General features: G+C 46.3%; 1 protein-coding gene across 1 annotated transcript; it reads left to right on the top strand.

Annotated features, from left to right (window-relative positions):
- The first annotated feature begins 8323 nt into the window (after positions 1 to 8323).
- RUBCNL (rubicon like autophagy enhancer) lies at positions 8324 to 121680 on the top strand. The gene is made up of 16 exons (XM_063952811.1): positions 8324 to 8475; positions 74936 to 75034; positions 75933 to 76038; positions 76573 to 77232; positions 81922 to 82007; positions 82937 to 83126; positions 90670 to 90792; positions 92161 to 92206; positions 92296 to 92422; positions 92545 to 92687; positions 94721 to 94785; positions 103281 to 103519; positions 107180 to 107241; positions 107780 to 107933; positions 110087 to 110177; positions 120300 to 121680. The coding sequence occupies exons 2-16, from the start codon at positions 74963 to 74965 to the stop codon at positions 120437 to 120439; spliced, it is 2304 nt and encodes a 767-aa protein (XP_063808881.1). The 5' UTR covers positions 8324 to 8475; positions 74936 to 74962; the 3' UTR covers positions 120440 to 121680.
- Positions 121681 to 126570: the final 4890 nt, after the last annotated feature.

The raw sequence follows: 126570 nt of genomic DNA on the forward strand, positions 1-126570 counted from the left end.
TCTGATGGTCAGGTGGTTTGTTTAAGTCAGGCACCCGGGGAGACACCTGTTGTCCGTGGGACGAATATGGCCATTGACATGCCTGGTCAAATTACAAAAAAAAAAAAATCACCTCTTCGGTGTGGAATTATTTTAACACAAATGCGGACAACAGGTGTCAAGCCGTGTGTTGCCTTTGTCAAGCTGTAATAAGTAGGGGTAAGGACGTTAACCACCTCGGAACATCCTCCCTTATACGTCACCTGCAGCGCATTCATCATACGTCAGTGACAAGTTCAAAAACTTTGGATGACAGCGGAAGCAGTCCACTGACCACAAAATCCCTTCCTCTTGTAACCAAGCTCCTGCAAACCACACCACCAACTCCCTCAGTGTCAATTTCCTCCTTACACAGGAAAGCCAATAGTCCTGCAGGCCATGTCACTGTCAAGTCTGACGAGTCCTCTCCTGCCTGGGATTCCTCCGATGCATCCTTGAGTGTAACGCCTCCTGCTGCTGGCGCTGCTGTTGTTGCTGCTGGGAGTCGATCGTCATCCCAGATGGGTAGTCGGAAGACCACTTGTACTACTTCCAGTAAGCAATTGACTGTCCAACAGTCCTTTGCGAGGAAGATGAAATATCACAGCAGTCATCCTGCTGCAAAGCGGATAACTCAGGCCTTGGCAGCCTGGGTGGTGAGAAACGTGTTTCCGTTATCCACCGTTAATTCACAGGCAACTACAGACTTGATTGAGATACTGTGTCCCCGGTACCAAATACCATCTAGGTTCCATTTCTCTAGGCAGGCGATACCGAAAATGTACACAGACCTCAGAAAAAGAGTCACCAGTGTCCTAAAAAATGCAGTTGTACCCAATGTCCACTTAACCACGGACATGTGGAGCAGGGCAGACTCAGGACTATATAACTGTGACAGCCCACTGGGTAGATGTATTGCCTCCCGCAGCAAGAACAGCAGCGGCGGCACCAGTAGCAGCATCTCGCAAACGCCAACTCGTTCCTAGGCAGGCTACTCTTTGTATCACCGCTTTCCAGAAGAGGCACACAGCTGACAACCTCTTACGGAAACTGAGGAACATCATCGCAGAATGGCTTACCCCAAATGGACTCTCCTGGGGATTTGTGACATCGGACAACGCCAGCAATATTGTGCGTGCATTACATCTGGGCAAATTCCAGCACGTCCCATGTTTTGCACATACATTGAATTTGGTGGTGCAGAATTATTTAAAAAATGACAGGGGCGTGCAAGAGATGCTGTCGGTGGCCCGAAGAATTGCGGGCCACTTTCGGCATTCAGCCACCGCGTGCCGAAGACTGGAGCACCAGCAAACACTCCTGAACCTGCCCTGCCATCATCTGAAGCAAGAGGTGGTAACGAGGTGGAATTCAACCCTCTATATGCTTCAGAGGATGGAGGAGCAGCAAAAGGCCATTCAAGCCTATACATCTGCCTACGATATAGGCAAAGGAGGGGGAATGCACCTGACTCAAGTGCAGTGGAGAATGATTTCAACGTTGTGCAAGGTTCTGCAACCCTTTGAACTTGCCACACGTGAAGTCAGTTCAGACACTGCCAGCCTGAGTCAGGTCATTCCCCTCATCAGGCTTTTGCAGAAGAAGCTGGAGACATTGAAGGAGGAGCTAAAACAGAGCGATTCCGCTAGGCATGTGGGACTTGTGGATGGAGCCCTTCATTCGCTTAACCAGGATTCACGGGTGGTCAATCTGTTGAAATCAGAGCACTACATTTTGGCCACCGTGCTCGATCCTAGATTTAAAACCTACGTTGTATCTCTCTTTCCGGCAGACACAAGTCTGCAGAGGTTCAAAGACCTGCTGGTGAGAAAATTGTCAAGTCAAGTGGAACGTGACCCGTCAACAGCTCCTCCTTCACATTCTCCCGCAACTGGGGGTGCGAGGAAAAGGCTAAGAATTCCTAGCCCACCCGCTGGCGGTGATGCAGGGCAGTCTGGAGCGAGTGCTGACATCTGGTCCGGACTGAAGGACCTGCCAACGATTACTGACATGTCGTCTACTGTCACTGCATATGATTCTCTCACCATTGAAAGAATGGTGGAGGATTATATGAGTGACCGCATCCAAGTAGGCACGTCAGACAGTCCGTACGTATACTGGCAGGAAAAAGAGGCAATTTGGAGGTCCTTGCAGAAACTGGCTTTATTTTACCTAAGTTGCCCACCCTCCAGTATGTACTCCGAAAGAGTGTTTAGTGCAGCCGCTCACCTTGTCAGCAATCGGCGTACGAGGTTACTTCCAGAAAATGTGGAGAAGATGATGTTCATCAAAATGAATTAGAATCAATTCCTCCGTGGAGACATTCACCAGCAATTGCCTCCAGAAAGTCACAGGGACCTGAGATGGTGGATTCCAGTGGGGACGAATTAATAATCTGTGAGGAGAGGGATGTACACAGTGAAAGGGGTGAGGAATCGGACGATGAGGAGGAGGTGGACATCTTGCCTCTGTAGAGCCAGTTTGTGCAAGGAGAGATTGATTGCTTCTTTTTTGGTGCGGGCCCAAACCAACCAGTCATTTCAGTCACAGTTGTGTGGCAGACCCTGTCGCTGAAATGATGGGTTCGTTAAAGTGTGCATGTCCTGTTTATACAACATAAGGGTGGGTGGGAGGGCCCAAGGACAATTTCATCTTGCACCTCTTTTTTTCTTTCATTTTTCTTTGCATCATGTGCTGTTTGGGGACCATTTTTTTGAAGTGCCATCCTGCCTGACACTGCAGTGCCACTCCTAGATGGGCCAGGTGTTTGTGTCGGCCACTTGTGTCGCTTAGCTTAGCCATCCAGAGACCTTGGTGCACCTCTTTTTTTCTTTGCATCATGTGCTGTTTGGGGACTATTTTTTTGAAGTGCCATCCTGTCTGACACTGCAGTGCCACTCCTAGATGGGCCAGGTGTTTGTGTCGGCCACTTGGGTCGCTTAGCTTAGTCATCCAGCGACCTCTGTGCAAATTTTAGGACTAAAAATAATATTGTGAGGTGTGAGGTGTTCAGAATAGACTGAAAATGAGTGGAAATTATGGTTATTGAGGGATCAAAATGACACCCAAATTCTATGATTTAAGCTGTTTTTGAGGGGTTTTTGTAAAAAAACACCCGAATCCGACAAAAAAGGGAGGTTTTGCCAAAACACGTCCGAATCCAAAACACGGCCGCGGAACCGAATCCAAAACCAAAACACAAAACCTGAAAAATTTCCGGTGCATATCACTAGTTCTATCTGGTAATTTGCTGAAAAACACGGGTCCTTTTTCTGTGTGAAAGGGTCAACCTGGGTTGAAATTCACGGGACTTTGAACCAGGTATTTACCAGGGTTGGAGACCTGGGAATTTCAACTCTTTCACACTAGCCAAATGCCTGTTTTGATCCGCAAATTACCAGGTAGAAATTCTTGGCCGGTGATTTGCTTCTCTGTGTGAAAGGGGGGTCAAGCAGGGACTGGCAAAACGAGCCGGGATTTCTGTCTGAAAAGGGTATGAGTGGCTATTTGGCTAATGGCTATAACATAACCCAGCTAAGTTTAAACTATTACACAGCAGACTACGCGAATGCTGTATACTTACAGGAAGTTCATACACGAGAAGGGCAGATCTGAAACTGAGGAATGGTAATACTGGCTGATAGCTGGGCGTGGGAGGGGAAATGTGAGTGGGAGTACCTTAGAAAGAAAACATTTAAAAAGAATTACCTACTAAGTAGCACAGCTTTAAACAAAAGTGTATTTACATAAAACCACATATTTGTCATTAACAAATAGCATAGGCTGAATAATATACATGAAAGTGTCACGTTTAAATACACACCAATTCCAGGGCAGACCTTTGTTCAGTGTGAACTCATCCCATCTTTGAATATCCCAGGTTTTTGATGTAATGTAATACCCCATTCACACTGCACCAAAAACCCAGTATTGACCTGGTATTTTGCCAGGTCGACACGCGGTCGCTGTGCAGTGGAACGGGTCACTGCTTAAAACCTCTTAGGAAACCGCCATCCAATCAGGCGGAGAAACTTATCAGGGACTAAAAACATCAAGTGAAATGCAGGTGGAACGTACCGGAAGCTGGAAGCACCGGAAGTCACGGTACGCAACTGAGCGAGTGCTCCCTGCTTCCCCATGTATGCTACAAGCGTGTCACAGCATTGCTAAATATCACAAGCCGCTGCTGTGTGGGAGGGTCAGCGTGCACCGCCGAGCACTACAAACCGCCGCCGTGTGACAGAGTCAGTGTGGTAAGACCAGTCAGCGTGCACCACAGGGTACCACAAGCAGCCGTTGTGCGGGAGAGTCAGCGTGGTAAGAACAGTTCATGGGACTGAGACACAGGCTACACAGTTTCACCATTTTTACCATCTATAGACTGTTATTTAACACCAATACAACAACAAACTTGTGACTATTTAAGGATTGAGAAATATTTGGGAGCCAACCATTTATATTTAAATCCCAGTGGAAGGGGAAATATTAACATTGCAATGTTGCAAAGACTGTGCCTATAATAATAGACTGTGGTGGTCATTCCGAGTTAATCGCTTGCTAGCTACTTTATGCAGCAGTGCACTGGGGAGTGTATATTTGCTGTGCAAGGGTGCGATCGCATGTGTTGCCGAGCGGTACAAAAATAGTTTGTGCAGTTTCTGAGTAGCTCAGAACTTACTCAGCCCTTGCGATCACTTCAGCCTGTCCAATCCCAGAATTGACGTCAGACACCCGCCCTACAAACGCTTGGACACGCCTGCATTTTTCCAAACACTCCCAGAAAACGGTCAGTTGCCACCCACAAACGCCCTCTTCCTGTCAATCTCCTTGCAATCGGCTGTGCGAATGGACTCGTTAGATCCATCGCACAGCAACGATCCGCTTTGTACCCGGACGACGCGCCTGCACATTGCGGTGCATACGCATGCGCAGTAGTGACCTGATCACTGCGCTGCGAAAAATGTCAGCATGCGGGTGGCACTTGATATGTCGGCTGTCGGGATCCCGGCGCTCAGTATACTGGTGCCGGAATTCCGACAGCCGGCATACGACAACTGTTTTCCATCTTGGGGTGTCCACGATATCCCTGGAGGGAGAATAAATAGCGTGGCATGCGTAGCGCGCCCGCAAGGGGCTCTTTTATGCTCGCCCCGCTGCCGGTATACCAGCGATCGGGATCCCGGCACTAGTATGATGGACGCCGGGATATACCATAGTACACCCACCATAACCAGCTATTGTTGTGAATTAATCACTTTGTGTACTGTACATACTTTTTATTCTAATATTTTACATGTTCTATGGTTAATCTGAATTTATAGTACTAGCATATTCTATATGTCTTTTAAATAAATTTAATATTAAACCAGCAGCTACAATAATAAAAAAATATTTTTATTCTTCATCGCGTGCCCACCTTATTCTTTGTTAGTTCTTCTATATTTGGAGGATACCCAGATTCTCCTTGTCTGGGCAGCCGTATGATTAATAATTACCAATATTGACATTCCCAATATATTTGTCTACATTCTATAGCACCCACTAAAGTAGTATTGAATTCCCGAGTCGCCTGACCCGGTAATTCAACCCGGGAATAAAGAAGGGTTATTCCAGGGGCATTACCGGGTCAGACGCAGTGTGAATGGGTTACCCGGGTCGATGCCACCCGGCACCCGTTCACAGCATAGGGAGAGGTGGCACTGGAGATAATGTCATCTCCAGCGCTGCCTCCTCCCCCGGATATTGCAGGGTTGGGAAGCCACCTTGTTCACATTGCACAGGTCTAATGCCGGGTCACACCCGGGAAGAACCCGTAACCAAATCCCGGGTGTGACCCGGCAATGGCAATGTGAACGGGGTATGAATGAGAAACTGAGACCTGAGAAATTCCCAGGTTGTACCCGTGTATTTACTGGGTCTTATGTCTGAAAGGGATATTATTCAGCCATTGATATTTGTTAATGGCAAATTTACGGTTTTATTTCCTATATAAATACATTTTGCTTTCAAGATGCGCTACATATACCCTTTTTAGACAGAAATGTCTGAGAATCCCTGGCTTTTACCCAGCATTTGAGTGCTGGGTCGTATTGCTGGGCCCTGCCTGACCCCCCCATTTACCACAGACAAGCAAATTACTGGGTCAAGAATTTCTACCCGGTAATTTGTGGATCAACGCAAGTATTTCATCTGTGTGAAAGGGTCAACCCGGCTCGAAATTCCTGAGTCTCTGACCCTGGTAAATTCCATGGTCGAAGTCCCGGGAATTTCAACCCGGGTTGACCCTTTCACACAGAAAAAGGACCCGTGTTTATCGGCAAATTACCAGATAGAACTTCTTCACCTGGTAATTTCACTTTCTGTGTGAAAGTGGTATAAACTAAACAGAGCCTGCCTTAGGCATAGGCAAACTAGCAAATACCTAGGGCATTTGTAATGTCTAGGAGCATAAGCAGCTTCTGCTGATTAAAATGATATGCGGCATACCTATATTCTGTGTGTGACAGCAGCTGTATCTGCATACTAAATGCAACGTTACAGTGTATTCCTGGAAATTACTGTAACATAGCATTTCGTATGCAGATACAGCCACAGTCGCACACAGAATATAGGCACGCCGCATATCATTTTAATCAGCAGAAGCTGCTTGTGCATCCTAGACACATAGCAATGCAAATAAGATGCATTTTCGGCAAAAAAAAGGCACCCAACGTTAGCACAGCTGCCAGCTGACTCACGCCAGCAGAGCCGGCCCTAACCAATATGATGCCCTAGGCAAGATTTTGGCTGGTGCCCCCTAGCACCACCGCTAGTTCCGCCTCTAACCCTGCACCATCACCCCCCACCCATCGCAGTCCTTTTTTTTGCTTTCCTAACCCCTGTAATTTAAATAAGAACAATAAGTACATTCGGCGCACAGCCCAAAAAGGTATGTGTTTTTGCTGTGTTTTGCAGGCAATTCAAATTATGCCTCACAGTAGTGCAACTTTATTCACAATTTATCATACAATAGTGTCCCTTATTCACATTACATCACACAGTAGTACCAATTTACCTTATATACGTTACTCCTCACAGTAGTGCCCCTCATTCACATAACTTCATACTGAATTGCTCCTTATTCACATTACACCACATTGCTCTTTATTCACATTAGACCACACGGTAGTGCCCTTTCTATACGTTACGCCACACAGTAGAGCACCTTATACACATAATGCCACACATTGGTAATGCATTTATACACATAATACCACACAGTAATGCCCCTTACACATACTGTATGACACACATTATTAATGTCCTTATAAACAAAATGCACCTTACACATTATGCCAACCCTTATTAATGCCCTTATACACATAATTTCCCTTACACATATGCCGCACATAGTTAATGCCCTTATACACATAATGACACACATAATGTCCCTTACACATATGCTGCACATTATTAGTGCCCTTATACACACAATGACACACATAGTGCTCCTTACACATATGTTACACATTATTAATGCCCTTATACACATAATGACACATATAGTTCCTGGCGTGAGTCAACTGGCAGCTCTGCTTTAACGTCGGGTGCCTAGTTTTTATGAAAATACATCTTATTTGCATTGCTATGTGGCTAGGATGCACAAGCAGCTTCTGCTGATTAAAATGATATGCGGCATGCCTATATACCTGTACTGTGTGCGACTGTGGCTGTATCTGCATACGAAATGCTACACACAGAATATAGGCATGCCGCATATCATTTTAATCAGCTAAAGCTGCTTGTGCCCCTGGGCATACCAGATGCCCTAGGCAATTGCCTAGTTTGCCTATGCCTAGGGCCGACTCTGCACGCCAGGCATATCCTGCTGCATGGCGTATTGAGGCAAGATGTATGAGAACACATCTGTATATAAGCGAATGCTGCATTTTATCTCTGAAATCTCATTTTTTAAAAATACGAAAAATCTGATATTGCAAACCCATCCCTCATGCGTGACCTGTTACACCATATACTTACAGCTTATAAGCACAGTTGTTGCTTTTTTTACAGTTCCCTGCCAGGTGCTGTGGTAATGCTGCAGCTGCCCCTGCCTGATATTACTGATTCGGCATTCGGAGCTAAACACTGTAACACACAGCATCCGCTGTCCAGGCCTCCCTCCCCCAACCCTGACCCCGGGCAGCAGCTCTGCACTGCGGTGACCCATGAATGGCATAGGAGCTGCCGGGGGCGGGATAAGCCGGCACCCTGGGCCTGCACGCTGGCTGTGGGAGGAGCCGGGCACCCGAGCTGCCGGGTTATGTTGTGGAGGAGGTTCTTGCCCTGACTTTGTATACATTACACACACAAAGCTGTCTGCCGGGTTTTAGTTCTGCATCTGCTGACCAGCTGTGAGGAAACGCACCGGTGTCGGAAGTGAGTCGCTATACTGTCGGAGCGGCGCCTGTGTGTGAGGTAAGCGCCGCAAAAGCGGGTGACGTTATTAGTGTATGTGTGCGATTGTTTGTGGCTTTAGTGATAGAATTGTATCTGTGTAACCAGGCACAGGGAGCAACAGATACTAACGCTACATTGTATCCCGGCTACACACGTCTGCCTGGCTGTAAGCAATGTGGTGACTGTAGGTGACCGGCAGGTAGGGTGTACAGTGCAGTAAGTAGGGGACCAGGCATGTAGTGTGCACAGTAATTATGGGGGACCAGGCATGTAGTGTGTACAGTGCTGCAGGACAGGGCTATAAAGCACTGACCAGTTATTATGTAATCTCCTCTGTCGCACGATGCTGAAGTTAGACGATGCTGAAGTTAGCTTCTTATTCGGCCAGCTTCTTATTCACTTCTTATTCGAGCTCCAGCTTATTCAAAAAATTTAGTTTTAAAAGGGTTAACTAGTCTTGGGCCATAAATTTGACACCTGAAATCAAAAGAGGGTGATCACTTACATATCACCCACTGGTATTTTGTTTTGCCCAACGCTGTTTTGGGCATGAAATACACTGGCAAAGTGGGCACACACACCATATTTTACCATTTTGAATAAGTAGCTGTAGTTTTGCAAGGGTTAACTAGTCTTGGGCCACAAATTTGACACCTGAAATCAACAGAGGGTGGTCACTAACATATGACCCACTTGTATTTTGCCTGGCCCAAGGCTGTTTTGGGCATGAAATACACTGGCAAAGTGGGCACAAACACCATTTTATAAATTGCCATTTTGAATAAGTAGATGTAGTTTTGCAGGGGTTAACTAGTCTTGGGCCACAAATTTGACACCTGAAATCAACAAAACGTGGTCACTTACATATGACCCACTTGTATTTTGTTTGGCCCAACGCTGTTTTGGGCATGAAATACACTGGCAAAGTGGGCACAAACACCATAATTTACCATTTTGAATAAGTAGCTGTAGTTTTGCAAGGGTTAACCAGTCTTGGGCCACAAATTTGACACCTGAAATCAACAGAGGGTGGTCCCTTACATATCACCCACTTGTATTTTGCTTGGCCCAACGCTGTTTTGGGCATGAAATACACAGGCAAAGTGGGCACAGACACCATATTTTGCCATTTTGAATAAGTAGCTGTCGTTTTGCAAGGGTTAACTAGTCTTGGGCCACAAATTTGACCCCTGATATCAACAGAGAGTGGTCACATGCATGTGACCCACTTGTATTTTGCCTGGCCCAATGCAGTTTTGGGCATGAAATACACTGGCAAAGTGGGCACAAACACCATATTTTACCATTTTGAATAAGTAGCTGTAGTTTTGCAAGGGTTAACTAGTCTTGGGCCACAAATTTTACACCTGAAATCAGGAGCCTGCAATACAGTCTCTGCACATAAAGCTTTTCTTAAATTCTGCAAAGGTTTCTCTGCAGCCTAGGGGGTAATTCAGACTGCATCACTGCAGCGATCGCAGTCTGAATTACTTTGTGGAGTGCGCCCTGCGCGTGTGCACTCCGGGAGCCCAGTGAGATTCTATCAGCATCTCAGGGCTTCGATCGCCTCTGCCTGATTGACAGGCAGAGGCGGTCACGTGGTGGGAAGGGGCATGCCACCGGCTTTAGAACCACGGTCCGGACAACGGTGGCCTGTCTGGACCGTTGGGGGGGCGGCCCAATGCAGCTGCGTGGTGTTACACACAGACTCTGCGACCCGGGATGTGGCGAGTAGCGGACTGCCAGCGTGCAGGAGATACGTTTGCAGTGAGCTACTCATCAGGTACAAAATCATCGCCACCGTGCAATGGTTTTGTACCTGTGGGGGGGGGGCTAGGGTCAGTCATGCGGGGCGGACTAGCCCTGTGCTGGGCATCCACCCGCATGTCAGAGTAAATGATCGTAGATGTGCTACATTTAGCACATCTGCGATTAGATCTTGTCTGGGGACTGTTTCCTCAGACATTCAGTGAATGATGCTGCCCTGTTGCAAATTCGCGCATGAACCTACGCAGTGGCAGAACAACATCATGGTGGGCCCAGGTGCAACAAAATGCATTGCCCCAGCCCCCCCCAAGATCCAAAACATGTGTGTCAAAAAATAGGGCATGGTCTCATTGAAAAGGGGTGTGGGCACACAATAGTACCACCATTTCAAATTATGCCACACAGTAGTGCAACCTTATTACATTACACCGATTTACATTACATTACACTGAACAGTAGTACTCCTTATATACGTTACGCTACACAGTAGTGCTCCTGAAACACGTTATGCCACACAGTACTGCTTCTTATACACATTACAACACACAGTAGTGCCTCTTATACATGTTACGCCACACAGTAGAGCTCCTTTTACACATAACGCCAATATAGTAGGCACTACGGTAAAGTTTTAGGGTGAGGCACTGGGGTGGTGGCTAGGGTTAGGCTGTGGGGAGGGGAAAAGGTTAAGGTTAGCTACTAGGGAAAGGATTAGGGATAATGGGGAAAATACTCACCAGAACACTGCTGAGACATCGCCAATGCAATGTGATCCAGAAAAAGGCACTGCTGTCACCGGTATAATGTACGAAACTGCTATATCACATGGGACTGTTTGTTGACAGTTCTTCATGTCGACATAATGAATATCAATATGATAACTGTCGGCCAATTGTATCCAACTCCCACAAAAACTCAGGAGACTTCTCACTGTATAAAGATGGGACACTTCCTTTGTACAAGGATACACAAGGCCCATGGAGACAGATGCCCACACTATGCATCATGAAGCCAGCAGCAGCACATGCACCCTGGGTGACAATACATGACTTTGTGCCTGGCTGCCTTAGTGGGGTCACTCTATGCTGTGCTGTATGTTATATGTCAATGCACAGTCACCATTACTATTTGCAGAAAGACCAGCTTACTGTAACAACCCCGCCCACCACCTCCCAATCTCCGCCCCCACAATGTAGGCTCCGCCTCTTCGAGGTCCGCGAGTTTGCAGGATGAAATGTACAATTCGAAAAATGTATAATAAAATAAAAATAAATAAACACACAGCTGCCTGACCGCCTTACAAGGAATGCTGCTGCACTACCTCAGATACTCTACAGTTTAGCCGCATGGTCACGTGATGCTCCGGTTCCGGTAACAAAAAGAAACAGCTGGGCTGTCTGTGAATGAGAGGGGAAGATGGCCCCTTCTCCTTCTCCAGACTTCTCCACTGCATCCACCTCCCCCTCTGCCCAGACTGCAGCTCTGCACACCAGCTGAGTCTCATTCTGTTAAGGGGAACCGGCGGCTTGCAGCGCGCCGGCAGGTGACATGTAATGAGTCAGTCTGACTCATTGTAGTGCCTCCGGCTGTGGGCCCCTTCATCGTGGAGGGGCCCTGGTGCATTGCACCGGTTGCACCGCTGCAAGTTCCACCCCTGAACCTACGATAATAGCCCACCAGACCAAAGAATATCCTGAGTTGCGACATACATTTTAACTTAGGCCATGTGAGGACTGCTTCCACCTTGCTGGGTTGAGGTTTAACTTACCCTTGGCATACAATAAACCCCAGATACTTTGCCTCCACAGTTATGATGGCACACTTCTCCAGGTTAGCTGTGAACCCTTGTGCCTGTAGAGACTGTAACACTGCATCCACCTTTGGAAGGTGCGACTTTATACTGGAACAAACCCACTGTGGTAGAGAAGGCTGTTGTTGCTTTGGCAGCTTCCATCAGAGGAATTTGCCAGTACCCCTTCAGTAAATCTAGCGTAGTCAGATACTGGCTTATTGCTAAGTTTTGTACTAGTTCATCAACCCGGGGCATAGGATAGGAATCAAACCGAGGAACTTTTTTTAACTTTCTGAAGTCATTACAGAATCTCAAAGCTCCAAAAGGCTTGGGCTCTAAAAAAAAATGGGATTATTCCATTCACTGTTTGACTACTCTATGACCCCCAAGCGCTGCATCACTTCCAGTTCCCATTTTACTGCTGCCTGTTGGGCCTCAGATATACAATATGGCCTTTGTTTTATCACCCCCCCCCCCCCCCCCCCCCCCCGGTGGAGTAACATTGTCATGCTGTATGATTTCAGTTTTCCCCAGGAGGGCAGAGAACACAACCTGGTGCTGTGCTACTAAGTTTACCACTTCTTGTTTCTGGCTAGGACTCAAAGTTACCTCAGTAGGCACCTGACATTCTGGGGTTTTCATGGCCACTAAAGAGGGATGACTGGCACTTTCCAAGGCTTCACCAAATTCACATGGTAGACTTTTACCTCTTTCCTTCTACCTTCCTGCCGTACCTAGACACAAGTATCAGTACCTTGTTGCCCCTATTGAGAGTCCGGTTGACAGCAGTAACGCCATGACTGCGTTTTTGATCCTGTTGAGCTCTTACCATATGCTTGGTCAGAAGTGGCGCAATTTGCCTTAGACAGCCATACAATTGGGACACAAACTGAACGATGTTAGGCTCTTGGGACGGGATCAGTACTAAATCCCGCTGGATGGGATCCCGGCGGTTGAAATACCGACACCGGAATTTCAACCACACAATCCCGACAGGGGTGGCGAGCAGAACGCAGCCCCTTGCGGGCTCGCTTCGCTCGCCATGCTGCAGGCACGGTGCCTTGCTACGCTCGGCACACTTTTATATTCTCCCTCTATAGGTGTCATGGACACCCACGGAGGCAGAATATGTCGGGATTGTGCCGGTCAGGTTTCCGGCGTCGGTATTTCGACCGCCGGGATTCCGTCCGGCGGGATCTTGACCGCATCCCTTTGGGACAATTGCTGCTCCCACCCATCTTTTAATAGATCTAGTATCCCTCTGCGTTGTCTACCATAGAGGAGTTTGAAGGGTCTAAACCCCATACACTCTCTGTATAAAGTCTCTATATAAATAAAGGATAATAATAATAATAATAAAAGAGGCTTGGGGTACCTCTCAAACTGCCAACATTAGCTAAGGTAAGAGTAGGTCCTAATCTCGCTTCTCCTGTGACACTGCCCTTTTCATCATCTGCATAAGGGTTCTGTTAAAGCATTCAACCAAACCGTCTGTCTGCGGGTGGTAAACCGAAATGGTAATTCTATCCACCTTTAACAGGCGACACAGGTAATTAATTAATTTAGACACAAAAGGGGTACCTTAGTCCTCTATTGGTATTCCTAGACGGGTATACAGCATCAAGAACTCCCGGACAATAGTGCTAGATTTCATGTTACATAGTGGTATGGCCTCCGGGTACCCGGTGGAGTAGTCCACCGTCACCAATATATACTGATGCCAATGATCCGATTTTTCTACTGGCCCTATCAGATCTTTAAAAATTGGCTCAATAGGCATGGAAATTAGTCAGGAAAACTAAGGTCGCCCTAAATTCTGTCTGGGGTGCATTCTTTTGGTACACTGGGCATTCCTGACAATATTTTTTTACTGCAGCATGAATGCCTGGCCAGGAGAACCATAGCTGGATACGCTGGAGAGTTTTCCTCTCCCCTAAATGGCCACCCCATAAATACATGTAAGCCGCCCTCAATACCAGCTGCACGTGTTTTCGGGGAATCAGCAACTGGTCTATCCTTTTACCTTGCAAATAAGTTACAAAGTAAAACAAATTGTTTTTCACATAAAGTAAGGTGGTAAAGCAGAGTTTACCTTACCATTTACCACTACCACATTTTAAAAAGTATTGGACAAGTTGCCATCGTTATGTTGATCTCGCCTAAAGTCCTGCAAAGACACTCTTTCGCAAATGGGGGACTAATGTGTCTCAATCTCACTGGCAAGAGAGGGCTTTACAGTCATACAACCTTGGCTTCCAGTAGATCTTAGCCCCTGCGACAGCTTAACCTCTGTCTGTCTGCCAATGTCATGCCAGGTAACAAACTCCTGCAACACTGGGAAGTCCTGGCCCAGGATTAGTGGATAAGAAGGTTTGGAAGCTACTGTGACTACCATTTTTACTGGTCTTACTTTAATCACCACCGGCAGGTGCACTCATGGGCATTCTTCTATGTCACCAAGTATACATAGCATCTTTACCAGAAGCACAACCTGACCAGACCCGGGAAGAACCAGGTTAGCAGAGATGATAGACAATTCATTGCCAGTATCAACCAAGGCCCAGATATCCCAGCCTTCAATCTGTACCATCAGATGAAACAGGGTAGTTTCAACTGGGGAAATAATTCCAGGCGCCATACTGAATACAGGTTGTGCTGTTTTCCCTGAGCTGCAATCCACTAGCTCACCCTGCTTTAGGAAGTACCGCTGTGCATGATTGGGCTCTCTGCACTCAAAACATATGACTGGAGATGGGCTGTTTGGTTTAACAATGGGGATCTGGGTACTGGGCTTAGGTACTGGCTGTAACCCTTGCTTGGCTTTATTAAAATTTCTCCGGGTCAGGTACCTCTCAATCGCCACTGCTAGCTCCTCAATTGTCTGGGGGTCAGCCTGCAAAGGCCGAGTGTTTTACACCACGGTCTAATACTCGTATAGCCTGGTCTAGAGCCATCACTTCCACTACCCACTGAGAAGAGTTTTTATCTGTCTGTAACCAGGTTTTACTCAGTTTGGCCAATTATGCCAGTTTGACCACTGGAGGCTCAGATGGGTTCAGCTGCAACTCATAATATTCTTGGGCTTTGCTGGGACCCGTCACCCCAATCCTGCGGAGTATAGCTTCCTTCAAGCTAGGATAGGAGCTGACTTCAGACAACTTTAACTTAACATAGGCTCTCTATGACTCCCCTGTGCGATAAGGAGGTAATCTAACCCTTGATTTCTGGTATCAAATATGTCGTCCAAGACTAGTTAACCCTTGCAAAACTACAGCTACTTATTCAAAATGGTAAATTATAATATGGTGGTTGTGCCCACTTTCCCAGCGTATCTCATTCACAAATTAATGTTGGGCCAGGCAGAATACAAGTGGGTGATATGTAAGTGACCACCCTCTGTTGATTGCAGGTCTCACAATTGTGTCCCAAGACTAGTTAACCCTTGCAAAACTACAGCTACTTATTCAAAATGGTAAAATATGGTGTGTGTGCACACTTTGCCAGTGTATGTCATGCCCAAAACAGCGTTGGGTCAAACAAAATACAAGTGGTGATATGTAAGTGACCACCCTCTGTTGATTTCAGGTGTCAAATTTGTGGCCCAAGACTAGTTAACCCTTGCAAAACTACAGCTACTTATTCAAAATGGCAATTTATAAAAAATGGTGTTTGTGCCCACTTTGCCAGTGTATTTCATGCCCAAAACAGCGTTGGGCCAAGCAAAATACAAGTGGGTCATATGTAAGTGACCACGCTTTGTTGATTTCAGGAGTCAAATTTGTGGCCCAAGACTAGTTAACCCTTGCAAAACTACAGCTACTTATTCAAAATGGTAAAATATGGTGTGTGTGCCCACTTTGCCAGTGTATTTCATGCCCAAAACAGCGTTGGGCCAAGCAAAATACAAGTGGGTCATATGCAAGGGACCCTACTCTGTTGATTTCAGGTGTCAAATTTGTGACCCAAGACTCATTAACCATTGCAAAACTGAATGATCTGAATAAGAAGTTGGAGTTAGAATAAGACGTGAATAAGAAGCTAGAGCTTGAATAAGAAGTGAATAAGAAGCTGGCCGAATAAGAAGCTAACTTCAGCCTCGTCTCTGTCGCTTCCTGTTTTATTGATTTTGTAGGATTTGGTAGTCAGGTTTGGGTGGACAGAGGGGACTGGTCATGCAGACAGCTGCTGGGTCATGTGTTGCTGTTGGAGGTAGAGCTTGCATTCTTCCTTGGTCCTCTGGGAGGGATGTAATGCATTGAAATGCTAATCCTGTTTGAGTTATCCCCTGGGAAAGCTTTAACCTTGTAACTGCCAGAATGAGTGGATGTCTAGTGCTGACCAGCTGCAACAGAGGTGTGTGACCTGTGCAGATGACAAGGTTCTATGGGGCTAGTGTAGTATTGCATTGCATGCACAGAGCTGTTGTTACAGCGTGCAGAGTTGAGGGCATCTTTGTTAGCTGTCTGCTCCTATTAGTACACTGGTTTTATAGTTATAATCCTTATCAGCGCGCACTAGCACCAGCCCTTTCTATTTGTAATCCGCATAGTCTGCACTTAACTGACAGCAGCTTTGGGGGTGTATCATTGTATTCTGGTTCTGACAGTCAGCTTGTCCAGTAGAAATGCGTATGCTATCCCTTACCCCTTACAGGATGATCTCTCATTCTGAAATCGCTTATACCACTTTAACACCGCACAAATAATCCGGTATCGGCCCGGCATATTGCCGGGTCGACACGGGTCAGTGTGCAGCGTGAAAGCGCCATGTCGGAAATCCCGGGTCGCCTGACTCGATAATCCAACCCGGGAATAAAGCAGTGTTATACCCGGGTTGAATACCGGGTCAATGGCAGTGTAAACGGGCTCCCGGGTTGATGCGACCTGGTACCCGTTCACTACAACATGGAGAGGTGGCACGGAGAAGATCTCATCTCCCAGCGCCGCCTCGGCCCCCCGATGCTATAGCAACCCGCTCGGCATATTGCCGGGTCGGGGAAGCCAGCAGCAGTGTTCAATGCCAGATCCCACCCGGGAAGGACCCATTTCCAATTCCCAGGTGGGATCTGGCATTGGCAGTGTGAAAGGGATATTAGTAGGTAACTGACCTGTCTGAAATTACCAGTTTAAATGAAGATATAGACTGTAGTAAAACCCCTTTCAGACCTAAACCCCAGCTGATGTCACCTCCAAGCGCTACTGTGGTTATCAAGCAACTCGTTTTAGGCATGACCCGATCATGTGTTTCAGACCGCAGGCGACCTGGGAATAACTCTGGTATCGACAAGGGTAATGGACCTGGGTTAAGCAGCAAGCCCCAGCAATATCTCCCGTCGAAAGGCTAAGGACCAGATTTATCAAGCCTTGGAGAGTGATAAACTACTAACCAATCAGCGCCTAACTTTAATTTTTCAAACACAGCCTATAACATGACAATTAGGAGCTGGTTGGTTGGTTCTTTACTTTATCATCGTGCAATTTATCACTCTCCAAGGCTTGATAAATCCAGGCCTAAGCTTGAAAGGCTTTTAAGTATTATTTTAATTGCTGTGGCAGTTCCAAATGTTTTTTTTGTGTGTTTGATCATTGGGTGTGGATCATTGAGTTGACAGTCACTATGGCGACCACTGAAGGTCGACACATGCCTAGGTCGACAGGTATAGAAGATTGACATGGTCATGGGATCGACATGGGCAAAGTCAACGCACAAAAGGTCAACAGTTTGTTTTTGTTTTTTTTCGGGGGGGGGGGGGGGGGTTTGAAGACGCACTAAAATCTTGGTATTTTGGAGAAGTATGTCGCTTGAATTTGTGTAGCTGTCCCTTGCATCACCAGGAGAATCGCCCTTCTGCGCATGTGAGGGAAATGTGAAAAGAAGCCCACAGGCTTCTGTTGTGTAACTGGCATTACCCCGCTGGGTCCAAGCTGCGGAATGCATTTCATTCCAGAGCTCTGTACATATGGGAATGCTGCCAAAACTCAGAAAATGGCATTCTTCTGAGCCTAAAGGGGGGTACACAATTAGCGATGTTCAGCTTTTTTTTTTTTTTTGACTGTAAAACAACTTATTTGTTGTGCAAGTTCTCATTATTTGGACTTCCCATCTAACCATTTCAGTGCACATATAATGCTCACATCTGTAATATTACAATAATGCCATAATATAGAATGTTATTGCAGTACATTTTTATTATCACCATGTATCGCATTCCTTACATCACTCAACAATTCCCCCCTGTTTAGGAATCTAGCGTTGGGCACTGAATCTGTACAAGCCAGGAATGTAGTACCCATCGAAACATGATATGGCCCAAGTGTCAAATTCTTAGTTTCGGAGACAAAATTCCAGCAAAACTAGTTATGGTGACTTGAACACCACTCATATGAAAGCTTTAGAGGTTTGTTTATGATGGCTTCTCAGCCCGTGAATCCTGCGAAAACAATGTTTTACAGAAAGAATTGTTGCGGTTTGCGTTTAGTACTAAACGGACTCCAGCAGGCACCCCCAAAAGTTCTCTGTGGTGATGGGGCTGTTGAGTCGCGTTTGGGAACCACTGCCGTAAACTATCACTTTACATCAGGTCTTTGCTAGGACAGCTTCTTATTGGAGCAACTGTCCCAGCATGAGTTTCTTGTAAATAGCCCTGATGCTTAATCTTATTGCCGCTGAAAATGTCGATAAGATGAAGGTTAGTGAGAATTGGCTGCGATATTAGTAAATGGTATATAGGCCTCTTAGGGGGAATTCAATTAGCCCTGTTAATTTGATGCAGGTGAAAAAATGGGGATAGCCTTGAGCTTTAACGCTTGGGGCTATTCAGTTAGAGCCCTACCTGTTAAACTAACTTGCTTTCACTGGAAAAAGTGAATGAATTTGCGTCGCCCTAAAACAGTTATTGGTGATTCCTTTTCAGGTCTGCTCAGACCCGAAAAATAAAAATCCTTTTAAAGTACAGAGTGCGGGTTACCTTCAGGGCTAATTGAATAGCCCCGAGGGATGAATTAGCCTGTGGTAAATTGCTGCAGCTAATTGAATTCCCCCATAGTAATTTGCCGCCTGCAATTTCACAATCTAAAAACAAAGGGGCTGATGCGGAGTGGAACACATGTCGGCCAGAATGACATCCTGCATGCAGAGTATTATGCGACTGCCGCGCCCCATCTATACACCGTGATAGCGGCAATTTCACGCCATGCAGCCCTTTTCAGTTAAAGATTTTTGAGGTGACACATCGGTACCACAGCACTAAGTCTGTGGTACCCAAACTCCTCAATTATAGTCCGGGTTTCTCTGACGTCCTAGTGGATGCTGGGACTTCCGTAAGGACCATGGGGAATAGCGGCTCCGCAGGAGACTGGGCACAAAAGTAAAAGCTTTAGACTAGCTGGTGTGCACTGGCTCCTCCCCCTATGACCCTCCTCCAAGCCTCAGTTAGATTTTTGTGCCCGAACGAGAAGGGTGCATGCTAGGTGGCTCTCCTGAGCTGCTTAGAAGTAAAAGTTTAAATAGGTTTTTTATTTTCAGTGAGTACTGCTGGCAACAGGCTCACTGCATCGTGGGACTAAGGGGAGAAGAAGCGAACTCACCTGCGTGCAGAGTGGATTGGGCTTCTTGGCTACTGGACATTAGCTCCAGAGGGACGATCACAGGTTCAGCCTGGATGGGTCCCGGAGCCGCGCCGCCGGCCCCCTTACAGAGCCAGAAGAGCGAAGAGGTCGGAGAAAGCGGCGGCAGAAGACGTTCCTGTCTTCAAATAAGGTAGCGCACAGCACTGCAGCTGTGCGCCATTGCTCTCAGCACACTTCACACTCCGGTCACTGAGGGTGCAGGGCGCTGGGGGGGAGCGCCCTGAGACGCAATAAAACACTATAAAAACCTTATATGGCTAAAGAAATGCATCACATATAGCTCCTAGGCTATATGGATGCATTTAACCCCTGCTAGTTTTCCTGAAAAAAGCGGGAGAAAAGGCCGCCGAGAAGGGGGCGGAGCCTATCTCCTCAGCACACAAGCGCCATTTTCCCTCACAGCTCCGCTGGAAGGACGGCTCCCTGACTCTCCCCTGCAGTCCTGCTACAAGAATCAGGGTAAAACAAGAGAGGGGGGGCACTATTGGCAGCTAATATATAATACAGCAGCTATAACAGGGAGTAACACTTATATAAGGTTATCCCTGCATATATATAGCGCTCTGGTGTGTGCTGGCAAACTCTCCCTCTGTCTCCCCAAAGGGCTAGTGGGGTCCTGTCCTCTATCAGAGCATTCCCTGTGTGTGTGCTGGGTGTCGGTACGATTGTGTCGACATGTATGAGGAGGAAAATGATGTGGAAGCAGAGCAATTGCCTGTGTTAGTGATGTCACCCCCTAGGGAGTCGACACCTGACTGGATGGTCGTATTTAAAGAATTACGTGACAATGTCAGCACTTTGAAAAAAACTGTTGACGACATGAGACAGCCGGCAAATCAGTTAGTGCCTGTTCAGGCGTCTCAGACACCGTCAGGGGCGCTAAAACGCCCGTTACCTCAGATGGTCGACACAGACCCAGACACGGATACTGAATCCAGTGTCGACGGTGAGGAGACAAACGTAATGTCCAGTAGGGCCACACGTTACATGATCACGGCAATGAAGGAGGCATTGAACATTTCTGACACTACAAGTACCACAAAAAAGGGTATTATGTGGGGTGTGAAAAAACTACCAGTAGTTTTTCCTGAATCAGAGGAATTAAATGAGGTGTGTGATAAAGCGTGGGTTTCCCCCGATAAAAAACTGCTGATTTCTAACAAATTATTGGCACTATACCCTTTCCCGCCAGAGGTTAGGGCACGTTGGGAAACACCCCCTAGGGTAGATAAGGCGCTCACACGCTTATCAAAACAAGTGGCGTTACCGTCTCCTGATACGGCCGCCCTCAAGGAACCAGCTGATAGAAGGCTGGAAAATATCCTAAAAGGTATATACACACATACTGGTGTTATACTGCGACCAGCAATCGCCTCAGCCTGGATGTGCAGTGCTGGAGTGGCTTGGTCGGATTCCTTGACTGAAAATATTGATACCCTGGATAGGGACAGTATTTTATTAACTATAGAGCATTTAAAGGATGCATTACTATATATGCGGGATGCACAGAGGGATATTTGCACCCTGGCATCAAGAGTGAGTGCGATGTCCATTTCTGCCAGAAGGGCGTTATGGACGCGACAGTGGTCAGGTGATGCAGATTCCAAACGACATATGGAAGTATTGCCGTATAAAGGGGAGGAGTTATTTGGGGTCGGTCTATCAGACCTGGTGGCCACGGCAACGGCTGGAAAGTCCACCTTTTTACCCCAGGTCACCTCTCAGCAGAAAAAGACACCGTCTTTTCAAACTCAGTCCTTTCGTTCCTATAAGAACAAGCGAGCAAAAGGCCACTCATTTCTGCCCCGGGGCAGAGGAAGAGGAAAAAGACTGCACCAGGCAGCCTCTTCCCAGGAGCAGAAGCCCTCCCCCGCTTCTGCCAAGTCTTCAGCATGACGCTGGGGCTTTACAAGCGGACTCAGGCACGGTGGGGGCCCGTCTCAAAAATTTCAACGCGCAGTGGGCTCACTCGCAAGTGGACCCCTGGATCCTGCAGGTAGTATCACAGGGGTACAAATTGGAATTCGAGACGTCTCCCCCTCGCCGATTCCTGAAGTCTGCTCTTCCAACGTCTCCCTCCGACAGGGAGGCAGTATTGGAAGCTATTCACAAGCTGTATTCCCAGCAGGTGATAATCAAGGTACCCCTCCTACAACAGGGAAAGGGGTATTATTCCACGCTGTTTGTGGTACCGAAGCCGGACGGCTCGGTGAGACCAATTTTAAATCTGAAATCCTTGAACACTTACATAAAAAGGTTCAAATTCAAGATGGAATCACTCAGAGTAGTGATAGCGAACCTGGAAGAAGGGGACTATATGGTATCTCTGGACATCAAAGATGCTTATCTCCATGTCCCAATCTACCCTTCTCACCAGGGGTACCTCAGGTTTGTGGTTCAAAACTGTCATTATCAGTTTCAGACGCTGCCGTTTGGATTGTCCACGGCACCCCGGGTCTTTACCAAGGTAATGGCCGAAATGATGATTCTTCTTCGAAGAGAAGGCGTCTTAATTATCCCTTACTTGGACGATCTCCTGATAAGGGCAAGATCCAGGGAACAGTTAGAGTTCGGAGTAGCACTGTCTCAGGTAGTGCTACGTCAGCACGGGTGGATTCTAAATATCCCAAAATCACAGCTGATTCCAACAACACGTCTACTGTTCCTGGGGATGATTCTGGACACAGTCCAGAAAAAGGTGTTTCTCCCGGAGGAGAAGGCCAGGGAGTTATCCGAGCTAGTCAGGAACCTCCTAAAACCAGGCCAAGTGTCAGTGCATCAATGCACGAGAGTCCTGGGAAAAATGGTGGCTTCTTACAAAGCAATTCCATTCGGAAGATTCCATGCAAGAGTGCTCATCTTCTAGAGGGCCGCAGATTCGGCATTCAGGATTGGATGCTGGTGACCACGGATGCCAGTCTGAGAGGCTGGGGAGCAGTCACACAGGGAAGAAATTTCCAGGGCTTGTGGTCAAGCATGGAAACGTCTCTTCACATAAATATCCTGGAACTAAGGGCCATTTACAATGCCCTAAGTCAAGCAAATGGCAGAAGCTGCAAGGATTCTCCGCTGGGCGGAAAATCATGTGGTAGCACTGTCAGCAGTGTTCATTCCGGGAGTGGACAACTGGGAAGCAGACTTCCTCAGCAGACACGACCTCCACCCGGGGGAGTGGGGACTTCACCCAGAAGTCTTCCAAGTGATTGTAAACCGTTGGGAAAAACCAAAGGTGGACATGATGGCGTCCCGTCTCAACAAAAAACTGGACAGATATTGCGCCAGGTCAAGGGACCCTCAGGCAATAGCGGTGAACGCTCTGGTAACACCGTGGGTGTACCAGTCGGTGTATGTGTTCCCTCCTCTGCCTCTCATACCCAAAGTACTGAGAATCATAAGAAGGAGAGGAGTAAGAACTATACTCGTGGCTCTGGATTGGCCAAGAAGAACTTGGTACCCGGAACTGCAAGAGATGCTCACGGAGGACCCGTGGCCTCTACCTCTCAGAAAGGACCTGCTCCAGCAGGGACCTTGTCTGTTTCAAGACTTACCGCGGCTGCGTTTGACGGCATGGAGGTTGAACGCCGGATCCTGAAGGAAAAAGGCATTCCAGATGAAGTCATCCCTACCCTGGTCAAGGCCAGAAAGGATGTAACCGCAAAACATTATCACCGCATTTGGCGGAAATATGTTGCGTGGTGTGAGGCCAAGAAGGCCCCTACAGAGGAATTTCAACTGGGTCGTTTCCTGCATTTCCTGCAAACAGGACTATCTATGGGCCTAAAATTAGGGTCCATTAAGGTTCAAATTTCGGCCCTGTCAATCTTCTTCCAAAAACAACTGGCTTCAGTGCCTGAAGTTCAGACGTTTGTCAAAGGGGTACTGCATATACAGCCTCCTTTTGTGCCTCCAGTGGCACCTTGGGATCTCAATGTAGTGTTGAGTCTCCTAAAATCACATTGGTTTGAACCACTCACCACTGTGGAATTGAAATATCTCACATGGAAAGTGGTCATGCTGTTAGCCCTGGCTTCAGCCAGGCGTGTCTCTGAATTGGCGGCTTTATCATATAAAAGCCCTTACCTAATTTTTCATTCAGACAGGGCAGAACTGAGGACTCGCCCTCAATTTCTCCCTAAGGTGGTTTCAGCGTTTCACATGAACCAGCCTATTGTGGTACCTGCGGCGACTAGGGACTTGGAGGACTCCAAGTTGCTGGACGTAGTCAGGGCCCTGAAAATATGTTTCCAGGACGGCTGGAGTCAGAAAATCTGACTCGCTGTTTATCCTGTATGCACCCAACAAGCTGGGTGCTCCTGCTTCTAAGCAGACGATTGCTCGTTGGATTTGTAGTACAATTCAGCTTGCACATTCTGTGGCAGGCCTGCCACAGCCAAAATCTGTAAAAGCCCATTCCACAAGGAAAGTGGGCTCATCTTGGGCGGCTGCCCGAGGGGTCTCGGCTTTACAACTTTGCCGAGCAGCTACTTGGTCAGGGGCAAACACGTTTGCTAAATTTTTACAAATTCGATACCCTGGCTGAGGAGGACCTGGAGTTCTCTCATTCGGTGCTGCAGAGTCATCCGCACTCTCCCGCCAGTTTGGGAGCTTTGGTATAATCCCCATGGTCCTTACGGAAGTCCCAGCATCCACTAGGACGTCAGAGAAAATAAGAATTTACTTACCGATAATTCTATTTCTCGTAGTCCGTAGTGGCTGCTGGGCGCCCATCCCAAGTGCGGATTGTCTGCAATACTTGTATATAGTTATTGTTACAAAAAAAACGGGTTGTTTATTGTTGTGAGCCATCTTTTCAGAGGCTCCTACGTTTATCATACTGTTAACTGGGTTCAGATCACAGGTTGTACGGTGTGATTGGTGTGGCTGGTATGAGTCTTACCCGGGATTCAAAATCCTTCCTTATTATGTACGCTCGTCCGGGCACAGTATCCTAACTGAGGCTTGGAGGAGGGTCATAGGGGGAGGAGCCAGTGCACACCAGCTAGTCTAAAGCTTTTACTTTTGTGCCCAGTCTCCTGCGGAGCCGCTATTCCCCATGGTCCTTACGGAAGTCCCAGCATCCACTACGGACTACGAGAAATAGAATTATCGGTAAGTAAATTCTTATTTTTACTTTTAAGGATATCCATGCTTGAGTCCAGATTGTTAAATCAATTTGACTGAGGTACTAATTAAGTCAGCTGTCTAGATCATCGACATCCTTAAAACCTGGACTGTAATGGTGGAGTTTGGGAAATTTCGGTCTAGTACATAGGGCATGATTCTGAGGTAGAAGTAAAGCAAAAATGAGCAAGTAGCTGTGCACCTGGACCCGCAAACTTGTTCTGATAAAATTTGTTGGTGCGTGCGTATGCACCCACGACCACCACGACCTGCCCGCTACCCGTGCCTATAGATTGCAGCAGAGTCCCGCTTCGTATGTAAGGCAGCAGTAGTGTCTTACTCCTGCTGCCTGCGTATGCAGACCGATTCTCTGCATGCATTCACGGTTGCGTACGTACGCTCCTGTGAATGTCACATTGTGCCGGGAATGTATAAGGACATCTCTGTAGCTGGAGATCGCATGTGAGCTGGATTAAATGTTTTGCAATTAACTCAGTGGTGGTGTTTGGGTGTTGCCTTTTTGTCATTTACATAAGCAAAGCTTGTTCCCTCTCCATGGATTAGATGAAAAGCAAAACTACTTCAGTTGTGACACAGCAATCCTGTAATGTATGCAAACAGGCAATTATCACTGTTATGTTTGACAGTGCTATTACTGTGAGTAATATGATCCGCAGCAATAACTTACGCACTTAACTTGGCACTATGTGATTCTCATTTACAGTTGTGCCAGTTATTGTAGTTTGGGACTGTGAAAATGAACCATAAAATACAGTATGTATATGTCCGTAAAAAAAAAAAGAAGCTAAAAATTGTTTATATTATTATTATTATCCTTTATTTATATGGCGCCACAAGGGTTCCGCAGCGCCCAATTACAGAGTACAAATGCACATAAAAAAATAGGAAAACAGTGACTTACAGTTGAAGACAATATAGGACAAGTACAGGGCAACTAAGCATAACTACACCAGTAAACATATTATTTATTTATTTATTTATTTATTTATTAACAGTTTCTTATATAGCGCAGCATATTCCGTTGCGCTTTGAGAGATAACTTCCAGGTGGTCAAAAAACTGGGATCTGGGCAGTTGAGGATTATTAAAGTAAGAAAAGTATAAGCACATGAGTGAAGAGGGCCCTACTCGTGAGAGCTTACATTCTAAGGGGAGGGGTAGACAGACAGGGATGACACAGATGGGGTACATAGAGAGCGTGGAACAGAGGGTTATGTTGAGATTTGGCTAGGTTTGGTAAAGAAATGGGTCTTAAGAGCCCGTTTGAAGTTTTGTAGAGAGGTGGAGAGTCTGAGGGGGAGAGGTAAAGAATTCCAGAGAAAGGGAGCAGCACGTGAAAAATCTTGGAGATAGGAGTGGGAGGAAGTAATCAGAAGACAGGAGAGTCGGCGTGCATTAGCAGAGCGAAGAGGACGGGTGGGAGAGTAAAGGGAGATGAGGTCAGAGATGTAGATGGGAGAGGAGTGGGTGAGTGCTTTGTAAGTGAGTGTGAGAAGTTTGAATTGGATTCTGAAAGGGAGGGGAAGCCAGTGGAGGGCCTGTAGGAGAGGGGAGGTAGACGTAGTGCGTTTGGTGAGGAAGATGAGCCGGGCAGCAGCATTGAGGATAGATTGGAGTGGAGAGAGGTAATTGTCAGGGAGGCCAGTTAAGAGGAGATTACAGTAGTCCAGTCTGGAAATAATCAGTGAGTGAATAATGATCTTAGTGGCATCCTGGGTGAGAAAAGGTCTGATTCTAGAAATGTTTTTGAGATGAAAATGACAGGTTTGTGAGAGGTGCTGAATGTGTGGTTTGAAGGAGAGGGAGGAGTCAAGGATTACGCCAAGACAGCGTACTTGGGGGCTAGGGGAGATAGTCGTGCCATCAATGGATAATGAGATTGTGGGAGGTGAGGCTGTGCGGGAGGGTGGGAAGATGATCAGCTCAGTCTTAGACATGTTGAGTTTAAGAAAGCGCTGAGACATCCAGGAAGAGATAGCAGAAAGACAGTTTGAGATACGAGTAAGGAGAGCCGTGGAGAGATCAGGGGAGGAGAGGTAGATTTGAGTGTCATCAGCATAGAGGTGGTATTGGAAGTTAAAAGAACTAATGAGTTCACCTAAAGAGGACGTATAGAGAGAGAAAAGGAGAGGACCAAGAACAGAGCCTTGGGGGACACCAACAGTTAGTGGAAGTGGGGGGGAGGTAGCATCATGAGAGGAGACAGAGAAGGAACGATCAGAGAGGTAGGAGGACAGCCAGGAGAGGGCAGTATCACGCAGACCAAGAGAGTGAAGGATTTGCAGAAGGAGAGGGTGGTCCACAGTGTCAAAAGCAGCAGAGAGGTCAAGAAGAATAAGCAGAGAGTAGTGGCCCTTAGATTTGGCTGCATGGAGGTCATTGCAGACTTTTGTGAGGGCAGTTTCAGTGGAGTGGAGAGAACGGAAATCGGACTGGAATGGGTCAAGCAGTGAGTGAGAGGAAAGAAAGGCAGTGAGGCGATTATAGACAATACGCTCAAGAAGTTTGGAGGCAAAGGGGAGGAGAGAGATGGGTCGATAGTTGGAGAGAGTGTTAGGATCAAGGGTAGGTTTTTTAAGAATTATATTGAACGTATGGCATTTATTAACTATCAAGCCACTATTCCCTTGTGTATACAATACCTTATTACTTTATTATAATGGGGTCGATTCAATTCTCCGACAGTTAAATAGCGCTGGGAATTGGCTCCCGGTGCTATTCAATACAGCGCCAAGTGACACTCAATTGTCTGTAATTCTTCTCTCACCCCCGGGGGATACGAGAGGAAATCTGACAAAAGTGCTGCCGCGCGGCCTGCACGAGGCTGATTCTGCCGGGAATCAACATCGCGGCGGAGAATTAAGTCTGAGAATGCATATCAGCTACTACTGATACTATTTGGACACAAACAGCCGCGGTGAACACAATTGTTACAAATGAACTAAAATCCATTATTTTCATTCTTTGGAGAACAAATAAGTGATATTGTCACTCTCTTTGGAATGTTACCATTTTGTTTATTGATGCATATTTCTGGTTGTGATTGCACAGTAAATGTGATATTATATAAATAAAGGCATTCTTAATATGAGGTCTTAATACTTATTCAAATACATATATTTGATGTGATATAAGTAGCACGCATCCACAAGCGTGATAATCCATCTATTTATTATGAATGAGAGTTGCCATATTGGGTTCTGTGCCAAGTAAAAATAAAACACTGTCCATGGTGGAATTCCTAATTTGCAGAAACCATATTCTGCAAAAAACCTATATTTGCCATATAAATTAAGGAAAACTCTTACTTGTTTTTATTTAATCCCTACAAGAAAGTAATTGGCAGTTGTCTGAAGAAATGTCACTAATTCCTGATCTGCGTGTTCTCATGCTGGACATAATGACACTTCAGTGTGGCTCTAGACTGGTATTTACTGAGGTCAAGTAGTATCTGGATGAGATATCCATTCTGTGACTGGTAAAGGAAACGTGATCCATCTGTTAACAGCACCTTCCATTTTAGGCCCCTCTGCCTTTCATCTGCTCTTATGGCCTGATTCAGCAGTAGACTGATTTGCAATTCCACACACAAGCAGCTTTGCAAATCTGTCCACTGAAAATTCAAATACCTGGGATCAATATCGAGACCGCTTGGGCTCGATGTTTCCTGCAAAGGGCTAGCTGAGTAAGCTTCAGTTTACTCAGGACGGCCGTCATAGGGCACATTGTGGTGCCAGGAAGTATGTGTCCAGAGACACAGACCCTGGACTTGATACTCCCAGAAAACGGGGGCGACATGCCCCCGTTTCTGGAAATGCCACCTCCGCACCGCCCCTTGAAACCCACTGCCTGCCTGTCAGTTAGACAGAGGCAGAAGGAGGACTGCACGTGATCACTCATGACCCGTTCTGCACATGTCCATAGCACAGTCCCGATAATGGGGAGTCTGAGTGGGCATTTGAAATGGCGTCCTGTGCTGAATCGGGCCCTTAAATCGGTAGTCCTTAGAGCAGGGGTGGGGAACCGTATACGGCCCGCGAAGCCGTTTGGTCCGGCCCACCAGCTTGTGTCAGTGAAACACGCTGCCGCTCAGTCCGGCGGCAGCGTGTCTCCGCTATCAGAACAGGGAGGAGAGCGCGGCTGTCGGGTGGGAGCGGCGGCGTGTAGTACTTCAAACCAGCCGCCGGTCCGTGAGCCAATCTGGCTGCCTGTCCGCGAGCTCTGATTGGCTCACGGACCGGCGGCTGGTTTGAAGTACTACACTCCACCGCTCCCACCCGACAGCCGCGCTCTCCTCCGTGTCTCAAAGGAGCACGGTAAGCAGCATGGAGGGGAGGGGAGGGCGGAGGGCATCTGTATACCTGGCACTGTGGGGGCATTTGTATATCTGGCACTGTGGGGGCATTTGTATACCTGGCACTGTGAGGGGCATCTGTATACCTGGCACTGTGAGGGGCATCTGTATACCTGGCACTGTGAGGGGCATCTGTATACCTGGCACTGTGGGGGCATCTGTATACCTGGCACTGTGGGGGCATCTGTATACCTGGCACTGTGGGGGGCATCTGTATACCTGGCACTGTGAGGGGCATCTGTATACCTGGCACTGTGGGGGCATCTGTATACCTGGCACTGTGGGGGCATCTGTATACCTGGCACTGTGGGGGCATCTGTATACCTGGCACTGTGGGGGCATCTGTATACCTGGCACTGTGGGGACATCTGTATACCTGGCACTGTGAGGGGCATTTGTATACCTGGCACTGTGGGGGGCATTTGTATACCTGGCACTGTGGGGGGCATTTGTATACCTGGCACTGTGGGGGGCATTTGTGTACCTGGCACTGTGGGGACATCTGTATAACTGGCACTGTGAGGGGCATCTGTATACCTGGCACTGTGGGGGCATCTGTATACCTGGCACTGTGGGGGCTTCTGTATACCTGGCACTGTGAGGGGCATTTGTATACCTGGCACTCTGGGGGCAATTGTGGATCTGGCACTGCACTATTGGGGGCATATCACGTCCCATTTTAACTGGCCACACCCATTTTTGGGGCGCATGCGCGCCTCCGGCGCGCACACACAGTACCTCTAAGGGGCAGACCTACTGGGGGGCAGGGTAATTTTTTAAGTTGAGAATTTTTGTATGGCCCCCGAAGGATTTTATAAATATCCAAATGGCCCTCGGTAGAAAAAAGGTTCCCCACCCCTGCCTTAGAGGCTGTTAAAGCTACTGTAAAATATGCACTGGCCAAATTTAAACAGACCTCTTGTACAGAGTCTCCTAGCATGACTGACTCTCCCATTGTAAGGCCTATTTGCTGGATAGAAACTCTTGGGCCTTAGATCAGGGGTGGCCAACCAGTCAGAAACAAAGAGCCAAAAAATCTTGTTAGGCACGTCAAAGGGCCGACATCAAGCCACAGGTGCACATGCACAAATGGGGTGTGGCCTTGTGCCTGCTAGGCCACGCCTCTGGTGTAAAATACATTTAAAAAGCCAGATCCAACATAAAATACATTTAAAAAGCTACTTCTACATACCCTACTGTGTCACTTCAGCCAGCTACCTCATGTGTCACTCCTGCTAAAACACTCCTACAGTATGTCACTACAGCCAGCTCCCCCATGAGTCACTACAGCCAGCTCCCCCATGTGTCACTCCTACCAGCACTCTCCTGTGCCACTCCTGCCAGGACCCTCACGTGTCACTGCAGCCCCTCCGAAAATACACCTCGTGCCATTGCAGCAGATCTTTGTGTCCTCTGTTTGCCAGTGGGTGTCTCACCTCTGGTATCTGGCTCTCTCAGTTCTCAGTCTCCGTAGTGCTGCTGCTGCCTATCTGGCTGGAGTGCAGCAGTTTCCAGATCTGTTGTGGTCACGTGACTTCGAGTGTCGGGAGCCACATTTGACTAAAGAAAGAGCCACATGAGGCTCAAGAGCCACAGGTTGGCCACCGCTGCCTTAGATCATACTTGCCTAGTTTTGAAAACTAGTTTCGGGGAGAGTATAGGCTGTAGTAGAATGCAGCACGTGAAGCATGGAGTGCCGTTGAGGGGGCATGTCATGCTCCACCCAAAGGGTATGTCTAGCTCCACATATGGGCGTGTAAGCTATATAACATCAGTAGCAATTTATTTTGGGATATGTTGCAATTATTGGTGCTAACATTGCTGCCTGCAACACTGGATTTCTTATTTGCATCTATTCACTGTGACATTTCTTTTCTTCTCAGCACAGTACACATGATAAATGTGATGCCTATGCAATTTGACCTTGAGTGAAGTCTTACTTTAACCACTCGCCTGGCACTGTCGCATGAGCCATGAGTATGTTACTTGGCCATGTTGCATCACATGTGATGCGCTGCCCCGCTGTGTCGCCCATTGTGTAGAGGAGGAGCCCCATCTGCCCTGGCTCCCCAGATCCCCCGGAGTGATGCGGTGGTCTCCAACTGCCGACATAATTTCCGGAATTGCGCTCCAGAATACCATGCTGCCGGCATTCTGGAGCGCATGCTCCGGGGAATCACAGTGTGGGGAGGGGAACTTAGTTCCTCTCCCAGCACAATTTGGCTGATCTCTGCATGTCCAAAAATCATCTGCAGCAGGGGAGACTGATCTGTCACCCATGAGACATGCTTCTATATTGTTCATACACACTGACTGCACCTGGCCACAAACAGTTTTGTACAATATATTTTAGATTTCGAGGTAAAAACTAAAGCTATTGTACATCGCTAGCGACCTGTGGGAGAGCGCATCGTTAATGATATAGTGAATACACACTGGACGATGCACCCGATAAATCGTCCGATCATTGCCAAGTGTGTACCCAGCCATTGATCACAGGGTTCAAGCATATGGCAAGCTGTATCCTCTACAGCCAGGGGTCCTACAAGGTTTGGTTGAGAGTGGGACAACAGAGGCTGATGAGCCTTAAGGGGGGTACACACGGAGAGATCTGTGCTTAATTTATAAGCAATCTGACTAGATTGCTTAGAAACTAAGCACGGATCTCTCTGTGTGTATGCCCATAGCGATATCGACGTGTGCCCCCGTGCGACGCTATCGCCGGTTCTAGACTGTGCCCGCAGAGATGTGTGCTGAGTGGTCTGTGATGGATCGCTCAGCACACATCTGATTGTGTACCCCCTTTACAGAAGTCATGCTTGTGACTGCAGCAAATCACTGTCCTTGCCCAAAAATTCCATAGTAGCACCCTGGCTACAGTGAAGAATCCGAAGAATTGGAGATTTTGATTTTTAATGCAAGACGCCAAAAGAGAAGAGCTTCAAACAGGTCCGAGAGGGTAGGCAACTATACCTTATACAGTATATGTGACAAGCAGGAAACCACAGCTAACTGCAAGGGAGGCTAACCACTATTCTAAGTACTGCCAGACACACAGCCTTCCAAAGTGATGGCCCTGTACACTAATATTATCTTATGTTTTTTTCTCTAACGTCCTAGTGGATGCTGGGGACTCCGTCAGGACCATGGGGAATAGCGGGCTCCGCAGGAGACAGGGCACATCTAAAAAGCTTTTTAGGTCACATGGTGTGTACTGGCTCCTCCCCCCATGACCCTCCTCCAAGCCCCAGTTAGGTTTTTGTGCCCGTCCGAGAAGGGTGCAAACTGGATGGCTCTCTTAAGGAGCTGTTTAGTAAAGTTTTTTTTTAGGTTTCTAATCAGTGATTCCTGCTGGCGACAGGATCACTGCAACGAGGGACTTAGGGGAGAGACTTGCAACTCACCTGCGTGCAGGAGGATTGAAGTTTTAGGCTACTGGACACTGAGCTCCAGAGGGAGTCGGAACACAGGTCAGCCTGGGGTTCGTCCCGGAGCCGCACCGCCGATCCCCCTTACAGACGCTGAAGAAAGACGGCGGAACGGAGGTCCGGAAACAGGCGGCAGAAGACTTCACAGTCTTCAGAGAGGTAGCGCACAGCACTGCAGCTGTGCGCCATTGTTGCTACACGGCTCACTGACACGGTCACGGAGGGTGCAGGGCGCTGCTGGGGGCGCCCTGGGCAGCAATATAAATACCTATTTGGCAAATAAATACATCACATATAGCCATTAAGGCTATATGTATGTATTTAACCCAGGCCAGTTTTCCTAATAACCGGGAGAAAAGCCCGCCGTGAAAGGGGCGGAGCTTATTCTCCTCAGCACTCAGCGCCATTCTCCTGACCAGCTCCGCTGGTGAGGAAGGCTCCCACTCTCCCCTGCACTACAGAAACAGGGTTAAAGAGAAGGGGGGCATAAATTGGCGATATAATTATATATTAAGAGCCCATATATAGAAACAACACCTTCTAGGGTTGTTATATACATTATGGCGCTTTTGGTGTGTGCTGGCAAACTCTCCCTCTGTCTCCCCAAAGGGCTAGTGGGTCCTGTCCTCTATCAGAGCATTCCCTGTATGTGTGTGCTGTAGGTCGGTACGTGTGTGTCGACATGTATGAGGAAAATGTTGGTGAGGAGACGGAGAAAATTGCCTGTAATGGTGATGTCACTCTCTAGGGAGTCGACACCAGAATGGATGGCTTACTTATGGAATTACGTGATAATGTCAACACGCTGCAAGCCGGTTGACGACATGAGACAGCCGGCGGACAAATTAGTATCGGTCCAGGCGTCTCAGACACCGTCAGGGGCTTGTAAAAACGCCCATTTACCTCAGTCGGTCGACAGACACTGACACGGACACTGACCCCAGTGTCGACGGTGAAGAAACAAACGTATTTTTCCTTTAGGGCCACAAGTTACATGTTAAGGGCAATGAAGGAGGTGTTACGTATTTCTGATACCACAAGTACCACAAATAAGGGTATTTTGTAGGGTGGGAATAAACTACTTGTAGTTTTGCCTGAATCAGATAAATTAAATGAAGTGTGTGATGATACGTGGGGTTCCTCCGACAGAAAGTTATGGGCGGTATACCCTTTTTCCCGCCAGTAGTAAGGGCGAGTTGGAAAACACACCTTAGGGTGGACAAGGCGCTCACACGCATATAAAAAACATGGCGTTACCGTTTCCAGATACGGCCGCCCTCAAGGAGCCAGCTGATAGGAAGCTGGAAAATATCATAACAGTATATACACACATACTGGTGTTATACTACGACCAGCAATCGCCTCAGCCTGGATGTGCAGCGCTGAGGGGGCTTGGTCGGATTTCCTGACTGAAAATTTTGATACCCTTGACAGGGACAGGATTTTATTGTCTATAGAGCATTTTAAGGATGCATTTCTATATATGTGTGATGCGCAGAGGCATATTTGCATTCTGGCATCAAGAGTAAATGTGATGTACATATCTGCCAGACGAAGACACGACAGTGGTCAGGTGAGGCAGATTCCAGACGGCATATGGAAGTATTGCCGTATAAAGGGGCGGTCCATTGGACCTGGTGGCCATGGCAACAGCTGAAAAATCCACCTTTTGTTACCCCGAGTCACATATTGGCAGAAAAGGACACAGTCTTTTCAGTCTCAGTCCTTTCGTCCCCATACGGGCAGGCGGGCGAAGGCCAGTCATATCTGCCCAGGGGGAGAGGAAAGGGAAGAAGACTGCAGCAAGCAGCTCATTCCCAGGAACAGAAGCTCCTCACGGCTTCTGCCAAGTCCGCAGCATAACGCTGGGGCCGTACAAGCGGACTCAGGTGCGGTAGGGGGTCATCTCAAGAGTTTCAGCAACACTCGCAAGGGAACTCCGGGATCCTACATGTAATATCCCAGGTGTACATTGGAAATTCGAGACGTCTCCCCCTCACACAATTCACAGGCTGTATTCCCAGCAGGTGATAATCAAAGTACCCTTCTTACAACAAGGAAGGGGGTAGTATTCCACACTATATTGTGGTACTGAAGCCAACCGGCTCGGTGAGATCTGAAATATTTGAACACTTACATACAAGCGTTCAAATCAAGATGGAGTCACTCGGAGCAGTGATAGCGAACCAGGAAGAAGTGGACGATATGATGTCACTGGATATCAGGGACGTTTACCTACAGGTCCAAATTTGCCCTTCTCACCAAGGGTACTTCAGGTTCCTGGTACAGAACTGTCACTATCAGTTCAGACGCTGCCGTTTGGATTGTCCACGGCGCCCCGGGTCTTTACCAAGGTAATGGCCGGAATGAGGATTTTTCTTAAAAGAAACATGGACGCTTTCCTGATAAGGGCAAGGTCCAGAGAACAGTTGGAGGTCGGAGTAGCACTATCTTAAGTAGTTCTACGACAGCACGAGTGGATTCTAAATATTCCAAAATCGCGGCTTTTTCCGACGACACGTCTACTGTTCCTAGGGAAGATTCTGGACACAGTCCAGAAAAACGTGTTTCTCCCAGTGGAGAAAACCAGGGAGTTATCCGAGCTAATCGGGATCCTCCTAAAACCAGGAAAAGTGTCAGTGCATCATTGCACAAGAGTCCTGGTAAAAATGGTGGCTTATTACGAAGCAATTCCATTCGGCAGATTTCCCGCAAGAACTCTTCAGTGGGATCTGCTGGACAAATGGTCCGGATCGCATCCTCAGATGCATCAGCGGATAACCCTATATCCAAGGAAAAGGGTGTCTCTCCTGTGGTGATTACAGAGTGCTCATCTTCTAGAGGGCCGCAGATTCGGCATTCAGGATTGGATGCCGGTGACCACGGAGGCCAGCCTGAGAGGCTGGGGAACAGTCACACAGGGAAAAAATTTCCAGGGAAGTGTGATTAAGTCTGGAGAATTCTCTCCGCATAAATAAGCTTAGAGCAAATTTATAATGCTCTAACCTTAGCTAGACCTCTGCTTCAAGGTCAGCCGGTATTGATCCAGTGGGATAACATCACGGCAGTCGCCCACGAAAACAGAAGGGCGGCACAAGAAGCAGGAGGGCAGTGAAAACTGCAAGGATTTTTCGCTAGGCGGAAAATCATGTGATAGCACTGTCAGCAGTGTTCTTTCCGGGAGTGGACGACTGGGAAGCAGACTTCCTCAGCAGGCATGACCTCCACCCGGGAGAGTGGAAACTTCATAGGGAAGTTTTTCAACATGATTGTGGACCGTTGGCAAAGACCAAAGGTGGACATGATGGCGTCCCGCCCGAACAAAAAACGGGACAGGTATTCCGCCAGGTCATGAGACCTTCAGGCGATAGCTGTGGATGTTCTGGTAACACCGTGGGTGTACCAGTCTGTGTATGTGTTCCCTCCTCTGTTTCTCATAACCAGGGTATTGAGAATTATAAGACATAGAGGAGTATGAACTATACTAGTGGCTCCGGATTGGCCAAGAGGGACTTGGTACCCGGAACTTCAAGAAATGCTCACAGAGGACTAAGGGCCTGGGGAGCTAAGAAGGGACTTGATTCAGCAAGTACCATGTCTATTCCAAGACTTACCGCGGCTGCGTTTGACGGCATGGCGGTTGAATGCCGGATCCTGAGGGGAAAAGGCATTCCATAAGAGGTCATACCTACCTTGGTCAAAGCCAGGAAGGAGGTGACCGCACAACGTCATCACCACATGTGGTGAAAATATGTTGCGTGGGTGAGGCCAGGAAGGCTCCACGACGGAAATTCAACTAGGTCGATTTCTACACTTCCTGAAAACAGGAGTGTTTTGGACCTCAAATTGGGGTTCATTAACATTTAAATTTCGGCCCTGTAGATTTTCTTCCAGAAAGAATTGACTTCAGTTCCTGAAGTCCAGATTGTAAAGGATGTATTGCATATACAGCTTTTTTGTGCCCCTAGGGGCACTGTGAGATCTCAACATAGTGTTGGGATTTCTTAAAATCATATTGGTTTGAACCGCTCAAATCTGTGGATTTAAAATATCTCACATGGAAAGTGACCATGCTGTTGACAAATATCTCACATGGGAAGTGACCATGTTGTTAGCCCTGGCCTCGGCCAGGCGATTGTCAGAATGGGCGGCTTTGTCTTATACTGGATACTGGCGCCCAAGATGGCTGCCTCTCCTTTTGTATGCTCCTGATCATCTCCATAAAACAGCTTAAATTCACCACAACTGACCTATGAATCATCATAAATATCCAAGGACTTACCTTTAACTTGTACTACTCTACGCGGACATCTCATCAAAACCAACGGATTGCATTCCTGCGCTGAGATACACACTGGATTGAATCCTGGACTGAATCCTCTGCATACCTCCACTGAGAAATCCTTCAGTTTAGCAGCTGCTGTACTCTGCATTGGACATTACCCAGATAAGGTACTGTGGATTACAACCTATCTTTGGCTACATCCAGCCCCTCACTTAGACATCATCCACCTCTGTTCTCTGAGCAACAAATAACTGACTTATTGCATTAATCTACTAATATCAGTATATTCAGGCTCTGAATTGCTGAAGGCTCACTGTTTCAACTCAGGATCCATTTCCCAGGACATGTTATCACTACCCCCCACACAAGAAATCTACATCAAAGGCCTCTCACACTGAGACTTTTCACACCTACACAGTAGGAACTGGCTTCTAACACCTTTCCAAAGTCTGCCTATCCTAGGATAATTGACTAAATCAGCAGTTATTTTATTTATCACTTGCTTCAAATATACCCAATAGGTTATAGCAATAACTTTGTTCATAAACCCATTATAATTTTGGATCACATACCGAATTGGGGGAAAACAAAACACAAAAAGGAAAAAAAAAAAATCCCACTGCTTTCTCTCCCTCTCTCATCATCATCATATGCAGCTCAAACTTATAGTAATCTGTCATTGATGTCCAAATGTATACGTATTACTCCAGCTTCATTCTTTCACTCCGCCCACCACGTTCTGCAGTTCCTATCACACCATCACAGGCTTCTATTCTCCAATCCCTTGGCATTTTAAAAAGAAAACACAGGCGCATTCGTGGGAAGCGAGCAGGCCGGAAATGTATTTCCCCCGGTAACCATCTACGTCCTTTGCCCACCTGCTCACCCCCATACTCAAAGAACAATCAAATAGAAGTGATACCCAAAAGACGGCCCTATGTTTGGAAGGACAAAACGGTCAACTCTTGCTTTGTGACCCCCATACCCAGAGCTCCTGCAATTAACATAAAGAAAACTGAAGGCCCTCTGGTATGCCCAATCAGGTCAGTTCTTTGTAATGCCAGATCTATAAGAAACAAGACTGCAACAATTGCTGACCTTATTGAATCTGCAGATCTAGCCTGTATTACAGAGACCTGGCTAGATGAAAATGCAGCACCTATATTGGAGGCTGCAGTACCAACAAACTACTCGGTCATCCACAACCCAAGACTGGACCGCAGGGGTGGCGGGGTGGCTATCTGCTTCAAAAAAGAACTTAAACTTAGGGTCCACCCTATTGAAATTACTCGCTCATTCGAGTGCATTGCTGCCCGGAGTTCGACAGGATTAGGTTTCAGAGTACTTCTCATTTACCGTCCACCTGGAGATGGAAAGATATTTCTACAAGAAATTGCAGACACTGTTGCTGGCCTGGTTCTGGAACATCAAAGATGGCTCATCCTCGGGGATTTCAATGCATGGGTGGATGATGAGCTCTCACGCCTTGGCCAAGACCTCCTGTGCACAATGAATGGTCTGGGCTTCACACAGGTCATTCCCTCTGCCACACATAAAAGTGGTCATACTCTTGATCTTGTCTTTCAGATTGGATTAGAAGTCACTGACCTAAAAATAAACCCAGTCATCTGGTCAGACCACTACTCCCTCTGGTTCTCAGTTGCAACCCCTCAAATAAGATCTCTGCCCGTGGAGTTGACCAGGTATCGTCCAAGGAGGGGTATGACTCCCCAGGCTCTTGCAGCAAATCTGGATCTCTCTGCTATACTGGGTGCCTGTGAAGATCCCTGTTCCCTAGTCCGTTATTATAATAGGGATGTTATGGCTGCAATTGATATTATCGCCCCTGTGCGTATAAGACCTCGCAAACCACAACGTCAAGCTCCATGGTTCGACAACAGTGTTAGTGAGCTCAAGAAAAGGGGGCGTAGACTGGAAAGACGATGGAGGAAGACTAACCTAGTGGATGACAAAATAAAACTAATAAAGCATAACGAAGAATATCAATCGACAATCACTCGTAAGAAATCACAGTTCCTGTCAAATGAGATCACAGCAGCAAACAATAGGCCAGCTCAACTTTTCCGCACAGTGGAGATGCTTTGCAAGCCAGCATGCCTGCAGACTGATGAGACCCTTTCCCAGGCAAGATGCAACGAGTTTGCAAACTTCTTTGCAGATAAAATATCCACCATCCGGGCTGGAATCTCCACAGTGCCATCAAAGGAGTGCCAAACTACAAAGCCTGCCAATATAAGCTACCTGCCTTCATGGACCAGCTTTGACCCAGTGGATGTAAAGGACACTGCTGAAATTGCTCGGATTTTGCGTCCCACCACCTGTGGTCTGGACCCAGCCTCAACAAAGCTTCTAATAGGTTGTATGGATATAATTGGTCCTGTCTTTGCAAAAATTGTTCAATGCTCTTTGCAGACAGGCATTTTTCCTGGACCCCTAAAGGAAGCAATTGTTAGACCGCTTCTTAAAAAACCTAATTTAGATCCCGACTGCATGACCAACTACAGACCGGTATCAAACCTTCCTTTCCTAGGAAAGGTTATTGAGAAAGTGGTGGCAAATCAACTGGAAACCCGCCTGACAACCCATGATATTTATGATCCATTTCAATCAGGATTCAGGAGAAGACATAGCACTGAAACAGCCCTGGTGTGTGTGTTAAATGATCTTCTGATGGCAAAAGACAGAGGTGACTGTTCAATATTAATCCTTCTGGATCTCTCGGCAGCATTTGATACCGTGGACCATGGGCTTCTGATTGAGCGACTGATACATTTCTGTGGTTTGGATGGCACAGTCCTAAGCTGGTTCAAATCATTTCTCACAGGCAGGTCACAGAGAGTATCATCTGGATTATACTCATCACCACCAGTGCCATTGCCATGTGGTGTCCCACAAGGTTCTATACTATCCCCCATGCTTTTTGCAGTATACATGCTCCCATTGGGCGAAATAATCAGGCGCCATGGCCTGGTCTACCACTGCTATGCAGATGATACACAATTGTACTTGTCCTTTGCTCCGGGCACTGATAACCCAATAGCAACCCTAAATGGCTGTCTAGCTGAACTACAGGAGTGGATGAGCGCCAGCTGGCTACGACTGAACCCGGATAAAACAGAGGTCCTTATAATACGACCGCAACATCAAAGGACAGGACTGCAGCATAGCCAACCAACTGGACTTACACTCGGGGATTCAGAATTACAGACCAGTGATCGTGTGCGGAATCTTGGCGTTGTCCTGGATGGTGGCTTGACACTTAAACATCAGATATCAGCCACAATCAAATCCTCATTCTTTCACCTGAGGAACATAGCCAGAATCAAGCACTTAATTCCCTCAGATGATCTGCCAAAAGTCATACATGCATTTGTATCATCTCGATTAGACTACTGTAATGCCCTCTACCTTGGTCTACCAGCAAAAGAATTGCAACGCTTACAGCTGGTGCAAAACACAGCTGCCAGGCTGTTAACCAACCAGCCCCGTTCTAGCCACATAACACCCATCCTCTACTCCCTTCACTGGCTGCCTGTAAGATGGCGAATCATCTTCAAGATTGGCTTACTGAGTTTCAAAGCATTACATGACCAAGGCCCAAGGTACCTGAAACAGCTTCTGACCCCATACTGCCCCACTCGATTACTGCGATCTGTAGATGAAGGACTTTTAGCTGTACCTAGAATCTACCGTAATTCATCTGGGGGTCGAGCTTTTAGTCATGCGGCTCCGACTCTATGGAACTCACTTCCCCGCACAGTGCGAGAGGCCCCAACTATAGAATCCTTCAAAAGTAGACTCAAGACTTTCCTGTTTACTCAAGCATTTCCATAGTGTCCCTTTTAGTATCTTCGTGCTTCTGTATTTTATGAAAATGTACTTCATTATTTTCTGTATTATATCATGCTATATATCTGTTAAGCGCCTTGAGTCCTATTGGAGAAAGAGCGCTATATAAATAAAATTATTATTATTATTATTATTACAAAAGCCCATATTAAAATTTTCCATTTGAACAGGACAGAACTGGGACTCGTCTCCAGTTTCTTCATAAAGGGGTGTCAGCGTTTTCACCTGAAACAACCTCTTGTGGTGCCTGCGGCTACTAGGGACTTGGAGGACTCCAAGTTACTAGACGTGGTCAGGGCCCTAAAAATATATATATATATATATATAGTTAGGACGGCTGGAGTCAGAAAGTCTGACTTGCTGTTTATACTGTATACACCCAACAAGCTGGGTGCTCATGCTTCTAAGCAGTCTATTGCACGCTGGATTTGTAGTACAATTCAGCTTGCACATTCTGTGGCAGGCCTGCCACAGACGAAATATGTAGATGCCCATTCCACAAGGAAGGTGGGCTCATCCTGGGCGGCTGCCCGAGGAGTCTCGGCATTACAACTTTGCCGAGCAGCTACGTGGTCAGGGGAGAACACGTTTGTAAAATTTTACAAATTTTGATACTCTGGCTAAGGAGGACCTGGAGTTCTCTCATTCGGTGCTGCAGAGTCATCCGCACTCTCCCGCCCGTTTGGGAGCTTTGGTATAATCCCCATGGTCCTGACGGAGTCCCCAGCATCCACTAGGACGTTAGAGAAAATAAGAATTTACTTACCGATAATTCTATTTCTCGTAGTCCGTAGTGGATGCTGGGCGCCCATCCCAAGTGCGGATTGTCTGCAATGCTTGTACATAGTTATTGTTACAAAAATCGGGTTATTACTATTGTTGTGAGCCATCTTTTCGGAGGCTACTTCGTTTTGTTATCATACTGTTAACTGGGTTCAGATCACAAGTTGTACGGTGTGATTGGTGTGGCTGGTATGAGTCTTACCCGGGATTCAAGATCCTTCCTTATTGTGTACGCTCGTCCGGGCACAGTACCTAACTGAGGCTTGGAGGAGGGTCATGGGGGGAGGAGCCAGTACACACCATGTGACCTAAAAAGCTTTTTAGATGTGCCCTGTCTCCTGCGGAGCCCGCTATTCCCCATGGTCCTGACGGAGTCCCCAGCATCCACTACGGACTACGAGAAATAGAATTATCGGTAAGTAAATTCTTATTTTTTTCTTCATTTCCTGTGATCTTTACTAGCTGCTTTATGGGTTTTTTTATTTGTAAATGTTATTTGTGTTTCTAGAAAAGCTAATTGATTTAGGGGTCTACAAGTTACAAAAGGAGGTAGCTGTTTACTTCCTAGCTCCTCCTTTGTGCTAGCTATGCAACTGTGCATTTAATAGGAAGTGACTTTAGTAACCCTGGGCCCAGGAATTAAGCACTGTGGGGGTTATTCGGGTGTGGATCATAGGGTCGACCACGCTTTACTGTAGGTCGACAAGAAGTTAGTGATGCTTTTATCGGCAGTAGGCCGAAAGCAGCCACAAACAATATAACCCACCCAAATCTAACTCTCTCTGCCCCACCTGCAGTGCATGGGTTTGGCCAGTTGATAACGTTTCTGGTTTACTAACAACTCTGAATAACCCCGTGTGTGTGTGTGTGTGTGTGTGTGTGTGTGTGTGTGTGTGTGTGTGTCAAACTTGCCAAATTTCTAGCTGCTCCCTCCCTCTGGGTCGGCTCAACAGGGGTGGGCTCTGAAAAAGGTACGAAGACTCAATTGAGTCATCGCAGCCCCACCCAAATATGCAGTGCCCACATTACTGGCATTGCAAAGCGGGAGGCGGTACTATGATGAATTGCATCATCAGCCCGCCCACTTTTCCTCCCTTAGCAGGCAATTTGCAGGGGTAGGGGGGGCGGTGTATGCAGGCTGCAGGAGACTTGCCCACAATTGCAATTTCTGGGAGCCTCCCGGCCGTTGCTGGAGAGTAGGCAAGTATGGTGTGTTCGTGTGTGGAACTGTTTTCTTTATATTTGGGACATTGTTTGTATTACATTTTATTAATATGAAGAAGTCCTTGCTGGTTAGTTGGGTAAGTAAATCCTGCCAATTCCAATTATTTGGGAGGCAACTTGGAAACAAATACAAATCTTTCTTTGAAAGAGCAATTGGTTACAGTCGTTAAATAAGCAGAAGTGTTAAGAACAACAACTAGTGTTTACCAGTATGTATGTATGTATGTATGTATGTATGTATGTATGTATGTATGTATGCATGAGAGAAGTACGTTTCATCAGGTAGTCATATTATTACCTGATTTAGCTATCTAATGATCTTATGGATCCCCATTAATATCAGTTATATACACTGTATTAATGGGGAAACAAAAAAATGCTTTGTTTAATGTGCAAATATTTGTTCGAACCTTTAAAATAAACATCTTATCTATTACACTAAGGGCCTAATTCAGGTTGGATTGCAAATCGCAATGCTCAGCTTCCAAGACTGAGCGTTGCAGGGGCGGCTGCTTCTGAACAGGAGGGGGTGGTATCTGCTGCATTATTGGGCGGCTGTGTGATGTCACGCGCAGCCGCTCTAATAAAAAAGATGGCGGTGGCCTCCTGCCGTCGCAGCCAGGCTGCGCCAGCAGGAGCTATCCACAATTTTATCGATCACGCTGAAATTGTGGTGCGATCGCAATTTCAGTGTGATTGCAGTGGGTGGGCTGCATGCTGGGCGGCTTTTCCCTGCAATGGGCGGCCCCCAGCATGCGAGCAAAAAGCAAAATTTACAATCCTTACTGAATAGGCTCCTAAGGCAGTCTCGGCGTGATCACTGCGAATAAACAGTCCAACATTTGAATAGCGCCCCCTGATCTCCCGTCATTTTTAATGGGAACTTGGGCCCGATGAACAATTGAATTCAGCCCTATGTGTTACTTGGACTGTCTTTTAGATATTGACCAAACCATATTTGTGGCTTAAAATTCCTTTTTTTAAATAACCCTATTAGCCTTATTGCTTTATATCAAGTAGGCGTTACGCAGCTATGAAAAGCAGAGCCTTTTGTTGCTTACTAAATTGCGGTAAGCCTCTGTCCTCATAATGGTCTATGAGAAAAGAGGTAAGCAACACTAATTCTTCTTGTAATACCATATTACTGTGCAGTTAGGGCAGATATAAAATATGCAGATAAGACGTGGGAGTTGTGTGTCCAAACTCAGATCTAAATTGCAGTGTAAAAATAAAGCTGTCCAGCATGTGTGGGCTACATGGAAAAGCAGCCAGTATTTACCCTGCATGTCAAATAATACATTGATTTTACTCCCCTGCATTGCTTTTCATTTTTTTAAATATTTTTTTATATTTTTTCCTTTCTCTCCGCTCAGAATCTGTACCTTGTGTACGGAGATATCTCTGGTTTTCTCAGGTGTTACATGTTTATATAGAGTACAGATGAGTAAATCCTTTTGTTGTGTAAACACACAAGAGAAAGCATATATTTTATTTATTGACTAGACCCTTAATGTCTGCCAATATAATCATGTACTGGCTTTAGAAGACATGTTTCAGGAAAAAAAAATCTGTGTCTTTTGCTGTGAACAACATGTAGTGTATACCAGGAACAAAGTAAGAATATTAAGTAACTATTTTAAACTGAACTAGTTAGAAAGCAAAGGTTACTGTAATCTTCTGTATTTCTCTGCAAAATACTTCTGCTCTATATCCCAAAGATTACCGTAATCTTCATAATGCTCAAACTAGCTAAACACAAGGCATTTGCACATGTCAGCGTCCTGATTGCTTATCCAACAGCTACTCTACCATGTGTTCCTGCTTGGCCGATAACTACATCAAGCTCCATGATGCCAATGGATTTTCAGTTCAGTCCAAATAGCTCATGTTAGGTATTTGTTTGAGGAAGGATTTTGGGGCAACCAGTTTGTAGTCTGTTGTTAATAAACGGCCAATTTGGATTGCAAAATAATTAGAAGACCTAACCATGAAATGACTGTATATTTCCAGAAAAGGCACTCTGCCATAGAAGCTGATGTCACAGCACAAAGGTAAGATATGGATGGGATAACGGGGGACTTATGGGGAGAGGAAGGTGGCTAATAACACTGCTATGGGTGGGGGGAGACCTATGAGGAGTAGGGGAAGGTGGGTAATGACACTGCTATGTGGGAGTGGGAGACCTATAGGCATACCTCCCAACTGTCCCGATTTTCGCGGGACATTCCCGTTTTTTGGGGACTGTCCCACCCGCGGGCCGCAGTGTCCCGTGGTGGGGTGGGAGCAGTTGGGAGGCTCCTGTCACTGCTGCTCTGCTTAGCAGAGAAGCGGTGAATAGACGCTGTGCGCATGCGCACAGCATCCATTCACTGGAGACAGAGGGAGAAGGGGGGGGGCTCGTGATTGCGGCACTCCCGCGAAGCCACGCCCCTTTTCACAGGCCACACCTCTTTTCAAATTCGGGCGCGACTACGCCGCGCAGGTTTTCCACTCTACTTGGAGCAAATGTTGGGAGGTATGCTTTGGGGGAAGGTGGGTAATGACACTGCTATGGGGGGAGACTTGTAAGGAGTGGGGGAAGGGGGATAATGACACTGCTACGTGGGAGTGGGAGACCTGTGGGGGAAAGGGGATAATTACACTGCTATGAGGGGGAGAACTATGGAAAGTGGGGGCACAGGGGAATATGACTGCTATTGGGGGGAGACAAGGGGGTGTAGGAGCAGCTGATAACACTGCTATTGGGGTGGGGCATGAGGTAGAGACACATGGGGAGTGGGGCTTGGGGGGGCTAATTGCTCTGCTATGGGGGAGCGGGCATAAGCATGCACATGGTGGGTGGCATGTGTGCACAGGCACACCCTGATGTTGGGCACCCCCCACATGCCCAGTCAGAATATTTAATATAGTACCAACCCTGGCCAGCACTTGGTGACTAATTACACATAATACACACTATGCAGTCACAATGTGCGGGTACCATCTCTACCCAGCTCCCACTGTGACACTGTCCACCGTGATTCCTGACCTGCCAATGGAGTGGACACCGCATACCAGGAGAAGGTTCTGTGTGTTAGCTGTACTGGCTGATAGGGGGAAATCTGTCTCAGGGGGATGGGGGAATCTTCTATATTGGGAGGAAGGGGATATTATGTGATAATGTGTCTGAGAGGAATGGGGATCCCTGTATTAGAGGGAAATAATCTGTCTGAGGGAGCAAGGTGCAGGTGTGAGATGGAAAGTGGGAGTGAGGTGCAGGGGAGATGGAAGCTGGTAGCAAGGTACAGGTGTGAGATGGAAAGTGGGAGTGAGGTGCAGGGGAGATGGAAGCTGGGAGCAAGGTGCAGATGTGAGATGGAAAGTGGGAGTGAGGTGCAGGGGAGATGGAAGCTGGGAGCAAGGTACAGGTGTGAGACATGGAAGGTGGGAGCGAGGTGTAGGGGAGATTGAAGGTGGGACCAAGGTACAGGTGTGAGAGATGGAAGGAGGGCGCGAGGTGCAGGGGAGATGGAAGGTGGGAGCGAGGTGCAGGGGAGACGGAAGGTGGGAGCGAGGTGCAGGGGAGACGGAAGGTGGGAGTGAAGAGGTGTGAGAGATGGAAGTTGGAAGTGAGGTACTGGTGTGATGTGAGAGATGGAAGGAGGTAGTGAGGTACATGGGTGATGGATGGAGGGAGTGAGAGGTGCAGGGGTGAGACTGAGCGATGGAATGAGGAAGTGAAAACTACAGGGCTAAAGAGGAACAGAGGGCATGAGAGGTGTAAGGGAAGGAGGAAGTTCAGGCAGGGTTGACTTATGAGACATTAAGGCATTTGGTATTCCGGCGGTCTGAAAGCTGACGCCAGCATCCCGAAACTGCTCGGAATGCTGATGCTGGCACCCCAACATAGATAGCGATGCAGAATGCCAAAATCCGGATCGAGTTAGTGCCAAAGTCTTCACTGGCAAGCCACGTGGGAGGGTTAGGGTTAGGCTGCGAGGGTGGGAGGGTTAGGGTTAGGCTGCAGGGAGGTAGATTAGGAAGGGTGGCTTAGGGTTAGGCACCACTGAAGAGGCTGGGAGGGGGGGCGGGTTAGGGTCAGGCTGTGGGAAAGTTGGGTTAGGGGGGAGGGATGGTGTAACGTGAATACGAGACACTACTGTGCAGTGTAATGTGAATATGGGACACTATTGTGTGGCATAATTTGAATTGGAAGTACTATTGTGTCCACACCCTTCCCCCCACAAGACCATGCCCCAATTCCAGTACTCACACCTTATTTCAAATGTGGGGAGGGGGAGGGGGGGCCCCGGCCCCTAACTTTGCCAGGGACGCTCGGACCCCTAGATACGTCCCTGCTGGTTTGATATATACTTTTAAAGAATAATACCAGTCAAGTATTCTATTGTAAAAAGAGCCTTGTACCTAGCATAACTGTGCTGGGAGTCTATGCCATGCTGACAGTTTGTGTAAAACAGTCTGTTATTTCTATGTTCTTAAGGGGGAAGTTCAGTTGAACGCGCGCTAAACAATATTGTGTTCTATTGAATCCCCCTTGTGTTTAGGAAAGGGAATACGAATTGGTCATTTTAATTAGGCTTTTTTTTTTTTTGGTTAATACGGTAAAGTTCATATTTGTGCACTGTATATATACATTAATATAAAAAGGTATGCCATTTTCAGAGAGAGATATAGATAGATAGATAGATAGATAGAGATAGAGATAGAGATATATATATATATATATATATATATATCTCTATCTCTATCTCTATCTATATATATCTCTATCTATATATCTATCTATCTATCTATTATAATTTATTATTATTATATTTATTATATGTAAATTCCCTAATATTATTCTGTTGTGTGGTTACCAGTTAGTTTGGCTATGTAGGTGGAATACATTATGCTGATGAGTTGATTTAATTCTCAAGACAGGAAATTATTAGAAAGGTGAGCTGTGACCTGTCACTGGGTGAGAGGGCGCTTTCCAATAATAGTGTTTCAAGGTCCATGAAGGTGATTTTGCCCCTGTGTCATGTGAGGTTAAGTCATCTGTTTCTCTTAAACAACAAAGCAGAAGGATTAAGTAGGGGGTTTCCCAGAAATGTACTATCAGCTCCTGATAAAGGATAGGAAGAACTCATTACTTCATCCCCACAGCGATACAGAAATAGCATGTCAGCCTCTTGGTGAACTGAGGAATGTGCAGTGCTGGTAATAAACTAAACCTGTTTTCTTTTCAAAATCTTAGAAAAGCATACTCTTGGAAAACCTGCCACTTTCTAGTAATACAGATGTCATCAGCCCGCACACACCCTGCTCTACATATTCCCTTTTATGGTTTTTCTCTCTTTATATTTATCTGCAATGTTGCAATTTAAAATCATGATCATAATTGTAAACCTAAAGCTCCTTTTTAGTTAAAGTTGATGAAATTCGAGTTTTAGTAGGGGTCATCCAAACTTCTGACTGTAGCGCAATAGTGTTGCCAGAACTGTAACTTTTCTCTTCACTACTGGACTGTGAGCTGTTTACACTCTGGAGCATCATTCAGACTCATTCATGCAAAGGTGTATTTATATTTATCTTTGTTAACTTTTAGTTAAACTAGTATATTTGCTTGCTGGCAGCACTATGTTGAGAGCCCTTCTGGATTTTATTATAGCCAGTACCTTTACAGTAACCCCTGAGATGACAGGAACTGCTGGTTATGGGTATTGGCTGCAGAGCAGGAACCAAGGAAATTTTACTAAACATAGTTGCATCTCAGATAATGTTCCAAAAACAACACGGTGAGACATGGTCAAGGAATTCTAATATACATGGTGATTCAAAAGTCGCAGTACACCCTTTTGTTTAAAAAAACTGCAGAAAATGGGGAACTCATGTTCCCCATTTTTCAAGATATCGCCCATGTTCGGTACATACCCTAAAAGATAGCCCACCTCACCCATACCTTACTGGAGTATTCAGTTTTTCACTTACGTCGTAGAGGATACTGGGGTTCCATTTAGTACCATGGGGTATAGACGGGTCCACTAGGAGCCATGGGCACTTTAAGAGTTTGATAGTGTGGGCTGGCTCCTCCCTCTATGACCCTCCTACCAGACTCAGTTTAGAAAATGTGCCCAGAGGAGCCGGTCACGCTTATGGAAGCTCCTGAAGAATTTTCTGCATTTATTTTATATGCTTGTTATTTTCAGGCAGGGCTGGATGGCACCAGCCTGCCTGCTTCGTGGGACTTAGAGGGGGGAGGGGGGAACGGCCCAACCTATTGAAGGGTTAATGGGCCCATTCCCCGCTGGCGGGACACTGAGCTCCTGAGGTAACTATTCGTAAGCCCCACCACGGCGAGCGTACATTCCCGCAGCACGCTGCCACCCCTAACAGAGCCAGAAGAATGAAGAGTGGTGAGTACTAAGCCGGCGTCCCGACTAGCGGGTCGTCGGCCATTATGGTGGCATGAGGGTACGGAGACGCATGGCTTCTAACCGGGGCGGAATGCGTCTCCAGACACGGTACACAGCTGTTACTCCATACACTGTACACAGTACCCACACTGGCAAAAACAGCCATAAAACGTTTCTCTAACGTCCTAGTGGATGCTGGGAACTCCGAAAGGACCATGGGGAATAGCGGCTCCGCAGGAGTCTGGGCACAACTAAAAGAAAGCTTTTAGACTACCTGGTGTGCACTGGCTCCTCCCACTATGACCCTCCTCCAAGCCTCAGTTAGATTTTTGTGCCCGGCCGAGCTGGATGCACACTAGGGGCTCTCCTGAGCTCTTAGAGAGTATATTTTAGGTTTTTTATTTTACAGTGAGACCTGCTGGCAACAGGCTCACTGCAACGAGGGACTAAGGGGAGAAGAAGCGAACCTACCTACCTGCTTGCAGCTAGCTTGGGCTTCTTAGGCTACTGGACACCATTAGCTCCAGAGGGATCGACCGCATGGAACTGGCCTTGGTGTTCGTTCCCGGAGCCGCGCCGCCGTCCCCCTTACAGAGCCAGAAGCAAGAAGAAGTCCGGAAAATCGGCGGCATGAAGACTTCTGTCTTCACCAAGGTAGCGCACAGCACTGCAGCTGTGCGCCATTGCTCCTCATACACACTTCACACTCCGGTCACTGAGGGTGCAGGGCGCTGGGGGGGGGGCGCCCTGAGCAGCAATAAAAACACCTTGGCTGGCAAAACAATCACAATATATAGCCCCAGAGGCTATATATGTGATAATTACCCCTGCCAGAATCCTTAAAAAATCGGGAGAAAAGTCCGCGAAAAAGGGGCGGAGCTATCTCCCTCAGCACACTGGCGCCATTTCTCCCTCACAGCTCCGCTGGAAGGAAGCTCCCTGGCTCTCCCCTGCAGTCTACACTACAGAAAGGGTAAAAAAGAGAGGAGGGGCACTAAATTTAGGCGCAGTAAATATTATAGCAGCTATAGGGGACATAATTCAGTTAGTCCCTGCATTATATAGCGCTCTGGTGTGTGCTGGCATACTCTCTCTCTGTCTCCCCAAAGGGCTTCTGTGGGGTCCTGTCCTCTGTTAGAGCATTCCCGGTGTGTGTGCGGTGTGTCAATACGGCTGTGTCGACATGTTTGATGAGGAAAATTATGTGGAGGCGGAGCAGATGCCTATATAAGTGATGTCACCCCCTGCGGGGCAGACACCTGAGTGGATGGTTTTATGGAAGGAATTCCGTGCAAGTGTCGACTCCTTACACAAAAAATTGACGACATGCCAAATGCGGGACAGCCGGCTTCTCAGCTCGTGCCTGCCCAGGTGTCTCAAAGGCCATCAGGGGCTCTAAAACGCCCGCTACCTCAGATGGCAGACGCAGATGTCGACACGGATACTGATACCAGTGTCGACGACGATGAGTCTAATCTAATGTCCACTAGGGCCATTCGTTGCATGATTGAGGCAATGAAAGAGGTGTTACACATTTCGGATATAAACCCAGGTACCACTAAAAAGGGTATTATGTTTGGGGAGAAAAAACTACCCGTAGTTTTTCCCCCATCTGAAGAATTAAATGAAGTGTGTGAAGAAGCGTGGGCTTTCCCCGATAAAAGATTGGTAATCTCTAAAAAATTACTAATGGCGTTCCCTTTCCCGCCAGAGGATAGGGCACGTTGGGAAACACCTCCTAGGGTGGATAAAGCGCTCACACGTTTGTCTAAAAAGGTGGCACTTCCGTCTCCGGATACGGCCGCCCTGAAGGAGCCTGCGGATAGAAAGCAGGAGGAGATCCTGAAGTCTGTATATACACACTCAGGCATTATACTTAGACCAGCTATTGCGTCAGCATGGATGTGCAGTGCTGCCGCTGCATGGTCAGATTCCCTGTCAGAAAATATTGACACCCTAGACAGGGACACTATTCTGCTAACCATAGAGCATATAAAAGACTCAGTCTTATACATGAGAGATGCACAGAGGGAGATCTGCCGGCTGGCATCTAAAATAAGTGCATTGTCCATTTCTGCTAGGAGAGGCTTATGGACTCTGCAGTGGACAGGGGATGCAGATTCCAAAAGGCACATGGAAGTTTTGCCTTATAAGGGTGAGGAGTTATTCGGGGATGGTCTCTCGGACCTAGTTTCCACAGCAACAGCTGGGAAGTCAGCATTTTTACCCCATGTTCCCTCACAGCCTAAGAAAGCGCCGTTTTATCAGGTACAGTCCTTTCGGACCCAGATAAACAGGCGAGGAAAAGGCGGGTCTTTTCTGTCCAGAGGCAGAGGTAGGGGAAAAAGGCTGCAACAAACAGCAGGTTCCCAGGAGCAAAAGTCCTCCCCCACTTCTTCCAAGTCCGCCGCATGACGGTGGGGCTCTACAGGCGGAGCCAGGTACGGTGGGGGGCCGCCTCAAAAATTTCAGCGATCAGTGGGCTCGCTCACAGGTGGATCCCTGGATCTTTCAAGTAGTATCTCAGGGGTACAAGCTGGAATTCGAGGCGTCTCCCCCCCCCGCCGTTTCCTCAAATCTGCCTTGCCAACAACTCCCTCGGGCAGGGAGGCTGTGCTAGAGGCAATTCACAAGCTGTATTCCCAGCAGGTGATAGTCAAGGTGCCCCTACTTCAACAAGGACGGGGTTACTATTCCACACTGTTTGTGGTACCGAAACCGGACGGTTCGGTGAGACCCATTTTAAATTTGAAATCCTTGAACACATACATAAAAAAGTTCAAGTTCAAGATTGAATCGCTCAGGGCGGTTATTGCAAGCCTGGACGAGGGGGATTACATGGTATCCCTGGACATCAAGGATGCTTACCTGCATGTCCCCATTTATCATCCTCACCAGGAGTACCTCAGATTTGCGGTACAGAATTGCCATTACCAATTCCAGACGCTGCCGTTTGGACTGTCCACGGCACCGAGGGTGTTTACCAAGGTAATGGCGGAAATGATGATACTCCTTCGAAAAAAGGGAGTTTTAATTATCCCGAACTTGGACGATCTCCTAATAAAAGCGAGATCCAGGGAGCAGTTGTTGGTAGGAGTAGCACTATCTCAGGAGGTGCTACACCAGCACGGTTGGATTCTGAATATTCCAAAGTCACAGCTGGTTCCGACGACACGTCTACTGTTCCTGGGAATGATTCTGGACACAGTCCAGAAAAAAGTGTTTCTCCCGGAGGAGAAAGCCAAGGAGCTGTCATCTCTAGTCAGAGACCTCCTGAAACCAAAACAGGTGTCGGTGCATCACTGCACGCGAGTCCTGGGAAAGATGGTGGCTTCTTACGAAGCAATTCCTTTCGACAGGTTCCATGCCAGAATCTTTCAGTGGGACCTGTTGGACCAATGGTCCGGATCGCATCTTCAGATGCATCGGCTAATAACCCTGTCTCCAAGAACCAGGGTGTCTCTGCTGTGGTGGCTGCAGAGTGCTCATCTTCTAGAGGGCCGCAGATTCGGCATACAGGACTGGGTCCTGGTGACCACGGATGCCAGCCTTCGAGGCTGGGGGGCAGTCACACTGGGAAGAAACTTCCAAGGACTATGGTCGAGTCAGGAGACTTCCCTACACATAAATATTCTAGAACTAAGGGCCATTTACAATGCCCTAAGTCAGGCAAAACCCCTGCTTCTACACCAGCCGGTACTGATCCAGTCAGACAACATCACGGCGGTCGCCCATGTAAACCGACAGGGCGGCACAAGAAGCAGGACGGCAATGGCAGAAGCCACAAGGATTCTCCGATGGGCGGAAAATCACGTACTAGCACTGTCAGCAGTGTTCATTCCGGGAGTGGACAACTGGGAAGCAGACTTCCTCAGCAGGCACGACCTCCACCCTGGAGAGTGGGGACTTCATCCAGAAGTCTTCACACTGATTGTAAATCGCTGGGAACGGCCACAGGTGGACATGATGGCGTCCCGCCTCAACAAAAAACTAGAGAGATATTGCGCCAGGTCAAGGGACCCTCAGGCGATAGCGGTGGACGCTCTAGTGACACCGTGGGTGTACCAGTCAGTTTATGTGTTCCCTCCTCTGCCTCTCATACCAAAGGTACTGAGAATAATAAGAAAACGAGGAGTAAGGACAATACTCGTGGTTCCGGATTGGCCAAGAAGAGCGTGGTACCCGGAACTTCAAGAGATGATCTGAGGATCCATGGCCTCTGCCGCTCAGACAGGACCTGCTGCAGCAGGGGCCCTGTCTGTTCCAAGACTTACCGCGGCTGCGTTTGACGGCATGGCGGTTGAACGCCGGATCCTAAAGGAAAAGGGCATTCCGGAGGATGTCATTCCTACGCTGATTACAGCCAGGAAAGACGTAACTGTAAAACATTATCACCGCATATGGCGGAAATATGTTGCTTGGTGTGAGGCCAATAAGGCCCCAACAGAGGAATTTCAGCTGGGTCGATTTCTGCACTTCCTACAGGCAGGAGTGACTATGGGCCTAAAATTAGGCTCCATTAAGGTACAGATATCGGCTCTGTCGATTTTCTTCCAAAAAGAACTAGCTTCACTACCTGAAGTTCAGACATTTGTAAAAGGAGTGCTGCATATTCAGCCCCCTTTTGTGCCTCCAGTGGCACCCTGGGATCTCAACGTGGTGTTGAGTTTCCTAAAATCACATTGGTTTGAGCCACTAAAGACCGTGGATCTAAAATATCTCACGTGGAAAGTGGTCATGTTATTGGCCTTGGCTTCGGCCAGGCATGTATCAGAATTGGCGGCTTTGTCATTTAAAAGCCCTTATCTGATTTTCCATATGGATAGGGCAGAATTGAGGACTCGTCCCCAGTTTCTCCCTAAGGTGGTATCTGCTTTTCACTTGAACCAACCTATTGTAGTGCCTGCGGCTACTAGCGACTTGGAGGATTCCAAGTTACTGGACGTAGTCAGGGCCTTGAAAATGTATGTTTCCAGGACGGCTGCAGTCAGGAAAACTGACTCGCTATTTATCCTGTATGCACCCAACAAACTGGGTGTTCCTGCTTCTAAGCAGACTATTGCTTGCTGGATTTGTAGCACAATTCAGCTGGCGCATTCTGCGACTGGACTGCCGCATCCTAAATCAGTTAAAGCTCATCTTGGGCGGCTGCCCGAGGGGTCTCGGCTTTACAACTTTGCCGAGCTGCTACTTGGTCAGGGGCAAACACGTTTGCAAAATTCTACAAATTTGATACCCTGGCTGAGGAGGACCTTGAGTTCTCTCATTCGGTGCTGCAGAGTCATCCGCACTCTCCCGCCCGTTTGGGAGCTTTTTTATAATCCCCATGGTCCTTACGGAGTACCCAGCATCCACTAGGACGTTAGAGAAAATAAGATTTTACTCACTGGTAAATCTATTTCTCATAGTCCGTAGTGGATGCTGGGCGCCCATCCCAAGTGCGGATTGTCTGCAATACTTGTACATAGTTATTGTTCACTAAAGGGTTATTGTTATGAGCCATCTGTTGAGAGGCTCAGTTATGTTTCATACTGTTAACTGGATATGGTATCACGAGTTATACGGTGTGGCTGGTATGAGTCTTACCCGGGATTCAAAATCCTTCCTTATTGTGTCAGCTCTTCCGGGCACAGTATCCTAACTGAGGCTTGGAGGAGGGTCATAGTGGGAGGAGCCAGTGCACACCAGGTAGTCTAAAAGCTTTCTTTTAGTTGTGCCCAGACTCCTGTGGAGCCGCTATTCCCCATGGTCCTTTCGGAGTTCCCAGCATCCACTACGGACTACGAGAAATAGATTTACCGGTGAGTAAAATCTTATTTCTCTAACGTCCTAGTGGATGCTGGGGACTCCGTCAGGACCATGGGGAATAGCGGCTCCGCAGGAGACAGGGCACAAAAGCAAGCTTTTAGGATCACATGGTGTGTACTGGCTCCTCCCCCTATGACCCTCCTCCAAGCCTCAGTTAGGTTTTTGTGCCCGGCCGAGAAGGGTGCAATCTAGGTGGCTCTCTTAAAGAGTTACTTAGAAAAAGTTTTTAGGTTCTTTATTTTCAGTGAGTCCTGCTGGCAACAGGCTCACTGCATCGAGGGACTTAGGGGAGAGATTTTCATCTCGCCTGCGTGCAGGATGGATTGGATTCTTAGGCTACTGGACATAGCTCCAGAGGGAGTCGGAACACAGGGCTCGCCCTGGGGTTCGTCCCGGAGCCGCGCCGCCGACCCCCCTTGCAGACGCTGAAGATGAAGAGGTCCGGAACCAGGCGGCAGAAGACTCTGTCTTCATCAGGTAGCGCACAGCACTGCAGCTGTGCGCCATTGTTGTCAGCACACTTCACACAGCGGTCACGGAGGGTGCAGGGCGCTGGGGGGGGGGGGCGCCCTGGGCAGCAATGTATAATACCTGTATGGCGAAAAATACATCACATATAGCCCTTGAGGCTATATGGATGTATTTAACCCCTGCCAGATATCTAAAACTCCGGAGAAGAAGCCCGCCGAAAAGGGGGCGGGGCCTATTCTCCTCAGCACACAGCGCCATTTTCCCTCACAGAAAGGCTGGTGGGAAGGCTCCCATGCTCTCCCCTGCACTGCACTACAGAAACAGGGTTAAAACAGAGAGGGGGGGCACTGATTTGGCGATATGTATATATATTAAAATGCTATAAGGGAGGAACACTTATATAAAGGTTGTCCCTGGATAATTATAGCGTTTTGGTGTGTGCTGGCAAACTCTCCCTCTGTCTCCCCAAAGGGCTAGTGGGTCCTGTCCTCTATCAGAGCATTCCCTATGTGTGTGCTGTATGTCGGTACGTGTGTGTCGACATGTATGAGGAAAATATTGGTGAGGAGGCGGAGCAAATTGCCTGTAATGGTGATGTCACTCTCTAGGGAGTCGACACCGGAATGGATGGCTTATTTATGGAAATTACGTGACAATGTCAACACGCTGCAAGCCGGTTGACGACATGAGAGGGCCGGCGAACAAATTAGTATCTGTCCAGGCGTCTCAAACACCGTCAGGGGCTGTAAAATGCCCATTTACCTCAGTCGGTCGACACAGACCCAGACACGGACACTGATTTCAGTGTCGACGGTGAAGAAACAAACGTATTTTCTTTTAGGGCCACACGTTAAGGGCAATGAAGGAGGTGTTACATATTTCTGATACTCCAAGTACCACAAAAAAGGGTATTATGTGTGAGGTGAAAAAACTACCTGTAGTTTTTCCTGAATCAGATAAATTAAATGAAGTGTGTGATGATGCGTGGGTTTCCCCCGATAGAAAATTAATGGCGGTATACCCTTTCCCGCCAGAAGTTAAGGCGCGGTGGGAAACACCTCTCAGGGTGGATAAGGCGCTCACACGCTTATCAGAACAAGTGGCGGTACCATCTACGGATAGGGCCGTACTTAAGGAGCCAGCTGATAGGAGGCTGAAAAATATCCTAAAAAGTATACACACACATGCTGGTGTTATACTGCGACCAGCGATCGCCTCAGCCTGGATGTGCAGAGCTGAGGTGGCTTGGTCGGATTCCCTGACTAAAAATATTGATACCTTTGACAGGGACAGTATTTTATTGACTATAGAGCATTTAAAGGATGCATTTCTATATATGCGAGATGCGCAGAGGGATATTTGCACTCTGGCATCAAGAGTAAATGCGATGTCCATATCTGCAAGAAGATGTTTATGGACACGACAGTGGTCAGGTGATGCAGATTCCAAACGGCACAAAGATGTATTGCCGTATAAAGGGGAGGAGTTATTTGGGGTCGGTCCATGGGACCTGGTGGCCAGGGCAACTGCTGGAAAATCCACAGTTTTTTACCCTAAGTCACATCTCTGCAGAAAAAGACACCGTCTTTTCAGCCTCAGTCCTTTCGTCCCTATAAGAGTCATATCTGCCCAGGGATAGAGGAAAGGGAAGAAGACTGCAGCAGGCAGCCCATTCCCAGGAACAGAAGCCCTCCACCGCTTCTACCAAGTTCTCAGCATGACGCTGGGACCGTACAGGACCCCTGGATCCTACAAGTAGTATCCAAGGGGTACAGATTGGAATGTCGAGAGGTTTCCCCCCTCGCAGGTTCCTGTAGTCTGCTGTACCAATGTCTCCCTCCGACAGGGAGGCAGTATTGAAAACAATTCACAAGCTGTATTCCCAGCAGGTGATAATAAATTTACCCCTCCGACAACAAGGAAAGGGGTATTACTCCACACTATATGGTGGTACTGAAGGCTAGGTGAGACCTATTCTAAATCTGAAAAATTTGAACACTTACAAGGGTTCAAATCCAGATGGAGTCACTCAGAGCAGTGATAGCAAAGAACAAGGGGACTATATGGTGTCCCGGGACATCAGGGATGCTTACCTCCATGTCCCAAAATTTGCCTTTTCTCACCAAGGGTACCTCAGGTTCGTGGTACAGAACTGTCACTATCCGTTTCAAGACGATGCCGTTGGATTGTCCAAGGCACCCCGGGTCCTTACCAAGGTAATGACCGAAAGGAGGATTCGTCTTCAAAGAAAATGGACGACCTCCTGATAAGAACAAGGTCCAGAGAACAGTTGGAGGTCGGAGTAGCACTATCTCAAGTAGTTCTACGACAGCACGGGTGGATTCTAAATATTCCAAAACCGCAGTTGTTCCGACGACACGTCTGCTGGTCCTAGGGATGATTCTGGACACAGTCCAGAAAAAGGTGTTTCTCCCAGAGGAGAAAGCCAGGGAGTTATCCGAGCTAATCGGGATCCTCCTAAAACCAGGAAAAGTGTCAGTGCATCATTGCACAAGAGTCCTGGTAAAAATGGTGGCTTATTACGAAGCGCTTCCATTCGGCAGATTTCACGCAAGAACTCTTCAGTGGGATCTGCTGGACAAATGGTCCGGATCGCATCTTCAGATGCATCAGCGGATAACCCTATATCCAAGGACAAGGGTGTCTCTCCTGTGGTGATTACAGAGTGCTCATCTTCTAGAGGGCCGCAGATTCGGCATTCAGGATTGGATGCTCGTGACCACGGAGGCCAGCCTGAGAGGCTGGGGAGCAGTCACACAAGGAGTGTGATCAAGTCTGGAGAATTCTCTCCACATAAATATACTGGAGCTAAGAGCAAATTTATAATGCTCTAAGCTTAGCAAGACCTCTGCTTCAAGGTCAGCCGGTATTGATCCAGTGGGATAACATCACGGCAGTCGCCCACGTAAACAGAAAGGGCGGCACAAGAAGCAGGAGGGCAGTGGCAAAACTGCAAGGATTTTTCGCTAGGCGGAAAATCATGTGATAGCACTGTCAGCAGTGTTCATTCCGGGAGTGGACGACTGGGAAGCAGACTTCCTCAGCAGGCACGACCTCCACCCGGGAGAGTGGGAACTTCATCGGGAAGTTTTCCGCATGATTGTGAACCGTTGGGAAAGACCAAAGGTGGACATGATGGCGTCCCGCCCGAACAAAAAAATGGGACAGGTATTGCGCCAGGTCACGAGACCTTCAGGCGATAGCTGTGGACGTCCTGGTAACACCGTGGGTGTAACAGTCGGTGTATGTGTTCCTTTCTCTGCTTCTCATAACCAAGGTATTGAGAATTATAAGACATAGAGGAGTAAGAACTATACTCGTGGCTCCGGATTGGCCAAGAGGGACTTGGTAACCGGAACTTCAAGAGATGCTCACAGAGGACTAATGGCCTCGGGAGCTAAGAAGGGATTTGCTTTCAGCAAGTACCATGTCTGTTCCAAGAGGAACCGTGGCATCGGCCTTTAAGAAAGGACCTGCTCCAGCAGGGACCTTGTCTGTTCCAAGACTTACCGCGACTGCGTTTGACGGCATGGCGGTTTGAACGCCGGATCCGAAGGAAAAAGGCATTCCGGAAGAGGTCATACCTACCCTGGTCAAAGCCAGGAAGGAGGTGACCGCACAACGTTATCACCACATGTGGTAAAAATATGTTGCGTGGGTGAGGCCAGGAAGGCCCCACGAAAAAATTTCAACTAGGTCGATTTCTGCACTTCCTGCAAACAGGAGTGTCTATGAGCCTCAACTTGGGGTCCATTAAGGTTCAAGTTTCGGCCCTATAGATTTTCTTCCAGAGAGAATTGGCTTCAGTTCCTGAAGTCCAGACGTTTGTCAAGGGAGTATTGCATATACAGCCCTTGTGTGCCTCCAGTGGCACCGTGGGATCTCAACGTAGTGTTTTGATTCCTCAAATCATATTGGTTTGAACCACTCAAATCTGTGGATTTGAAATATCTCACATGGAAAGTGACCATGCTGTTGGCCCTGGCCTCGGCCAGGCGATTGTCAAAATTGGCGGCTTTGTCTTACAAAAGCCCATATTTGATTTTCCATTCTGACAGGGCAGAACTGCGGACTCGTCCCCAGTTTCTTCCTAAGGTGGTGTCAGCGTTTCACCTGAAACAACCTATTGTGGTGCCTGCGGCTACTAGGGACTTGGAGGACTCCAAGTTGCTAGACGTTGTCAGGGCCCTGAAAATATATATATATATATATATATATATATATATATATATATATATATATATATATATATATATATATATATAATTCCAGGACGGCTGGAGTCAGAAAGTCTGACTTGCTGTTTATATTGTAGGCACCCAAAAAGCTGGGTGCTCCTGCTTCTAAGCAGACTATTGCTCGTTGGATTTGTAGTACAATTCAGCTTGCACATTCTGTGGCAGGCCTGCCACAGCCAAAATCTGTAAATGCCCATTCCACAAGGAAGGTGGGCTCATCTTGGGCGGCTGCCCGAGGGGTCTCGGCTTTACAACTTTGCCGAGCAGCTACTTGGTCAGGGGCAAACACGTTTGCTAAATTCTACAAATTTGATACCCTGGCTGAGGAGGACCTGGAGTTCTCTCATTCGGTGCTGCAGAGTCATCCGCACTCTCCCGCCCGTTTGGGAGCTTTGGTATAATCCCCATGGTCCTGACGGAGTCCCCAGCATCCACTAGGACGTTAGAGAAAATAAGATTTTACTTACCGATAAATCTATTTCTCATAGTCCGTAGTGGATGCTGGGCGCCCATCCCAAGTGCGGATTGTCTGCATTACTTGTACATAGTTATTGTTACAAAAAAATCGGGTTATTATTGTTGTGAGCCATCTTTTTTAGAGGCTACTTCATTGTTATCATACTGTTAACTGGGTTCAAATCACAAGTTGTACGGTGTGATTGGTGTGGCTGGTATGAGTCTTACCCGGGATTCAAGATCCTTCCTTATTGTGTACGCTCGTCCGGGCACAGTACCTAACTGAGGCTTGGAGGAGGGTCATAGGGGGAGGAGCCAGTACACACCATGTGATCCTAAAAGCTTGCTTTTGTGCCCTGTCTCCTGCGGAGCTGCTATTCCCCATGGTCCTGACGGAGTCCCCAGCATCCACTACGGACTATGAGAAATAGATTTATCGGTAAGTAAAATCTTATTTTTTTCTCTCCATTTTAAGCAACAGATTACCTTAGCCAGTATAAAAAAGCAGGAAAACCATGCGCTATTGAAGGGGCGGGGCTTCACTATGAGAGGATCCAGCAGCTCACCAGCTCCATTTTCCCTTTGCAGTGGACACAGACGCTGACTGACAGGGATGCGCTGCTCCTCCAGTGTAACTCCAGATTACCTCAGCGGTACCAGGGGGTCATAGCAGGGGGGGAGCGATTATTAGTGTACTAAGTCCCCTATCAGCGTACTTAGTCTGCGACACGGCTAAGCTTGGCATTAGCGATAAGGGTGCGGTGGGGGCTGGCTCCAAATAACTCTGTGTCTCCCTGAAGGGCTCTTTGTGAGTTAATTGTGCGTGCTGTCACATTTACATTACGTCAGGCAAAGAGTGTGTTTCTTGTACAGCCAAGTGTTCCTCTTCACCAGGGGGCTCACTGCTGGGTACTCAGGGCAGTGCACCTTCCCAGAATAGCGGGCTGAACCAGAATGGTTTAATTCCATTTAGGGAATGATCTCAAATATTTCTACAAAACTATCCCGCAATGAGAAAGAGACGCAATACTTAAGAGAGACTGTGGATGAGTTTATAAATAGAGTCTCAGTCCCCAAACCAGCGTCCCAATCCCCTCCCGTTTGTCCGCAAAAACGATCTCTGGTCCATATCCTGCAGTTTGACTCATGACGCTGACGGGTCAGACATGGAGGAGGGTTAGGTGGATTGGAGGGGGGGAATTATGCTACTCTGTCACAGGGAATAACCTCTGTAAGAGCTTCTATCGGAGATGTTCTGCAGATTCCTGATAAGGTGTCAGAAGAGTGTAAGGAATCTTATTTTAATGTAAAAAAAGAAGTCCTCTGTCACTTTTCCTGCATCAAAGGAATTGAATACCCTGTTTGAAGAACCGTGGGTTAATCCTGATAAGAAATTTCAAATCCCTAAAAGGTTGCTCTTATCTTTTTAATGGGGAAAATCCACCGATGGTGGACGCATCAGTCTCTAGGCTGTCAAGAAAAATTGTATTGCTTGTCCCTGGTGCAGCCTCCCTAAAAGATACAGCTGATCGTAAAATTGAGACTACACTCAAGTCATTGTACACAGCTGCTGAGGTTGCCCAGAGACCCACTATTGCATGTGCGGGGTTCACAAAAGCCATTGCTATATGGTCAGGTAATCTAATTGAGGAGTTAGATTCCTTGTCTAGGGGGGATGTTGTTTTACTCCTGCAGCTTATACAGGACTCTGCAAACTTTATGGTGGAAGCCATAAAAGAGATTGGTTTGCTTACTGCTATGGCTGTGTCAGCCCGCAGGGGCTTGTGGCTACGCCAGTGGACTTCTGATGCAAACCCCAGGAAATGCGTGGAAGGCCTACCATTCACAGGAGAGGCCTTGTTTGGAGACGAACTAGACAAATAGATCTCCAAAGCTACTGCGGATAAGTCTACGTATCTTCCTTCCGCAGCTCCCCCAGCCAGGAAAGCTTATTTCAGCTTCAAATTTACAGTCCTTTCAGACAGCCAAGATTTAAGGGAAAATCCAGAGGTGCTTCTACGGCCTCCAGAGGCGCAAGAGGTAAAAAACACAAACCAGCGACTGCAGGTGTTCAGGAACAGAGCTCAGGCTCTGCTTCCTCAAAGCCTTCAGCATGACGGTGTACCGCGAGGCCTGGAGGTCTGTCAGGCGGGAACCCGACTACAATTCTTCAGACACATCTGATCAAGTTCGTGCCGGGATCCCTGGGTAATAGATATTATTTCCCAGGGCTACAGACTGAGTTCCAAGAGCTCCCACCTTTATAGATTCTTCAAATCGGGCTTACCAGCTTCACAAGAGGCAAGTATAACTTTACAGCAGGTCATCCAAAAACTAGTACAGACTCAAGTCATTGTTCCAGTTTCAACTCATCTACACAACAAGGGGTACTATTCCAACTTGTTTGTAGTACCGAAACTGGACGGTTCGGTACGACCAATTCTGAACCTCAAGTCCTTGAACCCGTTCTTAAGAGTGTTCAAGATTGTGTCTCTGAGAGGGGTGATCTCTGGTCTGGAGGAAGGGGCATTCCTAGTGTCTCTGGATATCAAGGATACGTACCTTCACATTCCAATCTGGCCGCCTCACCAGGCTTATCTACGGTTTGCACTACAGGACTGTCACTAACAGTTCCAGGCCCTGACATTTGGTCTCTACACGGCACCGAGGGTGTTCACCAAAGTGATGGCAGAGATGATGTTTATACTCCGCAAGCAGGGACTAAACATAATTCTGTACCTGGATGATCTTCTGATAAAGGCACCGTCCAGGAAGAGGTTGCTGGACAGAATTGGCCTCATCCAAACGTCTCCAGGATCACGGGTGGATTCTAAACCTTTTGTAATCTCACCTAGAACCGTGTTGGAGGCTCCCATTCCTGGGAATGATACTGGACACGGAGTCGCAGAAAGTGTTCCTTCCATTGGAAAAGGCATTGGTAATCCAGTCGATGGTTCGGGATGTCCTGAAGCCAACCCGGATATCTGTGTATCTATGCATTCGCCTTCTGGGGAAAATGGTGGCCGCTTACGAGGCGCTTCAATAATGAAGGTTTCACGCAAGACCCTTCCAGCTCGATCTGTTGGACAAATGGTCCAGATCGCATCTTCACATGCACCAGAGGATTCTTCTGTCGCCAAAAGCCAGAATCTCCCTTCTGTGGTGGCTACAGACCTCTCACCTCGTCGAGGGTCGGAGGTTCGGAATTCAGGACTGGATCCTGTTAACCACAGACGCAAGCCTCCGAGGTTGGGGAGCAGTCACCCAGGGGGTGCAGTTTCAAGGAAGATGGTCAAGTCAGGAAGTCGTCCTTACAATTAACATTCTGGAACTCAGGGCCATATCGAACGCCCTTCTGCAGGCCTCTTATTTTCTTCAGGATCGGCCCATTCAAGTCCAGTCGGACAATGTGACGGCAGTGACGTACATAAACCGATAGGGCGGAACGAAAAGCAGAGCAGCAATGTCAGAGGGCAGAAAAAAACGCAGTTTTCATTCCGGGAGTAAACAACTGGGAAGAAGACTTCCTCAGCAGACACGACCTGCACTCGGGGGAATGGGGCCTTCACCCGGAAGTGTTCAGGTGCTCGACACGTCGGTGGGGATATCCACTAATCGACATGATGGCCTCTCATCTCAACAAGAAGCTCAAGCGGTATTGTTCCAGGTCGAGAGACCCGCAAGCAGTGGCGGTAGACGCTCTGACAGCTCCGTGGGTCTTCCAGCTTGTGTATGCGTTTCCTCCACATCCTCTGATCCCAAGAATTCTCAAAAGAATAAAAAGGGAAAAGGTTCAAGCAATACTCCATTGCTCTAGACTGGCCAGGAAGGGCCTGGTACGTGGACCTTCTAGAGATGCTCCTCGAGGAACCGTGGCCTCTACCTCTTTGCGAGAATCTTCTGCAACAGGGCCCGTTCGTCTATCAGGACTTACCGCGGCTATGTTTGGCGGCATGGAAGTTGAACGACTGATTCTACCTAGAAGAGGTAATAGTTATCTTGACTATGATCCAAGCCAGGAAGGGAGTAAAGTCTAAACATTACCACCGTATTTGGAAGAAATATGTCTCTTGGTGTGAGAGCAGAACTTATTCTGCGGTGGAATTTCACCTGGGACGTTTCTTGCTTTTTCTGCAGGCAGGTGTGGATGTGGGCCTACGTCTGGGCTCCATAAAAGTCCAGATTTCGGCCTTGTCCATTTTCTTTCAAAAACAATTGGCTTCTCTCCCTGAAGTCCAGATGTTTTTTGAAAGGTGTTCTGTGCATCCAACCTCGCTTTATGCCTCCCACGGCACCTTGGGATCTCAATTTGGTGCTGCAGTTCCTCCAATCGGACTGGTTTGAACCATAACAGGAGATGGATGTAAAATATCTTATGTGGAAGACCGTCACACTGTTGGCCTTGGCTTCAGCAAGACATGTGTAGGAGCTGGGGGCATTGTCTCACAAAAGTCCCTATTTAATTTTCCATGAGGACAGAGGTGAACTCAGAACTCAATAATTTAGAACAAGGGAGCACAAAAGAAAGATTCTTTTGCGCGCCCTTGTTCTAAATTATTGTGCATCTGTAACTAGTAGAACTATTTCAGACTACTTTGTGGGAGCTGCATGTTTTTATTATTGCATTTATTATTATAATTATTACACAGCCTTGTGGAAAATTGTTTTGCATCCCGAAATTGATCCTGCGCGTATATATACCAGTGGATCGGTGATTTGTGCTCCGCCTGTGTATACATGTGCATGGTCAAAAAATATATTTGAACTCAGAACTTCCGAAAGTGGTGTCTGCATTTCACATCAACCAACCTATTGTGCTTCCGGTTATCATCGACACTTCCACTACTTCAAAGTCTTCGGATGTTGTGAGTGCTTTGAAGGTATACTTAAAGAGGACAGCTCATCACAGAAAATCCGACTCGCTGTTAATCCTATATGATCCCAATTAAATTAGGTGTCCTGCTTCAAAGCAGACAATTGCACACTGGATCAAGCTCACTATCCAGCATGCTTATTCCACGGCAGGCTTGCCGGTTCCAAAATCTGTACAGGCCCACTATACTAGGTCGGTGGGTTCTTCCTGGGGGGCTGCCCGGGGTGTCTCGGCTTTACAGCTCAACCGAGCAGCTACTTGGTCAGGTTCGAATACGTTTGCTAAGTTCTACAAGTTCGATACTTTGACCAAACTGAAGGTCCTCAGAGGCCAATCAGTTCTGCAGGAACCTCAGCACTCTCCCACCCGGTTTGGGAGCTTTGGTACATCCCCATGGTACTAAATGGAACCCCAATATCCTCTAGGTAAATCCTTTTCTCGTAGTCTGTAGAGGATACTGGGTGCCCGGTGCTTCGTTCTTCCTGCACTGTTACTTGGTTCAGTATTGTTTGGTTCAGCTCTTGCTGATCCTGTTTCAAGTCTGGTTAGCATGGCTTTCCTCTCGTCTGTGTGTGCTTGTTCGAAATCTCACCACTATCTTTATTTCTCTGACGTCCTAGTGGATGCTGGGGACTCCGAAAGGACCATGGGGAACAGCGGCTCCGCAGGAGACTGGGCACAAAAGTAAAAGCTTTAGGACTACCTGGTGTGCACTGGCTCCTCCCCCCACGACCCTCCTCCAAGCCTCAGCCAGTTAGATTTTTGTGCCCGAACGAGAAGGGTGCTCACTAGGTGGCTCTCCTGAGCTGCTTAGTAAAAAAGTTTAAGTATAGGTTTTTTATTTTCAGTGAATCCTGCTGGCAACAGGTTCACTGCACCGAGGGACTAAGGGGAGAAGAAGCGAACTCACCTGCGTGCAGAGTGGATTGGGCTTCTTAGGCTACTGGACATTAGCTCCAGAGGGACGATCACAGGCCCAGCCATGGATGGGTCCCAGAGCCGCGCCGCCGGCCCCCTTACAGAGCCAGAAGACTGAAGAGGTCCGGAAAATCGGCGGCAGAAGACGTCCTGTCTTCAATAAGGTAGCGCACAGCACCGCAGCTGTGCGCCATTGCTCTCAGCACACTTCACACTCCGGTCACTGAGGGTGCAGGGCGCTGGGGGGGGGCGCCCTGAGACGCAATAAAAACACCTTTTATATGGCAAAAAATACATCACATATAGCTCCTGGGCTATATGGATGCATTTAACCCCTGCCAATTTTTCCTTAAAAAAGCGGGAGAAAGGCCGCCGAGAAGGGGGCGGAGCCTATCTCCTCAGCACACTGGCGCCATTTTTCCTCACAGCTCCGTTGGAGGGAAGCTCCCTGACTCTCCCCTGCAGTCCTGCACTACAGAAACAGGGTAAAACAAGAGAGGGGGGCACTAATTTGGCAGATAAATCTATACAGCAGCTATATAAGGGAAAAACACTTATATAAGGTTATCCCTGTATGTATATATATATATATATATATATATATAGCGCTCTGGTGTGTGCTGGCAAACTCTCCCTCTGTCTCCCCAAAGGGCTAGTGGGGTCCTGTCCTCTATCAGAGCATTCCCTGTGTGTGTGCTGTGTGTCGGTACGTTGTGTCGACATGTATGAGGAGGAAAATGGTATGGAGGCGGAGCAATTGCCTGTAATAGGGATGTCACCCCCTAGGGAGTAGACACCTGACTGGATGGTCTTATGGAAGGAATTACGTGATAGTGTCAGCACTTTACAAAAGACTGTTGACGACATGAGACAGCCGGCAAATCAGTTATTACCTGTACAGGCGTCTCAAACACCGTCAGGGGCTCTAAAGCGCCCGTTACCTCAGATGGTCGACACAGACCCAGACACGGACACTGACTCCAGTGTCGACGGTGATGAAACAAACGTATTTTCCAGTAGGGCCACACGTTACATGATCACGGCAATGAAGGAGGTTTTGAACATTTCTGATACTACAAGTACCACAAAAAAGGGTATTATGTGGGGTGTGAAAAAACTACCCGTAGTTTTTCCTGAATCAGATGAATTAAATGAGGTGTGTGATGAAGCGTGGGTTTCCCCCGATAAAAAACTGCTAATTTCTAAAAAATTATTGGCATTATACCCTTTCCCGCCAGAGGTTAGGGCGCGTTGGGAAACACCCCCTAGGGTAGATAAGGCGCTCACACGCTTATCAAAACAAGTGGCGTTACAGTCTCCTGATACGGCCGCCCTCAAGGAACCAGCTGATAGGAAGCTGGAAAATATCCTAAAAAGTATATACACACATACTGGTATTATACTGCGACCAGCAATCGCCTCAGCCTGGATGTGCAGTGCTGGGGTGGCTTGGTCAGATTCCCTGACTGAAAATATTGATACCCTGGACAGGGACAGTATTTTATTGACTATAGAGCATTTAAAGGATGCATTTCTATATATGCGAGATGCACAGAGGGATATTTGCACCCTGGCATCAAGAGTAAGTGCGCTGTCCATTTCTGCCAGAAGAGGGTTATGGACGCGACAGCGGTCAGGTGATGCGGATTCCAAACGGCATATGGAAGTATTGCCGTATAAAGGGGAGGAGTTATTTGGGGTCGGTCTATCGGACCTGGTGGCCACGGCAACGGCTGGGAAATCCACCTTTTTACCCCAGGTCACCTCTCAGCAGAAAAAGACACCGTCTTTTCAGGCTCAGTCCTTTCGTCCCCATAAGGGCAAGCGGGCAAAAGGCCACTCGTATCTGCCCCGGGGCAGAGGAAGGGGAAAAAGACTGCAGCAGACAGCCTCTTCCCAGGAACAGAAGCCCTCCCCCGCTTCTGCCAAGTCCTCAGCATGACGCTGGGGCCTTACAAGCGGACTCAGGCACGGTGGGGGCCCGTCTCAAGAATTTCAGCGCGCAGTGGGCTCACTCGCAAGTGGACCCCTGGATCCTGCAGGTAGTATCTCAGGGGTACAAATTGGAATTCGAGACGTCTCCCCCTCGCCGGTTCCTGAAGTCTGCTTTACCAACGTCTCCCTCCGACAGGGAGGCGGTATTGGAAGCCATTCACAAGCTGTATTCCCAGCAGGTGATAATCAAGGTACCCCTCCTACAACAAGGAAAGGGGTATTATTCCACGCTGTTTGTGGTACCGAAGCCGGACGGCTCGGTGAGACCTATTTTAAATCTGAAATCCTTGAACACTTACATACAAAGGTTCAAATTCAAGATGGAGTCACTCAGAGCAGTGATAGCGAACCTGGAAGAAGGGGACTATATGGTGTCTCTGGACATCAAGGATGCTTACCTCCATGTCCCAATTTGCCCTTCTCACCAAGGGTACCTCAGGTTTGTGGTACAGAACTGTCACTATCAGTTTCAGACGCTGCCGTTTGGATTGTCCACGGCACCCCGGGTCTTTACCAAGGTAATGGCCGAAATGATGATTCTTCTTCGAAGAAAAGGCGTCTTAATTATCCCTTACTTGGACGATCTCCTGATAAGGGCAAGGTCCAGAGAACAGTTAGAGGTCGGAGTAGCACTATCTCAAGTAGTACTACGACAGCACGGGTGGATTCTAAATATTCCAAAATCGCAGCTGATTCCGACGACACGTCTGCTGTTCCTAGGGATGATTCTGGACACAGTCCAGAAAAAGGTGTTTCTCCCGGAGGAGAAAGCCAGGGAGTTATCCGACCTAGTCAGGAACCTCCTAAAACCAGGCCAAGTGTCAGTGCATCAATGCACAAGGGTCCTGGGAAAAATGGTGGCTTCTTACGAAGCGATTCCATTCGGCAGATTCCACGCAAGAACTTTTCAGTGGGATCTGCTGGACAAATGGTCCGGATCGCATCTTCAAATGCATCAGCGGATAACCCTGTATCCAAGGACAAGGGTGTCTCTCCTGTGGTGGTTACAGAGTGCTCATCTTCTAGAGGGCCGCAGATTCGGCATTCAGGACTGGGTCCTGGTGACCACGGATGCCAGCCTGAGAGGCTGGGGAGCAGTCACACAATTGAAGAAATTTCCAGGGCTTGTGGTCAAGCATGGAAACGTCACTTCACATAAATATCCTGGAACTAAGGGCCATTTACAATGCCCTAAGTCAGGCAAGGCCTCTGCTTCAGGGTCAGCCGGTGTTGATCCAGTCGGACAACATCACGGCAGTCGCCCACGTAAACAGACAGGGCGGCACAAGAAGCAGGAGGGCAATGACGGAAGTTGCAAGGATTCTTCGCAGGGCGGAAAATCATGTGATAGCACTGTCAGCAGTGTTCATTCCGGGAGTGGACAACTGGGAAGCAGACTTCCTCAGCAGACACGACCTCCACCCGGGGGAGTGGGGACTTCACCCAGAAGTCTTCCACATGATTGTGAACCGTTGGGAAAAACCAAAGGTGGACATGATGGCGTCCCGCCTCAACAAAAAACTGGACAGATATTGCGCCAGGTCAAGGGACCCTCAGGCAATAGCTGTGGACGCTCTGGTAACACCGTGGGTGTACCAGTCAGTGTATGTGTTCCCTCCTCTGCCTCTCATACCCAAGGTACTAAGAATCATAAGAAGGAGAGGAGTAAGGACTATACTCGTGGCTCCGGATTGGCCAAGAAGGACTTGGTACCCGGAACTTCAAGAGATGCTCACGGAAGACCCGTGGCCTCTACCTCTAAGAAAGGACCTGCTCCAGCAGGGACCCTGTCTGTTCCAAGACTTACCGCGGCTGCGTTTGACGGCATGGCGGTTGAACGCCGGATCCTGAAGGAAAAAGGCATTCCGGATGAAGTCATCCCTACCCTGATCAAAGCCAGGAAGGATGTAACTGTGCAACATTATCACCGTATTTGGCGTAAATATGTTGCGTGGTGTGAGGCCAGGAAGGCCCCTACAGAGGAATTTCAACTGGGTCGTTTCCTGCATTTCCTGCAAACAGGACTGTCTATGGGCCTAAAATTAGGGTCCATTAAGGTTCAAATTTCGGCCCTGTCGATATTCTTCCAAAAAGAACTAGCTTCAGTTCCTGATGTTTAGACGTTTGTCAAGGGGGTACTGCATATACAGCCTCCTTTTGTGCCTCCTGTGGCACCTTGGGATCTCAATGTAGTTTTGGGGTTCCTAAAATCACATTGTTTGAACCACTCACCACTGTGGACTTAAAATATCTCACATGGAAAGTGGTAATGCTGTTAGCCCTGGCTTCAGCCAGGCGTGTCTCAGAATTGGCGGCTTTATCCTATAAAAGCCCTTACCTAATTTTTCATACGGACAGGGCAGAATTGAGGACTCGTCCTCAATTTCTCCCTAAGGTCGTTTCAGCGTTTCACTTAAACCAGCCTATTGTGGTACCTGCGGCTACTAGGGACTTGGAGGATTCCAAGTTGCTGGACGTAGTCAGGGCCCTGAAAATATATGTTTCCATGACGGCTGGAGTCAGAAAATCTGACTCGCTGTTTATCCTGTATGCACCCAACAAGCTGGGTGCTCCTGCTTCTAAGCAGACTATTGCTCATTGGATTTGTAGTATAATTCAGCTTGCACATTCTGTGGCAGGCCTGCCACAGCCAAAATCTGTAAAAGCCCATTCCACACGGAAAGTGGGCTCATCTTGGGCGGCTGCCCGAGGGGTCTCGGCTTTACAACTTTGCCGAGCAGCTACTTGGTCAGGGGCAAACACGTTTGCTAAATTCTACAAATTTGATACCCTGGCTGAGGAGGACCTGGAGTTCTCTCATTCGGTGCTGCAGAGTCATCCGCACTCTCCCGCCCGTTTGGGAGCTTTGGTATAATCCCCATGGTCCTTTCGGAGTCCCCAGCATCCACTAAGACGTCAGAGAAAATAAGAATTTACTTACCGATAATTCTATTTCTCATAGTCCGTAGTGGATGCTGGGCGCCCATCCCAAGTGCGGATTGTCTGCAATACTTGTACATAGTTATTGTTACAAAAATCGGGTTATTATTGTTGTGAGCCATCTTTTCAGAGGCTCCTCTGTTATCATGCTGTTAACTGGGTTCAGATCACAAGTTGTACGGTGTGATTGGTGTGGCTGGTATGAGTCTTACCCGGGATTCAAAATCCTTCCTTATTGTGTACGCTCGTCCGGGCACAGTATCCTGGCTGAGGCTTGGAGGAGGGTCGTGGGGGGAGGAGCCAGTGCACACCAGGTAGTCCTAAAGCTTTTACTTTTGTGCCCAGTCTCCTGCGGAGCTGCTGTTCCCCATGGTCCTTTCGGAGTCCCCAGCATCCACTACGGACTATGAGAAATAGAATTATCGGTAAGTAAATTCTTATTTTATCTATCTATCTATCTATCCTTCTCTCAAAGTATGTCTGTCTCCTTGGGCACAATTTCCTAGACTGAATCTGGTAGGAGGGACATGGAGGAGCCAGCCCACACTATCAAATTCTTAAAGTGCACTTGGCTCCTAGTGGACCCATTTATACCCCATGATACTAAATGGAACCCCAGTATCCTCTACGGACTACGAGAAAAGGATTTACCGGTCGGTAATTAAAATCCTATTTTCCATTTCCTGCACAGTTTTTGAAAAAAAAAGTGTGTACTGCGACTTTTGAATCACCCTGTATTACTTATCATCCTATAAAATGGGTGTAGTACGGCTGACCGGCGGTCAGGAGACCACCGGTCAGCTTACCGACGCCGGGATACCGGCAGCATACCGACGCCGGGATCCCGGCGGGGAGGGTCGAGTGCAGCAAGCCCCTTGCGGGCTCGGTGTGCGACCTGCGGTCACCACTGGTTCTATTCCCACTCTGTGGGTGTCGTGGACACCCACGAGTGGGAATAGTCCCTGTTGGTCGGCATGCCGACCATTGGGATAGTGAGTGGTCGGGATGGTGGAGGAGGTCACGTGACTGTCGGTCTCCCGACCGCCGGTCACATGAATACCACCCTATAAAATAGGGACATTTCTCAAACAAAGGGTGGAATGTACGAAGGCCAGATTGTGGCCAAAACAAAGAAAATCCCTATTTTCTGAGTTTTGTCCGCATTCCCATATGTACCAAGTTTCGGAATGCAATACATTCCGGAGTTTGGACCTTTCTAGGTGCTTCTATCTATCTATCTATCTATCTGTTTATTTATTTATTTATTTATTTATTACCAGTTATTTATATAGCGCACACATATTCCGCAGCGCTTTACAGAGAATATTTGGCCATTCACATCAGTCCCTGCCCCAGTGGAGCTTACAATCTATATTTCCTATCACATGTACACACAGACACTTTCACACTAGGGTCAATTTTTGTTGTAAGCAAATTAACCAGTATATTTTTGGATTGTGGGAGAAAACCGGAGTACCTGGAGGAAACCCACGCAAGTACGGGGAGAATATACAAACTCCGCACAGTTAGAGCCATGGTGGGAATGTAATCCATGACCTCAGTGCTGTGAGGCAGTAATGCTAACCATTACACAATCCGTACTGCCGCATTTGCTTTTTCCCTGATAGGGATCTAGTAGTATTCCTCCCAGCACCCCCAGTGGCAACTGCATCTTTCGGCATATGCACAGCAGGACGGCCGGGTCCTAAACATGGAAGTGTAGTGATCGCGAAGGACAGCTCTTATCGGGAGAACAGTCCTTTGCAATGCTACCCGCAATTCTAGGTGCATACCGGTGTTAACGCCGGTAGGTACCCGATAAGCGGCGAGATGTATCGCCCGATGCGTAGGACATCTCATCCAAATTCTTTAAAAAGAACTCTACTGGAACCGGAGACCCATAATCTCTGCCTGGCTACTCGCTGGACTTTATCCACATCAGACTACACAGTGCTGTCATGGCTGTATGAGTTTATGGAACAGTACTTTGCCATTCAGGGGCACGTATTGTTATGCAGTTGGTGCCATCTTTTTCAGTTACCTCTCGCTTCAAAACATGATTGTGACCTACAGTACAATGGAGGGAACTCTATATGTTCAACTTAATAAACATTCTTTCCACTTGTTGGCTGCTGGCCGGAATTAATATGTAAATATGTATGTTAGATCTGGCTATATGAACAAGATGTATGTGTACAGGCAGGATGTCCGTATTACCCCTTTCACACCGCACAAATAACCCGGTATCGACCCGGCATATTGCCGGGTCGGCGTGCGGTGTGAAAGGGGCATTGACGAAATCTCAGGTCGCCTGACCCGGCAATTTAGCCTGGGAATAAAGCAGTGTTATACCCGGGTTGAATACTGGGTCAGTGGCTGCGTAAACTGGCTCCCGGGTCGATGCGTCCCGGGACCCGTTTACAAGATAGGGAGAGGTGGCGCAGAGATGAGCTCATCTCCCAGCGCCGCCTCTGCCCCCGCCCCCTGCTGCTATGGCAACCCACCCGGCTTATTGCCGGGTCAGGAAAGCCTGCAGTAGCTGCCAATGCCGGATCCCACCCGGGAAGGACCCGCTTCCAATTCCCGGGTGGGATCCGGCAGAGTCGGCCCTAACCAATATGATGCCCTAGGCTAGATTTTGGCTGGTACCCCCTAGCACCACCGCTAGTTCCACCTCTGATCCTGCACCCCATTCCCAGCACCTTCACCCCCCACCCATAGCAGTCCTTTTTTTTTCCCTACCCCCAGTAATTTAAATAAGAACAGTGTGCACATTCGGCGCACAGCCCAAAAATGTATGTGTTTTTGCTGGCAAGGGGCATGGCTGCACAATATTACCCCCAATTAAAATTATGCCTCACAGTAGTGCAACTTTATCACAATTTACCATACGATATTGTCCCTTATTCACATTACATCACACAGTAGTACCACTTTACCTTATATACCTTACTCCTCACAGTAGTGCCCCTCATTCACATAACCTCAAACTGAATTGCTCCTTATTCACATTACACCACACCATATTGCTCTTTATTCTCATTACACCACACCATATTGCTCCTTAGTCACATTACACCACACCATATTGCTCTTTATTCACATTAGGCCACACAGTATTGCCCTTTCTATACGTTACGCCAAACAGTAGAGCACCTTATACACATAATGCCACACATTGGTAATGCTTAATACACATAATACCACACAGTAATGTCCCTTACACATATGACACACATTATTAATGTCCTTATAAACATAATGTGCCTTACACATCATGCCAACCCTTATTAATGCCCTTATACACACAATTTCCCTTACACATATCCTGCACATTATTAGTGCCCTTATACACATAATGACACACATAGTGCCCCTTACACATATGTTACACATTATTAATGCCCTTATACACATAATTTCCCTTACACATATGCTGCACATTATTAGTGCCCTTATACACATAATGACACACATAGTGCCCCTTACACATATGTTACACATTATTAATGCCCTTATACACATAATGACACATATAGTTCCTGGCGTGAGTCAACTGGCAGCTCTGCTAACATCGGGTGCCTATTTTTTATGAAAATGCATCTTATTTGCATTGGTATGTGGCTAGGATGCACAAGCAGCTTATGCTGATTAAAAGGATATGCAGCATGCCTATATACTGTGTGCGACTGTGGCTGTATCTGCATACGAAATGCTACACACAGAATATAGGCATGCCGCATATCATTTTAATCAGCAGAAGCTGCTTGTGCCCCTAGGAATACCAGATGCCCTAGGCAATTGCCTAGTTTGCCTATGCTTAGGGCCGGCTCTGGGATCCGGCATTGGCAGTGTGAAAGGGGTATAAATGGTGCACTGATCAGTAAGTTTTATAATTGGTGAATGATCCGTGTGGAATGTTGGCTAGTTACAAAAATATATGGATAGTAGTATTGTCTTAAATATCTTTTTATATATGGAATAAATCGTGAATATACATTATGTGGGATTAAAACACTAACCCTATATATTGGTTTTTTTTTTTTTTTTAGATATAAAATTTATTTAGTTTTTGTATGTATACCTAGGTGACAACCACGTATGGATTACCAACCATGTCTGTACATGCCTTGGCATTGACTAGTTACACAAAGAAGAGAGTTCAAGATTGTGAAACTACGGTACAGGTAAGTGTCTCCTTTATATATAGTTTGTTCCAGATACTCTTTTGCTATAACCTTTGATATTTCTTTGTTTGATTTTCAAGTTGGTCTGTAACGCATCTGAAGGAAAGCATAAAGATCTACCCAAAATAAATTGGCAGAATGTAACATGTTTTATAGAAAATGTTGTTAATGTAAAATATTTCTCTTGCGTATCTACATAAATATTTGACCTTTGTACTTCTAGCATTGTATGCAAGGAAATGATCTTTTTACATGAACATACGTTAGTATATCTCTGCTTTATTGTTTTTTTGACAGATCTGCTTTAAATTTAGAATAAGTAGAAACCTAGAGGTGCATGCATACACATGCTGCGATTTTGACTAAGTGCCATTGTTAACTATGCGATTTCCCTTGAACTCCCTGGAGCCCAGAACCACCGATATTGAATATCTTTACTTGCGTTTTTGACTATATACAATTTTGACTATTCTAGAAGCTAGATTGTACAAAATATAGTCAGAATTGCCTGCACAGTCTATATATTCTTGCAATACCGACCCTGCGCGAGTGTGCATCGTATCGCAAGCTGTATACACGCAATGCGATATGTGCTAACTTTTTTCTTACGATTTTGACTATATAGTCAAAATCGTAAGCACACATCGCACCGTGTGTATGCACCTTTAAAGTTTGTTTGTGGATTTTGAATTTGCCTAATTTTTAGAAATTACTGTTATGAGTTCACCACCAATTTTAGGTTAAATTCAAATTATAAACCATACATTGTGTATGCTGTGCACACAAAATAAATCCTTAAATTCCCTTTGCTGATGTAAGATTCTATGAAGCCTGGCCTCCACAACTTCTCAGAACAACATTGTTTTCTGAATTGTAATTATTTCATTTTTTATTTTAGGTGGCAAATGACATTACTAAACGGTACCCTGAAAGGAAAATACTAAATGTTCCAGACTCTTCCTTGACCATTATGCCCAAAATTCCTATGATTCTATTTCCTGCAGGTACTTATGCCTTTATTCATTGTGTGTACCATTGTACAGGTTTGCAGAATGTTGTGAGTCAAAACCCTATAACACCTGTGTATTCAGCACACACTGTGGGGGATATCCAATTACTTGTGGTACACTACCGCAGGTAATAATATGGCATGGGACACTGACTGGTTGCTGCGGCTAATCTGGGATTTTGTTTCACCTGCCTTGTGCAGGCGAAACCAGATCCCTGTAAACAGCCTCAGAAATGGGACTGCTTCTCGCTGTACCTGTGTGTTTTCGGGAGGAAAGCTATGTTTCTTCTTTTTTTTTTTTTTTACGAGCGATCCTAATTGGACAGCCCGTTTAAAAAACAAAACATTGAGGAAACATCGGAAACAAAGTGTGAAAAACATGATGTTTTATTTCCTCTAATAGGATACCACCCTGAATAGAAAAATGTTGGGTGTGAGGTTTATTTATTTTTATATTTCTTCTTTTGCGGCAAACTTATTATATTTAGGTATTGATTTGCTTTTATTGAAATAATGTCTTCTCTTGCAGATGAGGTACCAAGGCCAGCAGTTATCGGATTAGGAGGTAGCCATGGGTCATATGTGGATAGTGCTACAGCAATTAAGGAAATTCTGGCTTCTGTTTTAAAGATTCCAAGCAGTATAAAAGCCACATTGCCTGTGAATGAGGATCTGGAGGACAGTGATGTAGAGGATGACAGCAATGGTGGCAATAATGATTGTTCTGATGATCATAACTGTATTCAATTAATTCCCTGTGCACAAAATGACATCCATATTAATAGGCACAAAGCATCATGGGAGAACACCCAGTCAGAATCTCCTAAATCTTATACGGTGGACCCACTCCCATCCTCACCTAGGGTACCCATCACGAGCACACGAGGTGTAACGGAACTGGAATTATCACCTTGCATCAAATGCAGCAACTGTATAGAATTAACTTTTTCTGGATCCACGGTTTCACAATTGAACTTGCCTTTGAGCTCACAAAAGGAAAATAGACTATTTTCTACCCCCAATCTTCCAAGCCACACCCTTAATTTACATTTTAATCCAAACCCACGGGATCCCCCTTCAGGACAATTAATTATTCCCATAAGCGCATCTGTAGCGGATACTGAGCCTTGCTCTGTAGAAGATAGTAAGACTTTCCATCGGAGGTCACAGTCCTTTTCCGTTCTTGAAGGTATTTGACAATGCTGTCTGTCTTTTTTTTTTTTAAGTTTATTAATACAGTTTGTGTGTGTATGTACAGTACATATATATTTTTTTTTATTTTAGTGGCTTGCTTCATGTAACAATGAATGATGGCAGTAGATGAAGGCCAAGACAAACCAAAATCTTTTTGAGTTTATAACTACTTCAGTGAATTGTAACAAGTAGAAATTTTAGTGGTTCCGAAGGCCATACATTAGGTAATGGTATTGAAGGGAAAGTATGCCTTTTTGCAGATGATACAAAGATATGCAACAGGGTAGACACACAAGGAGGGGTAAAACAAATGATTGATGACCTAGCTAGACTTGAAAAATGGTCAAGAACATGGCAACTACAGTTTAAATCATGGGTCTTCAACCTGTGGCCCTCCAGCTGCTGTGAAACTACACATCCCAGCATGCCCTGCCACAGTTTTGCTATTAATGTATGCTAAAACTGAGGCAGGGCATGCTGGGATGTGTAGTTCCACAGCAGCTGGAGGGCCACAGGTTGAAGACCCATGGTTTAAATGCAAAATCATGCACTTGGGTCTCAAAAACCCAAAGGTTAAATATAGTATCAAGGGTACTATAATGGAAACTACTGAGGAGGAAAGGGATTTAGGAGTCACCATTTCAAGTGACTTAAAGGCAGGAAAGCAATGCAACAAAGAAATGAGAAAGGCAAGTCAGATGCTTGGTTGTATAGGAAGAGGAATCGGTAGCAGGAAAAGAGAAGTAATTATGCCACTGTATAGGTCATTGGTGCGGCCTCATCTGGAATACTGTGTCCAGTTCTGGAGACCATATCTCCAGAAGGATATAAATACATTAGAGAGTGTACAAAGAAGGGCAACTAAAATGGTGCATGGCCTACATCACAAAACTTACCCGGAAAGACTAAAAGATCTTAACATGTATAGTATGGAGGAGAGAAGGGAAAGGGGAGACATGATAGAAACTTTCAAATATACCAAAGGTTTTAACAAAGTTCAGGAGGGAAACATTCTTCAAAGGAAGAGAAGTATTAGAACTCAAGGACATACACTGAAACTGGAGGGAGGCAGGTTCAGGGGAAATTTAAGGAAAACTTACTTCACAGAAAGGGTAGTGGACAAGTGGAATAGCCTCCCATCAGAGGTGGTAGAGGCTAAGACTGTAGAGCAATTTAAACATGCATGGGATAGGCATATGAATATCCTTACAAAGAATTAAGGTTCAAAAAGGGTTGAGATTACCTAAAGGATAAAAAAAAAAGGGGCAGACTAGATGGGCCAAGTGGTTCTTATCTGCCGTCAAATTCTATGTTTCTATGTTGCTGTACTGTACGATATATCGGTCTGACCTGGATTGGAATAATATATAGTGGAGTGTGTACACGCGATTGTGAGCTCCCGGCCCTCGCCAGCGGGCACGTTCCATTCGATGTCCTGCATGTTAGATGGGCTGACAGTGGCATGCAGCGGGTAATGGTATACTGCAAGGTCATACACTGAATTGTGTACAGCTGCACAATATATTGTTCCGTCCGTTCTCGGGTCAGCTGTGACACACATCATCCGGATGTGTACCCATCCTAAGTATTTTATCTATATCTTGTTTCAAAATGATATCAAAAGGTACAGTATTCTGTATTGGTTTCAGTTTTTGTGTTTATATTTGTCTTTCATTCATGTAACCTGTAGAGTGGGTAGTTTTGAGAATGAATCACTCAAAGACATTGCAATCAGCTCTAAATAAGGCCCTTTAAGATTATCTGTCCAATGTTTCTGGTTGGAACAAAAATATGGTAATGTATGGGAGCAAAGGTCAATTGAGCATTTTTTGATCCTTTTTCTGGATTTTGAGAGTAAATGGTTGATTGTCATTGCTCTCATACATTACCATTTTTTCGCTCCAACCAAAAAGATTGGACAGATTATAGTGCAGAGGTTCTCTAACGCGGTCCTCAAGGCATCCCAGTGGTCCAGGTTTTAGGTATATCCATGGTTCAGCATAGATGGTTAAATCAAATTGAATTGAGGTGCTAATGTCACCTGTGGCCAAGCATGGATAAAACTTAAAGCCTGGATTGTTGGGGTGCCTTTAGGACCGTGCTTGAGAACCTCTGTTATAGGGTGTATCCAGCATTACATCTGCTATACTCTCTGATCCATTCTCTGCAAATTCTCTGTCTCTCTTGCTCTCTGTTCAGACAACAGATCATTTGTATTTAGTTTGTTCCATGAATGGGTGTGGTTCAGATGAGGTGCCATGAATACTTGTACAGGAAGCGCTGGTTTATTCTAGGGGAGGGTCATACAGGTTTTCTGTGTCTGGTTATTACAGTCGCCTTTTCTTATGTTACCCTATTTTAATGGTTGCTGCTATTCATAAGTTGAGAGCATGCTGGATGTTCTCATAGTTAAGACTAAAATGGCCAGAAATTTTATATTGGCGCACTTAGAGACATCAGTCGTTACTAATCTTAAATGGTGTTTTAACCAATGTGTCATGTGTTAGAAAAATGACAATTAGGAACTGATTGGCTGGAGCACCATTTAAGACTAGTAACAATTGATAACCAGAATATTACTCTCTGTTAAATCATTATTCATACAAATTTTCAATTTTCCAGTGTTAGGGAGCAAATGGTCAATTGTCATTTGCTCTAAAGGGGGGTACTCGCGGAGCGATTGCTGCTTAAAATCTAAGCAATCTGACTAGATTGCTTAGATTTTAAGCAGGATCGCTCTGTGTGTAGCCCCCACAGCGATAACGATGCGCAGCCCCGCACATCGCTATCGCTGGTGCTAGATTGGCTTGCAGTGCAGGCCAATCTAGCGAATCGCTCGTTTCACCCGCTGGGTGAAATGAGCGCTCCCCCCGCACGCTCAGCACACATCGCGCTGTGCTGAGCAGCTGGAGAGATGTGTGCTGAGCGGTTCGCTCAGCACACATCTCTCCCGCATCGGCTGGTGAGTACCGGCCTTAATACATCACCAGATTTTCATTCCAACCAGCTAGATCTGGCAGATGATTTGCAAGATATTTGTATAGTGCATTCCCAGCTCTAGAGGTGTGTTCAGTGCCACTCTATACTCCATATATAAAGCGCTGCAATTTGACTCTCTAAAAAGATCACTGTAACATCAATGTGCTGAACAATATGCTCTTAAATTGAAGTATTCTAGAAGTGCTCCTTATTCACTATGGGATCTAACAAATAGTTCTGCAGTTTCCCAGCAACAATTGTGTATGATCTCCTCTGAGCCAGGAAAGTGCATGTGGGACAGCACCCTTACAATCCGGATCATGCCATGTCCAGCGTGGAAGCAGTTCTGTTATATATTATTCTAGGAGAACCAATGCAGCCACATTAGTTTCAATCTGCTGTCTTCTTACACATGGCCTATAATGTAATGTTCTGTGCATGGTTTCTCTTGATTTCATTCTTTCTCTTTTGCTTTGGGCTTATTCAACACAATCCCTTCCCCACCACCCTTTTGTGGCAAGGAATCTCCAGGTGCTACAGTTGTTCTATTATTGTTTATATAATGCCACAATATTTCACAGTACTTAATATTGAATCACATGCATCAGATCCTGTCTGCTACTGGAGATTACAGTCTGAATCTTTAAATGTACAGTTAACCTATATGCAGCCAATTATCCTATATTGAACACCTAAATCAATTTGGCGTCACATTTGAATATATTAAATTTTTTTATGAACAAACTTTCTGAATATCTTCACCTGTCAAAGTGTGCGCTACATACATAATCTACCTAGTAAGACTAGTAGAGACTGTCATCGAGTACTCTTGCTACAAGCTGTGTAACCACCGCTTCTGGTTAGGTCTATAAAATACTCTTTTCTATACATGACTTTGTGTATGTGTGAATGTTGGTGTATAATAACCGAATCCTGATTTGGAACTTCCAGAAAGTAGAAATCTTCTGCTACCTCCAAACAAGAACATTGCATTATGTTGCACATTACGTTTACATGGCAAAATACGTTCAATGTTACACAGCAATTGGATGGCGCTTCATTTAAAAAAAAAAAAAAAAAGGAGATGCCAACCCTCTCAAATAAAATAAAAGTATAATTGTGGTGTTATAACTAAATCCTTTGGAATAAATTTACCAGGCAGCACTTCTCATAGCCGTAATGTTCAGCATTGGTCTTCAAGGGCCAATAATAAATATAAATCCTGGTGTTTTTAATACTATTGCCCCTTTTAACCCATGGACTGAAACTGTGGTAGCTTTGAGAAGCGCCGGTTAATAACTTCACAATTCAAACCTGCACTACTCACCCCAGTGCCACCTAGCGACTGTATCTCCACACTGAGCCACTCTTGCTTCTCTTGTCTCAGCTCTGCCCTTGTCCCAATAGATTGTAAACTCTCATGCGCAGGGCCATCCCTGCGATTTGTTGTCATGCTTGTTACATGTGTTCATATTTTGTTTATACCCCAGTGTTTATCCCCTCTGGCCATTGCTGTAGAGCACTGTGACACCTTATACATAGATGAAAGTTTACATAGAAAATTATGTTCAATATGCATATCGGTCATATATGAAGGACTAGTTATTTAGAACAGTGGGAACTTTCTCCGTAAAGACACCCCCTTCCCTTATTAATGCTTAAATGTTCCGTTTTTCTTATGATTGCTTTTCCTTTCAATGTACAGCAGCTGGGCAGTCTCTGGCTTCCAGCACAAAAACCAGGCATCACTCTGAAGAAAATCTCTTTGAACCATCTGTGAACTTGGAGAAGGTAAGAAACCTGTTGTCATGGAGGCTGGTATGGTAGCCTTTATTACTGGGTTAGCACTGCTTAAAGTATTTTGTACCTATGTATGTGCATACATAGACATAAGGGAAGGTTATTTTGCTTGGTTTTTAGTGTCGGCTGGATGAGATGCAGTTAATTTGCCGGCTGTCGGGATCCTGGCGTTCAGAATCCCGACACCGGAATCCCGACAGCTGGGAATGGCGACAGCCAGGTTCCTGGCGCACAGGGGCTATTCCCACTCGTGGGTGTCCACAACACCCATAGAGTGGGAATAGCGCATGTGGCGAACACTGCCAGCATACTGATGGCCAGAATGCCGTCGGCTGTATACTGATGACCGGCATCCTGGCCGCCAGGAAATCATACTGAACCTGGCTGGATGCGTGGTGCCTATATTACTGAGCAGTAGTGTCAAACAGACCTTTTGACAGCATTAATTGTCTTCAGATACTAATATCTCCCATTTGTTGGCAAAGGACTTGTAGTTCAGTGTATTGACACAGAGCAGTTTGAACTACTAGAACTTTTCTAGTAGGAAAAGGATTAGTGTCAAAGAGCCTGTCCTACAGTCACAAAGCATAAATCCTCATTTTACCAGCCCTAATGAAATGTAGCAATATGCAGTAGATGATGATAGTTGAAGAATATATACACCTGCAACCAGGTAAAAACAATTCTCTACTTTCACAGCTAGTCATTTTATACCGTGGCCATTGTCCAATTGCATGCAGTAATTTACCGCACGGCAGAAATGGGCACTATAAATATTTAGTTGTTTAACACTCAGCTGAAAAACTAATCAGAAGCTACTCATCATGCTAAGCGTACAGTAGGCTGTACAGTGCCAAACTCGCACCCTTTTTAGAGGTGGTTAGGTGACAAATTTGTTGCCGTTTTTGTATTGTTTTTAGGAACATCGGCATTTCCTGGTAGCTGACATGTTCATATCTGTGGTTGAGAATATGAAAAGCAATTGGGAATATGAGCAGTGGAAAGCAGAAGAAGGGATACCGTGGATAAAAGATCCAGAGGAACCTTGCTTCTACCAGAGGAAAAAAAACAATTCAGAATCCGCGGCTTCTGTTGACAGCGGTTATGAGGGTAAATATTGGTTTGCACCACAGGTTGCCTACAAGAATGAAATGCACATGTCCATAGTTCTGTCTTGTGTTTCTTCGCACTCCCTCCACCCAACACAAAGTAAATTGGCCGTTCTAGAATCATATTGAGAATGGAAAAGTCCATCAGCTGAATTCTCTCTAAAACTTTTATAGAAATTATATACATATATATTAAATGTACACTGAAATAGGTATTTTTATTGGGTGTGGATCATTGAGTCGACTTGGGAAAAGGTCGACGTGAGTTTTTGTGTGTGTGTCACAGCACAGGGACCCCCAATTAGTGCACTGCGTCCCCTCTCTTCGTGCAAGGTTACTATTCCCAATTGTAGTCCACGTGGATGATAAAGTATGTAAAAGTAGAAAAAAGGAAGAGAATAAAAATAATTTTTTTTTGACCATGTTGACCTAATGCATGTCTACCATTAGTGATCGATCTGTTGGCTGTAGACCTTAGGTAGACGGTAATAACATCCAGATACACTTTTTATTATATTGTCCTATTCTACATGTGATTTACAGTGTAAATGATCTGTTTGATGTGCTTTATGCATTACAATTTGGTATAACTGGCAGTATGAGTAGAGGCATTGTAGGCTGTCGGAAGCAGACTATTATTCTGAAGGCGAACATAGGATGTTTATTTAGCAGTTCGTGTTGGAAATAATGATGGAATAGAAAAGACAATTTTTATTTCTCTTACGTCCTAGAGGATGCTGGGGACTCCGTAAGGACCATGGGGAATAGACAGGCTCCGCAGGAGACATGGGCACTTTAAGAAAGATTTTAGGTGTGGGTGTGCACTGGCTCCTCCCTCTATGCCCCTCCTCCAGACCTCAGTTTACTACTGTGCCCAGAGGAGACTGGGTGCATTACAGGGAGCTCTCCTGAGTTTCCTGTCAAAGTATTTTGTTAGGTTTTTTATTTTCAGGGAGCCTGCTGTCAACAGACTCCCTGCATCGAGGGACTGAGGGGAGAGAAGCAGACCTACTTCTGTGAGTTTCAAGGCTCTGCTTCTTAGGCTACTGGACACCATTAGCTCCAGAGGGATGGGTACGCAGGTCTCACCCTCGCCGTCCGTCCCAGAGCCGCGCCGCCGTCCTCCTCACAGAGCCGGAAGATAGAAGCCGGGTGAGTATGAGAAGAAAAGAAGACTTCAAAGGCGGCAGAAGACTTCATGATCTTCACTGAGGTAACGCACAGCGGTGAAGCTGTGCGCCATTGCTCCCATACACCTCTCACACGGCAGTCACTGTAAGGGTGCAGGGCGCAGGGGGGGGGGGGGCGCCCTGGGCAGCATATAAACCTCTTTCTGGCAAAAATAGACATATATACAGTTGGGCACTGTGTATATATAATGAGCCCCCGCCAGTTTCAGTATATTTGAGTGGGACAGAAGCCCGCCGCCGAGGGGGCAGGGCTTCTCCCTCAGCACTCACCAGCGCCATTTTCTCCACAGCACAGCGCTGAGAGGAAGCTCCCCGGACTCTCCCCTGCTTATCCACGGTGAAAGAGGGTTTTGAAGAAGAGAGGGGGCACATAATTTGACGCAATTATACATGTACAAACAGCGCTACTGGGTAAACATATATTTATATAGTGTTTTTTCCTGGGTCATATAGCGCTGGGGTGTGTGCTGGCATACTCTCTCTCTCTGTCTCTCCAAAGGGCCTTGTGGGGGAACTGTTTTCAGATAAGAGGATTCCCTGAGTGTGTGGTGTGTCGGTACGCGTGTGTCGACATGTCTGAGCTAGAAGGCTTTCAGGGGGAGGAGGAGGAGAGAATGAGTGTGGTGTCTCCGTCGACAACGCCGACACCTGACTGGATGGATATGTGGAAGGTTTTAAGTGCTAATGTAAATTTATTGCACAAAAGATTAGACAAAGCTGAAGCTAGGGAACAGCCAGGGAGTCAACCCATGTCTGTCCCTATGTCGCAGGGACCTTCGGGGTCTCAAAAGCGCCCACTATCCCAAATTGTAGACACAGATACCGGCACGGATTCTGATTCCAGTGTCGACTACGATGATGCAAAATTACAGCCAAAAGTGGCTAAATGTATTCGATATATGATCATTGCTATAAAAGATGTTTTGCATATCACAGAGGAACCCCCTGTCCCTGACACGAGGGTACACATGTATAAGGGGAAGAAACCTGAGGTAACCTTTCCCCCCTCACATGAGTTGATTGAATTATGTGAAAAAGCTTGGGAATCTCCAGACAAAAAACTGCAGATTCCCAAAAGGATTCTTATGGCGTATCCTTTCCCGCCAACGGACAGGATACGGTGGGAATCCTCCCCTAAGGTGGATAAGGCATTAACACGCTTATCCTAAAAGGTAGCGCTGCCATCCCAAGATACGGCTACCCTCAGGGACCCTGCTGACCGCAAGCAGGAGGTTATCCTGAAGTCCATTTACACACATTTTGGTACCTTACTCAGACCGGCGATTGCGTCGACCTGGGTTTGTAGCGCGGCAGCAGCATGGACAGATACCTTATCAGCAGATATTGAGACCCTAGATAAGGATACCATTTTATTGACCCTAGGGCATATAAAAGATGCGGTCTTATATATGAGAGATGCTCAAAGAGACATTAGTCTACTGGGTTCTAGAATCAACGCGATGTCCATTTCTGCTAGACGAGTCCTATGGACCAGGCAATGGACAGGTGATGCCGACTCAAAGAGGCATATGGAGGTTTTTACCTTACAAGGGTGAGGAATTGTTTGGGGAAGGTCTCTCGGACCTGGTCTCCACGGCTACAGCGGGTAAATCAAATTTTCTACCTTATATTCCCTCACAGCCTAAGAAAGCACCACATTATCAAATGCAGTCCTTTCGATCACAAAGAAACAAGAAAGTACGAGGTGCGTCCTTTCTTGCCAGAGGTAAGGGCAAAGGAAAAAAGCTGCATAACACAGCTAGTTCCCAGGAACAGAAGTCCTCCCCGGCCTCTACAAAATCCACCGCATGACGCTGGGGCTACCCTACAGGAGTCCGCCCCAGTGGGGGCACGTCTTCGAATTTTCAGCCACATCTGGGTTCACTCACAGGTGGATCCCTGGGCAATAGAAATTGTTTCCCAGGGTTACAAGCTGGAATTCGAAGAGGTGCTTCCTCGCCGGTTTTTCAAATCGGCCCTACCAGCTTCTCCCCCGGAAAGGGAGATAGTGTTAAATGCAATTCACAAATTGTATCTTCAACAGGTGGTGGTCAAGGTTCCCCTGTTTCAACAACCCTATTTGTGTTCCCGAAACCGGACGGTTCGGTCAGACCCAATTTAAATTTAAAATCCCTGAACCTATACTTGAAGAGGTTCAAGTTCAAGATGGAATCGCTCAGAGCAGTCATCGCCAGCCTGGAAGGGGGGGATTTTATGGTATCTCTGGACATAAAGGATGCATACCTTCATGTTCCCATTTATCCACCTCATCAGGCGTACCTAAGATTTGCGGTACAGGATTGTCATTACCAATTTCAGACGTTGCCGTTTGGGCTTTCCACGGCCCCGAGGATTTTCACCAAGGTAATGGCGGAAATGATGGTGCTCCTGCGCTAGCAAGGTGTCACAATTATCTCCTCATAAAAGCGAGATCAAGAGAGCAGTTACTGAACAGCGTGTCACTTTCACTGAAGGTGTTACAGCAACACGGCTGGATTCTCAACATCCCGAAGTCGCAGTTGGTTCCTACGCCTCGTCTGACTTTCTTGGGCATGATTCTGGATACAGACCAGAAAAAGGTTTATCTTCCGATAGAAAAAGCTCAGGAACTCATGACTCTAGTCAGGAACTTATTGAAGCCAAAACAGGTGTCAGTGCATCACTGCACTCGAGTCCTGGGAAAGATGGTGGCATCATACGAAGCCATTCCCTTCGGCAGGTTCCATGTGAACACTTTCCAATGGGACCTATTGGACAAATGGTCTGGGTCGCATCTACAAATGCATTGGTTGATCACCCTGTCCCCCAGAGCCAGGGTATCTCTCCTGTGGTGGCTGCAGAGTGCTCACCTTCTAGAAGGGCCGTAGGTTCGGCATTCAGGACTGGATCCTGGTGACCACGGACGCGAGCCTCCGAGGTTGGGGAGCAGTCACGCAGGGAAGAAACTTCCAAGGTTTTTGGTCCAGTCAAGAGACTTGTCTTCACATCAACATCCTGGAACTGAGGGCCATATACAACGCCCTACGTCAAGCGGAGACCTTACTGCGCGACCGACCAGTTCTGATCCAGTCAGACAACATCACCGCAGTGGCTCATGTAAACCGCCAAGGCGGCACAAGGAGCAGAGTGGCAATGGCGGAAGCCGCCAGGATTCTTCGCTGGGCGGAAAATCATGTAAGCGCACTGTCAGCAGTGTTCATTTCGGGAGTGGACAACTGGGAAGCATACTTTCTCAGCAGACACGACCTGCATCCAGGAGAGTGGGGACTTCATCAGGAAGTCTTCGCACAGATTGCAAGTCAGTGGGGACTGCCCCAGATAGACATGATGGCGTCCCGCCTCAACAAAAAGCTACAGAGGTATTGCGCCAGATCAAAAGACCCTCAGGCGGTAGCTGTAGACGCCCTAGTGACACCGTGGGTGTTCCAGTCGGTCTATGTGTTTCCTCCTCTTCCTCTCATACCCAAGGTGTTAAGAATAATAAGAAAAAGAGGAGTGAGAACAATTCTCATTGTTCCAGATTGGCCACGAAAAACCTGGTATCCGGATCTGCTGGAAATGCTCACAGAAGATCCGTGGCCTCTTCCTCTACGACAGGACCTGTTGCAACAGGGGCTCTGTCTGTTCCAAGACTTACCGCGGCTGCGTTTGACGGCATGGCGGTTGAACGCAGGATCCTAGCGGAAAAAGGCATTCTGGATGAGGTCATTCCTACGCTGATAAAGGCTAGGAAGGACGTAAAGCTAAACATTATCACCGTATATGGCGAAAATATGTTTCTTGGTGTGAGGCCAGGAATGCTCCTACGGAAGAATTCCATCTGGGCCGTTTCCTTCACTTCCTACAGACTGGAGTGAATTTGGGCCTAAAATTAGGCTCCATTAAGGTTCAGATTTCGGCCTTATCAATTTTCTTTCAAAAAGAATTGGCTTCTCTCCCAGAAGTACAGACTTTTGTGAAGGGAGTGCTGCATATTCAGCCTCCTTTTATACCTCCGGTGGCGCCTTGGGACCTTAACGTGGTGTTAAGTTTCCTTAAGTCGCTCTGGTTTGAGCCACTTCAAACGGTGGAGCTAAAATATCTCACTTGGAAGGTGGTCATGTTATTAGCCTTGGCTTCGGCTAGGCGAGTGTCGGAATTGGCGGCTTTGTCTTATAAAAGCCCCTATCTGGTTTTCCATATGGATAGAGCGGAATTGCGGACCCGTCCTCAATTCTTGCCTAAGGTGGTGTCATCTTTTCATATGAACCAACCTATTGTGGTGCCTGTGGCTACGCGAGACATGGAGGATTCCGAGTCCCTTGATGTAGTCAGGGCTTTGAAAATTTACGTGGCCAGAACGGCTAGAGTCAGAAAAACAGAAGCACTGTTTGTCTTATATGCAGCCAACAAGGTTGGCACCCCTGCTTCAAAGCAGACTATTGCTCGCTGGATCTGTAACACGATTCAGGAGGCGCATTCTACGGCTGGATTGCCGTTACCGAAATCGGTCAAGGCCCATTCCACTAGGAAGGTGGGCTCATCTGGGGCGGCTGCCCGAGGGGTTTTCGGCACTACAACTATGCTGAGCTGCTACTTGGTCGGGTTCAAACACCTTTGCAAAGTTCTATAAGTTTGATACCCTGGCTGAGGAGGACCTCCTGTTTGCTCAATCAGTGCTGCAGAGTCATCCGCACTCTCCCGCCCGTTTGGGAGCTTTGGTATAATCCCCATGGTCCTTACTGAGTCCCCAGCATCCTCTAGGACGTAAGAGAAAATAAGATTTTAAACCTACCGGTAAATCTTTTTCTCGTAGTCCGTAGAGCAGGGGTGGGCAATTATTTCAGCTGGGGGGCCACTTAACACTTCCAGCGAATATTCGAGGGCCACACACAAAATACTCAAAAAGAGATCCCTTTTTACACATTACGGCAGACAGCGTGCCCTTTTTACACATTACGACGGACAGCGTCCCCTTTTTACAGATTACGATAGACAGCACCCCCATTTTTATAATTACGGCAGACAGCGCCCCCGTTTTTATACATTACGGCAGACAGCGTCCCCGTTTTTATACATTACGGCACAGCTTCCCCGTTTTTATACATTACGGCAGACAGTGCCCCCGTTTTTACACATTACGGCAGACAGCACCCCCGTTTTTACACATTACGGCAGACAGCATCCCCTTTTTACACATTACGGCAGACAGCACCCCCCCCGTTTTTACACATTACGGCAGACAGCATCCCCTTTTTACACATTACGGCAGACAGCGCCCCCGTTTTTACACATTACGGCAGACAGCGCCCCCGTTTTTACACATTACGGCAGACAGCGCCCCCGTTTTTACACATTACGGCAGACAGCGCCCCCGTTTTTACACATTACGGCAGACAGTCCCTACCCCCCTTTCCCCACCCTCCCCTAAACCTATATAGCAGTCCTTACCCTCCCCCTCCCCTAAACCCATATAACCGTTTTTAACTCCCCTCCCCTGAACTTATATGGCAGCTTTAGCTTTATCCAGGACAAGGGGTATACCTATTTGTCAGTGGCAGACGATCCCCGCTGTCTGATGATCCGCGCTGCTGCTGCCGCCGCCGCTTCTCACTGGCCGCCGCTTCTTCTCCCCGCTGTCCGCCGCTTCTTCTCCCCACTGGCCTCCGCAGTGCTCCCCACTGGCCACTTCTGCTGCGAGTCCCCACTGCAGTGCCCGCCCAGCGCCGCCCCCCGTGACGCCCAGCGCACGATAGAGGAGATCCAGGTCAGCTGTCCCAGTGACGTGACCGGGATTTCCTCAGCGGCGCCGCGTCTGAGAGCAGTGCAATGACAAGCGGCCTGTCGGGCCTCTTGTCATTGCACTCTGGTGGGGCACAGCGGGCCAGGCAGGATCGGTCCGCGGGCAGCCTGTTGCCCACCCCTACCGTAGAGGATGATGGGCGCCCGTCCCAAGTGCGGACTACTTCTGCAAGACTTGTATATAGTTTTGCTTACATAAGGGTTATGTTATAGTTTTCATCGGTCTAGGACTGATGCTATGTTTTCATACTGTTAACTGGTTAGTATATCACAAGTTATACGGTGTGATTGGTGTGGCTGGTACGAATCTTGCCCTTGGATTAACAAAAATCCTTTCCTCGTACTGTCGGCTCTTCCGGGCACAGTTTCCTTAACTGAGGTCTGGAGGAGGGGCATAGAGGGAGGAGCCAGTGCACACCCATACCTAAAGTCTTTCTTAAAGTCCCCATGTCTCCTGCGGAGCCAGTCTATTCCCCATGGTCCTTACGGAGTCCCCAGCATCCTCTACGGACTACGAGAATAAGATTTACTGGTAGGTTTAAATTCTTATTTTTTTCACTTATAATATTCCAGGCTTACCTGCGCTGCAGAACTCTCCCTCAGAGACTATATTTGAGGAAGAGGAGGTGGAGAAAGAGGAGTCTGGACCCTGTATAGATTACAAAGTGTACGAATATGAGGATTTTGTGATAATCGGTAAATATGGTTCTTGTTATTCTTGCATGTGATATTAATAATCACAAGGCAGCACGTCCTGATCTAAATCTTGCAGGATGTTTGTTCATTCACTTGTGTATCAAAAAGTAAACCTATACATTGCATCCTTGCAACCACTTGCTGATCTTCTGACGACTTGAAATGAGGGGTCGCTGCTTAACCATGCGTAGTTTAATATTCAGACAGAAACTGGAGCCTGTAGTCTCCTGGGAGTTCAGGGACTGCGTCGGGAACAGATACTGGCACCTAGTGTACCCTCTCTGCAAGTCCTAATGGATCCATGTAACCTGTATATGATGATAGAAGGGGTAGCAGTTAATTTACCGACGGACACAATACCGACAGTCATAGTCCCGACAGCCATTGACCAACACTATCAAAATACCGACATTCATTATGCCGACATGCTCAAAATGCCAAACCTGGGCAGAATGCCAACATGCGTTTTTAAGGAATTTTTGCCCCAAAACAGACTTGTTCGTACTTTACCATCCCAGTGGACCTGGAGGGGGAATAGAATAGTGTGCCCGAAGCGTGGTAAGCGCACGCACTACACTTAGACGGTGTCCATGTTGACCCATGTTGACATTGACACCAAAACCCCCCCCAGAAAAAAAGCATGTCGGTATTTTGACATGTTGGCATTTCAGATGTCGGTATTCTGACTATGTTGGCATTTTTAACATGTCGACATAGTGAATGTCAGTATTTTGACTGTAGGTCAATGCCTGTCGGGATTATGGCCTTCGGTATTGTTTCCGTCTGTAAATCATACTGAACCCAATAGAAGCGTCTCTATTAGATCCAGTCTTCTGAGTCCTTTGGAACTGACAGGGTATCGCCTATGTTTAAAAATAAAAATAAAAATAAAAAAAATAATAACTGAAAATACACTGCTTTTATTCATAGCTCTATCATGATGGGCTGAATGTGATTGTGCAGTGTTTGGTAGACCATGATACGTAATAAGTTGTGGAGCATACTGTAGGTTTCTTCAGCTGTTTTTAACGTGAAGAAATGTTAATGTAAAGGGTTAATGACCTTTTCTAAATATATAAATCTCTGATAAACTAGAGACAAACATGAGGAGCGCTCCTTATGTTTGTCTCTAGTTTATCAGAGATTTATATATTTATCTTATCCTGACATCCAGTTGTCCTATAGGAGCTGCTATTGGAAGCTATTTATTACATGTATTGACAAAAGATAAAACCTTTTTTCCGTGTGTTTACAGGTAGATATATTTGCTTTTGTGCGCCCGATCAAATATTCATATACACTCAAGTAACGTTGAGTATATATTGAAAATTATATTTATTTAATGACCTTTTCTGCTCGCTTACACAGAACAAGAATACTACCCAGAACTATACATGCATAAGCAGTCTACAAGGTATGACTGGGTTTAATTACAGTATTTGGTATACCTTTTTGAACCTGTTTGGCTGGGACAGACAGCTAACAATGTCTAAATATTTCCAGACCCATCCCTGTACCAGGCTCCAACTCTGCTGAACAAACAGCCAGGAATTTATACAGAGCTTTCCAGCAGCAGTGGGGTCCGGTTGTAGGAGAAGTGTGGCCACCAGCAAGATCGACCATTACAACCGTATGTATCATTAGACCAGATAATAACCCTTCTAATGGATGTTAAGGCTTATGTACAAGCCATATTATAGATCTAAGTCTCATATATACCCCAATAGTAAGTGGAATGTATTTTGCGTTTAGTTGGCCAATGACCATGCCATACCAGAGGAATTTAAGTCCAGTGTGAGTCTGTCAGAAGAACTAAAACAGTTCAGCGAGAGGGAGACTGAAGACTGGACGCCTCCACGGTTTCAGATTATTAGCGACGTGCACCCCTACATCAAGTAAGTGCTTATTGTATCCTTGATCCAATCATAGAGGTTTTCCTGACTTGCAAAAGCAACTTCCAATGTTTATACCTTGGGTTTATGTAAAAAGAGGTCTGCTGCAAATGAGTGTTCAGAGTATGAGTAATTTACAAGCTAATCTCTTCAACATCAAAACAAATAGTTGATACAGTAAATGCAGTTTGTTTCAGTCATTTGAAGTATTGATTAGATGCACGAGTATTGAGGTGTTTTTGTCTACAGAACTATGGCCCTCATTCCGAGTTGTTCGCTCGCTGCTAATTTTAGCAGAATTGCTAATAGGCTAAAATCCGGCAGTTCTGCGCATGCGTATGCACAGCAGGGCGCACGCGCTAAGCAATTTTACACAAAACTATGCTATTTTACTCACAGGCGAACTAAGCTTTTCAATCGCTCTGCTGATCGTAGTGTGATTGACAGAAAGTGGGTGTTTCTGGGCGGAAACTGGCCGTTTTCAGGGAGTGTGCTAAAAAAACGCAGGCGTGCCAGGTAAAAACGCAGGAGTGGCTGGAGAAACGGAGGAGTGGCTGGTCGAATGCAGGGCGTGTTTGTGACGTCAAACCAGGAACTAAACGGACTGAGGTGATCGCAATCTAGGAGTAAGTCTGGAGCTACTCAGAAACTGCAAGGAAATACTTAATAGCAGAATTGCTAATCTTTCGTTAGCAATTGCTAATCTTTCGTTAGCAATTCTGCTATGCTAAGATACACTCCCAGAGGGCGGCGGCTTTGTGTTTGTATTTCTGCTAAAAGTAGCTAGCGAGCGAACAACTCTGAATGAGGGCCTATACCTCTCCATGAGCCCTTATTTAAGTGCTGCACCCTTAAATCTGTCATATAGTTGCCTGATGTATTAGAACACTATAGATCTAAACCTTGAGCACTGAAAATGCTAGTAGCTCTTCAAGAGTGCTCTTAGTCCGGGGGCCCAGTCCTTTTGTCTGAAGCTCACCATACCATGAAGATTGGGTAGAACTGGCCATAACCCAAAACTGCCTTTGACCTTTATCAAAATATTTCTTATTTCCTCCTTCGTTTATCCTTTGAACAAACATTAATAAGCCATAGGAATAAAACTTTCACAAACATCTGCTTAGTTTGGTGCACTTTGCACTTTGAATTTGTGTTACGGTAGCATTTTTATGGCATTGTTTTTAAACTGTTGAAAAGATAGGATGATGTGCTGTAGCTGTACATACACATCCTGCACATTTAGCACATTTTTGTTATGTGCTGTATTGACTTTGTGGAATTAAATCATGTTTTCTCAGAAAAGCAAGATATGTGAATTGCTTGTGGGTCATGAGGTCAAAGTAAGGTGCAATTCTGCGAATTTATTTAAGATGGATTGGTACTAATAATTATGTAGGTAATCATGAAGAAGTGTAGCTTTTTATTTGAGATCTATAATTAAAACATTGCTATGATGAGAAAAAAAAACCTTGCGTTTTTTCACACACATGGACACCAATTCTAAGCTACAAAAAGTAGTACATTGTTTAGATATTCATACCTTTCCATGAGGTAATAATTTTCTCTACAGTACTAGATCAAGATACTTTCACAAGTATCAATAGCTTAATGACCCCATATCTATGCACGTGGACTCCCTTTTATCCATAAAGTCACTGCAGGAGAGTAGGCAGGGTGGCACCATAATAACTGGTGATAAACTCTGAAATTATTCTGGGAACTGTGACGTCAACCATACACACCGCAAACAAGCCTGACATGCTATCCTCCCAGATGCTGTTCCGGCTATCGCATCACACTACATACTGGTCTGTAGACTGCAGATCCTCCAGAAATATGGATATAACAGAGGGCGGTTGGCTCCCCCCCCCCCCCCTCCCCCTTTTTTCCCCCCACACTTTACCTGATACTTTTTGGTACATCGCCCAAGTTTGCTTTGATATTGTCATAATTATCCTTCTGTTTCGTTCCTTTTACATAAATGTTCTATAGGAAAGCATGTGATTTTAAAACATTTTTAACTTTATCTTTTTCAGGAGAGATGATGTTGTAGCATCACAAAACTATTTGTGTGCTGGCTGTGGAACAAAGGTTGAGCTAAGTAAGTTAATACGTTTTCTTGATCTCTATATTTTTTGTATTGCTGTGGTGTCTCACGCACCAGCTATGTGCACTTTGCACAGTTTGTTTGGTACCGCAAACCTGTGCATGGTGTTTGACACTTACACTAGGAGCTGCATTGACCACAGTTGCATCTTTTTTTTACATCCGGTGACTGTAGAAGTATACAGGACTGTTGGAAGAATAAGGCACCCAGTAGATCAGGCATACCGAACATCATGTAAGACCGCATATGTATTGCTAACATGATAAACGCCATTTAAAACTGGTTACTTGTGTTGCTGCAACTAGTATTAAGCACTTGGCCCAACATATTGGTTTGTGGTCCTACAATGCTTTAGACAAGCTGTTAAATTATTCTGTTCACATCAATCAGATGGTTATTGTACATCTTGGTATATACCACCAGAAGATGAACACTATTCTATGTGTGCTTGGTCCTGTTCTGACTAGAGTAACTAACCACCTGGATCATAGAGGCAATGAAGCTGCTCATCCAATTTGGTAAGCTAGGTCTGTGACCAAATTGGAAATTGATCCTGTTTCTTTGCATTAGGGATGCAATATCTATAACTGGCCTCAAATCTGATAAAGATGTCTGTAGAGATGTATAGAAAAGGATACCAATTTCAGACTGTTCAGTTACATTGAACTATTAAATCAGCAATTGGACGTGTTTGTTTGGTTTTTAAATATTACATTACGTGGTCCACCTAAAGTAATCTCCTTTTTTCTAAATCTCATGCGTCCAGCTCTCAGCAAGTAATGTGTCCAATTACAGTACATATAGAGGTCAGATGGATGTTCCAATGCCTCTCTGCTGACCACAGGATGTGTCATATGACTGTCTTGGTAGTCACATGGCAGAACCGTAATGAAATATGTCTGCCCTGGACCAGAAGAAGCATTGCCACCCCCCTTCCCCCCTCCATATTTTTCAAATGTGGACATACAGATGTCTCTTCATACATCCAGCCTCTACAGTATACACCGTGCAGCGCGAGATGATTGGCGTGAGTGAGCTGCCAGGTCCCATGCATCTCTGCTAGAGCTGGGCATCTTTTTTTTTTTTTTTTTTTACAAAGATGCATCTTGGTCACAATGAAATGTGACTAGGACACACAAGGAGACTGTGCTGATTAATTTGATATGACATAATGTTTTTTTTACATATGACATATGCTTTTCTCTATCGTCCTAGTGGATGCTGGGGTTCCTGAAAGGACCATGGGGAATAGCGGCTCCGCAGGAGACAGGGCACAAAAAGTAAAGCTTTATGATCAGGTGGTGTGTACTGGCTCCTCCCCCTATGACCCTCCTCCAAGCCTCAGTTAGGTTTTTGTGCCCGTCCGAGAAGGGTGCAATCTAGGTGGCTCTCCTAAAGAGCTGCTTAGAAAAGTTTAGCTTAGGTTTTTTATTTTACAGTGAGTCCTGCTGGCAACAGGATCACTGCAACGAGGGACTTAGGGGAGAAGAAGTGAACTCACCTGCGTGCAGGATGGATTGGCTTCTTTGGCTACTGGACATTAGCTCCAGAGGGACGATCACAGGTACAGCCTGGATGGTCACCGGAGCCTCGCCGCCGGCCCCCTTGCAGATGCTGAAAAGAGAAGAAGGTCCAGAATCGGCGGCAGAAGACTCCTCAGTCTTCTTAAGGTAGCGCACAGCACTGCAGCTGTGCGCCATTGCTCTCAGCACACTTCACACGGCAGTCACTGAGGGTGCAGGGCGCTGGGGGGGGGCGCCCTGGGAAGCAATGTAAACCTATTTTTTGGCATAAAATACCTCACATATAGCCTCCGGGGGCTATATGGAGATATTTAACCCCTGCCAGAATCCGTTAAAGAGCGGGAGACGAGCCCGCCGAAAAAGGGGCGGGGCCTATCTCCTCAGCACACAGCGCCATTTTCCTCACACAGCTCCGCTGGTCAGGAAGGCTCCCAGGCTCTCCCCTGCACTGCACTACAGAAACAGGGTAAAACAAGAGAGGGGGGGCAAAATTGTGGCAAAATTATATATATTAAAGCAGCTATATAGGGAGCACTTATTATAAGGCTATCCCTGTCATATATAGCGCTTTTGGTGTGTGCTGGCAAACTCTCCCTCTGTCTCCCCAAAGGGCTAGTGGGGTCCTGTCTTCTTTAAGAGCATTCCCTGTGTGTCTGCTGTGTGTCGGTACGTGTGTGTCGACATGTATGAGGACGATATTGGTGTGGAGGCGGAGCAATTGCCAAATATGGGGATGTCACCCCCTAGGGAGTCGACACCAGAATGGATGGCTTTATTTATGGAATTACGGGATAGTGTCAACACGCTAAAGCAGTCGTTTGACGACATGAGACGGCCGGACAATCAATCAGCACCTGTCCAGGCGCCTCAAACACCGTCAGGGGCTGTAAAACGCCCGTTACCTCAGTCGGTCGACACGGACCCAGACACAGGCACTGATTCCAGTGGCGACGGTGACGAATCAACCGTATTTTCCAGTAGGGCCACACGTTATATGATTTTGGCAATGAAGGAGGCGTTACATATTGCTGATACTACAGGTACCACAAAACAGGGTATTATGTGGGGTGTGAAAAAACTACCTATAGTTTTTCCTGAATCAGATGAATTAAATGAGGTGTGTGATGAAGCGTGGGTTGCCCCCGATAAAAAAACTGCTAATTTCAAAGAAGTTATTGGCTTTATACCCTTTCCCGCCAGAGGTTAGGGCGCGCTGGGAAACACCTCCTAGGGTGGACAAGGCGCTCACACGCTTATCAAAACAAGTGGCGTTACCCTCTCCTGAGACGGCCGCACTTAAAGATCCAGCAGATAGGAGGATGGAAAATATCCAAAAAAGTATATACACACATACAGGTGTTATACTACGACCAGCTATAGCGACAGCCTGGATGTGCAGTGCTGGGGTAGCTTGGTCAGAGTCCCTGATTGAAAATATTGATACCCTGGATAGGGACAATGTTTTACTGTCTTTAGAGCAAATAAAGGATGCGTTTCTTTATATGCGTGATGCACAGAGGGATATTTGCACACTGGCATCACGGGTAAGTGCTATGTCCATTTCGGCCAGAAGAAGTTTATGGACGCGACAGTGGTCAGGTGATGCGGACTCAAAACGGCATATGGAAGTTTTGCCGTATAAAGGGGAGGAGTTATTTGGTGTTGGTCTATCGGATTTGGTGGCCACGGCTACAGCCGGGAAATCCACCTTTTTACCTCAAGTCACTCCCCAACAGAAAAAGACACCGACTTTTCAGCCGCAGCCCTTTCGTTCCTTTAAAAACAAGAGAGCAAAGGGATATTCATATCTGCCACGAGGCAGAGGAAAGGGGAAGAGACTGCAACAGGCAGCTCCTTCCCAGGAACAGAAGCCCTCCCCCGCTTCTACAAAAGCCTCAGCATGACGCTGGGGCTTCTCAAGCGGACTCGGGGGCGGTGGGGGGTCGTCTCAAGAATTTCAGCGCGCAGTGGGCTCACTCGCAGGTGGATCCCTGGATCCTGCAGATAATATCTCAGGGTTACAGGTTGGAACTAGAGACGTCTCCACCTCGCCGTTTCCTGAAGTCTGCTTTACCAACGTCCCCCTCCGACAGGGTGACGGTCTTGGAAGCCATTCACAAGCTGTACTCTCAGCAGGTGATAGTCAAGGTACCCCTTTTACAACAAGGAAAGGGGTATTATTCCACTCTATTTGTGGTACCGAAGCCGGATGGCTCGGTAAGACCTATTCTAAATCTGAAATCCTTGAACCTGTACATAAAAAAGTTCAAGTTCAAGATGGAGTCACTCAGAGCGGTGATAGCGAACCTGGAAGAAGGGGACTTTATGGTATCCTTGGACATCAAGGATGCGTATCTCCACGTTCCAATTTACCCCTCACACCAGGGGTACCTCAGGTTCGTCGTACAGAACTGTCACTATCAGTTTCAGACGCTGCCGTTTGGATTGTCCACGGCACCTCGGGTCTTTACCAAGGTAATGGCCGAGATGATGATTCTTCTTCGAAGAAAAGGCGTATTAATTATCCCATACTTGGACGATCTCCTAATAAGGGCAAGGTCCAGAGAACAGCTAGAGATGGGACTAGCACTGTCTCAAGAAGTGCTAAAGCAGCACGGGTGGATTCTGAATATTCCAAAATCCCAGTTAATTCCGACAACACGTCTGCTGTTCTTAGGGATGATTCTGGACACGGTTCAGAAAAAGGTTTTTCTCCCGGAGGAAAAAGCCAAGGAGTTATCCGAACTTGTCAGGAACCTCCTAAAACCAGGAAAGGTGTCTGTACATCAATGCACAAGAGTCCTGGGAAAAATGGTGGCTTCTTACGAAGCAATTCCATTCGGCAGATTCCACGCAAGAGTTTTCCAGAGGGATCTGCTGGACAAATGGTCAGGGTCGCATCTTCAGATGCACCAGCGGATAACCCTGTCTCCAAGGACAAGGGTATCTCTTCTGTGGTGGTTGCAGAGTGCTCATCTATTGGAGGGCCGCAGATTCGGCATACAGGATTGGATCCTGGTGACCATGGACGCCAGCCTGAGAGGCTGGGGAGCAGTCACACAAGGAAGAAACTTCCAGAGCGTGTGGTCGAGCCTGGAAACGTCTCGTCACATAAACATTCTGGAACTAAGAGCAATCTACAATGCTCTAAGCCAGGCAGAACCTCTGCTTCAAGGAAAACCGGTGTTGATCCAGTCGGACAACATCACGGCAGTCGCCCATGTAAACAGACAGGGCGGCACAAGAAGCAGGAGTGCAATGGCAGAAGCTGCAAGGATTCTTCGCTGGGCGGAGAATCATGTGATAGCACTGTCAGCAGTGTTCATCCCGGGAGTGGACAACTGGGAAGCAGACTTCCTCAGCAGACACGACCTTCACCCGGGAGAGTGGGGACTTCATCCAGAAGTTTTCCACATGCTTGTAACCCGTTGGGAAAGACCAATGGTGGACATGATGGCGTCTCGCCTCAACAAAAAACTGGACAGGTATTGCGCCAGGTCAAGAGATCCGCAGGCAATAGCTGTGGACGCGCTGGTAACGCCTTGGGTGTACCAGTCGGTGTATGTGTTTCCTCCTCTGCCTCTCATACCAAAAGTATTGAGAATTATACGGCAAAGAGGCGTAAGAACGATACTAGTGGCTCCGGATTGGCCAAGAAGGACTTGGTACCCGGAACTTCAAGAGATGATCACGGAGGATCCGTGGCCTCTACCTCTGAGAAGGGACCTGCTTCAGCAGGGTCCCTGTCTGTTTCAAGACCTACCGCGGCTGCGTTTGACGGCATGGCGGTTGAACGCCGGATCCTAAAGGGAAAAGGCATTCCGGAAGAAGTCATTCCTACCTTGATTAAAGCAAGGAAGGAAGTAACCGCGCAACATTATCACCGCATTTGGCGAAAATATGTTGCGTGGTGCGAGGATCGGAGTGCTCCGACGGAGGAATTTCAACTGGGTCGATTCCTACATTTCCTGCAATCAGGATTGTCTATGGGTCTCAAATTGGGATCTATTAAGGTTCAAATTTCGGCCCTGTCGATTTTCTTCCAGAAAGAATTGGCTTCAGTTCCTGAAGTCCAGACCTTTGTTAAGGGAGTACTGCATATACAGCCCCCTGTGGTGCCTCCAGTGGCACCGTGGGATCTCAATGTTGTTTTGGACTTTCTCAAATCTCATTGGTTTGAACCACTAAAAAATGTGGATTTGAAATATCTCACATGGAAAGTGACCATGCTACTAGCCCTGGCTTCGGCCAGGAGAGTGTCAGAACTGGCAGCTTTATCTTACAAAAGCCCATATCTGATTTTCCATTCGGACAGGGCAGAACTGCGGACTCGTCCGCATTTTCTCCCTAAGGTGGTGTCAGCATTTCATCTGAACCAGCCTATTGTAGTGCCTGCGGCTACAAGCGACTTGGAGGACTCCAAGTTGTTGGACGTTGTCAGAGCCTTAAAAATATACATTTCAAGGACAGCTGGAGTCAGGAAATCTGACTCACTGTTTATACTATATGCTCCCAACAAGTTGGGCGCTCCTGCGTCTAAGCAGACTATTGCGCGCTGGATTTGTAGTACGATTCAGCTTGCACATTCTGTGGCAGGCCTGCCACAGCCAAAATCGGTAAATGCCCACTCCACAAGGAAGGTGGGTTCTTCTTGGGCGGCTGCCCGAGGGGTCTCTGCATTACAACTCTGCCGAGCGGCTACGTGGTCGGGGGAGAACACGTTTGTAAAATTCTACAAATTTGATACCCTGGCTAAGGAGGACCTGGAGTTCTCTCATTCGGTGCTGCAGAGTCATCCGCACTCTCCCGCCCGTTTGGGAGCTTTGGTAAAATCCCCATGGTCCTTTCAGGAACCCCAGCATCCACTAGGACGATAGAGAAAATAAGAATTTACTAACCGATAATTCTATTTCTCGGAGTCCGTAGTGGATGCTGGGCGCCCATCCCAAGTGCGGATTATCTGCAATAATTGTACATAGTTATTGTTACCTAAATCGGGTTATTGTTGTAGGGAGCCATCTTTCAGAGGCTCCTCTGTTATCATACTGTTAACTGGGTTTAGATCACAGGTTGTACGGTGTGATTGGTGTGGCTGGTATGAGTCTTACCCGGGATTCATAAATCCTTCCTTATTGTGTACGCTCGTCCGGGCACAGTATCCTAACTGAGGCTTGGAGGAGGGTCATAGGGGGAGGAGCCAGTACACACCACCTGATCATAAAGCTTTACTTTTTGTGCCCTGTCTCCTGCGGAGCCGCTATTCCCCATGGTCCTTTCAGGAACCCCAGCATCCACTACGGACTCCGAGAAATAGAATTATCGGTAAGTAAATTCTTATTTTTGTGTGTGTGACAGTTCCAGTCTAATGGAAAACAACTGCTGCTGCTACATTTTAGCACTTCATGTACAGATTCAGAGACTCAGTCGCACCCAGATATATAAGTGTCATATATAAAATTAATTGGCACATGACCTTCCATATTGCAGTCTGACGTCTTACTTATGGAGCTATTTGCTCTTGTTTCAAAAGTATGAGAGTATTTTGTGTGCCTTTAATAAAGGAGCGTGTGACTGAATGTGCTTAGGGACGTGAGAGAAAGATGGGGCGGCCAGGTGATCTCTACGATTAAGGAGAAGGAAGTTGCAAGTGAGATTCAAACTGAAAATTGACAGGTGCAGCACAACAGCTTTCCCCCCCCCCCCCTTCCTCCAGTGGCAGTGGCACATTACGCAACACCCTAGTTACGGCCCTTGGCAGAACTGTAGAATTTTAAAACCTTAATAGTATGCAGCAACACACAAAGGAAAAATGGTCATTACAAAGCCGCTTGTCACTGTGATTTACGGCAGAAAACCACACCTCATTGTTTCATATTGGTTATCAAAGGTGACTCTGTGCCTTCATCCGTTGAATGAACAGTGCTATTAATGTCTGGGTAGTGGTTTATGTGTTTTGCCTGGTGACAGCTGGAAGCAAGCCACATAACACCAGTGAATAGTGTTGACACCAGCCTGAATATTGTTCTCGTGTTATGAAGGGTAAACATGTGGATCATTTAGGTTTTGTGCAGAATGCCTTCAGGCCATATGATGATTTGTTTTTTTCCCCCTCTGCAAATGTTAAGTGACTCAGAAGTTGAACTTTAATTCTGGGTATATAGTATACGTTGTTCCACCTGAATGTTTTTACTTTAGAAAAACTGGCAACGATGGCAGGAAATCCTATGTCTCTTACCAACAGTGCTTGTGTATTGATGCCTTCCCTCACAAATGAATGCACGTGCAGTGTTAGGAAATGTTTAGATGAACAACCAGTAATAAGCTAGCAGGGAAGTTGTTTGTCTCTGTAGCTGCCATCAGTAACCTCCTGTGACTTGGTTCAGGGCTTGGGCCAGGATTCGTTCATTTGGCTCCTGGTTGTGAACTGTTTTCCTACTAGGCAGTACTAGTTGACACCACTAGGCAGCAGTATTAATACCACTAATTAAAGCAAATCAGTAATAAAAGGTAATTCTATTCACTCATGCTACCCCTATGGGCGCAAAATTTCACTCAATTGCCAGGGGGTGAATTACTATTGCCGCAATGTTTAAACAGCAGCAATGGCAGCCTATATTACACCCTTCGCCCGGCCTGATTTGCACCCCTTTTTGCTCAAAAGTGCTCTCTACCTTATAGGGTAGCGAACATTTTTGAGCGAGATCCCGCAACCGCAAAGTGCGGCGTGTGTTGTGGGAGTTCGGCTGGGCAAACAAGTTGCCGGCAATTGAATCCCGCCCGCCTTCCATGATATCGGGGAATCCGGTTAGGGCTCTGGTAGGTTGAGCAAGTGCTGTTCAGTACACAAGAGCTAATACTAATTAATAAGTTGACTGGGAATTTTATATTTGTTTTTTTGTAAGATTTTCTAGAGATGACAAATGTGACTGTTATGGATTGAGGCTATATGACTTGTTGTTTTTCCAGGGTACACCAATAGGCTCCGATACTGTGATTACTTGGGGAAGTATTTCTGCGATTGCTGTCACAGTTACTCGGAGAGCTTCATTCCAGGCCGCATTCTCTCAAAGTGGAACTTCAGTAAATATTACGTCAGCAATTTCTCTAAAAGTGTTGTAGACAAAATATGGGACAGCCACAGATTCAACGTGCAAAGTGAGAACCCAGCACTGTACAGCAAGGTGAAAGACCTGGCCAGAGTGAAAGTAAGCGCTCTATATTTATCTCTGTAATTCTTTTTTTTTAGATTGTAAAAATAAATCTGGCTCCACACTGGCGCTTGGCTTCATATGGCAGGCCAGTGCATCGCTCTCAAAACCTTTCAGATTATTTTTAAGGGTTGCTGAAAATGGCAGCAAGAAGAGGTGAGCTCTGCCTGTGTATGCCGTCATCTTCCAACCACACCAACAGCCCCAGTGTTAATCTCGTGTTACCCTGCCAGTGCTACTCTGCCAGAGCTCAGCTAGTTTTGGCCACCCCCTTTTGAGTGGCAAGTTAAGGCCAGTTTTCACGGCCCGATTTGGGAGAGATGTGTGCTGAGCGAACCGCTCAGCACACATCTCTCCCACTGCTCAGCACAGCGCAATGTGTGCTGAGCGTGCGGGGGGAGACGGGGGGGCCGTTAATTTCACCCAGCGGGTGAAATGAGCGACCTGCTAGATGGGCCAATCTAGCACCAGCGATAGCGATGCGCGGGGCTGCGCGTCGTTATCGCTGTGGGGGGTACACACGGAGCGATCATGCTTAAAATCTAAGCAATCTAGTCAGATTGCTTAGATTTTAAGCAGCGATCGCTCCATGGGTACCCCCCTTTAGCCAGTGAAACCATGTTAAGTTCCAAGAAATAAAGTAGATTGATTTTCATGATAAAGGCTCTCATTCCGAGTTGTTCGCTCGCAAGCTGCTTTTAGCAGCATTGCACACGCTAAGCCGCCGCCTACTGGGAGTGAATTTTAGCTTATCAAAATTGCTAACGAAAGGTTCTCAAAATTGCGAATAGAAATTTCTTTGCAGTTTCTGAGTAGCTCGAGACTTACTCTTCCAGTGCGATCAGTTCAGTGCTTGTCGTTCCTGGTTTGACGTCACAAACGCACCCAGCGTTCGCCCAGACACTCCTCCGTTTCTCCAGCCACTCCCGCGTTTTTCCCAGAAACGGTAGCGTTTTTTCACACACTCCCATAAAATGGCCAGTTTCCACCCAGAAATACCCACTTCCTGTCAATCACACTCCGATCTCCAGAACGAAGAAAAAACCTCGTAATGCTGTGAGTAAAATACCTAACTGCATAGCAAATTTACTTACATAGTAACATAGTATCTGAGGTTGAAAAAAGACAATTGTCCATCGAGTTCAACCTATTTGTGGTGTCCTATGCATGATGATTTGACTAAAATTTCTGACTGATGCTGCTGTCAGCCGTTGCATTTTATTCCTATTTATAGTAACTATAATGCATGACTATGCACCATACCCCTGGATATCCTTATCCATTAGGAATTTATCTAACCCATTCTTAAAGGTGTTGACAGATTCCGCCATTACAACTCCCTCGGGCAGGGAATTCCAAACACGTATTGTCCTTACCGTGAAAAAGCCTTTACGCCGTATTGTGCGGAATCTCCTCTCCTCTAACCTGAGCAAGTGTCCACGAGTCCTCTGTGTTGATCTAACCAAAAACAGGTCAAGCGCAAGCTCTGTGTATTGTCCCCTTATATATTTGTAGATGTTGATCATATCCCCTCTTAGTCTCCGCTTTTCCAATGTAAACATGCCTAGTCTTTCAAGCCTTTCCTTGTATTCCATCGTCTCCATGCCCTTAATTAGTTTGGTCGCCCTCCTCTGTACCTTTTCTAGCTCCAGGATATCCTTTTTGTAGTACGGTGCCCAGAATTGTACACAGTATTCAAGGTGTGGCCTTACTAGTGATTTATATAACGGGAGTATAATACTCTCGTCCCTAGCATCAATACCCCGTTTTATGCATGCTAATATCTTATTAGCCTTCTTTGCTGCAGTCCTACTTTGGGTACTACTGCTTAGCTTGCTATCTATGAGGACACCTAAGTCCTTTTCCAGTACAGAATCCCCTAATTTTACCCCATTTAGTAGGTAGGTGTAATTTTTGTTCTTTTTACCACAGTGCATTACCTTAAACTTGTCTGTGTTGAAGCGCATTCTCCATTTGGCTGCCCATGCTTCTAATTTAACTAAGTCGTTCTGAAGAGACTCTGCATCCTCCTCTGTATTTATAGCCTTACACAATTTGGTATCATCTGCAAAAATTGACACCATGCTCTCTAGACCTTCTGTTGGGTCGTTAATGAAAATATTGAACAATAGCGGTCCTAATACTGAGCCTTGCGGCACACCACTTAGCACTTCAGTCCAAGTTAAAAAAGATCCACTAACCACAACGCGCTGCTCCCTATTATCTAACCAGTTTTTGACCCAAGTGCATATTGTGCTTCCTAGCCCTGATTCTTGTAGCTTGTAGATAAGTCTCATGTGTGGTACAGTATCGAACGCTTTGGCAAAGTCTAAAAAGATTACATCCACGTCTTTACCCTGATCTAGGTTTGCGCTTACTGTTTCATAAAAGCCAAGTAAGTTGGTTTGACAGGATCTGTCCTTCATAAACCCATGTTGATTCCTTTTAATGACCTTATTGACTTCAAGGAACTTCTGAATACTATCTCTTAGAATACCTTCCAATACTTTCCCCACTATAGATGCAAGACTAACTGGTCTATAATTACCTGGTTCAGCTTTACTTCCCTTTTTGAATATAGGCACTACTTCCGCTATACGCCAGTCTTTGGGAACCATACCTGATATAACTGAATACTTAAAGATCAAAGATAGCGGTTTTGCCAGTTCAGAGTGAAGCTCCATTAGAACCCTTGGGTGAATACCATCGGGGCCTGGTGATTTATTAATCTTTAAATGTTTTAATCGGTCACAGACTACTTCCTCGCTTAAATAAGTACCTATCAGTGGGATATTCTCATTATTGAGATTGTGTGTCAGTCCCTGAATTGGGTCCTCTCTAGTGAATACTGTTGAAAAAAACTCATTTAGTGTGTCCGCTATGTCATTATCATTTTTGCTTAAGACTCCCAACTTGTCTTTTAAAGGGCCTATACTCTCCGTCTTTAATCTCTTGCTATTAATGTATTTAAAGAATTTTTTGGGATTCGCTTTGCTTTCCTTTGCTACTAGTTTTTCAGTTTCTACTTTAGCCGCTCTTATTTCCTTTTTGCAAATTTTGTTACATTCCTTATAGTGCTGAAATGACTCTGCTTCCCCGTCAGATTTGTATTTTTTAAATGCTCGCCTTTTCTTGCCCATAAGTACCTTAATCTTTTTGTTAAGCCACATCGGTTTATGATTTTTATTCTTTTTTTTGCTGCTCATAGGGATAAATTTGAGTGTATTTTTAGCTAGCAGGAATTTTAGTACCTCCCATTTCTCCATAGTATGTTTTCCTAAAAACAAACCTAGTCGCAGTGCGAACATTGCGCATGCGCAGTTAGCGGAAAATCGCTGCGATGCGAAGAAAATTACCGAGCGAACAACTCGGAATGACCACCAAAGTTGGACGTATCTGCAATTGTTCCTGCAGTTCAGCTGCTTCTGTGACCTCTGTGTAAACTAGAGAATTCTTTGTTCTGTACCTGATAAAGGTCTACTTTGCAAACAGGGCCATTGGTAAAGCTGGGGAGGATTGTCTAGGATAATAAAGGCTAATCTAATGTATAGGTAATTTATAATGCATTATTGTATTTGAAACTGTTAAGACCTAAGTAAATTATCCAAATAGACTGTATGAGACTGTAGTTACTAAGAGAAAATGATTCTTGTGTAGGAGGTGCAACAGCAGCTGATTTACATAAAGAAGATGGTGAATATGTGCCGTTTTGCAGACAGGTAAGGGCCACATCTGTGATGAGAACAGATAAATGTTTGGCTTGTTTAAATGTATACCTCTAAGTTAATTCTTTTACAAAATCCTGGATTGTTTACACAAATGTCGGAACCCAGATTAGTGGTTTTTCGGCAAATAGTGTAATAATAATAATATTATTATTATTATTATTATTATTATTAAGGGCAGTATTCTGTTTATTCCAGAACTGCATGTGCAATCTGTCTAATACTAAAGAAATGATTTAATGCACAATCCTATTTATTGCACGGTGCTCAACTATATAACCTAGAAAATCTGGATATTGTCAGATTTATAAAATAAAGTTGTATTGTGTTCAGTTCCCTTTTTTTTTTGTTCTTGTTCTGCGTGTCTTTAATTGTGGAGAAAACAAGGAACTTCTTGGCAGATTAGTCCCTAGATTAGAGTATCTGTGATATGTAGTGGTTTTTGAATACGTGATGTATGCACAATTGTGTAATCCTGTACAAAACATCCAAATGTATTATTTCTTCTCCTCTCTCCACACACACACATAAGTGTTGTAAAGGCCTTTGAAGAAGTGCCCCCTCACCTGACAGAAGAGCTGCATCTTTTTACCTTGAGTGACCTTTATGACATCAAGCAGAGGACCCTCTTGCCAGAACTCAGGGGCCTCCTTGCACACTGTGTAGCTCATGTGGAGGAATGTGAGGTATGTGAAGTATGTCCTATAAAATCTTGTGTAGAGATTCACATGTGGCAGGAGAGCATTCAGTACCCATCCATGTAATGTGACAGTGTTTATATTAATTGCTGGAGTTATCTGCCTGCTCTTTTAGGCAAAATATATTTGGAATGTCCATTTAAAAAAAAAAAAATCTCAAAAAAGTTTGGAAGTCTTACTCCTACTATACCACAAATGTAAGAAAAGCGCGGCCAGTAGGCTTGCTGGCATTCTAAACTCCCTTGTTCTTTTGGCAATATACACTGAATTCATCAGCCTTGGCAGTTAGGGAGAATGAGACAGACTTCCTGATGTATTGTGGTGTAAACGTCTACGGTCATGCTAATAGTACAACTTCTGCTACTGCATGTTTTTAAAATTAGTTCCAATAAATGTATTTCACTATGCTATAGAAAGCCCCCCCCCCCCCCCCCCCCCCTCCCCCCCCTCCCCCTTCCCCTTCCCCTTCAGTGCTCTCCTTCTGAAAGCCTATATGGGTACAGGGCAGAGCTTTCCACTGTTTGACAACCTCAGCTCCCTTTAATACATCCTGCACCCCATGTAGCAAATAGAGAGTTATTATCCCAGCCCCGCCCCCTTCCCCCACCTCCGCAGCAGTTCCTGGATTCTGGTAAATATTCCGATTTGCCTGTAATATGAATACAATCTTTGCAAGATTCCATTTGACTGGCATTCTACTCTGGTATTTTTACATTCTGTATGGCAAATTATGAAATATAGAATGATTATGCTAATTATTCATGATTATTTGTGAATGATCAACAAAAGCAAGATTTCTTGACCATTTTATTGGGGAATGCTGCTGTTGATTCTATTATATATTGCATATATGTATTTTATTTCCGAATCCCTGTTCTTGTCCTATAGTGTTCATTATATTTTATTAAAGTAATACTCTATTAAAAATCAATTCATGGATCTGATGGACCTTCAGATGGTGAAGACATACGGTATGGAATGATGAGATCAGGCACTAAATAACCCAAAGCTGTTGTAAGCTTTCTGCCAGCTGACCATGGGAAATTGTACTTTCTAGTCACCTGCAGACACATGCAAATCTGTATTGCGTATTTTCCTGGCTGATATTGCAGCTTGCTGGTGATGGTGATTGCACAAATAGGGCTTTATGAGGTCACTTCATTTTAATGACTTGCTGACCAATTCGGACACTTGCTTGACCAGTTTTATGTGATTAAACTTACATTTCTTATTTATGTGCTCTAAATATATATTATTATCCTTTTATTTATATGTTACAGAGTACATAGACAAATAAGCAAAACAAGAAAACAGAGACTTACAGTTATAAAAATGACAGGACAAACACGGTATATAAACATAGCTGCGCCAGCACACGACACTGAAAAAAATATCAAGGCGGCAGAAAGTCAGAGCTGGAAAAGCACATGAGAAAAGAGTGCCCTGGCCCTGCTCGTGAAAGTGTGTGTGTGTGTGTGTGTGTGTGTGTGTGTGTGTGTGTGTGTGTGTGTGTGTGTATATATATATATATATATATCAGTACACATGTGTTTTTATGGTATTAATTACAACAAAGAACCAACTTGGTAGAGTAATGTTTTGTTTTGCATTAGGCAGCTTTAACCCCTTAAGTGGCATGCCCAGAAATCTTCCGGGCTTACCAGCGATGACAGCGCCGCCAACCCCAGAAGATTTACGGGCATACTACTTACTGATGTCCCAGGGACAGCCGTGCAGCATGCACGACGCCCGGGAATCAGTATACTCTATTATAAAGTTCAGCCAGTCACCCAGACTCCTATTCGAGCTTAGCAGTAAAATGCATTATGCTAATCGGCGCCCTGGAATCAGCGCTGGGGCTGGTGATACCCACGAGCATCGATCGTCAGGCGTTTTACCTCGCCCTGTCCCGTCAGTCGCCCCCTCCCCCACCTTGCACCTCCCCCCCCCTTCCTCTCCCACTTTAATTTAACCAACCCCTGCCAGGGTGTGTTTTTAAATTAAAAAAACTTGCCACTGAAGGGGTTAAATGTATTGTGGTCAGACCTTTTTATCTTACGTAATATAAGTGGCATGATTATGGTATTTAAAATCGATAAATGGGATGACTAATTATTTTGTACTAATGTTTCTGTTTGTAGCTCTGCCAAGCCAAGGGCTTTATATGTGAGTTTTGCCAGAATGCAGCTGTGATCTTTCCATTCCAGACAGATATATGTAGAAGGTGTGAAGGTATGTGTTAAAAATTAAACAGGTTTCCTTTTCTTCTTCTTTCAGTTTCATTGTGAGTACACTGGTTAGTGGAATTATCATCACATTATTATAGCATAATAGTGCTGACCAAATCTGTGACTGACCATACACCAACTGAGAGCAGAACCTGCTAGGTTGCCTAAACCTATCCCATAAATGTGTCGGGATGGGGACAAAAGCACACACTGACCCCACCCCTTCCTACAGGAGAATGCATACAGAAAAAAAAAAGTTTGTTCTAATAATTGACCAAATATGATTTCTGCAGCATGATGTTATGTCCTTGACAATGATATTGGGCAGTAGAAACGGGAAAAAACAAGGGGTCTCACAGTGTTCACAGCACTGGGCTCAAGAGTTTAATTCCAACTAGGACCCTATACTGTCGGGGTTTGTATGTTCTGTCTGTGTTTTTGTGAACTCCTTACTGGTACACTGTTTTTCTTCTCCTATCCAAAAATACACAAAAGGAAGAAGGAAAGGGCTGTGTTGTCGGTGCACAAAAGGAAGACTAGATCTGGTTATCACATCTACCTATATTTGTTTAAAATTTAACTTTTATTGGTATCTGTTTAAAACTAGTGTATATTACTTACACATAACCATGAGTATAAGCGAAACATAGAGGTTAAAATTGCGACGTAGACAAAACATACAAAGTGCAAATGAAACAAAGGTGATTTGAAGATTAAAATGTGTGTCCACGTGTCTTATTCCAATGTCCAAATGTGTATAATCTATTATTCCATAATGGGATCAGTATTCATTCATATGTTTAGTCATTATAATAATGACTAAACATATGAATGAATACTGATCCCATTATGGAATAATAGATTATACACATTTGGACATTGGAATAAGACACGTGGACACACATTTTAATCTTCAAATCACCTTTATTTCATTTGCACTTTGTATGTTTTGTCTATGTCACAATTTTAACCTCTATGTTTCGCTTCTACTCATGGTTATGTGTAAGTAATATACACTAGTTTTAAACAGATACCAATAAAAGTTAAATTTTAAACAAATATAGGTAGATGTGATAACCAGATCTAGTCTTCCTTTTGTGCACCGACAACACAGCCCTTTCCTTCTTCCTTTTGTGTATCTATGATAGCTGTAGTTGGTAGCACCCCCATAGTAGATGGTAATTACCACAAATTTAAATAGGGGTCCGTGATGGAACTTATGTTTCAAATGCAGATTTAAGACAAATACAGTGTGTGTGCAGATACAATTTTTGTTTCCTATCCAAAAAATATACTGGAAGGTTAATTAAAATGCCACTCTATGGGGCAGATTTATAAAGCCTGGAGAATTGATAAAGAAGTGATAAGTGGAAGGAGATAACACACCAGCCAATCAGCTCCTGTCAATTTTCAAACCTGTATTGACTGGCTGGTGTGTTATCACCTTCCACGTATCATTGCTTTATCACTTCTCCAGGCTTAATACATCTATATTCCTTACCACATAGATACACATACACCTTATGGGGTATATGCAATTGCGGTCGAATTCCCGAAAATGTCGAAAAACGGGACTTTCGCCCAAAAATTTTTTTCGCCAATGCAATACAGTATTTTTCGACAAAAAAACAGACTTTTAAAATTCGACTTTTTGAAATTCGACATTTGACAAATTCGACATTTCTGCAATGGTACAAATGCGGCTTTTCGACAAAAGTATATTGAATTGAAGAATGTAAATTCGACAACAGTGCTTTTCGTCAGTAAATTCGTCATTTTCAATCCGCCTCACTTTGCTGGCGGAATGTAATAAATTTTTTTAAAAACATGTTTTTTTTTGTGTTGTTTTTTTTTTATTGCTAATAGCATAGCTATTTATATTAGAAAGGATTAGGTACTTGGTTTGTCTATTTAGGAGGCACAAGTATTATTTATATATTTTTTAAAATATATATATATATTTTTTTTTTAAATGGAATGGGTTAAAAACCCGAAAAAAAATTGCGTGGGGTCGCCCCTCCTAAGCATAACCAGCCTCGGGCTCTTTGAGCCGGTCCTGGTTGCAAAAATACGGGGGGAAAAATGACAGGGGATCCCCCGTATTTCTTTTTCATCCACTAGGGGTCACTGGAGTACTCTTGGGATATGGACGGCTTCCGTAGAAAACAGGGCACTGAATATTTAAATTTAGAACACTCCACCCCTCCATATCCCAGAGTACCTCAGTGTTTTTTCTGTGCTCGAAGTAGCAACAGGTCTGTGGCTTGGTCCACAATTCTTTTGAATATTTTTTTTTTTTTTTAGTTAATATTTTTTCTTTTTTCATACACATCCCTTTCCCCCTTCCAAAAGGCAGGGTCAGAGATAGTGCAAGCTGCTACTAGCAGCTGTGGCGTGTCGGTCCTCACTAAATGAGGACCCTCACAGCCAGACAGACTTCCTGCACACAGGCTGGCCGGCGCTTGCAGAGAAGCCCCGTCGGAGCCTCACCACAGCTGCAGGAGTCGAGGTATGTTGAACGGGGCGGTCAGCTCCCGCTGCCGCCCCGCTGTGTGGGGACAAAGTTTTCTTTAAAACTGATGGCGCTGGGATCCCTCTAGTCCGCCCGCCCACCGCCGCTGCTCCGGCCGCTGCTCAGAGCGCTTCAGGACGCGCTCCCCGCTGTCTGTCCCAGCGCGTCCCGCTACCCGGCTCCCGCTGGCGGCCCCACACGCTGCTCGCTGCCCGCCCCGCACTGCATCCGCAACGGAGCATACAAGGGGGGGGGGGCATTACAGGCTGTCAGCAGAGGGTACAATAAGCGGCACGAGAGGGAAATAAACTGCAGCCTATGCTAGGCTGCAGGGATGATTACACAGGATTTCATACAGGGATATATATATCAGTTTATATGCTTGTAACCTGTACTGTGACTATAATTTTAAGCATGGCAGCCATTTTAACCATGCTTCCTGTGTCTTCCTGCTGTGATTCCAGAACGTTCCTGTCCTACATCTCTACTCCACCGGAGGCGCAGGGGTGTTAGTGGAAATTTGGGATCATATTTCATAGTACTGGCCACGTGTACTGCACTTGGCCAGATATATATATATATATATATATATAGAGACACCTTAGTACTATTTTACTGAGTCGTGCAAGTGTCTGGTTTTTGTGTATTGTATTGTCTGTCTCCATAATGAGTAAGGCACCAGCAAAAATTAAGAAGCATCACTGCAAAATCTGTAACAGTGTGTTACCGGATGGATCTACCACATGTCCAGTATGTTTTGTGGATTCAGTTACGAATACAATTTCTGCTCCGGTGTTAAAGCCAGTTTCATCTCCGGACCCTCCATGGGAAATGCTAGCCAATGTATTGGCTGGGTTGCAATCAGAATTGTCCGCCGCTCGACAAGAGCGGGAAGCGGCAAGATCTGAGTCTAGGGTGAGACCGCCAGAACTACCGGAGGCGTCTCAGCCTTGCGAAAGGTCCAAATCCATTTTGGGTAGACGGGATAAATTTCATATGTCTTATGATTTACCAGTTTCTGCTATGTTGCATTCTGACGATTCCATGCCAGACCTCACGGCACAAGACGAGGGTGAGGAGGGCGAAGTGGAGTCAGATAGTGAGGATTTTAACAGCTCAGGTATTGATAATCTCATCAGAGCGGTGCGTCAGTCTCTGAAGTTTACAGAAACTGAGGAGCCTCTGACAAATGATCAGGTCGTATTTACTAAACGACAGAGAACTCCAATGTGTTTTCCTGTTTCGGAGTCTCTTAATAAGATGTTAGTAGAAACACGACAGACTCCAGATAAACGGTTTTCTATACCTCGCAGATTTAAGTCTAGTTACCCGTTTCCAGACTCTGTGACATGTACATGGGAGAATCCACCAATAGTTGATTCGTCAGTGTCGAAACTTACAAAGAAATTAACCATACCAGTGCCAGCTGCTACTACGCTTAAAGACCCTTCAGATCGCAAAATAGAAACTATGCTAAAGTCCATGTATGTAGCAGCAGGAGTGCTGCTGAGACCTGGCTTGGTTGGCATCTGGGTCACTAAGGCGCTAATAGTATGGATAACCGAATTCAAGTCTGCCTTACATGACGAACACCTTATACTTCTTGCTGATCAAATGTGTGAGGCTGTGGAATATCTCTGTACAGCTTCTACTGACGTCTATTAGCTCACTTCTCGCCTTTCATCGTCGCTAGTTACGGCACGACGAGCACTCTGGCTGCGTTCTTGGCAAGCGGAGGCAGAGGTCAAACGAGGTATAGAGGCGTTACCTTACGGTGGCAAGAAGTTGTTTGGTCCTGAATTGGACACATGGATTTCTGAGGCTACGGGAGGAAAGTCGGTTTTCTTACCATTGCCTCCACCGGTACCAAGACGGAGGTACTCTGGACCTGCGTTCAAATCCTTTAGACCTCAGTCCTTTCGCGGACGTGGCAGAGGGACAGCCACGCCTGGTAGACGTGGTCGTGGATGTGGTTTCCAACAAACCAACACAAGTCGTCAGGACGCTAAGGTTACCGACAAGCCAGTGGCATGACTGGCTACCAGCCCATCTCGGTTCTCCGATTGTGGGAGCACGCCTTCAGACGTTCCATTTGGCGTGGTTCCAGACATCCGCGGATGGGTGGATCCGCAATTTAGTGTTAAGAGGTTACAAAATAGAGTTCGACTGTCTTCAGACACTGCGGTTTTTCAAGACAGGACTGCCTCTGTCGGACGACAAGAGGGCGGTTCTGCAAATTGCCATTCAGTCCCTACTGGATTCAGCAGTTTTGATTCCGGTCCCTGTACACCAACAGGGTCAGGGTTATTATTCCACTCTGTTTGTGGTACCGAAGCCGGATGGCTCAGTCAGGCCAATATTGAACTTAAAGGGTCTCAATCGGTACGTAACTTACTACAGATTCAAGATGGAATCTCTGCGCTCAGTGATTGCAAGTTTAGAGCCAAAGGAATTCATGATTGCGCTAGATCTCAAGGATGCGTACTTACACATTCCGATTTGGCAGCCTCATCAAAGGTTCTTGCGGTTTGCAATACGCCAAAACCATTACCAGTTTCAGGCTCTACCGTTTGGCCTATCGTCAGCGCCTCGGGTATTCACCAAAGTGATGTCTGTGATGATAGCTCATCTCAGATCCCTGGGAGTGACAATAGTTCCGTATTTAGACGATCTGCTCATCAAAGCCCTGTCTCAGCAGATGCTTCTCCAACATGCGCTACTAACGTACAATGTACTAGTTCACCACGGTTGGATTGTCAACTTCAAAAAATCACATCTCATTCCGTCTCAACGCCTTCAATTCCTAGGTATGATTCTCGATACCGTAAATCAAAGAATTTACCTACCACAACAGAAAGTACAGATTATTCGCCATCTAGTACAATTAGTGCTCAAGCCACGCACAGTCTCTGTACATTTGTGCATTCGCCTCTTAGGAACAATGGTGGCGGCTTTCAAAGCGCTTCAGTTCGGAAGATTTCACTCACGTCCTTTTCAACTGGATGTGCTCACACAGTGGTCGGGCTCGCATCTGCAGATTCACCACAGGGTGAGGTTGTCGCCAAGGGCAAGGGTGTCTCTACTCTGGTGGCTCAAGGAACACAATTTAACCGCAGGGAAACTATTCGGCGGCTGGAATTGGATAATTCTAACGACGGACGCGAGTCTCAGAGGTTGGGGAGCTGTAGTTCAAAATTGTCAACTCCAGGGTCTCTGGGCGGATCACGAAAGATTGCTGTCTATAAATGTCCTGGAACTCCGCGCAAATTACAATGCACTACGACAAGCAGTACACATGCTTCGCTCTCAGACTGTCCAAGTGCAGTCAGACAACGCAACGGCAGTCACATACATCAACAAACAAGGAGGAACGAGAAGCCGCATGGCAATGCGGGAAGTAGCTCGAATCCTCAATTGGGCAGAATACCACCAGGTGATATTGTCGGCAGTGTTCATTCCGGGAGTGGACAAATGGGAGGCGGATTATCTCAGCCGTCGGGATTTTCATCCAGGAGAATGGGCATTAAATCCAGAGGTGTTTCACATGTTGGTTCAGCGGTGGGGTTACCCTCAGGTGGACCTGATGGCGTCTCGCCACAATCACCAAACACTCCAGTATGTGTCCAGAACGAGAGATCCAAAGGCAGTGGCGGTGGATGCTCTCACAATCGCGTGGCCATACAGCCTAGTGTGTCTGTTTCCACCGTTTCCGCTGCTCCCTCTGGTGCTAAAACGGATCAAAAGAGAGTCTGTCACAGTCATACTAGTGGCTCCTCATTGGCCTCGAAGAGCTCGGTTCTCGGATCTCCACGGACTACTCGCAGACTATCCTTGGCCGCTCCCTCTACGTCCGGACTTGTTACAACAGGGTCCGTTCCTTTACCCCGATTTAGCGAGGCTGCGTTTGACGGGGTGGCTGTTGAGACCGCCCTCTTGAGAAGAGAGGGCATTCCGGAATCTGTTATACCAACCATGTTACGTGCTAGGAAGCCAGTTACGGCAGCTCATTATTACAGAATTTGGCGTGCCTATATAGGTTGGTGTGAAACTCGAAAGTTTCCGACATCATCTTTCAAGTTATCCCGTCTTTTGTTATTTTTACAAACGGGGTTAGATGAAGGACTGCGTTTATCTAGCAGGTATCTGCTTTGTCAATTTACTTTCAAAGAAGATTGGCTCTATTGCCGTCTATACACACCTTTCTGCAAGGTGTCCTCAGAGTACAGCCTCCATTCATTCCACCTACAGCGCCATGGGACTTGAATCTGGTTTTAGATTTCTTACAGTCTTCATATTTTGAACACTTACAGCAAGTGGATAAAAAGTTTCTCACTTGGAAAACAATTTTTCTTCTAGCCTTAGCTTCGGCAAGGCGTGTTTCAGATTTGGGTGCCTTGTCATGCAAGCCACCGTATTTGGTGTTTCATGATGACAGAGCGGAACTTCGGACGAATCACGCTTTCTTTCCAAAGGTAGTGTCATCTTTTCACATCAATCAACCAATAGTAGTTCCTGTGTTGACAGCACATTCTGGAACTCTGGATGTGGTACACGCTTTACGCGTTTATGTATCCCGAACGTCTACAGTTCGTAAGACTGATACGTTGTTTGTTCTCTATGATGCTGCCAAGATGGGTTGGCCAGCGTCTAAGCAGACCTTATCCAGATGGATAAAACTGACCATACGTCAGGCTTACCTTCATGCTAGGTTACAGCCGCCTACATTAGTAACAGCTCATTCCACACTTTCTTTGGGAACTTCATGGGCAGCTGGTCGTGGAGCTTCTACGACGCAGCTACATGGTCTTCAGTGCACACGTTTGTGCGCTTTTACAAGTTTGATACGTTTGCGGCATCAGCATCTAGCTTTGGCCGCCTAGTGTTACAGGTGCCAAACGGCTCTCCCGCCCACGGGGGAAGCTTTGGTACGTCCCAAGAGTACTCCAGTGATCCCTAGTGGATGAAAAAGAAAATAGGATTTTGGTACTTACCAGGTAAATCCTTTTCTTTGAATCCATAGGGGGCACTGGACGCCCACCCAGAGCAGTTTTACCTGGTTTGTGGTAAGTTCAGGGGATCTTATGGTAACACACTCTCACCGACTGGTTCAAATTATCAAGTGCTGGTTATGGTGTCAACTGTTTAGTTGTCAGTAACGTTATGTGTCAACTTCGTTGTTGTCCGTTATGTTATATGTAATACTCCATTGTCAACCTCTCTATAGCTCCTGTTCGGCTCAGTAAAAAACACTGAGGTACTCTGGGATATGGAGGGGTGGAGTGTTCTAAATTTAAATATTCAGTGCCCTGTTTCCTACGGAAGCCGTCCATATCCCAAGAGTACTCCAGTGCCCCCTATGGATTCAAAGAAAAGGATTTACCTGGTAAGTACCAAAATCCTATTTTTAACAACCAGCACCGGGCTCTGCGCCTGGTCCTGGTGCATTAAATATGGGGGACAAAAAGAGTAGGGGTCCCCCGTATTTTTTGTACCAGCACCGGGCTCCACTAGCTGGACAGATAATGCCACAGCCGGGCGACACTTTTATACCGCTCCCTGCGGCCGTGGCATTAAATACCCAACTAGTCACCCCTGGAGGAGGAGCCTCGGGCTTCACCCCTGGCCCCCCCCCCCCCAGCCACCCAAGGGCCAGGGGTGAAGCCCGAGGCTGTCCCCCCCCATCCAAGGGCTGCAGATGGGGGGCTGATAGCCATGTGTAAAAATGAAAGAATATTGTTTTTTGCAGAACTACAAGTCCCAGCAAGCCTCCCCCGCAAGCTGGTACTTGGAGAACCACAAGTACCAGCATGCAGGGGAAAAACGGGCCCGCTGGTACCTGTAGATCTACTGCAAAAAACAAAAACATAAAAATAGGACACGCACACCGTGAAAATACAACTTTATTTCACACATGCCGACACATACATACTTACCTATGTTGACACGCCGACTGCCATGTCTCCAATGTCGACGAATCCGGGGTACCTGGAAAAAACAACGCATACCCGATCCACACGAACTGAAAGGGGTCCCATGTTTACACATGGGACCCTTTTCCCCGAATGCTGAGACCCCCTGTGACTCCTGTCACAGAGGGTCCCTTCAGGCAATCAGGGAGCGCCACGTCCTGGCACTCTCCTGATTCCCTATGCGCTTCTGAGCTGGCAGACAGCGCATCGCACAGCACCTCCATTAGTTTCAATGGTGGGAACTTTGCGGTCACCGCTGACCGCAAAGTTCCCACCATTGAAGATAATGGAGGGGGCTGTGCGATGCGCTGTCTGACAGCTCAGACGCGCATACAGCCAATCAGGAGAGTGCCACGACGTGGCGCTCCCTGATTGGCTGAAGGGACCTTCTGTGACAGGAGTCACAGGGGGTCTCAGCATTCGGGGAAAGGGGTCCCATGTGTAAACATGGGACCCCTTTCAGTCCGTGTGGATCGGGTATGCGTTTTTTTGTTTTGCCAAGTACGCGGATTACAAATATCACAGGACACTGGATTTAGGTGAGTATAAGTTTATTTTCAGGTACCCCGGATTCGTCGACATTGGAGACGTGGCAGTCGGCGTGTCAACATAGGTATGTATGTGTCGGCATGTGTGAAATAAAGTTGTATTTTCACGGTGTGCGTGTCCTGTTTTTATTTGGGTATTTTTTTTGCAGTAGAACTACAGGTACCAGCGGGCCCGTTTCCCCCACGCATGCTGGTACTTGTGGTTCTCCAAGTACTAGCTTGCGGGGAGGCTTGCTGGGACTTGTAGTTCTTCTGCAAAAAACAATATTCTTTCATTTTTACACATGGCTATCAGCCCCCCATCCGCAGCCCTTGGATGGGGGGGGACAGCCTCGGGCTTCACCCCTGGCCCTTGGGTGCCTGGGGGGGGGACCCCTTGATTGAAGGGGTCCCCACTCCTCCAGGGTACCCCGGCCAGGGGTGACTAGTTGGGTATTTAATGCCACGGCCGAAGGGAGCGGTATAAAAGTGTCCCCCGGCTGTGGCATTATCTGTCCAGCTAGTGGAGCCCGGTGCTGGTACAAAAAATACGGGGGACCCCCTACTCTTTTTGTCCCCCGTATTTTATGCACCAGGACCAGGCGCAGAGCCCGGTGCTGGTTCCCCTGTCATTTTCCCCCCCCCGTATTTTTGCAACCAGGACCGGCTCAAAGAGCCCGAGGCTGGTTATGCTTGGGAGGGGGGACCCCACGCAATTTTTTTTCGGGTTTTTTACCGTTTTTTGTACCATCTGAAAAGTCGATTCAAAATCCGTCAATTGGCCCGTTTTTCGACAGCGGGACTGTCGAATCCGTTTTTTATTGAATATGTCGAATTCCGGCACCCGCCGACCGGAATTCGAAGGTCGAATTGTGTCGAATTTAAAAACCGGCGAAAAATTGCCGCAATTCGCCCGGAATTGCATATACCCCTATGCTTTAAACTTCACTGGAGCAAGGACTGATGTTAGTGATTAAATATTCTCTGTAAAGTGTAATATATGTGTGAGCTATATGAATAACTAAATAACATAAGTGGAAAAGGTTTGTTTTCTCCTATGTATTTTGGTTCCTTACTTACCTTAATTTCTTATTCTGTGTTTTGTTCTATTAAACCAGACTGCAAAGCATGTTACCACAAGCAGTGTTTTAAGACCAGTGATTGTCCAAAATGTGCAAGGATCAAGGCGCGGGAAGCAGTAAAGTGGGATTCTCCGATTACATCAAGCTGTGAAATGGACTTGAACTCCTCAACTTGAGTGCCATATAGTGTGTTTCAAATTAATTGTATTTTTATTTTGTATATGTGTGTTTTAAATGTACAAAGTACTGTATCTAAGAAAAATATTGTAAACTTTAATTGGCAAAACATGTTTTCATGTTGAATGTATAATTTAAGAGAAGCGTTTTATCTTATGTTATAAAGTTAGTTTCATTTTATTATTATGATTTTTTTTTTATTTTTTATTCCCCGCATTCTAATTCTACAATGTGCCTTAATTCTAATGCTGGCCACACACAAGACGACTCACAAACTATGCAATGTTGTTATAAATTTCCCTTGAACTCCCCCCCCCCCCAACAGCTCCCCGGCATCACAGGACAAACTATATTGTGCAAAAAGTGTTCATTTTTGACAAACAACCTATCAGCCACAGCTGATCTGTCGCTAACGAGATTCACGGATTTTCCCTGCAGTAGGGATGATCTGAAGATACAACCTGTGGGACCGTGCTTGGGATCATTGGGGCAGATGTATTAAGCCTGGAGAAGGGATAAAGAAGTGATAAGTGCAAGATGATAACGCACCAGCCAGTCAGCTCCTGTCATTTATCAAATCCGTAATGATTGGCTGGTGCATTATCACCTTGCACTTATCACTGCATTATCACTTTTCCACGTTAATACATCTGCCCCATTATCGTTTGTGGAAATTGTGCAATTTTTAACGATTTATCGTTCCTATGCGGCCAAATCGCGCAGGAAATCATCTTGTGTGTGACCAGCTGAAGTGTTGTCACCTGGCAGAGAGCAGGGTCTCCCTTCCAGGGCTAGATGGGCTTCATGCTTACAGTGAGACTAGAACTATAGTGATCAGTGCCTTGTGTGAACAGAGGTGCTCGCAATACAACGCTGCACTGCAAGGGAAGTCCTGTCGCCTAACACTCAACACCTTCCTATGGAGTCTATTTTAACTTTTGTAAATGCTATCACTGACGGCTCCTAGAGAATTGGGGGGGGTTTTCTTCTGCCAATAGTAGAGTGTTGTGCAGTGGACTGATTTATAATATTGGATTGCCAAAGTAATAAGGAAAAAAGGTAACGATGAGTTAGACTTTTTGTTTTTTAATCTGGTTTTATTGTGGCAGGTATACTGGAATGTTCATCCCGTTTTAGATGTTTACACAAACTGACTCAGGATCTATTGAACAAAGTCAAAGTTTTATGAAAATATTATTAGTGTTCCTGCTTCTCATCATTAAAAGAAAAAAAAATCTTTCCTTTTGCTGTTGTTATGAGATTATTTTATGTGTAACATCATGGTCTAGAAATAGAATTAATCACGCATCCTAAATTCAGGAGATGTAATGCAGCCTGACATCACCATTAAGTGGAAGTGATAATTGCATGCTTGCTGGATCCATATAATGAGACGTGGGTGGTGGCGCACAGGTGCTTACAGCCTCATTTCTGCTACTCATGTCTGAATACAGCATGCAGCGATCCTGTCAGTACTGCCAGTTTCAGCACGGATAGTGCACACTCTATAAATGATGCCTGCTGGCAAATGGAAAATGTGAACACATTTAATATGTGGGTGCAGAAAATACATGCCTTGGAAGTTTTAGCCTGAACGCTACTGAAAACCCTTCTTATAGCACATGCTTATTTGTACTTCTGTGGATTAACTCATAGTGGTATATTTACAAGCAGTTCTAGTCACCAGATTTAAAAGGGTAATAGTGAATGCAAAACACTCCTGGTTTTGCATGTAATATTATTGCCTTTTTAAAACCTGCAACCAGAACTACCCGATAAGAAGCCGCTTTGTAAAGCCGCAGCCAAAGCTGGCCATACACCTTTTAAGATTATCTGTCCGTTAGCTTTAAGAAGTTTATCTGGCCGTTTTCTGGCATTTGGGAACAAATAGTTGATTTTCATTTTCTCCTATACATTACCAGATTTTTGTACCAGCTAGCCAACTAGTTGGATGGTAGGACAGCATTGGCATATCTGTAACGGGTCTCCCACAGGGCACACCCTGCTCTCCTAGTTATACTTACCTCTCTGGTGTCCCGCATTGGCAGAACAGCAAAATCACTGGGAAAATGTCATAGCAACCATTTTCCTGGTGTTTTGCACATCGCACTAAAAGTCTACAGGAATGTGGCACGGCGCCATGTTCCCAGATATCTGCTCATGCACCGTAGACCCTGGCACAGAGGCATCACACGGGTCTGCTACTCTTTGTATACCATCACTGTTGGACAGATAATGTTGGCCATATACATAAAGATTAAGTAAAAATACACCCTAGTCTAATTTTACCTTAAAGGTGTGCTAGATATCAACCACTTGAAGATCCACATCTGGTGATTAGTGAATTATACAGGAACATCACAGCATGTCCATTTTTATATACTACTAATATACAAAAAAAATGACCATTGCCAATCAGAATTAAAATAACAATTTTTGAAACGTAGTCAATTAACATATTATGATGGGATAGTATTACTATAACATGGATTGAAAAGGTGAACTAAAGACAATCACAATTCAGACCTATAAACTTCTCAAATACATTTGAATAGTGTAAAACACCATACCCAGAACACATCCATTTAAACATTGGAGGAGCAAATATTAATACATTGCCCTTAAATATAACCAAGCTTCTTATACCCCTTTCACATCGCAAAAATAACCCGGTATCGACCTGGCATATTGCCGGATCGGCACAGGTCAGTGTGCGATGTGAAAGGGCCCCATGAGAATTCCCGGGTCGCCTGACCCGGTAATTCAACCCGGGTAATTAGAAGGATTATTCCCAGGTTGAATACCGGGTCAGTGACAGCTTAAACGCATTCCCAGGTCGATGCGACGCAGGACCCGTTTATTACCCAGCGAGAGGCGGCACGGAGATGAGCTAATCTCCCAAAGCCGCCCCTGCGGCCGGCTCCGCCCCCCGCCGCTATGGCAACATGCCAGGTCGGAATGTCTGCGCAGAGGCTCCAAAGCCGGATCCCACCCGGGAAGGACCCGTTCCCAATTCCCGGATGGTATCCGGCATTGGAGATCTGAAAAGGGGTACTAGGAATCCTCTGCAGTAAAGGAGTTGGACACTGACAACAATTGCATAAGACAAAAATCATGATCTAATTATGAAAACCCTTCGCAGAATATGAACTAAAATGATAATATAGTGAGAAAAAGGAGAGTTATGGTAGACTTACCATTATTAACTCTTTCTGCGAGGTACATTGGGTTCCACAGGGAAACATCAGGGTATAGAGTGGATCTTGATCCAGAGACACCAACACGCTAAAGCTTTAGTCTGTCCCAGGATGCATTGGGGCCTCCTCTATAACCCCGCCTCCAGGCACTGTGAGCTTAGTTTCGTTTACCAGTCACATAGAACCAATTTCTCACGACAGGAGTAGGGACCAGCGGCTAATGCCATACAAACCCATAGAAGTTAGGTGCGTCAGGGTGGGCGCCCTGTGGAACCCAATGTACCTAGCAGAAAGAAAGTTAACAATGGTAAGTCTACCATAAATCTCCTTTTCTGCAGCAGGTTACATTGGTTTCCACAGGGAAACATCAGGGATGTCCTAAAGCAGTTCCTCAAGGGAGGAGACGCGCCTTAGTGGGTATGAGAACCCGGCGTCCAAAGGAAGCATCCTGGGAGGTGAAGTATCAAAGGCATAGAATCTAATAAACGTATTCACAGAGGACCACGTAGCCGCCTTGCACAAAAAGGGAGTCTGACCTCCTGATAGAGGCAGTCCTCGTCTCCACATATATACGGAGAGCCCGTATCAATTCCAAAGACCGTGCTTTGGAGGAGAAATCAGAAGAGATAAAAGCCGTAACCACAATCTCTTGGTTAAGGTGAAAAGATAACACCACAATAGGCAAATAACCAGGGTGAGATCTAAGAACTGCCCGGTCACGGTGAAATATCAGAAAGGGTGGATGACCGGACAAAGCGCCTAGGTCCGACACCCTCCTACCAGAGGCAATAGCCAGTAGGAACAGGACCTTGACTGTGAGCCATTTAAACTGAAATCTAAATTGCAGTGTAAAAGTAAAGCAGCCAGTATTCACTCTGCACAGAAACAAAATAACCCACCCAGATCTAACTCTCTCTGCAAATGTTATAATCTGCCCACCTGCAGTGCACATGGTTTTGTCCAACTGCTAACAAATTTTCTGCTACGATCAGGTCTGATGTAGAAGTAGAAGAGGACACTCTGTCGATAGAACCTGCAGGTCTGAGAACCAGTTCCGTCTGGCCCACGCTGGAGCGACTAGAAGTAGAAATCCTCCTCCTTGTTAGAAATTCCGCAGGACTTTGAGCAGGAGTGACACTGGAGGGAACACGTAGGGCAGCCGAAAGTTCCATGGAATTGCCAGTGCTACGCTGCTTGAGGATCCCTGGTCCTTGATCCGAAGACCGGAACCTTGTGATTGTGTCGAGACGACATCAGGTCTACGTCTGATTGGCCCCAGTTGTCCACTAGGGGTTGAAAGACTTTGCTGCAGACACCACTCTCCGGTGTGCACGTCCTAGCGACTGAGTAAGTCCGCTTCCCAGTTTAGGACGCCTGGAATGAACACTGCCAATATTGCTGGCAGATGGCGCTCTGCCCAACAAAGGATTTTTGACACTGTTAAGTGACCTGCTGCTGCAGACACCAACTGAAACTGAGCTCACAGTGCCTGGAGGCGGGGTTATAGAGGCCCCAATGCATCCTGAAACAGCCTAAAGATTTAGCCTGTTGGTGCCTCTGGATCAAGATCCACTCCACCCTGATGTTTCCCTGTGGAAACCAATGTAACCTGCTGCAGAAATAGTGTGTATCAAAACTAAACTGTGAATAAAACAAAATTAATTTATGATGTGCACATCTAATATTGCTGGGAATACAGCATGGAATACAGTGTTGTAGTTCTACTTGCCATACTTGAAAGGTTCCCAATAATACATTTTGTGAGAAAGTATAGAATATACTGTAAAGTGTTCAAAGGAAAAAAACAAAAACTTTTTGTTAACCTTTGAGGGGACCAGAGTGCTTTGATTATCCAATAGGTCAGTCTTGCCAAAAGGTCTCGATAATGTTACCATATTTCCTATAGTTTATTCTGATTATCTCATCCTCCTTTTGAGCAGACATATGTCACAGAATGTCGCAGAAAATCGGTAACTTATAGACAAAACAAAAATTGGTTATGTGGTAGGAATGTTAATATTGGGACCTTTCACCAGCAGAAAATTTGCCCCAATTACCATTTCAGTAAAAAAAAAATGCATCGTGTGTAGCTATCTTAAACCGTTTGCTCATTCATCTGATAGAGGTGGATCCAGAAGTACAAACCCTGAAGGAACGGTTTGATAGGCAGGAATTGGAACCATGGGAATGCAGTGTTTCTCTAACGTCCTAAGTGGATGCTGGGAACTCCGTAAGGACCATGGGGAATAGCGGCTCCGCAGGAGACTGGACACAACTAAAGAAAGCTTTAGGACTACCTGGTGTGCACTGGCTTTTCCCTCTATGACCCTCCTCCAGACCTCAGTTAGAATTTTGTGCCCGGCCGAGCTGGATGCACACTAGGGGCTCTCCTGAGCTCTTAGAAAGAAAGTAATATTTAGGTTTTTTATTTTCAGTGAGATCTGCTGGCAACAGACTCACTGCTACGAGGGACCAAGGGGAGAGAAGCGAACCTACCTGCTTGCAGCTAGCTTGGGCTTCTAGGCTACCTGGACACCATTAGCTCCAGAGGGATCGAACACAGGCCCAGCCTCGGTCGTCCGGTCCCGGAGCCGCGCCGCCGTCCCCCTAGCAGAGCCAGAAGCAAGAAGACGTTCCTGGAAATCGGCGGCAGAAGAATTCGGTCTTCATTAAGGTAGCGCACAGCACTGCAGCTGTGCGCCATTGCTCCCAGGCACACCACATACTCCGGTCACTGATGGGTGCAGGGCGCTGGGGGGGGGCGCCCTGGGCTGCAATATAAGTACCTTACTTGGCAAATTAACACATAATATAGCCTTTAAGACTATATATGTGTAAAATCCCCTGCCATAACTGTATAAAAAAAGCGGGAGAAGCCCGCCGGAAAAGGGGCGGGGCTATCTCCCTCAGCACACTGGCGCCATTTTCCCTCA

Source organism: Pseudophryne corroboree, chromosome 2 (genome assembly GCF_028390025.1).
Source record: "Pseudophryne corroboree isolate aPseCor3 chromosome 2, aPseCor3.hap2, whole genome shotgun sequence".
NCBI classification, from domain to species: Eukaryota; Metazoa; Chordata; class Amphibia; order Anura; family Myobatrachidae; genus Pseudophryne; species Pseudophryne corroboree.

Coding starts and splice junctions, on each gene's coding strand:
- RUBCNL (XM_063952811.1), top strand. CDS start 74,963: ATGTCTGTACATGCCTTGGCATTGACTAGTTACACAAAGAAGAGAGTT. Junction 82,008..82,936: donor CATCTGTGAACTTGGAGAAG/GTAAGAAACCTG, acceptor TATTGTTTTTAG/GAACATCGGCATTTCCTGGT. Junction 110,178..120,299: donor TATATGTAGAAGGTGTGAAG/GTATGTGTTAAA, acceptor CTATTAAACCAG/ACTGCAAAGCATGTTACCAC.